At 41.1% G+C, this 144,179-nt stretch overlaps 1 protein-coding gene across 3 annotated transcripts; it reads right to left on the bottom strand.

Annotated features, from left to right (window-relative positions):
• Positions 1-39,077: 39,077 nt before the first annotated feature.
• PIK3CG (phosphatidylinositol-4,5-bisphosphate 3-kinase catalytic subunit gamma) lies at positions 39,078-82,492 on the bottom strand. Of its 3 annotated transcripts, none has more exons than XM_002818336.5 (11): positions 82,259-82,492; positions 78,052-80,058; positions 75,004-75,069; positions 74,668-74,893; positions 72,774-72,877; positions 68,258-68,404; positions 65,737-65,827; positions 64,788-64,918; positions 63,662-63,773; positions 61,636-61,793; positions 39,078-42,819 (listed from the first exon to the last, which is right to left on the bottom strand). In XM_002818336.5, the coding sequence occupies exons 2-11, from the start codon at positions 80,044-80,046 to the stop codon at positions 42,541-42,543; spliced, it is 3,309 nt and encodes a 1,102-aa protein (XP_002818382.2). In that variant the 5' UTR covers positions 80,047-80,058; positions 82,259-82,492; the 3' UTR covers positions 39,078-42,540. The 3 variants fall into 3 exon arrangements, with proteins under 3 accessions (XP_002818382.2, XP_002818381.2, XP_063582185.1); XM_002818335.5 differs by having other exon boundaries at positions 82,183-82,491; XM_063726115.1 differs by lacking the exon at positions 82,259-82,492 and adding an exon at positions 81,827-82,155.
• Between the last annotated feature and the right edge of the window lie 61,687 nt (positions 82,493-144,179).

Raw genomic sequence — 144,179 nt, 5'->3', positions numbered from 1 at the left:
ATTACAGGCGTGAGCCACTGCACCCAACCTTACAGTACCTCTTTCATTAAAGCATCAAATATGTGCCAGGTATAAGCAAATATATTGTTACATGGCCCATGTAACAGGAGAGAATAGGATGGTGCCATTTAGCTCTGGGGAAGCTTATATTGGTAATAGATGGAATTATTAAAGGTAGGAATCTTAGAATTTTATTTTAAAAAGGCACGATAAGTGTGAGAATGAAAAAAGATTCAGCATATGAGACTAGGGCTGCAAGGAATTCAGTATTTTTCTTATTTGTCCTAATACCTCATAGTGGAGGATAGGCCCTCAGGGAGCTAAATCTTTAGGTGTGTGAAAGACTGAGAGTTGAATTGCTGCTAATGCCAAGTCCCCAAAATAAAATGAAAAATTAGTTAGTTGAAATTCCTGAAGGTCTTTAATATCACCACAAAATACAGATCATGTGAAAGAGAAATTTTGCTCAAGAGCATCTTCTAAAAATCCTCAAAGAATACTTTCCCCATTATTTCAACTATTCAACCATTGATTGATAGAACTGGCTGTAGCAGAGAACTGTTTCTATGCAGTGAGATTTGATGAGTAGGGTCCCATTTGTGGAAATAGGGTAGAGGTAGGGAAACTTTCTAGTCCTGATACAATTGTGGCCAAGTGGAAGGCTTTGAGTATTTCTACTAGAAAATGTTGTTTTCTGGTTTGACCCCAGAAATTAAGCGGTGGGCAACCCAGTAGATCTTAATCAAAACTGTGAGGCAAAATTTGTCCTTGGTCCATTCATCAACACTTTTTCAAGCTTTTTTTTTTTTTTTTTTTTTTTTTTTTTTGAGCCTGTAGGCCAGGCACGATGGCTCATGCCTGTAATCCCAGCACTTTGGGAGGCTGAGGCAGGTGGATCAATTGAGCTTAGGAGTTCGAGATCAGCCTGGACAACAGGGCAAAACCCTGACTCTAGAAAAAATACAAAAATTAGTCAGGCATGGTAGTGCATGCCTGTAGCCCCAGATACCCAGGAGGCTGAGGTGGGAAGATTGCTTGAGCCCAGGAGATGGAGGGTGCAGTGAGCCTGGATCGCGCCACTGCACTCCAGCCTGGGTGACAGAGTAGGGCCCTGTCTCAATAAATAAATAAATAAATAAATAAATAAATAAATAAATAAATAAATAAAACACTTATTATGTGTCAGGTATAGGTACTAGGGATACCTGGTCCTAATCCTAGTGAAATGAATATTCTAATGAGAGAATAAAATAATGACTACAAATTTTGATGGACATTATTTGGGAAACAGACAAGGGAAAGAAAAAAATGGGAAATATTTAAACTGGGCTTTAAAGATGAAAAGGAGCTTGAGTTGGGCAAGATCTTAGTGGGTCCAAGAATCTGAGAAAGGCTAGTTGGAGTTTTGTAAGATAGAGGAGAGAAAGTAGGATGAGGCTGGAATTGGTATCTTCTTACCTATCATTTCAGTCTCGCTCTCCACCTTCCATGACCCAAAGCACAGTGTGTTGTCAATCATTCATTTATTCTGTCAATATGTAGGTAATATTCCAGCTGCTCAGAATAGGAGAGAGAACCAAACAGACCAAATTCCTGCTCATATGGCTCTTACATTGTAGTAAAACCCAGGACATTGATTTGATTACTGTCTTTTATAATGCTTGATGTGAAAGCTGGATATGTGGATGGAAGGAGATAGAGGTGAAGGGGGAGTTGGGGAGAGGAGGGAAACTTGATACAGGGTGGTCTGGGAAGGCTCTATGATAAGGTGACTATTGTCAGCTTTTCAAAATAGAAAAAAAAAGATAACCCTATGGCCAACGGGATGTTAGTTGATTGGCTCAAGATGTTGCTTGTCCTTGGAGTATTTTATTCAACACTTGACACAAAGTGCATTGGGGTAGTCCATTTGATCCCTAGAAGTGGTCGGAATGCAGACTAGGGGTGAATATGTATGGGAATTAGAGAAAGATTCCTGGAGAAGATAGAAACAAATAAGGTTTTGACAGAAAGACAAAGGAAAGAATAAGATTCCTGGCTGAGAGAACGACTTGAACAGAAGCCTCGAGGTATTGAAGTATGCTTTTATTGCGTAAGTTTTTTGTCACTGTGGGAAGAAGGAGTGGTGCATCTTTGTCAGTTTAGCCCGAAAACACACAGCACTTTAGGTATTTCAAGAAGAGGAAATGTAACGCAGAGAATAGGGTATGTAAGTGATGGAAGGGGTAAGAAGTCAAACAGAGGCGGTGAGGCAGCTCAGAGTTCAGCTGTACCAGGATGCTGCTGCTTCCTCTAGGACTGGAGGGAAAGAAGGTGGTGCTACCACAGCCCAGGATCTGGGGCCATTATGTGGAAGTGGGAATCACAGTAGACCTTCCTTAAGGGAATGGGGTCTATGAAGGAAGATAATGTTCCGTGGGAACTGGGAACAAGCCGGGGGAGGAGGTCAGTGTTAAAGATGCTGACTTGAAGCAGAGAGAGGGGCAGGATTCCGGCCTTTCCCGACTCCTGTCTTCCAGTCTCCTGCCGCAGCACCCACTGGCCAAGGCTACTCCAAAGCTAGAGAGAGGGAAAGGGAGCTTGGGAAGTGTAGTTTCTGGGGTACAGAGCAAAGGGAGAAGGGCAGGGAGTGGATGTGAGAGCAAACAAGCAAATTACCACCAAGTGGATGAGGGGAGCAAAAGAAGGAGGGCAGGGCAGTTGAGATTCAGGAAATGAGGCTACAAGGGAGGGGTAGATCAGAAACAAATCATGGCAGCCTTTGGTAGCTAAGGAGATTGGGCTTTATTTTTTGGCCACGGGGAGCCATAGTAGGATTTTTAAGAAGATATTAATTTTTATGAGTTTTTTAAATTATAAAAGTAATATACATTCATCATAAAAACATTCTAGCAGTACATAAATTTAAAGACAACAGTAAAATCAAGGTTCTCAACTTCCTTCTGGACTAACTACCTCTCCTCCCATCCCACTCTCCACAGGTTAGCAGTTTGGTACCCCCACCGACATTCCTCAAGTGTATACAAACAACACATATGCACATGCTCTGCTGTGTATAATAAGACTCATTTATTACCCATATATGCATACTATGACCCCATTTATGTATTTATATATATATATAAAGTACATATAGATACACAAATAGGGTCATATTATGCATATTTATATACATAAATACATAAATGGGTTCTTATTAAACATTCTCTTCTGTAACTTTCTTTTTTCCACTAAAAATACATCTTGGACATTTTCCATGTCAATACATGTAAATTTATGCATCTATCTTAATCTTATTAATGGCTATATAGTATTCTAGGGTATGGATTTTATTTAACTAGTGCCTTATTAAGGGGCATTTAGACTGTTTCCAGTATTTTGTTCTGATGAGTAATGTTTCAGTTAACAACTTTATACAGGCTGGTTGCGGTGGCTCACGCCTGTAATCCCAGCACTTTGGGAGGCTGAAGTGGGTGGATAACCTGAGGTCAGCAGTTTGAGGCCAGCCTGGTCAACATGATAAAACCCTGCCTCTACAAAAAAATACAAAAATTAGCTGGGCGTGGTGGCAGATGCCTGTAATCCCAGCTACTCAGAGGGTGAGGCAGGAGAATTGCTTGAACCTGGGAGATGGAGGCTGCAATGAGCCAAGATCGTGCCACTGCACTCCAGCCTGGGCAACAGAGCAAGACTCCATCTCCAAAAAGAAAAACAAAACAACAACAAAAAACAACTTTGTACATAATCATGCATTTTTGACTAAGTATCTAGAAATAAAATTGTTAGATAAAAGGGAATGTACCTTCCTAATTGAAAATACATGATCAGACAAATGATGGTGGCTCACACCTGTAATCCCAGCACTTTGGGAGGCCAAGGCAGGAGGATTGCTTGAGGCCAGGAAATTAGACCAGCCTGAGCCTGAACAACACTGCAAGATCCCATCTCTATAGGAAAATTTTTTAAAAATTAATTGGGAATAGTGGTGCATGCCTGTAGTCCTAGCTACTTGGTTGGCTGAGGTGGAATATCACTTGAGCCCATGAGTTTGAGGCAGCCATGAGCCATGATTGCATCATTGCATTGTAGCTTGGGTGACAGAATACCACCCTGTCTCTTAAAAAAAAATGTGGGCTGGGGCCGGGCGTGGTGGCTCACGCCTGTAATCCCAGCACTTTGGGAGTCCGAGGCAGGTGGATCACGAGGTCAGGAGATCAAGACCATCCTGGCTAACACGGTGAAACCCCGTCTCTACTAAAAATACAAAAAATTAGCCGGGCAAGGTGGCGGGCGCCTGCAGTCCCAGCTACTGGGGAGGCTGAGCCAGGAGAATGGCGTGAACCCGGGAGGCAGAGCTTGCAGTGAGCTGAGATTGTGCCACTGCACTCCAGCCTGGGCAATAGAGCAAGACTCTATCTCAAAAAAAAAAAAAAAAAATGTGGGCCAGACGTGGTGGCTCACGCCTGTAATCCCAGCACTTTGGGAGGCCGAGGCAGGCAGATTACAAGGTCAGGAGATGGAGACCATCCTGGTCGACATGGTGAAACCCCATTTCTAATAAAAATACAAAAATTAGCTAGGTGTGGTGGTGCACACCTGTAGTCCCAGCTACTCTGGAGGCTGAGGCATGAGGATCACTTGAACCCAGGAGGCGGAGGTTGCAGTGAGCTGAGATCATACCACTGCACTCCAGCCTGGCAACAGAGCAAGACTCTATCTTAAAAAAAAAAAGTATACACACAACACACACACACATAAATGTATACACACACACACATACACATATATATGGATTTGTATATATGTATATATAACCAAATTGCCTTTCAAATTGCCACTGCACCAATCTATGTTCCCACCTACAGTAAATCAAACTGTTTATCCCGTATCCTCAGCAACACTGATCATTGTGATTTAAGTCTTAGTTAATCTGGTAGTTGAAAAGTGATATTTAATTGTTCTTTAAAATTTGCATTCATTTAATAGTAAAGAAATAGAATATTTCTCATATTTGTTAGTCATTTATACGTCTTTTGTCCATTTTTCTCATTGAAGGGTCAAGTCTTTTCTTACTGATTTTTTTTTTTTTTTTTTTTGAGACGGAGTCTTGTTTTGTCACCCAGGCTGGAGTGCAGTGGTGCAATTTCGGCTCACTGTAACCTCTGCCTCTTGGGTTCACGTGATTCTCCTGCCTCAGCCTCCTGAGCAGCTGGGATTACAGGCACGCACGTACCACCATGCTCAGCTAATTTTTTGTATTTTTAGTAGAGACAGCATTTTACCGTGTTGGCCAGGCTGGTCTCAAACTCCTGACTTCAGGTGATCCACCCATCTCAGCCTCCCAAACTGCTGGGATTACCGGCGTGAGCCACCACACCTGGCCACTTACTTTTTTTTTTTTTTTTTTTTTTTTTTTTTTTTTTTTTTAGACAGAGGCTTACTCTGTTGCCCAGGCTGGAGTGCAGTGGTATGATCTCGGCTCACTGCAACCTCCGCCTCCTGGGTTCAAGCGATTCTCATGCCTCAGCCTCTGGAGTAGCTGGGATTACAGACACCTGCCACCATGCCTGGCTAATTTTTTGTATTTTTAGTAGAGAAGGGGTTTCACCATCTTGGCTAGGCTGGTCTCGAACTCCTGACCTTGTGATCCACCTGCCTCAGCCTCCCAAAGTGCTGGGATTACAGGCGTGAGCCACTGCGCCTGATCTTCCACTTACTATTTTTAATTGCTCTTTGTATTTTATGTAAATTACTCCCTAGACTTTAATTTGTGTTGCAAATATTTCTCATTTGCTAACTAAAAAATATTTAAAAGGGTCATTAGATTTTCTAGACAGTCAAACTAATCAGTGAGCTGTATCTAGTTGGCCTATCAAAGACTAAACTTTCAGGGTTAATAAAAAGTGGGGGCCAGATGCAGTAGCTCATGCCTGTAATGCCAGCACTTTGGGAGACTTAGCTGGGCGAATCACTTGAGTTCAGGAGTTTGAGACCAGCCTGGGCAACATGATGAAACCTATCTCTACAAAAAATAAAAAAAATTAGCTGGGTGTAGTGCCTCGTACCTGTAGTTCTAGGTACTTGGGAGGCCAAGGTGAGAGGATCTCCTGAAGCCAGGAGGTTGAGGCTGCAGTGAACCATGATCGTGCCACTGCGCTCCAGTCTGGGCAATACAGTGAGACCCTGTCTCAAAAAAAAAAAAAAGTAAAATGAGTATGATATTAGGGTAAGTAGCTGAAGCTTTAGAGGAAAGTGGGAAAATATAATGGATCTGACGTTGTTGAAAATAGATGGCATTCACAGCTAGAGGATTAAGGCATTTATTTAGAATAATATACAATTGTGTTCTACAAGAAAATGTTTTTCTGTAATTGTCACAGAGAAACCTCATTGTTTGCCTTAAGAGAACACTTCATTAATCCTGTGGTGCAGAAAGGAAGTTGGAATCTTGCATTTATCTGTGAGTGTCTCAACTGTTTATGTATTACATTGGTGTATTGGTGTATTTTAAGGTGTTGGTATTACATGTGTTTTTGGGAGAGGTATTTAAAGAAAAATCGAACTGTTGAGGGAATCTAAAAACACCCAGATTTCTTTTTTTTTTGAGACAGAGTCTCACTCTGTTGTCCAGGCTGGAGTGTAGTGGCGCGATCTAGGCTCACTGCAAGCTCCACCTCCCGGGTTCACACCATTCTCTTGCCTCAGCCTCCCAAGTAGCTGGGACTACAGGCGCCCCACCAGCACACCCGACTAATTTTTTGTAATTTTAGTAGAGACGGGGTTTCACCGTGTTAGCCAGGATGGTCTCGATCTCTTAACCTCGCGATCTACCCTCCTCAGCCTCCCAAAGTGGCTGGGATTACAGGCGTGAGCCACCGCGCCCGGCCAAAACACTCAGATGTTTTAAGATCATAAAGAATTAAATAATTTTCCAACAGACTCTCTGGTTTATTTTCCAGGCTTCCTCTGCTTTTCTGGCTTTTCGTTGTTCTTTCTTTTGGAGGACACAAATCTCCATTGAAAAGATATTTAGGGCTTCAATATTGTTTTAACTGGGTCAGTGAACAGGAGGAAATGATCTCTAACAGTGAGTAGAAGACCTCGTATAGGGATGATTGCTCGATAATTGCATTTTGTTCAAATTCTTAGGAGCTACTGGAAATATTAAAAATGAAAAAAAGCTTTGGGAAATCATCAACTAAATACCAATGCTAATGGATGATATTTGTCACAGACTGTGATATAGCAAAGTTATTTGTAGCTGGGCGTGGTAGCTCACACCTGTAATCCCGGCACTCTGGGAGACTGAGGTGGGCAGGTTGCTTGAGTCCAGTAGTTTAAGACCAACCTGGAAAACATGGTGAAACCCTATTTCTACAAAAGTGCCAAAAATTAGCTGGGCCTGGTGACGTGCGCCTGTAGTCCCAGCTACTTGTGAGGCTGAGGTGGAAGGATTGCTTGAGCCCAGGAAGTCAAGGCTGCAGTGAGCTACAATCGCAGCACTGCACCATGGCACTCCAGCCTGGGTGACAGAGTGACACTCTAAAACAAACAAACAACCCAATCAACCAACCAATCAACCAAACAAACAAAAAAACCAAAAAACAAAGTGATTTGTGCCCTTTATCCGCTCATTAGACTAAGATCCTTGGGAGTTGTATCTGAATCATTTCTTAACCCCCACAGTACTGCATATAATATTCAGTAATCATTGTGCCCAAATGAAATTTCATTTAAAAACACAAATTTCACCATCTTAAGGAAACTAGAATCCCGTCAGCATGGAAATATGAAAAAAGCACAAATTAAATATAAGTGGGGAAAAGCCTGTCTTAGTGTGCTGAGCTCTTATTGCATTAAAATAATTCAATTATTCCATTATCCGTTATTGAACTTTTCTAGATAGAGGGATATCTCAGCCAGAACTTCCTAGAAGAGCTTTTGAGACAATCTAATAAAAAGTTTGGCCTGAGAGCAGGCTACCATCTAAATATGCTGGGTAGAAGAGAGAAAAACTGATAGAACCCCAATCTAAATTTAAATTTTAAAATTTAAAATCACATATTAGTGTTTCTCCTCCAGTGTGCTCTTCTTTCTATCTTCCTGGAGAGCTTCTCTTACCCAGGGAAAGCTATCTTTGTAGCCCTTTTCTTCACACCCTCCAGTGACTGGTTTCAGGTTTTTTAGAAGGCTGTGGTATTTATTTATTTATTGTTATACTTTAAGTTCTAGGGTACACGTGTACAACATGCAGGTTTGTTACATATGTATACATGTGCCATGTTGGTGTGCTGCACCCATTAACTCGTCATTTACATTAGGTATATCTCCTAATGCTATCCCTCCGCCCTCCCCCCACCCCATGACAGGCCCGGGTGTGTGATGTTCCCCTTCCTGTGTCCAAGTGTTCTCATTGTTCAATTCTCACCTATGAGTGAGAACATGCGGTGTTTGGTTTTTTGTCCTTGTGATAGTTTGCTGAGTATGATGGTTTCCAGCTTCATCCATGTCCCTACAAAGGACATGAACTCAGCCTTTTTTATGGCTGCATAGTATTTCATGGTGTATATGTGCACATTTTCTTAATCCAGTCTATCATTGATGAACATTTGGGTTGGTTCCAAGTCTTTGCTATTGTGAATAGTGCCGCAATAAACATACGTGGGCATGTGTCTTTATAGCAGCATGATTTATAATCCTTTGGGTATGTAGCCAGTAATGAGATGGCTGGATCAAATAGTATTTCTAGTTCCAGATCCTTGAGGAATCACCACACTGTCTTCCACAATGGTTGAACTAGCTTACAGTCCCACCAACAGTGTAAAAGTGTTCCTGTTTCTCCACATCCTCTCCAGTACCTGTTGTTTCCTGACTTTTTAATGATTGCCATTCTAACTGGTGTGAGATGGTATCTCATTGTGGTTTTGATTTGCATTTCTCTGATGGCCAGTGATGATGAGCATTTCTTCATGTGTCTGTTGGCTGCATAAATGTCTTCTTTTGAGAAGTGTCTGTTCATATCCTTAGCCCAGTTTTTGATGGGGTTGTTTGATTTTTTTCTTGTAAATTTGTTTAAGTGCTTTGTAGATTCTGGATATTAGCCCTTTGTCAGATGGAAAGATTGCAAAAATTTTCTCCCATTCTGTAGGTTGCCTGTTCACTCTGATGGTAGTTTCTTTTGCTGTGCAGAAGCTCTTTAGTTTAATTAAATCCCATTTGTCAATTGTGGCTTTTGTTGCCATTGCTTTTGGTGTTTTAGACATGAAGTCCTTGCCCATGCCTATGTCCTGAATGGTAATAGCTAGGTTTTCTTCTAGGGTTTTTATGGCTTTAGGTCTAACATTTAAGTCTTTAATCCATCTTGAATTAATTTTTGTATAAGGTGTAAGGAAGGGATCCAGTTTCAGTTTCTACATATGGCTAGCCGGTTATCCCAGCATAATTTGTTAAATAGGGAATCCTTTCCCCATTGCTTGTTTTTGTCAGGTTTGTCAAAGATCAGATGGTTGTAGATGTGTGGTATTATTTCTGAGGCCTCTGTTCTGTTCCACTGGTCTATATCTCTGTTTTGATACCTGTACCATGCTGTTTTGGTTACTGTAGAAAAGCTGTGGTATTTAAAGGCTAGCTGCGGTGACTCATGCCTGTAAATCCCAGCACTCTGGGAGGCCAAGGTGGGCGGATCACGAGGTCAAGAGATTGAGACCATCCTGGCCAACATGGTGAAACCCCATCTCTACTAAAAATACAAAAATTAGTTGAGCATGGTGGTGGGCGCCTGTAGTCCCAGGTACTCGGGAGGCTGGGGCAGGAGAATCGGTTGAACTCAGGAGGAGGAGGTTGCAGTGAGCCGAGATCATGCCACTGCACTCCAGCCTGGTGACAGAGTGAGACTCTGTCTCAAAAAAAAAAAAAAAAAAAAATAAAAGGCTGTGGTATTTAAAAATCTGCTGGTACCAAAGTGCTAAAGGCATCAGTCAAAAAGAAGTTAATGCCTTAAATTTAGGGCACATAAAAGCACCCGTGGGCAGAAGAAAAGGACCTTTTGGGTCTGGCAGTATTGTAAAATAGCAATCAATATCATAGTTTTTTTTTTGAGATGGAGTCCTGCTCTGTCATCCAGGCTGGAGTGCAGTGGCATGATCTTGGCTCACTGCAACCTCCACCTCCTGGGTTCAAGCAGTTCTCCTGTCTCAGCCTCCTGAATAGCCAGGGCTACAGGTGTGCACCACCATACCTGGTTAGTGTTTGTATGTTTAGTAGAGACAGGGTTTCACCGTGTTGGCCAAGCTGGTCTCAAACTCCTGACGTCAGTTGATCCACCCACCTTGGCCTCTCAAAGTGCTGGGATTACAAGTGTGAGCCAATGCATGCCATCCGGCCTATCATACCATTTTTGAAAAAGATGCTGTTGATATTGAGCAATACCTTTCTCTTTGTATATGAACATAGTTACCACACAGTAGCCCGTGAAGTTGATAGGATCAGGTGATTTCATTTTAGAAATCACAGTAGGGAGAGCTGAAAGCAGGGAGAAATTAATTCATTTGTATAGCATCACTTTTGTCCTAAATTAAGATGTGAGACTGAATCAATACTTGCAGTAGGATAAGACCAGGGGAACAGAGGCATATTAATACCAGAGTCTTAGTTTTAGAATAGAAAGAAAAATACCCAGAAAAATAGGAACAGTAATTACTATATTAATGTTTTCTCCTCAGGGGCAATTAATCTTAGCTTAAAATCTAAAAAGAGGTTGGTCTTAGGGAAGACTGGGTTGATTAAGGGAGTTGTTAGAATTGGAATGAAGACCTGATGGATTCACTTTCTCTTAAGGGCCTGCAAGCAGAGCAGATTTTCATCTAGTGTTATTACACAGAGGTTGTATCTAAAAGCAACATAGATAAGTCAACTTAAATTCTTGGTGAGTCTTCTGATCTTAGGGTTCAATGATAGAAGAATTGGTATTTCCTGGTATTGTCTCTGATTTACTTTCAGTAGAAAAGTTTTATTAAGATATAATTCACATACCACTCTTCATTTAAAGTGAAGAGTTTTAGTATATTCACACAGTTGTGTAACCATCACAATCAATTTTAGAACATTTGTATCACCCCTAAAACAAATCCCATAACCGTTAACAATCACTCCCCATTTCCTTTCAATCATGCCCAGTGCCAGGCCTAGGCAAGCTCTAATATATTTTCTATCTCTATAGATTTACCAATTCTGGACATTTAATGTAAGTTGAGTCATACAATATGTGGTCTTCTGTGACTGGCTTCTTTTACTTAGCATATATTTTCAAGGTTCATCCATGTTGTAGCATGTATTAGTACCTAGTTCTTTTTATTAATTAATATTTCATTGTATGACTATATTATATTTTATTTACCCATTCATCAATTGAACATTGGGTTGCTTCCAGCTTATGTCTATTATGAATAATGCTGCTATTACTGTACCAGTTTTTGTGTGGACATAGGTTTTCATTTCTCTTGGTATATATTTAAGAGAGGAATAATTGGGTCACATAATAACTTGATGTTTAATCTTTTGAGGAACTGCCAGACTGTTTTCCAAAGCAGCTGTGCCATTTTACATTCCCACCAGCAGTGTATGAGGATCCCAGTTTCTCTATATCTTTGCGAACACTCATTGTTCTCTGTTTGATTATAGCCATCTCAGTAGGTATGAAGTGGTATGTCAGTGAGGGGTTGATTTATATTTCCCTTATGGCTAATGTTGTTGAGCAAACTTTCATGTGCTTATTTAATACTTTCTATGGAGAAATGTCTATTTAAATCTTTTGCCTTTGTCAAAATTGAATCATTTTTCTTTCTTTCTTTTTTTTCTTTTTTAATTTTAGAGACAGTGTCTTGCTCTGTCGCCCAGGCTGGAGTGCAGTGGCATGATCCTGGCTTACTGCAGCCTTGACTTCCTGGGCTGAAGTAATCCTCCACCTCAGCCTCCTGAGTAGCTGGGACTACAGGTGTGTGCCACCATGCCTGGCTAATTAAAAAAAAACCTATTTTTTGTAGCGGTGGGCAGGGTGGGGGGGGTCTCAATATGTTGCCCAGGCTGGTCTTGAACTCCTGGCCTCAAGCAATCCTCCTGCCTTGGTCTCCCAAAGTGCTGGGATTACAGGTGTGAGCTGCTGTGCCTGGCTTTATTTCTGTTTTTATTATTGAGTTATAAGAGTTTTTTATTTATCCTAGATACAAGTGTCTTATCAGATATATAATTTGAAAATTTTTTTCCATTCTGTGTGGGTTTTATTTTATTTTATTTTATTTATTTATTTCTTTTGAGACAGAGTCTCACTCTGTTGCCCAGGCTGGAGTGCAGAGGTGCAATCTTGGCTCACTGCAAGCTCCGTCTCCTGGGTTCACGCCATTCTCCTGCCTCAGCCCCCCAAATAGCTGGGACTACAGGCAACCGCCACCACACCCGGCTAATTTTTTGTATTTTTAGTAGAGGTGGGGTTTCACCGTGTTAGCCAGGATGGTCTCGATCTCCTGACCTCGTGATCTGCCCGCCTTGGCCTCCCAAAGTGGTGGGATTACAGGTGTGAGCCACTGCGCCCGGCCCTGTGTGTTGTTTTTTTAATGTTCTTGATGGTATCCTCAGAAGCACAAAAGTTCTTAATTTTGATGAAATTCAATTTATTTTTTTCTTCTGTTGCTTTTCTTTTGGTATCATATCCAAAAAACTCATTGCCTAATCCAATGTCATGAAGATTATATCTAAGATTCCTTCTAAGAGTTTTATGATTTTAGCACTTAGATTTAGATCTTGGATTCATTTTGAGTTAATTTTTGCATATGGTTTGAGTTAAATTTTGCATTTGAGTTAATTTTTGCATATAAAGGTAGAGTCCAACTTTACTTTTTTGCTTGTGGATCTCCAGTTGTCCCAGCACAATTAGTTGAAAAGACTGTTCTTTCCTCATGGAATTGTCTTTGCACCCTTGTTGAAAATCGCTCGAACATAAATGTGAGCATTGGCCAGGTGCGGTGGCTCACGCCTGTAATCCCAGCACTTTGGGAGGCTGAGGTGGGTGGATCACCTGAGGCCAGGAGTTCAAGACCAGCCTGGCAACATGGTGAAGCCCTGTCTCTACTAAAAGTACAAAACTTAGCTGGGCGTGGTGGTGCACACCTGTAGTTCCAGCCACTGCACTCCAGCCTGGGAGACAGAACAAGACTCAGTCTCAAAAAAATAAAATAAAATAAAAATAAAATAAATGTGATCATTTATTTCTGGACTCTCAATTCTAGTCCATTCATCTATGTGTCTGTCCTTATGCCAGGACCACGTGGTCTTGGTTACCATACCTTTTAAAATAAGTTTTGGAATTGGGAAGTTTGAATCCTCCAACTTTGTTTTTTGTTTTTGAATATGTTTTAGTTATTCTGGGTCCCTTGCATTTCCTTATTAGGATCAGCGTGTCAATTTCTGCAATGAAACCAGCTGGGATTTTTTTTTTTTTTGAGACAGAGTCTCGCTCTGTCACCCAGACTGGAGTGCAGTGGCGTGATCTCGGCTCACTGCAAGCTCCGCTTCAGCTGGGATTTTTAAAATGTGAATTATGTAGAATCTTATTGAGTCTCTGATCCATGTAAATGAATGTCTTTTCATTTATTTAGGTCTTTAATTTATTTCAATAATGTTTGGTATTTTCAGAGTAAAAGTTTTGCCTGTTTTTTGTTAAATTTATTATTAAGTATTTTATTCTTTTTGTTATTGTAAGTAAAATTTTTTTTAAATTTCATTTTTTAAAAATTTCATTTTCAGATTATGCATTGCAAAGTCTATAGAAATACAATTGATTTTTGTTATTTGATTTACTTTTGCTTTCAGGTAATAATTAAGCTGGTAACAGAAAATCTAGCTGCAAGAAATACTGTTTGTTCTAAATAGATTATGCTAATGAAATAGAATATTATAGCATAAACAGTAGCTTCGTTTTGTCCTAAGGATGAAAATATCTAATTAAAAAGCAGATACATAATGCAAAGGCATTTAAATATATCATAGCAATCCCATAGATAGCTTTTAATGCTCAGGTACTCCAGAATATGTGACTAGCATCATCTGTTTCTGTATTTACATAATTTTCACCAGCAGCAGTTCATAATTTAACTACTGGCACTCTAATGCTCTCCTTTCACATCTCAACTCAGATGTCAATTCCCCAGAAGGCCTTTCCTGACTCGCCTATGTATGGTTGCCTTCTTGTATTTACTTGGTAACACATCATCTATTTCTTTAATGACACTTATTACAATCCATAATTATCTGGTTTGTTTATTGTCTCTCTCTCTCTCCCACAGAGTGTAAATAAGTCTATCAATTTATCTAAGTTTACATATTACTTGACTCATTCATCATCACATTAAGTCATCTGAAAACATTTGAGAGTTATAACTAGAAGCCTCTAAAAGAAACCTTGCCTCTATAATACAACGGAGAGCTAGGTCCTTGGCACATTCAGGTTTAAATAGTGGAATATCGAATATAGCCATGGACTTGTTCATATCACATATCTGATCCAATGCTAAATTTAATTTTATATCTGTATCTGTAATTTTGGATGAGAACCATCACTACCTAAGTCCTCTTTACTTTTTACTCCCCACCTCAAGCACTAGTGTTTGATATTCTTTAGGTAGCAATTTTTAACTTTACAAAACCCAATTAAAAGACATTACTTCATAAGGACTGATGTACACTCTAAAGAATTGTAGAGATACGAGGGCCCGGTCCGGTGGCTCATGCCTCTAATCCCAGCACTTTGGGAGGCCGAAGCGGGTGGATCATGAGGTCAGGAGATCGAGAACATCCTGGCTAACACGGTGAAACCCTGTCTCTACTAAAAATACAAAAAATTAGCCAGGTGTGGTGGCCGGCGCCTATAGTCCCAGCTACTCGGGAGGCTGAGGTGGGAGAATAGCGTGAACCTGGGAGGTGGAGCTTGCAGTGAGCCCAGATCACACCACTGCACTCCAGCCTGGGTGACAGAGCGAGACTCCGTCTCAAAAAAAAAAAAAAAAAAAAAGGAATTGTAGAGATATGAATATGATGGGTCAATTCACCCCTTAGCTAAATGCTTCAACCCTCACATCAGCCTCAAAGCCTGGATTCAAAGTTAGTTTCCTACAAAAAATGATCAATTAGTACTATTAGTACTAACCATAAACCTTCAGATTTGCTCTTCACTAGTTGGATTCTTGGTTGTTAGATCTGCAAGTGTCTATGCTATACTTTGTGGTTGTCTCAGGGATGTTAATGAAAGGTTTTTAAAAATCTACATACATTTAGATTCTAGTAATTCTAATTGTCATAATAATATTAATCATTTGATTATTTAGTCCAATTCATTACACACCCAGAAATCTTTCATTCTATTTCATAGTTTCTGTATCTAGATCTGTGTAACTTCAAAATATTCTCAAGTCAATTCAAATACTTAGTAAGCCGGGTACGGTGGCTCACACCTGTAATCCTCAGGCTCAGGAGTTCGAGACCACCCTGGGCAACAGAGTGAGACCCCATCTCTGCAAAACAATACAAAAAAATTAGCCAGGTCTGGCGGCAAACACCTGTGTTCCAGCTACTCAGGAGGCTGAGATGGGAGGATAGTTTGAGCCCTAGAGGCAGAGGTTGCAGTGAGCCAAGATTGTGCCACTGCACTCCAGCCTGGGTGACAGAGCCAAAAGCTGTCTCAAAAATAAATAAATATATAAAAAAACCTGGCCAGGCACGGTGGCTCACGCCTGTAATCCCAGCAGTTTTGGAGGCCAAGGCGGGCGGATCATGGGGTCAGAAGATCGAGACCACCTTGGCTAACAAGGTGAAACGCCGTCTCCACTAAAAATACAAAAACAAAATTAGCTGGGTACCTGTAGTCCCAGCTACTGAGGCAGGAGAATGGCGTGAACCCGGCAGGCGGAGCTTGCAGTGAGCCGAGATAACACCACTGTACAGCAGCCTGGGCGACAGAGCAAGACTCCGTCTCAAAAACAAACAAAAAACAAAACAGAACAAAAACCTTTAAAAAAGTACTTAGTACAGACAAAATATTCCAAGTATTCACAATTGCCTTACGTATTTGCCTTACCATAAATATAACATTTTAGGAGCATTCTGGAAATGTCGAGAAAAAGGGAATGCAGCTTTTAGTTATGAACCGACACATTTTTAATTTGTGATTTGCAGACACAGAGCAATGAATTTAGAGGGCAGAGCCACTAACAGAATGATAAGCCCTCACTGATCTTTGCAGGAGGGTTGATGGAAGTTCTTGCTCACACAAATCTTATGTTCATTTGGATTGCTGGCTTCACTTTAGGGCTAAGAAGAGCAAAGGCCAGGAAGGATAAGAATCATTCATCGTGATAAACGTTGGAAGAACTTGAGCTCTTGTGTATTAGAAAAATTTAGAAAGCCAAGTTTATATGAGAAAGTTTTTCCTAAATAACAGTTCATCCAGACTAATTAGGGAACGTGATTAAATTTTTCCTAAAAGTGAGCCAGGAAAAGATACAGGTAGAAGACATAAAATTACCCTATCTCTGAAGAATTGTGTGTTATTCTGAATTCCAAATATTCCATGGTGTCTGGCATGGAAATGTTTGAAAATCATATTGAAAGAGAAGGGACATTATCCTGAAAGCAGATTGGGTACTTTCAGCTTTGACCTCCTGGCATCCTAAGTGTTGAGGATGATTTCAAGTAGAAAGAGGGATGCTGTTTTGGAGGCTTTGATTAGTAAGGGAGACTGGAGTAAGCACTGCTTGGGCTATTATTTCTTTCCGTTGCCTATTCAAGACTTGTCAGTGTTTTAGTTGTACTGCCTGTTCTGATCTATTAAATGGAGTCATGCAGTCTCTTCCATATCTTAGAATGATACTCCCTTGTCCTGTGTGATTTTCATCTGCTATATTGATGTTGGACATCAGAGAAGACCTTGATACCAAGATATAGGACTCATGCCTTAAAATATCAAGTTTCCTTGTTGGACATTTGGCTTGGTTCCAAGTTTTTGCTATTGTGAATAGTGCCCTGGATCAAGAAAATGTGGCACATATACACCATGGAATACTATGCAGCCATAAAAAATGATGAGTTCATGTCCTTTGTAGGGACATGGATGAAGCTGGAAACCATTATTCTCAGCAAACTATTGCAAGGACAAAAAACCAAACACCGCATGTTCTCACTCATAGGTGGGAATTGAACAATGAGAACACATGGACACAGGAAGGGGAACATCACCCCCCAGAGCCTGTTGTGGGGTGGGGGGAGAGGGGAGGGAGAGCATTAGGAGATATACCTAATGTTAAAAGACACGTTAATGGGTGCAGCACACCAACATGGCACATGCATACATATGTAACTAACCTGCATATTGTGCACATGTACCCTAAAACTTAAAGTATAATAATAAAAAAAAAAATCAAAAGTTTCCAAGGAAGAAATAACATGGAGCTTCCAAGATAAGCATCTTTATATTGGAGGCTGAGATCACAGAGGCAGGCTGATTTCTTCCTGATAAAAACCCTGGGTGTTAAGGAGATGGAAGTGAGGAGGAAACAGGAAGATGACTGAAATATTGCAGTGGAAGGAGGGGTCCTTAATGCTATGATCTAAATGTTTCTGTCTTTCCAAAATTCATATTTTGAAACCCTAATCCCCATGTGATGATTTTGGAGGAGCCCTTGGGACATAATTAGGCCATGAGAGTGTAGCCTGTGTGAATGGAATTAATGCCCTTATAAAAGAGGCCCAAGAGAGACCCCTTGTCCCTTCTGCCACGTGAGGACACAGCAAGAAGTTACCGTTTATGAAATAGGCCCTCACCTGACACTGAATCTGCTGGTGCCTTGTTCTTGGACTTCCCAGCCTTTCAACAGTAAGAAATAAATTTCTGTTGTTTATAAGCTACACAGTCTATAGTATTTTGTTATATCAGCCCAAATGGACTTAGATGCTTATATAAGCCTGGTTGTCTATAATATATCCCCTTACGCCAGATAAGAATCATTCTCAACCTAGCTCCCTTGGCAGTTTGGGAATTAAGGAATCAATAATCTCTGAAATTCTGCAAAGCTGATAGTTCTTTGCCCCTCCCTCCCTCTCTCTCTCTTTCCTCTTCTCTTCTTTTCTTTCTTTGTTTCAGACAGGGTCTCGCTCTGTCACCCAAGCTGGAGTGGAGTGGTGCAAGCTTGGCTCACTGCAACCTCTGCCTCCCAGGTTCAAGCAATTCTCCTACCTCAGTCTCCTGAGTAGCTGGGACTACTGGTATGTACCACCAAGCCCGGCTAATTTTTGTACTTTTTGGTAGAGACAGGGTTTCACTATGTTGGCCGGGCTGGTCTCGAACTCCTGACCTCAAGTGATCTGCCTGCCTCGACCTCCCAAAGTGCTGGGATTACAGGCGTGAGCTGCCACACTCAGCCCTCTTTCTTTTCTTCTCTTTTCTTTGTCTCTCTTCCTCCCTCCCTCACTCCCTCCTGTCACTCTCTCTCTCTCTTTCTTACCTTACCCAAGACTCTGTAAGGTCACAGCTATTGGGAAAGGCCCTGAGAGACCTGCCCTTTTCCAGGTTACTTTTATTCTAATCTGCAATGAGGTCTGAACATGACTGCATTGAGAATTCAGATTCAAATAATTTTTAATAATCAGTAAGCTATCTCCTCTTTTTCCCTGAGAAATCCTCATCACCCATTCTGATATACACTATAGGACTTCCTCTGCTTCTCTTTGATAAGCCAGAACTTGCAAATCCTTCAAAAGATGTCAAAAGCTACCTGAGCATGTTTTTCTCACTGAACAGCTGCTAAAGAGAGACTTGACATTAAATAACCTTAAGCAAAATAAGCCCAACCACTGTTCCTGGAGCTGCAACTGAGGAACCCTGGCCTTGACCCTTTAGTGGATAGCCTAGGGCAGGAAAGAGTCCTCAAGCTGCAGCACCTGCTTCTTGAGAAGGTGCATGTGCAAGCTCTTTAGAAAAGGTTTCCAGGGAAACCATATAACTTCTATTCTTCTTTTCTGAAATTTATTAAGCACTAAACATGCCTGCTAGTGCCTGGAGTTCTCATTTGAAGTCAGAAGCTGCTGAAGAAAAGCGTTTGCATGAAACACACCCACATACCCAGAAATCATTTTTATGCTTCCTTCACTAAATGTCAGCTGCATACTCCACTGGGGAGAACTAATGACCTGAGTTCACTTAAGGGGTGAAAGAAAGGAGGATTAACTTCTGTTAGTTGAATTGCTTTTCTTTCATGTCGTTGTGATGGCTATTAATGAATGATAGTGATGTTCAGTTTGAGCAGTGGTGTCTTCCCAGGGAGACCCTATGTACCTAGGCTATGCAGAAAACTTGAATACCAGAGAATGTGTTTTTTTTTCAATGTTTATTTTAGATTCAGAGGGTACATGTGCAGGTTTGTTACCTGAGTATATTGCATGTTGCAAAGGTTTGGAGTATAAATTATTCCATCACCCAGGTACTGAGCATGCTACCCAACAATTAGTTTTTCAACCCTCCCTCAACTCCCTTCTCTAGTAGTCTCTAGTTTCTACTGTTGCCATCTTTATGTCCATAAGCACCTGATTTTTAGCTCTCACTTATAAGTAAGAACATGCAGTATTCGGTTTTCTGTACCTGTGTGTAATTCACTTAGGAGAATAGCCTCCACCTGTATCCATGTTGCTGCAAAGGACACAATTTCATTCTTTTCCATGGCTGCATAGTATTCCATGGTGTATATGTACCATATTTTTTCATCCAATCCACTGTTACTGAGTACCTAGGTTGATTCCATATCTTTGCAATTGTGAACAGTGCTGTGATGACCATGTGAGTGCATGAGTCTTTTTGGTAGAACAATTTGTTTTCTTTTGGATATATACCCAGTCATGGGATTGCTGGGTTAAATGGTAGTTCTAGCTTAAGTTCTTTGAGAAATCTCCAAACAGCTTTCCATAGTGGCTGAACTAATTTATATTCTTACCAACACTGTATAATGTTTCCTTTTCTCTGCCTCACCAGCATCTGTTGTTTTTTGAGTCTTTAGTAACAGCCATTCTGACTGGTGTGAGATCGTATCTCATTGTGGTTTTGATTTGCATTTCTCTGATGATGAGTGATGATGAACAGTTTTTTTTCTGATGATGATGAACAGGTTTGTTGGTCGCTTATATGTCTTCTTTGGAGAGTGACTGTTCATGTCTTTTGCCCAACTTTTAATGACATTATTTGTTTTATGCTTGTTAAATTGTTTCAATTCCTTCTAGATTCTGGATATTAGATCTTTGTCTGATGCCTAGTTTGTGAATATCTTCTCCCATTCTGTAGGTTGTGTATTTACTCTGTTGATAGTTTCTTTTTTTTTTTTTTTTTTGAGATGGAGCCTCACTCTGTCACCCAAGCTGGAGTGCAATGGCATGATCTCAGCTCACTACAACCTCTGCCTCCCAGGCTCCAGTGATTCTCTTGCCTCAGCCTCCTGAGTAGCTGGGATTACAGGCACCCACCACCATGCCTGACTAATTTTTATATTTTTAGTAGAGACGGGGTTTCACCATGTTGGCCAGGCTGGTCGTTCAATACTGGTCAGGCTGGTCCTGACCTCAGATGATCCGCCCACCTCGATAGTTTCTTTTGCTGTGCAGAAGCTCTTTAGTTTAATAGGTCCTACTTGTCAATTTTTGTTTCTGTTGCAATTGCTTTTGAGGACTTCGTCATAAATTCTTTCCCAAGCCTGATGTCTAGAATGATGTTTCCTCTAGGATTCTTTTTTATTTTTATTTTTTGAGAGACAGTCTCCTTCTGTAGACCAGACTGGAGTGCAGTGGTGTGATCTCGGCTCATTGCAACCTCTGCCTCCCAGGATCAAGCGATTCTTATGCCTCAGCTTCCTGAGTAGGTGGGACTGCAGGTGTGCCAGTGCACCCAGGTAATTTTTTTTGTATTTTTTGTAGAGACAGGATTTCGCCATGTTGGCCAGGCTGGTCTCTAAATCCTGGCCTCAAGCAATCCTTCACATAGGCCCCCCAAAGTTCTGGGATTATAGGTGTGAGTCACTGTGCCTGGCCTAGGATTCTAATAGTTTGAGGTCTTACATTTAAATATTTAATCCTTCTTGAGTTAATTTTTGCATATGGTGAAAGGTGGAGTCCAGCTTCATTCTTTTGCATATGGCTAGCCAGCTATCCCAGCACCATTTATTGAACAGGGAGTCTTTTCCCTATTGCTTAGTTTTGTCAACTTTGTTGAACAGCAGATGAGTGTAGATGTGCAGCTTTATTCCTGGTTTCCCTATTCTGTTCCATTGGTCTATGTGTCTGTTTTTGTAACAGTACTATGCTGTTTGGGTTACCATAGCCTTATAGTGTAGTTTGAAATTGGATGATATGACGCTTCTGACTTTGTTCTTTTTGCTTAGGATTGCTTTGGCTACTCAGGCTCTTTTTTGGTTCCATATGAATTTTAGAGTAGCTTTTTCCAGTTCTGTGAAAAATGATGTTAGTAGTTTGATAGGAATAGCATTGAATCTGTATATTGCTTTGGGATTTCTGTTTATTTATTCAGAGACAAGATCTCACTCTGCCACGCAGGCTGGAGTGCAGTGGTGATATCATAGCTCACTGCAGCCTTGAACACCTTGGCTCAAGTGATCCTCCAAGCCCAGCCACCTGAGTGGCTAGGAATACAGGTGTGTGCTACCATGCTATTAAATTATTTTTTTTGTAAAGATGGGGTCGGGCTGGTCCCAACTCCTGGCCTCAAACAGTCCTCTTGCCTTGGCCTCCCGAAGTGCTAGGAATAGGCATGAGCCACTGCCCCTAGCCCCAGAGAATATCTTGATGTACATTTTTTTTTTTTTAGACAAGGCCTTGCTCTGTCACACAAACTAGAGTACAGTGGTGATCACAGCTCACTACACCCTCAGCCTCCTGGGCATAAGTGATCCTTCTACCTCGGCCTCCTGAGTAGCTGGGACCATGGTTGTGCGCCACCATAATCAGTTAATTATTAGAAATATTTTGTAGAGACAGGGTCTTACTATGTTGCCCAGTTTGATCTCAAACTCCTGGGCTCAAGCAATCCACCTTCCTCTGCCTACCAAAGTATTGGGATTGCTGGCATGAGCCATGTGATGTAGATTTTTTAATATGCAAATAAATATTTGAATAAGAAAATTACAGAAAATTAGGCTGAAATATTTCTATATCTACATATCTGCATTAATAACCAAAGAGTTTGAGATATAGCCATCCCTTGGTACCTGCAGGAGTTTGGTTCCAGGACCCCCTGCATAAAACAAAATTTGCACATATTCAAGTTCTACAGTCAGCCTTGCAGAATCTGGATACATGAGGAGTCAGCCTTCTGTATATGGGGTTTTGCATTTGTGAACACTGTTTCGTTGAAAAAAAGCTGCATATAAGTGGCCCCATGCAATTCAAACCATGTTATTCAAGGGTCAACTATACTTGGTCTGCCATGTTTCCAGTGTCATAGGGGTAGATCCCAGCAGCCATGTCTCCATCATGCGATCCCACATCCCTGATCATAACTGACGGGCCCTGATGTGGACTCTTGACCAAAGCTCAGCCAATGCAATTTGAAGTCGAACAAAAGATTCTGGAAGTTTAAACTAGGTAATCAAATCAGAGGAGAGCTGAGAGGCATCCATGCTTAACCACCTACTCACTCAAAGAAGGAAAGCTGATATGCAGGGAGAGAGAAAGAGATTAGAGTCCACACAGAGAAAGATACAGCAGAGGAAGTGAGAGAGAGAAAAGAGAGATTGGAAGAACTTGTGTTGGCTCTCTAGTTCCTGTTTCTTTGCCTGGGAAGCCTGGGTGTACTCTCTGTTGCAAGATTTTGTGAGACAGATTGATAACCTCAAAATAAATTCAACTTCGTTCTTTTTTTTTGGATGATTTTTCTAGATATTTTTTGTAACTGTTATTTTTTATTATACTTTAAGTTCTAGGGTACATGTGCACAACGTGCAGGTTTGTTACATAGGTATACATGTGCCATGTTGGTTTGCTGCACCCATCAACTTGTCATTTACATTAGGTATTTCTCCTAATGCTATCCCTCCCCGAGCCCCCCAACCCATGACAGTCGCTGGTGTGTGATGTTCCCCACCCTGTGTCCATGAGCTCTCATTGTTCAACTCCCACCTATGAGTGAGAACATGTGGTTGGTTTTCTGTCCTTGTGATAGTTTGCTGAGAATGATGGTTTCCAGCTTCATCCATGTCCCTACAAAGGACATGAACTCATCCTTTTTTATGGCTGCATAGTATTCCATGGTGTATATATGCCACATTTTCTTAATCCAGTCTATCATTGATGGACATTTGGGTTGGTTCTAAGTCTTTGCTATTGTGAACAGTGCCACAATAAACCTACGTGTGCATGTGTCTTTATAGTAGCATGATTTATAATCCTTTGGGTATATAGCCAGTAATGGGATGGCTGGATCAAATGGTATTTCTAGTTCTAGATCCTTGAGGAATTGCCATACTGTCTTCCACAATGGTTGAACTAGTTTACATTCCCACCAACAGTGTAAAAGCATTCCTATTTCTCCACATCCTTTCTACCATCTCATCTGTTGTTTCCTGACTTTTTAATGATTGCCATTCTAATTGGCGTGAGATGATATTTCATTGTGGTTTTGATTTGCATTTCTCTGATGACCAGTGATGATGAGCATTTTTTCATATGTCTGTTGGCTGCATAAATGTCTTCTTTTGAGAAATGTCTGTTCATATCCTTGGCCCACTTTTTGATGGGGTTGTTTGTTTTTTTCTTGTAAATTTGTTTAAGTTCTTTGTAGATTCTGGATATTAGCACTTTGTCAGATGGGTAGGTTGCGAAGATTCTCTCCCATTCTATAGGTTGCATGTTCACTCAGATGATAGTTTCTTTTGCTGTGCAGAAGCTCTTTAGTTTACTTGGATTGCATTTGTCTATTTTGGCTTTGGTTGCCATTGCTTTTGGTGTTTTAGACATGAAGTCTTTGCCCATGCCTAGGTCCTGAATGGTACTGCCTAGGTTTTCTTCTAGAGTTTTTATGGTGTTAGGTTTTACATTTAAGTCTTTAATCCATCTTGAGTTAATTTTTGTATACAGTGTAAAGAAGGGATCCAGTTTCAGCTTTTTGCATATGGCTAGCCAGTTATCCCAGCACCATTTATTAAATAGGGAATCCTTTCCCCATTGCTTGTTTTTGTCAGGTTTGTCAAAGATCAGATGGTTGTAGATGTGTGGTGTTATTTCTGAGGCCTCTGTTCTGTTCCATTGGTCTATATATCTGTTTTGGTACCAGTACCATGCTGTTTTCATTACTGTAGCCTTGTAGTATAGTTTGAAGTCAGGTAGCGTGATGCCTCCAGCTTTGTTCTCTTTGCTTAGGATTATCTTGGCTATGCGGGCTCTTTTTTGGTTCCATATGAACTTTAAAGTAGTTTTTTCCAGTTCTGTGAAGAAAGTCAGTGGTAGCTTGATGGGGATACCATTAATCTATAAATTATCTTGGGTGGTATGGCCATTTTCACGATATTGATTCTTCCTATCCATGAGCATGGAATGTTCTTCCATTTGTTTGTGTCCTGTTTTATTTCATTGAGCAGTGGTTTGTAGTTCTCCTTGAAGAGGTCCTTCACATCCCTTGTAAGTTGGATTCCTAGGTATTTTATTCTCTTTGAAGCAATTGTGAATGGGAGCTCACTCATGATTTGGCTCTCTGTTTGTCTGTTATTGATGTATAGGAATGCTTGTGATTTTTGCACATTGATTTTGTATCCTGAGACTTTGCTGAAGTTGCTTATCAGCTTTAGGAGTTTTTGGGCTGAGACAATGGGGTTTTCTAAATATACAATTATGCCATCTGCAAACAGAGACTATTTGACTTCCTCTTTCCCTAATTGAATTCACTTTATTTATTTCTCTTGCCTGATTGCTCTAGCCAGAACTTCCAACACTATGTTGAATTGGAGTGGTGAGAGATGGCATCATTGTCTTGTGCCAGTTTTCAAAGGGAATGCTTCCAATTTTTGCCCATTCAGTATGATATTGGCTGTGAGTTTGTCATAAATAGCTCTTCTTATTTTGAGATACATTCCATCAATGCCTAGTTTATTGAGAGTTTTTAGCATGAAGGGCTGTTGAATTTTGTCAAAGGCCTTTTGTGCATCTATTGAGATAATCATGTGGTTTTTGTCGTTGGTTATGTTTATGTGATGGGTTACACTTATTGATTTGCATCTGTTGAGCCAGCCTTGCATCCAGGGATGAAGCTGACTTGATCGTGGTGGATATGCTTTTGGATGTGCTGCTGGATTCGGTTTGCCAGTATTTTATTGAGGATTTTCGCATCGATGTTCATCAGAGATATTGGCCTAAAATTCTCTTTTTTTGTTGTGTCTCTACCAGGCTTTGGTATCAGGATGGTGCTAGCTTCATAAAATGAGTTAGGGAGGATTCCCTCTTTTTCTATTGATTGAAATAGTTTCAGATGGAATGGTACCCGCTCCTCTTTGCACCCCTGCTAAAATTCGGGCTGTGAATACGTCTAGTCCTGGACTTTTTTTTGGTTGGTAGGCTATTAATTATTGCCTCAATTTCAGAACCTGTTATTGGTCTATTCAGAGGTTAAACTTCTTCCTGGTGTAGTCTTGGTAGGGTGTATCTGTCCAGGAATTTATCCATTTCTTCTAGATTTTCTAATTTATTTGAGTAGACGTGTTTATAGTATTCTCTGATGGTAGTTTATATTTCTGTGGGATTGGTGGTGATAATCCCCTTTATCATTTTTTATTGTATCTATTTGATTGAGTCTTCTCTTTTTTTTCTTTATTAGTCTTGCTAGTGGTCTATTTTGTTGATCTTTTCAAAAAATCAGCTTCTGGATTCATTGATTTTTTGAAGGGTATTTTTTGTCTCTATCTCCTTCAGTTCTGCTCTGATCCTAGTTAATTCTTGCCTTCTGCTAGCTTTTGAATTTGTTTGCTCTTGCTTCTCTAGTTCTTTTAATTGTGATGTTAGGGTGTCAATTTTAGATCTTTCCTGCTTTCTCTTGTGGGCATTTAGTATATAAATTTCCCTCTACACAATGCTTTAAATGTGTCCCAGAGATTCTGGTATGTCGTTTCTTTGTTCTCATTGGTTTCAAAGAACATCTTTATTTCTGCCTTAATTTCGTTATTTACCCAGTAGTCATTCAGGAGCAGGTTGTTTAGTTTCCATGTAGTTGTGAAGTTTTGAGTGAGTTTCTTAATCCCGAGTTCTAATTTGATTGCACCGTGGTCTGAGAGACAGTTTGTTTTGATTTCTGTTCTTTTACATTTGCTGTGGAGTGTTTTACTACCAATTATGTGGTCAGTTTTAGAATAAGTGTGATGCGGTACTGAGAAGAATGTATATTCTGTTGATTTGGGGTGGAGAGTTCTGTAGATGTCTATTAGGTCCACTTGGTGCAGAGCTGAGTTCAATTCCTGGATATCCTTGTTAACTTTCTGTCTCGTTGATCTGTCTAATATTGACAGTGGGGTGTTAAAGTCTCCCATTATTATTGTGTAGGAGTCTAAATCTCTTTGTAGGTCTCCAAGGGCTTGCTTTATGAATCTGGGTGCTCCTGTATTGGGTGCATATATATTTAGGATAGTTAGCTCTTCTTGTTGAATTGATCCCTTTACCATTATGTAGTGGCCTTCTTTGTCTCTGTTGATCTTTGTTGGTTTAAAGTCTGTTTTATCAGAAACTAGGATTGCAACCCCTGCCTTTTTTTTTTTTTTTTTTTTGCTTTCCATTTGCTTGGTAGATCTTCCACCATCCCTTTATTTTGAGCCTATGTGTGTTTTTGCATGTGAGATGGGTCTCCTGAATACAGCACACCAATGGGTCTTGACTCTATCCAATTTGCCAGTCTGTATCTTTCAATTGGGGCATTTAGCCCATTTGCATTTAAGGGTTATATTGTTATTTGCAAATTTGATCCTGTCATTATGATGTTAGCTGGTTATTTTGCCCATTAATTGATGCAGTTTCTTCATAGCATCAATGGTCTTTACCATTTGGTATGTTTTTGTAGTGGCTGTTACCAGTTGTTCCTTTCCATGTTTAGTGCTTCCTTCAGGAGCTCTTGTATGGCAGGCCTGGTGGTGACGAAATCTCTCAGCATTTGCTTGTCTGTAAAGGATTTTATTTCTCCTTCACTTATGAAGCTTAGTTTGGCTGGATATGAGATTATGGGTTGAAAGTTCTTTTCTTTAAGAATGTTGAATGTTGGCCTCCACTCTCTTCTGGCTTGTAGGGTTTCTGCCGAGAGATCAGCTGTTAGTCTGATGGGCTTCCCTTTGTGGGTAACCCAACCTTTCTCTCTAGCTGCCCTTAATATTTTTTCCTTCATTTCAACCTTGGTGAATCTGACAATTATGTGTCTTGGGGTTGCTCTTCTCAAGGATTATCTTTGTGGTGGTCTCTGTATTTCCTGAAGTTGAATGTTGGCCTGCCTTACTAGGTTAGGGAAGTTCTCCTGGATAATATCCTGAGGAGTGTTTTCTAACTTGGTTCCACTCTGCCCGTCGTTTTCCAGTATACCAATCAAATGTATATTTGGTCTTTTCACATAGTTCCATATTTCTTGGAGGCTTTGTTTGTTTCTTTTCACTCTTTTTTCTCTAATCTTGTCTTCTCACTTTATTTCATTAATTTTATCTTCAGTCACTGATATCTTTTCTGCCACTTGATCCAATCGGCTATTGAAGCTTGTGTGTGCATTATGAAGTTCTCTAGCCATGGTTTTCAGCTCCATCAGGTAATTTAAGGTCTTTTTCTACACTGTTTATTCCAGTTAGCCATTCGTCTATCCTTTTTTCAAGGTTTTTATCTTCCTTGCAATGGGTTAGAACATGCTCCTTTAGCTCGGAGAAGTTTGTTATTACCGACCTTTTGAAGCCTACTTCTGTCGACTCATCAAACTCATTCTCTGTCCAGTTTTGTTCCCTTGCTGGCAAGGAGCTGTGATCCTTTGGAGAAGAGGTGCTCTGTTTTTTGGAATTTTCAGCTTTCCTGCTCTGGTGTCTCCCCATCTTTGTGGTTTTATCTACCTTTGGTCTTTGATATTGGTGACCTACAGATGGGGTTTTGTTGTGGATGTCCTTTTTGATGATGTTGATGTTATTCCTTTACTGTTTGTTAGTTTTCCTTCTAACAGTCAGACCCCTCAGCTGCAGGTCTGTTGGAGTTTGCTGGAGGTCTACTCCAGACCCTGTTTGCCTGGATATCACCAGTGGAGGCTGCAGAACAGCAAATATTGCTGCCTGATCCTTCCTCTGGAAGCTTTGTCCCAGAGGGGTACCCATCTGTTTGAGGTGTCTGTCGGCCCCTACTGGGAGGTGTTTCCCAGTCAGGCTACATGGGGTTCAGGGACCCACTTGAGGAGGCAGTCTGTCCATTCTCTGAGCTCGAACGCCGTGCTGAGAGAACACTGCTCTCTTCAGAGCTGTCAGACAGGGACATTTAAGTCTGCAGAAGCTGTCTGCTGCCTTTTGTTCTACTATGCCCTGCCCTTAGAGGTGGACTCTATAGAGGCAGTAGTCCTTACTGAGCTGTGGTGGGCTCTGCCCAGTTTGTGCTTCCTGGCCTCTTTGTTTACACTGTGAGCTACTCAAGCCTCAGCAATGGTGGATGCCCCTCCCTCCGCCAATCTGCAGCATTGCAGGTTGATCTCAGACTGTTGCACTATCAGTGAGCAAGGCTCAGTGGGTGTGGGACCCGCTGAGCCAGGCATGGGAGGGTATCTCCTGGTCTGCTGGTTGCTAAGTCTGTGGGAAAAGTGCAGTATTTGGTCAGGAGTGTACCTTTTCTCCAGGTACTGTCTGTCATGGCTTCCCTTGGGTAGGAAAGGGAAAAATCCCCTGACCCCTTGCACTTCCCGGGTGAGGCGACGCCCTGCCCTGCTTCAGCTCGCCGTCCATGGGCTGCACCCACTGTCCAACCAGTCCTAATGTGATGAACCAGGTACCTCAGTTGGAAATGCAGAAATCATCTGTCTTCTGCGTCGATCTCGCTGGGAGCTGCAGACTGGAGCTCTTCCTATTTGGCCATCTTGGAAGCCAGTGCCCCATCTTTGTTCTTCATGAGAGTGATTTTCCGTTATTTCCAACCAAAAGACCCCTCATAAAAACACTGAGCTTTGCTAGAACCGTCCTTTACCCCATTTCTTTCCAAATGGGCAGGGCTTGCTGGTTGTTGGGCCTGCCATTTCTGAACTAAGCTGTGCTGTGCTCCATGTTCTATATTATAGGACTGCAAGGGCGACGTCCTCCTGCACTGGCCATCTGAGGGGTGGGTGGCATGACTGTGGCCATGCTCTTCACACTGGAGGTGGCTGGTGACCTATCCAGGAATGCTGCTTCCCAAGCATGTGGTATTATATTTTTCTGATGACAGTGACCATGGGGCTTTTTGTAGAACTGACACAGAGCAGGTTGGCTAGGGAAACAGAGTCAGGGAGATTCAAAGTTTTCCCTGTGAAGGAAACTCCCAGGTTTGGGGAACTTTTGGGTTTAGGATCATAAAATGGTAGACAAGAAAGAGACCTTTGGCAAAGTCCAGCTCTACTTCTTCTCTGTCCAGATAAGAATCAGGAAGCCCAGGAGGCTGGCATGTCTTGCCCCAGGGTGGAGCCGGGACTCCCCATGTCCCAGATTCTCTCCCCATCCCATCTGCTTCTAGTACTTTCTTGATGAAAAGAGAATCCTGCATTCTTCCATTTTGGGCTATGGTAGTAATACATAGAATAGAGTTCTTATGTTACATATATGGCTATGGATTTTATAATCCTAGTGTTGAAATTTAAGTCATTTCTTTTTAAAGCAAATTGAAGAGAAATGTGAATCCACAGGTAATATGAAAGAATAATTGTTTTTTTTTTCTTTCAGTAGACCTGTGTATATAGTGTTTGTCTGACTTCACCCCAAGTTGTCTTAGGTTGTGCTTGTTCTGATATCCGGTAAACCATGATAACCCATTAAGGTCACCTGAACTTAGTTAACATGGGTAGAAACATGCTATATAGAAGAAATCAAGTTTTGACTTTGTACCATATGCCCCCCCAGATCGTATTTATTACAAAGACGATTCCCAAATCTACTTCTCTTTTGATCCCTAGACACTCTGTGTGAAGTCCTGAACAACTATTTGGTCCATGACATGCCCATGATCCTGTCCTGATTCACACCATTTTGTCTCTTGTCTACTCTATTGCAGAGTTTTCCTTGCCTCTGGGATACTCTTCTCTCTCTCTCTAATTTTTTTTTTTTTTTTTTTTGAGACAAAGTCTTGCTCTGTCACCCAGGCTGGAGTGCAGTGGCGCGATCCTGGCTCACTGCAACCTCCGCCTCCCAGGTTCAAGTGATCCTCCTGCCGCAGCCTCCCCAGTACCTGGGATTATAGGCACGTGCCACTATGCCCTGCTGATTTTCTCTATTTTTAGTAGAGACAGGGTTTCACCATGTTGGTCAGGCTGGTCTCGAACTACTGACCTCAGGTGATCCACCTACTTCGGCCTCCCAAAGTGCTGGGATTGCAGGCATGAGCCACCACGCCCGGCCTTTCTCAATTTTCTTCAACAGATTGCCGCTGGAATAATTTTTTTCTATTTTTTAATGAACAGTTTCTTTTGCCAGATTTGCAACCATTTCTTCTTTTGAAAACAGCACTTAGATTTTCCTTTAAGTACCACCCCCCTCCCGCTGTAAATGAGTTAATGAGGCTTGGATGGTGCTAACCCTTCTCTCTGTCTCCAAGGATGGGCAATGTATTCCCCTGGCCATGGTGTTCATATTTGTACTGGGTGACCAAAGTTATCACATGAGACTCAGCCCAGGATCTTGATGGAACTATTGGGGAAGAAGCAATCTCTTCTCCTAAGGGAGTCTAAGCTATTAGGATATAAGCCTCCAGCTGATTTGATTTGTCATCTTTGCCACATCTTTGGCAAGAACTCCCTTGAGAAAGAAATCAAGAAGAGGAAAGTAGAGCCAAGAGATGACATCATTTTATTCCTTGGCATCAGTTGAGCCTGAAGCCAGATGCATCTTTGAACTTCCCAGTTAAATGAACCAATATATTCTTTGTTGCTTAGGCCAATTTGAATTAGGTTTCAGTTACTAGCAACCTAAAGTGTTCTTACTAATGAATGGCCATATCACTATTGTTCTTAACAGTTATTAATGCCTTTCTATTACATGCAGAATAAATCCAGCCTCCTCTCCTCAGTTTCAAGGCCCTTGTAACCTTTGCTTCTACTTTTCAACATTAAACTGGCATTCCTGCCATAGTGCTCTATTGGTATTTCTTGACTCACCTTGCATGTTCGCCCCTTGCTGTCTTTGTCTTGCTGCTCTCACTCTCACCCCATTTGGAATGCTCTGACCCACATGTTGAGATCCTACTCACACCTCAAGACCTACCTCAAATGTCACTTTCTCTAGAAAGCCTTTCCTGGTCCCTTAGTTGGAAAAGCTCTTACCACCTTTGTAAGAGCTCTTTGTTTATACCTTGAATATAACACATCACAATCTGTCTTGTGTTCCTAGTCAAGAGGTCTTGTTTATATTCCTGCCCCCATGCTCAAGCCTAGAACAGAGTGGCCATCAGTAGATCATGATTTATCACAGATTTTCTTCTATTATAATCAAGTGTGCATGAGCCTGTTCCCTCCACCAGACAGTGCCTGACTTATTTTTGTTTCCACAGGATGATCTAGTATGGGTGAGGGCCACATGCATAATCAACGCTGAATAAATGTCTGCTGAATGTGGATTTGGTTTTAGAGGCTTTCACAGTGATTTTCATAGAGGTTTTGGTGGTACTGAGCCAGTTTCAACCACTGGTTTCAATGCTCTCATCTGTGACTTCACTCCAGCCCTCAGCACCATCTTATTAGCCACCCTAGCCAGTTTTAGCTACCTCTGAGTGATCTGTGGCAATGTTTGCTAAAATCTAAATGAGGGCAGAGGCGAAAGCATGGCTAACAATTATTCAGGCCTTTTGAGGGCTTCTGCAAGAGCTGTCTGAATGCTGATCCTTTTCTTTCTTTCTAGCTGAGGATGAATGGCTGTTACTGCTGTTAAGAGAGTAGCAGTTTTAAGCCTGGGACTGACTTCCCTTAAATGTTTCTTGATAGTTTCCATTTGGCTTGATGCTTGCGATTGAACTTGCTTCTTTGAATAAACTAGAAGTTAGGAGAGGGGAAATGAGAAGAAAAAGTGGGATCATCATTTTACAAAACACAGCTGAGTGGGAGCTCCCCTTCCACCACCATCATCATTGTCATCATCATTATCATCATCATCATCATTGCCTGAGTACCTGCTGGGGTGCTTGATCCCGCTCTAAGATCTAGGGGGGAAAAATCTTACATTTTATTTATTTTATTTTTATTTTATTTTTTTTGAGATAAAGTCTCACTCTTGTCCCCCAGGCTAGAGTGGAGTGGCCCGATCTTGGCTCACTGCAACCTCTGCCTCCAGGTTCAATCTATTCTCCTGCCTCAGCCTCCCGAGTAGCTGGGATTACAGGCATCTGCCACCAGCCCAGCTAATTTTTTGTGGGTTTTTTTTTTTTAGTAGAGATGGGGTTTCACTATGTTGGCTAGGCTGGTCTCGAACTCCTGACCTCAGGTGATCTGCCCACCTTGGCCTCCCAAAGTGCTGGGATTACAGGCGTGAGCCACCACGCCCGGCGCAATCTTACATTTTAAAAGTGGGTTTGTCTACATATATGTAACACACCTGTGGACATTTAGTTGTTTCTTTGTACTTATTTGTATTAGTTAGACTTTTGGGTCTGAAAGTTTCCTGACAAGGGGAAACTAGCAAACTTTATACACATAGATTATCCTTAGTTTACTGGCTGCAGGTGCTGTTTACAAGTACTGGTGATGTTTGTTACTTGGCTGTTTTTAGATTTGACTGACATCATCAAGTAACTACCCTGTGCTAGGCGCTATGCTAAGTTCTTTCCCATACATTAATGTGTTTGTCTTCTTTAATCTTCATGACAACTCTGAAATGTATTAGTTATCTATTGCCACATAACAAATTATCCCCAAACTTGGTGGCCTAAAACCACAGTATTTATTATCTCATAGTTTCCATAGATCAGGAATCCAGGGATGGCTTAGTAGGGTGATATAGCTCTGGGTCTCTCCCAAGGCTTGACTTGAAAGGATACCCACCCTGACTCACCAGTGTGGGTGCTGGCAGAATTCTATTCCTCACGAGCTGTTGGCTAGAGACCTCCCTGAGTTCCTTGCCACACAGACCTTTCCACAGAGCATCTCACTACATGACAAGGGCCTCCATCAAGCTGAGCAGGTTCAAAAGAGAGCTAGAGAATGCCTACAAGATGAAAGTCACAGGCTTTTTATAACCTAATCTTGGAAGTGAAATTGTACCGCCTTTGTCATGTTTTATTTGTTAGAAGCAAGTTGACAGGTCCAGTTCATACTCAAAGGAAGGGGATCACACAAAGCCATGAGAACCAGGAGGCTAAGATCATGAGGACCATATTAGGGGTTTACCTCCCACAGAGCTAGGTATTATCAGCTGAGAAAATTGAGGCACCATTTGAAAAAAGAGATTGATGATGCATGTATGTGTGTAGTTCATCATGTATGATGACAATTCATGTCTCTGAGTAGTATTGCACAAGCACAGATTGGTACATATTTTCAGCCCTCTTGTTGATTTCACTTTCCTCATTCACTGAATCTGCCTCTATGTCCTACAGAGCCTTGCTATGCAAAGTGTGGCCTGGGGACTGCCAGCATTAGCTTCACCTGGGAGCTTGTTGGAAATGTAGAACCTCAGGGCTCACCCTAGACCCGTGGAATCAGCGTCTGCAACCCCAGGTGATACATGTGCATGGTGAAGTTTGAGAAACTGCTCCACAAGTTCTCTTTAAGGTTCTCTGCTGACTTCAAGTGTTCCCGTGCTCTTCTGTCTGCTGGCCCCGTGAGGGGATTTTTTTTTTTTTTTTAGCAGTAGTGAAGAATATGTTCTATTCCTACACTATTTTAAAACCAGAGCAGAGCCAGGCATTGTGGCTCATGCCTGTAATCTCAGCACTTTGAGAGGCCAAGGTGAAAGGATCACTTGAGCCCAGGAGTTTGAGACCAGCCTGGACAACACAGTGAGACCTCATCTCTACAAAACATAAAAAAATTAGCCAGTGTGGTGGTGCATGCTTCTGTCCCAACTACTTGGGAGGCTGAGGTGAGAGGACTGCTTGAGCCCAGGTGGTCAAGGCTGCAGTGAGCCATGATCACACCACTGCACTCCAGCCTGGGTTGGGAGCAAGGCCCTATCTCAAACCAAACCAAACCAAACCAAATCCGAGAAAATAAAGCCTCTGAAATGAAAGCTTCTTATCACCTACTATTAATATCTTGTATAAATAGCAACAAGGTAGGTATAATAATAATGAGGTCTCTTAATACTCTAAAATGGAGCAGGAGCCACTGGTATGGATAATCATATACAGCAGACAATTAAAAATGAAACTTGGCATTTGGCTCTAGAATGAACTGCAGCAAATCTGTCCAGAAACTGAGCCTTCCTAAATTATGTTTTATTTAGGCAACATAGATGAATCTCAAAAGCATTATTCTATGTGAAAGAAGCTGGGCACAAAAGACCACATATTGTAGGATTCCATTTACATAAAATCCTAGAAAATGCAAAACTATAGTATAGAAAGCAATTCAGTGGTTCTTAGGGGTTAGAATTGGCTGCAAAGAGGTATGAGAGAACTTTCTGGTGTGATGGAATTGTTCTTTATCTTGAACATAGTGGTAGGTGCATGGGTTTATGTATTTTTTAAAACTCATCAAATTCTACATTTAAAATTGGTGAAATTTATACATGCAATGTTCCATAAAGCTGATTCAAAAAGCAAATGGGAGTTGGTAGCATTGTCAATTGATTCTAGCTTCTCTAATTTTCTTTAAGCCCAGACCCAGGGACTAATTTGCATTGATTAGAATAACTCATCAGAGAAGGTTGCTATTTAGAAGATTCCTTGGTATCTGATGTTGACAGAGAATGGAAATTATTTTTCCTTTGAAGTCCTACTGAGAAGATACTGTACTTAGAAAATTGTTAAGATTTTCATCATTTAAAGTACTCCTAAAAGTCACACTCCAAGGGTGATGCCATTGAACTTTTGGCTTTAATTTCTTGAGATTTTTTAGCTTTCTTCAGAAAGTATATAGAAATGATAGTGATCACTTATTGAGCATTAATTCTTGGCCAGAATTCTACTTAATGCTTCACTTTCATTATTTCAATTAATCAGCACAGTAATTCTATAAAGCAGGTACTATACTGTCCTCCCTAGTTTACAGAGGAGAGGGCTGAAACTTGGCAACTTGTTCAAGTGACAATTGGTACTTGAATTTGGAATGATCTAATGCCAAAGCCAATTAAACCACTCTTTACTTCTATCTTATCTATTAACTGCCCCTGCAGTGTCTTGCTCAGGCTCTAAAATAGATTATCCCCAAATTGCTGGCTTAAGGTCACCTTGTGTCCACAGCCACACATGCTCACTCTGCGTTTTCTCCAGGATCTCATGAGTCTCATACTCCTTTAAATCTACACAGATTAAAGTAATCAAATCCATCTACCTGCTGAAAACCTGTAGAATGTGCCCTGCCACTTTGAGCAGGTAGTGCCTGAGCAAGGAGTTGCTTCAAAAATGAGGAACTGTCTTCTCTGAACCATAGATTGGGGAGAGCAGATCCTGGGAGAGGTCAGGGATTTGGCAGTGATGTGTGGCCATGGGATTTGACCGCAGGAAGCCCTCAGTAGTAACAGGGCTGGTTTTTTTTTGTTTGTTTGTTTCTGTTATTGTTGTTGTTTTTGCAGAACAGGGTGCTTAGTGATGCAAAGGAGAGGTGCAGAGTGGAGGGTGCTGGGGACCAGCATAGCTTTGGCCACCATACACATCTGGTGATGGGAGGTGCTGTGTAGCTACAGACCTTGCACACAGTGGTGATAATGATGGGTGGATCTCTGCCAGGTAGTAAGGACCCATTTTAACTCTTACGTGTAATCAAAAGATTCTGAGTTTGATTCTCTGAGTATAAAACTTCTCAGATGGCTGTCCATCTGCTGTTAGAGGCAGAGAATTGCCACTGAGGTGCTGCAAATGGACTCTGTGTTCCTTGTGTCCCATTACAGTCCCCAAGACAGATGCCGAGTGCATTATGGATGCAGACTCAGAGTCCAGCCCCAGAGAGAAAATTCTTACCCAAGCAGCAGGCAATGAGCTTTACTCATACTAATGAGCAAATGCTTAGAAAAGAATCTGACATTCATGAGAAGTGAAAATGAGGCTGTCTGCACCTCCAAGGGGGGACCTCAGATGTGAGCTAGAGAGCTCAGCATGGCCAACTGGCTGCATGAGGTCTGCAGAGCTGAGAAGAGCTGCACCAGCCAAGGCATCCCTCACTGATTAACAGACAACATCCTTAGAGGCCCTTCTCCAAAAGCGTTGCTATTTTAGGGGAGAAATCAAGGCCAGCCTTAGCAGTTCAACAGATCAAAACCAGGTGTGGCTGGTAAAGCAGGAAACTTTTACATGGACATTTTTACACCAAGAAGTTCTGACAATAGCTTTGATGCCACTACTTAATAATTATTGACTTCACATAATTTTTTTTCCTTTGAGAAACCAAATTTTCTGAGCTTTAAATGAGTCATGACATAAGCTAAAGGATAAAATTATTATGCAGACTGTGTTGTTTTTCAAAATGAAAAGTTATAACTTTTTCCCCTTATAAAAAAATTCAAATAATAGAAAGTCATTTCCTAAAACTCAATGGAAAAAAATAAACGTGAGGTTAAAAAAAAAAAAAAATCACTATTTGCCGGGCACGGTGGCTCACGCCTGTAATCCCAGCACTTTGGGAGGCTGAGGCGGGTGGATCACCTGAGGTCAGGAGTTCAAGACTAGCCTGGCCAATGTGGTGAAACTCCATCTCTACTAAAAATATAGAAACTAACTAGGCGTGGTGGTGGGCACCTGCAATCCCAGCTACTTGGGAGGCTGAGGCAGGATAATTGCTTGAACCCAAATGGAGATTCCAGTGAGCCCACACAGTGCCACTGTACTCCAGCCTTGGCAACAGCATGAGACTCCATCTGAAAAAAAAAAATTACTATTAACAGTGTGGTGTAAATACATCCTCCCAGCCTTTTCATGCATATATAAGCCTATATTTTAACTCAGATGTAATCAGAACATAATACAGTCCTGTAACCACTTTTTCACTCCTTAGTATGTCATAGATCTATCTACGTAGATCTATCTTCAACACATTTTGATCTAATTTATCTTTTCAAAGGCTTCATTGTGAGTCCACTGTATGGATGTAATTTCAATGTAATTTCAGTCCCCTACTGAAGGACTTTTAGGCTATTTTGAAATTTGGTTATTATAAAGAATGTTGACAACTTATTTTTGACCATAAGTCTTCCCACACTTGTGCAATAATTTCTGAAGGATAAATTCTTAAATGTGGACTTGATGGGTCAGAGAATAGATACCTTGATTTTGATAAGTTTTGTCAAAATGCCATGCATGAATTTCCCAACTTGCACTGCTTTCAACAGTTTGATAGAGTGCCCTTTCTCTAAAATTAGTACTCACTCTGGACTTTACCAGTCTTTACTAAACTGATAGGGAAAATAAACTTATTTTAATTTGCATTTGTTTAATCAATCATGACTTGGGGTCTGCTGTCATATGTTTATTGGCCATACATATTTCTTTTCTTGTGAATTATTTTCTGATAAGGTATTTATCTTTTACTTATTGAATTATTAGACCTTTTTATATATTAAGAATATTAACCCTTCACATATTTTGCATGCAATTACATCTTTTTGTTAACAGCAGAAAAGAGATGTACTTACATAAACTCTGTGATCCCCCTACTAAAAAATAAAAAGCCTCCACAAAATTTTTGGGTATTGACACTATTTTAGTTCCCTAGAGATCCATAACAAAGTGCCACAACTAGTGGCTTAAAACAATAGAAACATATTCTTTCACTTCCAGAGGCTAGAAGTTCAAAATCAAAGCACTGACAGGGCATGAGCCCTTGGAGGCTTCTAGAGGTGGATCCTTCCTTGCCTTTTCCAGCTGCTAGTAGCCCCAGGTTGTTCCCTGGCTTGTAGACGCATCTCTGCCTCCATCACATGGCACTCACCTTGGATGTTACTTGGATTGGGGCCACTCTCATAACTTTGCCTTAACTTGATTATATCTGTTATAACCTTATTTGGAAACCATTTCCAAATAAGGTTACATTCACAGGCACCAGGGTTGAGACTTCAACATATCTTTTTGGGGGACAAAGTTCAACCCACAACAAACATACACCCATTATGAAGTATCAGCTATTGCTAACGTATTATAAACATGGTAAGGACTGGGACTAGGTCAATCTTGCTCTGTATTTGAATCCCCAGTACTTGGCGCAGTGTCTGGTAGGTGGTGGGTCCTCAATAGTGATTTTTTTTCTTTTGAGACAGGGTCTTGCTCTGTTGCCCAGGGTGGAGTGTAGTGGTGTAATCATGCCTCCCTCCAGCCTCGACCCTCTGGGCTCAAGCAATCCTCCCACTTCAGCCTCCTGAGTACCTGGGACTATAGGCATGTGCCACTACACCTGGCTAATTTTTGTATTTTTTGTAGAGATTTTTTGTACAGTATTTCACCATGTTGTTTCCTAGGCTGGTCTACAACTCTTGGGCTCAAGTGATCCACCCATCTTGGCCTCCCAAAGTGCTGGGATTACGGGCATGAGCCACCATGCCTGGCCAAGGTGTGTGTTTTATGTTCCCCAGGTACCTGTCCTGAAATGAATCTTTGAGAATATGCAGACAAGCACCAAACTAGAACCAAATTTATTTACCAGAATTATTGGGTTGGATGAAACAGAAAATAAGCCAACAGAACACTTAAAAATACAAGTTTATTTTCTTCATATTGTTAAGTCTAATTATGATTTATTTCAATATCTTGAAAAGCAGAGCCTAGCATACCAAATGCTAGGTCAGATTTGCTCTGGAAACTTACTTTCTAGATTATTTTTTGGACTTACTTAAAAAATAATTAATTTCCATTAATATAGCATGAATTGCCTCCAAATTATACTGCAGAATTCCTATATGTAACCTTTTTTAAAAAAATACCTGAAAAAGATATATTTACTACAGTTAAGTTTTTAAGTCAAGAGTTTTCTCTGGGAATTGATACATTTTATATATAATGCCTCCACTTCTCCATACTTTCATCAAAGTATCACTGACGCAGTCAAATGCAGTCCTGTGGGGCTAGGTCTACAACATCTGCTTAGGTTTATTTTAGTGGACATGGTTCCAGTCTAAGAGCAATGGGCCACTGTTCTAGGTCCTAATGTACAGCCATAGAGATGAGGTATTTCGATTTGAACAGAAGCAACATTTTGACCCAGGCACTATATTTACCACTCATGCAGACGTGGTAGACCGTGTGTGCTAAACTGAATACCAAAGCCATCATTCAGACCCACACAGTGCTGGTCTCATGGACCCATGCAGTCACACAGAGCCTCATGCTCAGAAGGGCACTGTGCTTGGTGTGACAACTGCTGTTGCCATCTTGAATTTCTCAATAATTTTTGAATGATGGGCCTGCATTTTCATTTTTCACTGGGCTCTGCAAATTATGTCGCCAGTCCTAGATATACATAAAAGTTGCTTTGGCCTGATTCATCTGACTTGTGATCTGTGTTTTCATCTGTCATTGAAGATAGAGCTGTGGGTAGTTCCCAGTAGCAGGATGATTCTAGTTCTAGAACATTTTCAAAGGTATAGAAGTTGTTGGTCATGTAATTCACTGGGAACAGTAAAGGAAGGAAGCCCACAAAGATGATTTTTATTTATCTATAAGTCTATAGAACTGAAATTATGCTCTTTGGAATACGGAAGAATCAAGCCCAACTGAGATATATATATATCTATAACTGTGATATATATATGTGATATATATATTAGCATATATGTGATATATATATTAGCATATATATGTTATATATATATATTAGCATAATGAAATGAAAGAACTGGTTCATTTGAAGAGGAAATATGTATGCACATGTGCCAATAAGCTAAATATAAATATATTCCTCTCTAATTTTTTTTTTCATCATCAAGAAATTATTTCAGCAATTCAAATAAAAAGAAGAATCTGTACAAGGTCTGAACTTGGCTATTGTTTATCAGAATAGTGAAAACATCCTCTTCTGAATTAGAAAGTACTCTTCCTGCCTTTCTTCAAAAGAATAGTAGGGAATAGTTGGTCCAGAAGTGCCACAAAATGTTTATCCTCCATTTATAGAGAGGAATAAACATTTCATTATAGGGCATGGTCCTCTGTACAGGCGGGTAGAGTGTGATTTTAAAAGGACAGGTTGCCAAAGAAGAGGAGTTTTTTTCTAGATACCTGTGAGATGGGGAAAAGCTCAAAGGGCAAGGAAGAAGAATCATCTAGACCTTTAAAGGCCACGCAGGGCTTCCAACTCTGGCTGTGAATTAGAATCACCTGAAGAATCTAGAAAAATATTGATGTCTGGGCCTCATCTCACAGTAATTAAATTATAACCTGGGAATGGAGCGCAGGCAAGGGTGTTTTTATTTTTTATTTTTTTGAGACAGGGTCTCGTTCTGTTATCCAGGCTGGAGTGTAAGGACATGATCACCACTGTCTGCAGTTTCCACCTCCTGGGCTCAGGCAATCCTCCTGCCTCAGCCTCCCGAGTACCTGGGACTACAGGCACACACCACTATACCCAGTTAATTTTTTTTTTTAAGAGATGGGGTCTCACTGTGTTGCCCAGGCTGATAAGAGTGTTTTTAAAAAGTGTCCCTGTTGATTCTTCTTTGCAGCCAGGCTTAGGAACCACTGGGCTTTTGCACACATTTAAAAAAAAAAAAAAAAAAGGTCTGGACTACCTCAAAGTCAAACAGGTATCTATTTTTAAAATTAAAAAATTAAGTATATATTTATATCTGATTATACTTAAACATAGACACTGTTAACATAGAGTTTTTTTCTATGTAATGTATTAACTACAGGTAATTACAAAATATTTTATAAATAATTTAATGGTCTCTCTAAGGTTAAACAATACCTCCAATAAATAATGAGATATTTAAGAGATGAAAATATTTTTACAGTAAGATATTTCAATTATTTTTAGGAAATCTGAAGGATGTGTCAAAGTTTAAAAGTCCTTTAAATGGGAAATGGATAAGGCAAGTAGTGTTCTTCCTAACTTGGAATATTTTTAAGATATTAAATATCTTCTTCCATTAAAAAAAAGAAAACACTGTTCAGGCCAAAGTTTAAAATTAAGGCATTTGGAAACTAATTCATATTTTCTAGAATGCCTCCTTTAATAAGATACTTGAAAAAAAAGTCACTAAACATCTTTACAAATAAGTACCTAAGATTCTAATAATCCTTGAGAAGTAATTATTTTTCAACTAATTTTTGAGTTCTAGAGTAAAGGTGTCCTTGAAGATTTCACAAGTCTGTAAAGAGTTGTGGAAGCATCACAACTGATGAAAAAGGGAGGCAGGGAAAAAGGAAGGGAAGAAATGTCAGGCATAAAAGAGGCCCTGTAGTTACTTCCTGCTACCATGCTGGAGAAAGCTATACTAATCATACTAGATAACTCACTCTTGTGGACAGAGTTGACACAAAAAGTCTCATCTCTATTTTTTCATATTCATAACCCTGGAACAAGACCAGCAGAGGAAGGTCAAGGCACAATGGTTTGGATTTCTCCTGCTGTGTTTGTGTGTCTCAGTTATACATGACAAAAGAATTGAATTGCAAAAGACACTGAAAAGACTAACTCGCTTTCCTTGCTTTTAGCACACCACTAACACCTGCAGACACTAAGGAGATGTTTGGAAGCATCATGTAAGGAATGAGACAAAGGTTACAATGATTACATCTTTTTCTTTAAAGAGCTTGAGGAACACAAAGATAACCAAAATTGAGAGTAAACCCAGATGAAAATAGATGTCATCAATTATTCCAAAGAATTTCCAGAAGCACTCAATAGTAAGATAGTCAAAATATCAGGGACAATAAAGAAGTCATTAGTCTGTTTAAACCGAGAATATTCTCCAATGCCACAGACAAATGAGAAAAAACCAAACCTGCAAATAATCCTAGCACTGGACATTGCTTAACCAAACAATCAGCAATGCCAACATCTTTTCTCCAGGGAAGAGTTCAGGTAGGAAAAGAGCTATACTTCTGAAATGCCAGCTTTCACAATGTCTATTGCATTTGAAATCCAAGTTCGATGATTGCTATGCTAATTTAAACCACAGAACACTAACTTGTTTTTGATTCTAGCCTAAAGTATTAGGCTGAATGTTTCTCTCCTTGTTTGATGCCAAGAACAAGATGTAGAAACCAATTAAACTGCACAGTCCATCCTTTGTCTCTGCAAACTTCAATCTGATCAAGAAAATACTTTTTAGCATCCTCCTCATTTTTCCCCACTGTGAGGGCATCCCGGATATATTCAATGTCTTCTTTGCTTGTTAACTGAGGCATTCCCGTCATCAGCATCATGGAGAACAGGATGATCAGTAGGTTTGTGTGATGACGAAGGGCTAGATAAGCCTTGACACAGATGTCCTGGATAAAGGAGAAGAAAATGCTGTTACTGTTGTTATGGTAACTAACAAGTAGGCTGAAGATTACAGGGATGTACTGAAATGTACATAGCGTTACCTGTCCATGAGGAGAAACCATCACAAACAAGGTAGGTCCCTGCCTCAGACGAAAAACTTGATGAGAAACTGTTTTTATAATCTCTTAAATACTTTCGTGTAGTTGCATATATCCAGGGAGTGCTCAAGGAAAACTAATTGATACAGACAAGTTTCATCTTATTTCTTACTCTACCTTTTAATTCAGTTTCTTTCCCAAGAGATTGAGGGTAGACATTTCTGTAATTTCTGAAGAGCAATGAGTCAGCTTTTGAACATCATACTGGAATCAATAAACTTTATGTAAGTGTAAATAATGTTTGCCAAGAACTAATGAAATCCAGAGAACTGATGGAAATGTGTTTGAGATTTAGTTTTCACCTTTATTTTATACTCTGTTCAAGTCTAAGAAAACAGATGAATTAGCTTTTCACTCTCTGATAATCAAAATTGTTAAATGAACTTTGAAATTTTAATACAAATTCTGAACACTGAGTGAGAGAGAGGGCTTTAAAAAATGCTATGGCTCATGATCCCCCAAAAAGCTTTGGAGCAGGTGATACAGGTGAGTTAAGTCTGCTTATTAAGCAACAGGTATGATTATGCCATTTAAATTGTTCCAAAGCATAGAAAAATGCAAAAGTCTCTATTTTACAACATGAGAATAATCCAACCTTAATACCATAACTTGACAAAGATAGTATATTAAAGAAAACTAAAGTTAGTGATTATACATATATTTCAAATAATATTGAGCATAATGTTAAAAGATTAATACACCATAGCCAAATAAGGTTTATTCTAAAGCTGAGGGATTAATTCGCCATAAGGTACTGTATTAACATCTATTTTTGATTTAAAAAATATATGACTTCATATGTCATTAAAATATAACAATGTGAAGAATTATTTGAAATTATAAAAATAATTCTAAATAATGAAATACCAGAAAAAGAAGTGAAGTATAAAATCAGAAAAGTGGGCCTGGTGCGGTGGCTCACACCTGTAATCCCAGCACTTTGGGAGGCCAAGGTGGGTGGATCACTTGAGGTCAAGAGTTCAAGACCAGCCTGGCCAACATGATGAAACCCCGTCTCTACTAAAAATACAAAAAAATCAGCTGGGGGTGGTGGCATGTGTCTGTAATCCCAGTTACTCAGGAGGCTGAGGCAAGAGAATTGCTTGAACCCGGGAGGTAGAGGTTGCAGTGAGCTGAGATCACACCACTGCACTCCAAACTAGGCAACAGAGTGAGACTCTGTCTCTAAATAAATAAATAAACAAAATAAAATAAAATAAAATCAGAAAAGTGAAGGTAAACTTATTTACAAATGACCTAATTGTCTTTAAAAAATCAAATATTACTGTAACTAGTTTTTAATAAACTAGCTTTTCATAAAAATTAATAAATAGAATGCTGTAAATAGGATCTACAAGTTGGAAAGTAAAATGCAAAAACAGATGCTAAAATCAATGGTAACAACAATAACATGATTCCTAGGATGAACACATAAAACATGTAGAACCTATGCTTTTATAATTTTTATAATTTATAATTTTTATACTCTTAAAAAATTATAAAACTTTAATCTCTGAAGAGCAATGAGTCAGTTTTTGGACATCCCTCAGTGACGAGACTGCTTATAATGATATAAATTATTCTTAGATTAATCTATAAACATAAAATTTCAATACAAATTCTTATTGGGTGTTTAAACTCAGATATGATTTAAAGTTCATCTGAAATAATTAGGGCCTGAGAGGACATTTTGAAAAAGTATAATAATGAAAAGTAGTGCTTGCCAAAGCAGATATTAAACCATTTTATAAAACTACATTATTAAAAACAGTGTGAACCAGTATGTATTCTTCTCCCAAAAAGACAAGGAATTTTGTGGAACAGAAGGGAAAGTTCAGAGACATACTTAAGTACATAAATATGATATATAATACAGGTGACTTTTCAAATTGGTGGGGAAAAGATCTATTATTTGATAAATGGGACCAGGACAACTGGCTCATCATTTGGGGGAGAAAATAAAATTCTACTCCATGTGATATACCAAAAATAAATTCCAGATGAATTAAATGTAAAAAGGGAAAATATTTAAATAATCATGGAGTGGGAAAGGACTTTATGAAGATGACTTCCATGGTGGACTCTATGAGGAAAAGATGGTGAGACTACAGGAACTTAAAACTTTTGAGAGAAAAAAAGCTATACATAATATTAAAGGAGGCTTAATGACAAAAGAAAATGTATTTGCGACATGACAGATTACTCTTTCAACCCCAGCCCCCTAATAGTTCTTAAAAATCAATAAGAAAGAGATAGTTGGCTAGAAATACAGGCCAAAAACATAACAAAAATTCACACTGTAAGATATAAAAACAGATAAACCTATGAAAAAATATGCAACTTCATTAATATTAAAAAATTGTAACTTAAAATGAGATGGAAAATTTACCTACAAACTGGACTTTTTTTTTTTAGTCTTTTAAGGACAATACCCAATGTTCACATTTTATAAACTGATGGTAGATAGGAATACATATAATGTTACCAGCAGATAATTTGATTAACATGCATCAAAAGCTTTAAAATGCTTATAAATGTTATATAACTTAATTGTGATGGTGGTTACATGACTGATGCATTTGTCAAAATTCACAGAACTGTACACCTAGAAAGGGTGATTTTACACCTCCAGCAAGCTGCAGCTGACCCAAAGAGAGGAGGCCAGTCTGTCTCCCGTGCATCCCACACACCCCCTACACTGCTTGACACAAGACAGGAAACCCCTGGCTTGGGCCCACAGCACAGACTCTCCATCCCGGGCTGCTTGCACTGAGCCACTGCTGACCTGCATCTCACTGGGGTGGAGTCCCCAGATGACAAGCAAATGACCCTGGGCCACAACCAATACCAAAGTCCCTTCCTCTGCTGCCTCCAAGTTGGGGAAGGAACATAAACACTGAGATTACCCGAGAGCTGCAGTGGGCATCCAAGGAGTGACAAGTCATGATCTACAGACAGCACTCAAGGGGGAGAGAAACCCACACTTTCAGAGCATTGAGAGAGAACATGGCTGCAACTATGAGGTAACATGGGGGAGCCACACAACCAAGCAAGAGTCTACCAACTGACCAATAAGCCTAAGTGCCACCTGCTGGATCATACCCCAAAGCTTCAACACCAAAAATACCTTACTAACATACCTCCCTCTGAAACCAGGGACAAGAAGTCAGCTTCAAATAAAGACCGTGCACAAAACCTTGGCCTGGTGAAAACATCCAGAAAAGAAAGGAGCACCCACATGCAGAGATGAGAAAGGACCAACACAAGAACTCTCGTGACTCAAATGGCCAAACTGTCGTATGTCCTCCAAACAACCACCCCAGTTCTCCAACAAGAGTTCTTAACCAGGCTGAACTGGCTGGAATGACAGACACAGAATTCAGAATATGGACAGGAACAAAGATCTTCGAGATTCAGGAGGATGGCAAAACCCAATCCAAGGAAAATAAGAATCACAATAAAGTGATGCAGGAACTGAAGAATGAAATAGCTGGTATAAAAATGAACCTAATGGGTCTGACAGAGCTGAATAACACAATATAAGAATTTCACAATGCAATCACAAGTATCAATAGCAGAATAAGCCAAGCTGAGAAAAGAATCTCAGAACTTGAAGACTGGTTCTCTGAAATAAGACAGTCAGACAAAAATAAGGAAAAAAGAATAAAAAGAAATGAAAAAAAAAACCTCTGAGAAGTATGGGATTATGTAAAAAGGCCAAATCTATGAATCACTGGCATCCCTGAAAGGGAGGAGGATAAAGCAAACAACTTGGAAACACATTTCAGGATATCGTCCATGAAAACTTCCCCAAGCTTGCTAAAGAGGCTGACAGTCAAATTCAGGAAATACAGAGAACTGCAAGATTCTACACAAGAAGATCATCCCCAAGATACATAATCATCAGATTTTCCAAGGTCGAAATGAAGGAAAGAATGTTAAGGGTAGCTAGAGAGAAAGGGCAGGTAACCTACAAGGGAAACCCATCAGGCTAACAGCGGACCTCTCCACTGAAACCCTACAAGCCAGAAGAGATTTGGGGCCTATATTCAACATTCTTAAAGAAAAAATCTTCAAGAATTTCATATCCAGCCAAACTAAGCTTCCTAAGTGAAGGAGACTTAAGATCCTTTTCAGATAAGCAAATGTTGAGAGAATTCATTCCCACCAGACCTGCCTTACAAGAGACCTTGAAAGGAGCGCTAAATATAGAAAGGAAAGACTGCCATCAGCTAATACAAAACCACACTTAAACACACAGACCAGTGTCACTGTAAAGCAACCACACAAACAAGCTAACACAGTAACCAGCTAATAGCACAATGACAGGATCAAATCCATACATATCAATACTGACCTTGAATGTAAACGGGCTAAATGTCCCACTTAAAAGACAGAGTGGCAAGCTGAATAAAAAAGCAAGACCCAATGGTAATGCTGTCTTTAAGAGACCCATCTCATGAGTAATGACACTCATAGGCTCAAAATAAAGGGATGGAGGAAAATACCAAGCAAATAGAAAACAGAAAAAAAGCAGGGGTTTGTCCTAATTTCAGACAAAACAGATTTCAAACTAACAAAGATCAAAAAAGACAAAGAATGGCATTACATAATGGTAATGAGTTCAATTCAACAAGAAGACTTAACTATCCTTAATATATATATAAAGTAGCCTAAATATATATAATCCAAGTAAATACAATTAGAAATGAAGAAGGGAATGTTATTACTGACCCCACAGAAATAAAAACAACCATCAGAAACTACTACAAATATGCACACAAACTAGAAAACCTAGAAGAGATGGATACATTCCTGGACACATACACCCTCCCAAGACTGAGCCAGGAAGAAACTGATTCCCTGAACAGACCAATAATGAGCTCCAAAATTGAATCAGTAATAAATAGCCTACCAACCAAAAAAAGCCCAGGACCTGATCGATTCACAGCTGAATTCTACCAGATGTACAAAGAAGAGCTGGTACCCTTCCTATATAAGCTATTCTAAAAAATTGAGGAGGGACTCCTCCCCAACTTGTTCTATCAGACCAGCATCATCTTGATACCAAAACCTGGCAGAGACACAAAAAAAAGAAAACTTCAGGCCAATATCCTTGGTGAACATCAATACAAAAATCTTCAAATACTTGCAAACCGAATCCAGCAGCACATCAAAAAGCTAATCCACCATGATCAAGTCGGCTTCATCCCCAGGATGTAAGGTTGGTTCAACATAAGCAAATCAATAAATGTGGTTGTCACATACAAAGAACTAAAGACAAAAACTACATGATTATCTCCATAGACACAGAAAAGGCTTTCAATAAAATTCAACACCCTTTCATGTTAAAAACTCTCAATAAACTAGGTATTGAAGGAACATATCTCAAAATAATAAGAGCCATTTATGACAAACCCACAGCCAACATTATACTGAATGGGCAAAAGCTGGAAGCATTCCCCTTGAAAACTGGCACAAGACAAGGAACCCTTCTCTCACCACTTCTATTCAACATAGTATTGGAAGTCCTGGCCAGAGCAATCAGGCAAGAGGAAGAAATAAAGAACACCTAAATAGGAAGAAAGGAAGTCAAACTATCTTTGTTTGCAGATGACATGATTTTATATCTGGAAAACCCCATAGTCTCTGCCTAAAAGTTCCTCCAGCTGATAAACAACTTCAGCAAAGTTGTAGGATCCAAAATCAGTGTAAAAAATCACGCATTCCTATACACGAACAACAGCCAAACCAAGAGCCAAATCAGAAAGGCAATCCCATTCACAATTGCCACAAAAAGAATAAAATACCTAGGAATACAGCCAACCAGGGAGGTGAAAGAGCTCTACAATGAGAATTATAAAACACTGCTCTAAGAAATCAGAGAAGACACCAACGAATGGAAAAACATACCATGCTCATGGATAGGAAGAGTCAATATCATTAAAATGGCTATACTGCCCAAAGGAATTCAATGCTATTCCTATCAAATTACAAATGACATTCTTCACAGAACTAGAAAATACTATTTTAAAATTCATATAGAACCAAAAAAGAGCCCAAATAGCCAAGGCAATCTAAGCAAAAAGAACAAATCTGGAGGCATCATGTTACCTGACTTTAAACTATATTACAAGGCTATAAAAACAGCATGGTAATGGTACAAAAACAGGCACAGAGACCAAAGGAGCAGAACAGAGAGCCCAGAAATAAGGCCACACATCTATGACTGTCTAATCTTTGACAAAGCTGACAAAAACAAGCAACAAGGAAAAGACTCCCTATTTAATAAATGGTGCTGGGATAACTGGCTAGCCATATGCAGAAGATTGAAGCTGGACCCCTTCCTTATACCATATACAAACATCAACTCAAGATGGATTAAAGACTTACATGTAAAACCCAAAACTATAAAAACCCTGGAAGACAACCTAGGCAATACCATCCTGGTTGTAGGAATGGGCAAAGATTTCATGACAAAGACACCAAAAGCAACTGCAACAAAAGGAAAAATTGACAAGTGGGATCTAATTAAACTTAAGAGCTTCTGCACAGCAAAATAAATTATCAAGAGAGTGAACAGACAACCTACAGAATGGGAGAAAATATTTACAAACTATGCATCTGACAAAGGTCTAATATCCAGCATCTATAAAGAACTTAAACAAATTTACAAGAGAAAAACAATCCCATTAAGAAGTGGGCAAAGGACTCAAACAGATACTTCTCAAAAGAAGACATACATGCAGCCAATAAGCATATTAAAAAAGCTTAACATCATTGATCATTAGAGAAATGCAAATCAAAAGCACAATGAGATACCATCTCCCACCACTCAGAATGGCTATTATTAAAAAGTCAAAAAATAACAGATGCTGGCGAGGTTGTGGAGAAAAAGGAACACTTATACATTGTTGGTGGGAGTGTAAATTAGTTCAACCATTGTGGAAAGCAATGTGGCGATTCTTCAAAGAGCTAAAAGCATGACTACCATTTTGATCCAGCAATCCCATTATTGGGTATATACACAGAGGAATAGAAATCATTCTACCATAAAAACACATGTACAGAAATATTCACTGCAGCACTATTCACAATAGCAAAGACACAGAATCAACCTAAATGCCCATCAATGATAGGCTGATTAAAGAAAATGTGGTACATGTACACCATGGAATACTATGCAGCCATAAAAAAGATTGAGATCATGTCTTTTGCGGGAACATGGATGGAGCTGGGGGCTATTATCTTTAGCAAACTAATGCAGAGACAGAAAACCAAATACCGCATGTTCTCTCTTATAAGTGGGAGCTAAATGATAAGAGCTTATGAACACAAGGAAGGAAACAACAGACACTGGGATCTACTTGAGGGGAGAGAATGAGAGGAGGGAGAGGAGCAAAAAGGATAACTATTGGGTACTGGGCTTAATGTCTGGGTGACAAAATGATGTGTACAACAAACCCCTGTGACATGTGTTTACCTATGTAACAAACCTTCACATGTACCCCAAGCCAAAAATAAAAGAAAGGGTGATTTTTACTCAATGTAAAACATACCTCAATAAACTTGGCTTTAAAAACATCTATATCCTTTTACCCAGCAACTTCCATGCTAGGAATCTACCTTTAAAAATACTGAATAATTTTGCAGTGATTTATCTATAAGGATGTTCATTAGAACATGGTTTAAAATTGTGGAAACTTGAAAGCAATCTATTAATAATGTCCTACAATAGGGGACTGATAAAAAAAGATTCACAAAAAGTACTTAAAATTGCATGTCCTGGAACTACTAGAAAGATACTGTAGAAGGATATTTAATAAACATGTAAAAGTGTTTAAGAAGTAGGTATAAAACAATGCATCCTAGTTTGGTAAATTAACACAAAATATTTATATAGAAAAAAGAATATAAATTTATAGGACAAAATATTAATAGTGAGTTTTCTTTTGCTTTTAGCTGATATTGTCTGTGACATTTGTGTGTGGCAGGGTAACTGCAATGATAATTGAGGTCAGGCTCGTGTCATTCTGTATGCCAAGGCTGGGCAGGGTACACATCATCCTATGCAATACAAAACCCATGGAATATTCTGGCATTTTCTAAGTGAGACAATATACATAAAGTGCCCAGCATGGAGGCCGGTACATAGTGAAGGCTCAATAAACGTCAGTCCTCTCCCTTGCCTACCATCCCCTCTGCATTTCCTCCCTGTTCACCAAGAAGTGGGAGACTTGTGTGGGCTGTTGCTGCTGCTGCCCAGCCATCACTTGTCCCCTGGAAGTGGCCCCAGTGCATTAGTGCTCTTGCATTCTTAATGACTCCACTTATGTCCGGAAATTATTTTCTTTTGCTCATCCATAGGACCCACTGAGGTCTCTCTCATTTCTTAGTAATTACACAGGCTAAGTGCAGACTTCACCCCAGGCAACAGCCTCATTAATTTGCCAACTTGCACAATTTTCACAAGGACATAGATGGGGGACGCCTTTTGGTTTTGAATTAGAGTACATTCTGATTTTTAATTATTTTCTATCCTTCCATACACTGGGGGATCCACACAAATCCCCTGCTGTGTGAGCCCACTGTGTGGTCAAACTCTTTTTAATAGAAAATTTTTGAGGACGGAAATTAACCTGAGGCCAAGTTATTATAACACCAATCCACTGGTGCTCAGCAAATACTTGTTAAGCAGTGACGCAGGAATTCACCTATCCCTGCTGCACCCAAGGAGAGGCGTTAAAGGAAATAACTGCCCTGCTTTTCTTGAAGGTTATTTCACTCCCATAAAGAATTTCTATTGATTCAAATTTATTCAGATAGTTCTAATTTTCACACACAAGGATCTCTTCTATGAGAAAGAAATTTCTTCCCCAGTTTAACTGCATGTCCCATGCTTGTCAAACACAGTGTCGAGATTCTGACGGGCTGTACATACTTAGAGACTTGGTGCAGCTTTAATCACCCTTTGCTGAAAGGCAGTGTGTTGTGGTGGTTAACAACACAGATTCACATCGAGCTGAATGAATTCTAATTTTGGCTTTATTACTGGTAAACTATATATCACTGGAGAAGTCACTTAACCTCTTTTAAATATAGATTAAGAATAATAAGAATGATACCCATTTCATGTTGTTGTGGTGAGATTTAAGTGCTACATAAGTAGTTGGCTATGATTACTAATCAATACCACGAGGAGCTGCATTATTGAATACACATACTGTTCAACGCTAAGGGGCTCACTGTCCCTCTAGACCATCTGCCCACAAGGTCTCTTAGTAAAGGCCTAGGAGGTGAGGTAGGTTGGAGTCGGGGATAAGCCTCACTCCAACTAGTGTCAAAGGGAGGCTGTCATGGTGCTGGCCCACTGAAGTGGGCAGGATGGAAGCATACAGCAACACTGGCTTCCTGCAGGTGGTTCTCTCACCTTGGGGGGCACAGCTGAGCACCTGCCCTCCCCACTCAGTCCCAGAAGTTTCATTTCTGCCTTTTGGACTCAGCTACAGGGTCTGTGGGAGTGTTCTGACACTACCTTGGCCTAGAGGGCTGTGGTTTCAGGGACTATGAGGATGTGGCCTGGGGAGCTCAGGGGAAAACACAGAACACAGAAGTTACTGGCTGTAATTTTCCCTTCTGCCAGGGCTGCCTCTCCTTGACCTCAAACATCCTCATTCTCTCCTTCTCAACTGACTGTTGAAGGATTTGTATTATTGAGAGAAGAAGAGTAAGGGAAAAATCTGACTTCGAGGACTTGGTTCAATGCACTTGTTAATGACTACAAATGTGGGGAACATTACATTATTATTAATGCCATTAGCTAGAGCATTCTCCATTAGTAGCTAATAAATAGATTGAGCCTATGTAGTACATCTGCTCTCAATTTCATTGTTGATTCAAATGCCTTAATTATAGCATCTAGTACTAACAGAAAGAATTGTTTTTACAAAGCTACCGCCCTCAGAAGTCTTGGGAACAAAGGAATTCATTATCATTTCAGGGCCCAAACTTTTACTTGATTTGCTAACTGCCCCAACTATCAGTTAACTAAAGTGAAAACAAACTACTTCTATATACAATCTACTAATTTATTAACCACTGATGAGCTGTGGCTGCTACAGACTGTCTGAGGTCACATGAAATACTTTTCTTAAGATCAAAATCCTCCACTTTCATCTAGAAATGAAGTGGAACCTCCACCTACTTTTCCTAAATAGTAATGTTGCCTCTGTCTGCTAGAGGAAGGAGACAATGGATAAAAATCATTCCAGTCAAAGGCAGAGAATTTTATTTTGTTTTTTGTTTTTTTTAATAAAAATCAATGCATTGGCTAGCCAGTCTTTAGGAATTATTTTGGCAAAACAGAGAAGGTCACTGATTATTAGACCTAATAGTGCATGAGAGCACACTTTCTGGTAAATCCGAAAGAGGACTGTGTCTGGTACTTGGCCATGCATTTGATGAGTTTGAATTAGGATTTTTATCTGTAAGTACTTGAAAAATGATTCTCAGACTAGCTCTGTTTACCAGGGGAAGGGCTGTACTGTCATCTTCTTGAATATTTAGCTAGAAGCACATTAGAAACCTAAATGCTACAATAAGCTATTCTACTTTAGTCAATATTCTGATAGCATGCACGTAGGGGTGTGTGTATGTGTGTCTGTGTGTGTGTGTGAGATTTATCTTCAGCCTTGTTCCAAAAAGGATTTAAGGTGGACTATCTGGAGATACAAAAGTCAAAATAACATTAGTTAGAACTGGCTGAAAAAAGGAAAGGAAACAATCCACAATGGGTTGGGGAAGGAGGCTAATTTAAAACTGTACATCACAAGTCCTATATACAGTCATGTACTGCATAACAATGTTTTGGTCAACCATGGACTGCATATATCATAGTTGTTCCATAAGATTATAATTCCATATTTTTACTGTACCTTTTCTGTTCAGATGTGTTTAGATACACAAGTGCATAACATTGTGTCACAACTGCCTACAGTATTCAGTAAGTAATATGCTGTACAGGTTTGAAGCCTGGGAGCAATAGGCTATATCATATAGCCTAGGTGTGTGGAAGACTACCATCTAGGTTTGTGTAAGTTCACTCTGATGTTTACACAATGACGAAATTGCCTAATGATGCATTTCTCTGTATGTATCCCCACTGTTAAGCAATGCATGACAGTACTTGCTACAGGAAGTCTTCAAATATATCTCTAGCTAAAAGGACATAATCTGTTACTCTAGTCAATGTTCAGAAAATTTAAAAGAAAACATCTCTATTTAGGAGAAGCACAGCTTTTCTAGAAACTAAGACCAGTAGAATTTTCACAAAAAGATCTTTATAGAGAGAGTATGTTTTGTAGTATGGTAAACAATGTCCTTGACAATATTCTATATTAGACAAAATGTTCTGAAAGAAACTAAATGTTGAGAGAATGATGTCAATTAAAAGGTTATTATCTTTCCAGTTTTGGATTTGTATCTTTTCCAGAATAGTAATTTAAATTTGACAAGCTTAATAAAGTTCTAACAGTTTGACAAGCCCCACAAGTCTGCATATGGGGGAGATATCACACCAACATATTCAAACTCCTACAAATGGCTGAAATCAGACCCTTCTTTGAGGATATCTTCCAATGCATAACGTGGAGAGATAGTGAGTACTGAAAGTCTTCACACTGAGACAGAGGAGGCTGAGCCTGGCCTATTCAGTGGGTCGGGGTGCAGATCCCAAGACGGAATCCTTTATCAGCTCAGTACATTATGGGTGACAGATGAACTGGTCATCTCCTGCTTGACCTATAATAGACCTTAATTATGGTTATTTGTGATTAATCGAATGAGCTCCAAATGACTTCTTTGCTTTGCTCTACCCTCTACCCCTCTAATCCAGCCTATGTACTGCTTCAAGTTGGACCCAAATTTCCTTTCTTGATTCAAATTCTACTACACACTTCCAGAAATACCTACTTTCTATCCATACCAGGTAAATATACTTCTTGTTCCTAAATACTGATTGTATGTACTTTTCTAACTTCACGCACTTGCTCATGCTGTTCTTTCTGTGTGGATGTTCCCTCCCTTCCCTGTATCTGCCTGGAAAAATGAAACTGAATTCATCCCTTAAGGCCTGAGAAAAACACATGCTTCTCTGAATAGCCCTTTTCTATCCTCTAGGGCAGGATTAATTGCTCCCTCTGCAAACCACTGTGGACACTCTTAGCACAAAGTATTCCTTGGCACAAAGTTGTGTAAGTAGCTTTCTTGCCATGTTCTGGGGCCATGCTCTGTTGTCTCATCTGTGCCCAATGCAGTGTCTGATACACTACAGATAATCTGCATATATAAGACGGATGAATGCTTAATGTTCAGAAGCCAAGTTCAATATTGGACAAAATTCACTACTTTAAAATCAGGACGAATTAGGGAACAACTGTATTTGAAAGGGACCAAACTGGGAAAATATCTTGCCTTGCCAAAGGCGGTACCTGACCCTTCTTTATGCCTGGCATGGTGCCTAAAATGTAGTATGTATTTAGTTAGTGTGCATTGAATTAGTGTCCTATTTTGGATATGGTGAATAAGGCCTGGTAACTACAACAGGCTAGAGCAGGAGGCTGAGAAAATCCAGCCTAGCAGTTTATAAGTATAGACAAGGATGAGGGCTACCACACAAAGGAAGGGGAGGTAGAGAATAGTGACTGGAAATGATGCTGAGATGGCCGCAGCCCTCGGAAGAATGTCAGATCACAAGGTCTCTGTGGTCCCTGTGGCTGGGCTTGGGAGAATACTCGAGTCTCCAGCAAGAAAAATGACAGGAGGCATTAGGGCCCTAGTTCTAGCAGCTGGGTAACAAACAGAGGGACCTCTGGTGGAGAAACTGAAACAGAAGCAGTTAAAACAATGTGGGACCCAAGAGTAGAGCTAGACCACAGAAGAGATGGACTCTGGTTGAATAAAGGTTCTTAAAAACCTCCTGAGTCAGGACCCTGCATAGAGACTGGGCATGTGGCTGAGCCTCCGGGTTGGAGGCTTGGGTATACGCTGGCATGGGGATGAGACTGCGGAACTGGAAACAGGGCGGGTCTGATAAAACTGGCAAGAAAATTTCCACAGTCATCCTAGATTAAAATAACACAACGAATGGGCTCCAGACTTTTCTCCTGTAAAATGCTTCTTAAGAGTGACATCTAGGGGCAAGTGCTTTTTAAAGACACTCCTCAAACGACCTGCTTTGCATAGATTTGTCTGTGGACGTGTTATTTGGCTCCCCTGATGACTTCAGATTTGCTTGGTGCCTACTGTTTGCACAGAACATCTCCAAAATGCTTGTTTATAATAGAACAGGTTGTTCCTGCCCTTTAACCACTGTCCTGTATTGAATGTACACTATGTGTATACACTCCATGCCCTGTTCTCTTGGCAAAAGGTACAGCTCTGACTGGAAAGAAATATGTAAGATTTATGTCAATAAGGAAATCTCTACAAAAATGTGAATATGTACCATATTACACTCACATATTTGTATTATTTAATGAAACATTAGATTTCATAGTTGGATTTAGTTCCTCATCCAATGTACGCATGTTTAACCTGCCTCCTGAAGGCTTATTGCCTTCCATGTGATGGTGGTCTGTCAATCTGGGCCTGGGTTATTGTGAAACTCACAGAATATGATGTATGATATGGAAGAAAGACACCCAGAGGTTATTCAGTTTGATCCAGCTCCTCCCCTACGAGGTGCTGTCCCTCTACTACTCCACTCAGCAAACACCTACCGAGTGTTTACTGTGGCTCAGCCCCTTGTGAGGGACACAGGACACATGTGGCCCTGCTGCACAGAGCTCACAGTTGGGATAGGGAAAGACAAACCGCAAACCAGTACAAATAAATGTATTTTGTGATACATGCAATGAAGGACCTGGCAGGGGACTGTGGCAAAGGGTAACAGGAGGGAACCTGATTTAGAAGACTGCTCTGCAGAATGACATTTATCCTGAGACCACAGGGCAGCACAGAGCATTCTGGGAAGAAAGCAGTGGGTAGCTGGGATGGGGGAAGATGTGGAGGAAGGCCACAGTGATGAGGGAGCAGATGAGAGGAACAGTGTGGCATGAGGCTGGAGGGGCAGCCTCACACAGGGCCTAGCAGGCCAAGCCTGGATATTTAGATTTTATTCAAAATGACAAACTACCATCTCATGGATGTTAATCAGCCTTACTCAATTTGAAGAGACAAACATATCTATTTCTTAAGTTCAGTTTTTAAGCAAATGCTGATTAATTTACAATCTTCTAAAAAGACTAAACAGTTAATTGAATGAAGGAGAAACTTTAACATGTTGACAGTATTATCTTTGGAAAGCAGGATAATGAGTTTTTATGTCTTTTGGTAGTTTCAATATTTTGCTGGCTCTTGATTTTAATAAACAACATTTACTAGTTTTAAAATTTTAAAAAACAACACATTCGGGGCTGGGCGCGCTGGCTCATGCCTGTAATCCCTGCACTTTGGGAGGCTGAGGCAGCCGGATCACAAGGTCAGGAGATTGAGACCATCCTGGTTAACACGGTGAAACCCCGTCTCTACTAAAAATATGAACAATTAGCTGGACGTGGTGGCGGGTGCCTATAGTCCCAGCTACTTGGAAGGCTGAGGCAGGAGGGCGGTGTGAACCCAGGAGGCGGCGGTTGCAGTGAGCTGAGATCACACCACTGCATTCCAGCCTGGGCAACAGAACGAAACTCCGTCTCAAACAAAACAAAACAACAAGAACAACAAAAAACACATTCTGACATTTAAAAAACTTAGAAGCCAAATTTCATTTGCCAATGATATAAATATATTTGTTTATTGTATATATTCTATAACTGTTCAGTGAAATTTAAAATAACGTGGTCTAAAATAAATTACCAATGAGTAAAAACACTGTTTTCTTTTTTATTCCTCCCATAAGGGAGATTTTTCTGTGGAGAATTTATCAAAATTGTCACCATTGAAATGCATTTGTTTAGCACCTGTGTGTAGGATGCTGCTCCAATGGCTAACAGATACTCCTGGGTTCAAATGCTGGGCCTTGGTTTTGTGTTTCTCTATCTAATTATAGCTTGTTCCTGAACTCTCCCCTATTCTAGAAGTAATTGTGACTATGATCCTAGGCTAAAGTAGCTCCCTTGGGAAGCAGAGAGGTGGGATGCAGTAGAGCTTATTTCAGTTCCTCTTACTTCCATGCTCAAGCCACTAGTTAGGTATGTTTTTCTTTGTGGACCAGGCTCACCTCACCCTTAACAAAAAAGTGGATCAATTTTTCTCCATTGTTCCTAACAGGTTATTCAAATACGCAGCATGTATTAGTCAACCTTATCAATTCAAAATAAGCGATTCACTGGAAATGAGGACACCTTTAATTCAAAATGCAAATGTATACAACATTTCCCAGCTTCCCTAAAAATGGCAGCCTTTATTATACAAGACTCTGAGACACTATTTGGAGAATTTAGAGATGCGGTCCCTGATCTTGAAGAACTTCAATTCTAAAAGAAAACATAAAACCAAGAAACAGAAAATCTTTTTGGAAGGCTTAGCAGTATGTAAAAGAAAAAAAAATTACCACAAGGTCAGAGTCAAATGATGTGAAAATCTGCTGTCCATCTTTGTCATGCTGTAAACTTTGGAAATTCTGCATATATGTAAGTTAAAGCTGTGGTGTTCAGGTTTTTTTCGTGTTGTGAAGGATGAGGGAACACAGGGAGACGGTGAGCAGAGAGGGGGTGGGGAAGGGGAAGCAGAACAGGTGGAGCTGGAACTCCACTTACTCTTTAAGCAGAGCATGCTACTTTGTTTTATATATTACCTGAGATCTCATTTGAAAAATGGTCTCTCAACTTAAAAGTTTTCAAAGTTTGAAGACACACTGTGATGACTACAACAATGGCGGCTACTGTTTATTGATTTTCTGCTATGATCTAGGCACTGGGCTAAGCATTCTGAATATTTCATTTAAATAATCCCTAGAAAAAGCACAGGAAGTATGTCTTATTATTCCCACTTTACAGATGAAGAAACTGATGTTATGAAAGGATGAATAATCATCATATATGTTGTTATTAAGTAGCAGGTCCAGCATTCAAACTCAAGTTTCTCCGCTACAAAGCCCATCCTTTCAACCACCATGTTATGCTGTATGTGTGCTTAAGGCTCAACATGCACAGATTCACAGGCATTTAACATGTATGCTTAACACGTATGTTTAACAGTACTCCAAAACACCGACACACACAAGTACAACAAATGTACAAAAGTGTGTTTTTAGTGGAGCACACTACCTAAACGTTGCTTTAGTAAAAAAGATTTTAATGGCTTGAGAAACAAACTTTGGTCACTAAGGATGGAGAAATACTCCAGACTGAGAGGACAGACTGCACAAAGCCTCACCGCAAAGGTTTGTTGCTTTGGGTGGAAGATGCTGAGAGTGGGAAGAAACCTCTCCATGGCCTCCCCATACTGCAAATCTTTTTGTGAAAGAATGTTCTGAAACTTAAAAATAGCAACAACAGCAAAGAAAGAGAAGTACTGCTGGGATCTGACGGGGTGACATGGGCACCAAGGGGTCTATGGGAATGTTGTCAGCAACAGGACAGATGTGCAGTCATTCTAGGAAAAATTACTGGCAAAAAGGAAGAGAACACATATACAAAAAGAAGGAGAGCCGGCTGGGCACAGTGGCTCATGCCTGTAATCCTAGCACTTTGGGAGGCCGAGGCAGGCGGATCACAAGGTCGAGAGATTGAGACCATCCTGGCCAACATGGTGAAACCCTGCCTCTACTAAAAATACAAAAATTAGCCAGGCATGGTGGCGCGCACCTATAGTCCCAGCTACTCTGGAGGCTGAGGCAGGAGAATTGCTTGAACCTGGGAGGTGGAGGCTGCAGTGAGCTGAGATCACGCCACTGCACTCTAGCTTGGGCGACAGGGAGGACTCCGTCTCAAAAAAAAAAAAAAAAAAAAAAAAAGGAGAGCCGTCAATGAGGCCAAATTCCTTGCGTATGTCTGATTCTTTAAGTTGCAGTTTATTGCTGCTCTGTTTGTCCAAAGCAAACAGACAAACAGATGAACCCCGCTGAGAGGAGAGAAGACTTGAGTGTTTTCCCCCCTTTAAATGGTGAAATTCTTCCAGGGTTTTTTTTTTTTTTTTGGAACCATTTCTCTGTTCCAGGAAGTTGTCAAAACATGTGATTTTTAACTTTAAAGAAAAACAGGACTGAAATGTGTCAAGTCCCTGGAAATAGCCTGAAACTCAATTGAGTTTATGCAGAAAAACACACACTAAAAATCACAAGACCATCTGGCCACAGAGATCTCAGTTTCTCTGACAACACCGCTGGAACTGTGGGAGGGTAAGTCTTGTAATCACCAAATTGAAAATCAGTCAGGAGAACAAACAAGAACAGACAGGTTTCAAAACAATGTATCCTACTTCCTGTTCTACTGAACTTCAAGGGTCATGTCGTCTCCCAAGGGTAACCTTGGACTCAAGAAGAGACTCAGGGAAAAGAGAGCAAGTCTGAGATGTGAAATGCAAAGCAAATCATGTTTAAGATGTACTAAGGGAGTTGGCTATTTAAAGGGCACCCAAGGTAAATGTACATATAAAGTAATTATTCTTTGTCTTTGTTTTGTGTTTATATTGCTATAACATAGGTATATTACAGTAGTAGTTACAACTCTTATGAATTATGTTCATTAACAGTTATTAATTTTGCCAGTGTTTAATTCTCTTTGGTATTTGAAGTATTTGATAGTCAAAACTGGATACAAACCAGAAAGGAATGGTAAGTCAGTAGAATCTACGCCAAGCTCGTCCAACCCGAATGTAGCCCAGGATGGCTTTTAATGTGGCCCAACACAAATTCGTAAACTTTCTTAAAACATTGTGAGGCTTTTTTGTGATTTTTTTTTTTAGATCATCAGCTATCTAGTATATTTTATGTGTTGCCCAAGACAATTCTTCCAATGTGGCCCAGGGAAGCCAAAAGACTGGACTCTCCTGATCTACACACTCTCAGGGAGAAGGACAGACTCATGTAGGAGCTTGTTTACAGGTAAGCAGGAAAAGCTAGAGGTCTTAGCAGAACCTGTGGTCAAACCAACAAGATTTCAAATGAAATATTGGGTATTCTGCTTTATAAAAATGAGATAAGCCCAGCTGGCACATCAAGAATTCACCTGTAGCAAAAACCAAGAGAAGCTCACAACCTTTTGTGAGTTCTAAAAAATATATGTAAAATTTGAGTCTTCTAGCTAAGGTCTTGAATAGACAAATATCTAATGGCTAACCTGCTCAGCAGACACCCTTCCTGAAAGCCCTCTTTAGTGCCAGCATCATCCTGGTGTTCCACATTTGCCCATCCCACTGCTTATGAAATATTTCTACTTCTGTTTGGTTTTAGGTAGGAGGATTACTGAGAAGTGTCATTTTGCACCTGGGAAAGGAATGAATGGAAGTGAAAGGGAGGAGGTAGGGTTGGCCATGCCAGAAGAGGGTAGGGGTAGAGGCTGGACTGGCCTCCAAGCTGAGTGAGAGGTGAAGGCTGCAGCATGCTGTAGCAACCATCTGCTTGGGTGCTATTCTCAGCAGGCGATGAAGAAGGAGGTGACTTACCTGAAATTTCTGGAAGTGTGGGCTTGTCTTCTTTCCAGAAGTTCCCATCACAAAGAGGAAGTCAGGGGTTAGCACAAATGGCACTCTCTCTTTATTAATGCCCAGGAAACTTTTGTAATTCCCAAGAATGTGCCCGAAGTCAATATGAAATAGGTTTCCTTAAGAGAAGAAAGTATCTGACATCATTACAGTGGCACAGCACTTCGTTCCTTAAAATATTTCTTTGAGTTGCCTAAAAATGAGCTATCTTATGTTGAAAGCATTTTTTACAATGTTTGTCAGTTTGTGATATTTTTCGTCTTAGCAGGTGTGTGAAAGTCGTAGCCACAAAACATTCTTTGAACCAAGTATGTTTTTGATATCCTTCTGGTGTTCTTTAGATGACAGCCAGATACCACTATAAAATTCTCATCTCAAAATTATTCTTAGAAACATAAATCAAACTCTCTGGCCAGTATGTCATCATTATCCCTAAGACTCTCTTATGCTCTTTATGTAACTCAGGATAGACTGATGTTTCACTCTGCTTGGGGGCAGGGATTATTCACCTTTTCCTTTTGAGTAGCCATCTATGGCCATACCATCCTGAATGTATCTAAGCTTCTCTGATCTCAGAAACTTGGGCAGCATGATAGAAGAAAATCATTTTAAGTCTCCTTTGGGTCAATTTCTACCACTACTACTATCACCACCACAATAATCATCATCTTATTTGTTTAGCCCTTTATCATTTCTATTGTCCATAAATACATTATCTCTTTTAATTCTCACAGGAAGTAAGCAATCTGTCCCCATCTGATGCCTTTTCCAGACTCTACTCTTAAAATGGCCCAAATTCATAGAGAAAAATCTCATGCTTTGGTGGCCACTACTGACTACTGTCAGAGTGGACAGTGAACCACTAAAGTGGAGTGGGTTAGGGAGATTTAAGGATATCTATGAGTTCTTTCTGTTCTTTCTCTGCAACATCTGTCACTGGTGATCACTCCCACCTTCGCCAGCTTCTGGGATATGACCCTCTCCTAGTTTCCCAGCGGTCCCTCTAACTTTGCCTTCTTAAGACTCATTTCCTGCCTCTTCTTCCTTCACTCACACCTTAGTCCTCAAGTGAGGTGGTCTCTCTAGAGCAGAGGTCCCCAAGCCCTGGGCCATGGATAGGTCCATGGCCTGTTAGGAACTGGGCCACACAGCAGGAGGTGAGCGATGGGCAAGTGAGCAACTTCATCTGTATTTACAGCTGCTTCCCACTGCCTGAATTACTGCCTGAGCTCCACCTCCTGTCAGATCAGTGGCGGCATTAGATTCTCATAGGAACGCAAACCCTATTGTGAACTGTGCACGAGAAAGATCTAGACTGTGCACCCCTTATGAGAATCTAATGCCTGATGATCTGAGGTGGAGCTGAGGTGGTGATGCTAGCGCTGGGGAGTGGCTGTAAATACAGATTAACATTAGCAGAGAGGTTTCACTGCACAGAGACCATAATAAATCAATTCCTTACATATCAAAACCCTCTCAGTGAGTGGCAAGTGAAAATTGAGCTGCATCTGGTGGCAGGCTTTATAGTGGCAAGTGAGTTGAAAAAAAAGTGCGCAATAAACGTAATGCTCTTGAATGATCCTGAAACCATCCTTGCTCCCCAACCCCTGTCCGTAGAAAAGGTGTCTTCCAAGAAACCGGTCCTGGTGCCAAAGAGGTTGGAGGCCACTGCTCTAGAGTAACTGAAGCACCAGTGTCCCTACACAATGACTTCTAAATATGTGCTCCAGTCTTAAACTCCATTTAAAGACTACTCCGTTCTGAAAGGAGTGGGGGCATGGAGAGTTAGTGTTTAATGGGTACAGAGTTTCAGCTGTGGAAGATGGAAAAATTCTGGGGATGAATGGTGATGATGGTTGTACAACAAGGTGAACATATGTAATGCCACTGAACTGAACACATACAGTTAATTACAGTTAAAACAGCAAATGTTATGTTATATATATTTTACCACAATGAAAGTTTATTCTGCACTAAATAAACTCACCTGTCTCGGTGATCATAATATTGTCATTGTGTCTGTCGCCTATTCCAAGAACAAAGGTTGCCACACAGTAGCCTGCACAGGAATAAACAAATCTCTCCACTGCTGCCTGAAACTAATTAAAATGCATTTGAATATTAGTTGTCTTCCAACTACAAAAAGCATCATGAATCTACAAATGACTTCTAAAAAGTCATGAATCTACAAATGACTTCCAGACTATTCTGGAAACCATTTTCAGAGAGCAAGTTAGTTGTGCCTGATTTCATTAGCATTATATCTATGAATTGCCAACTTTCTCATCGCTCTGCTTATATTTTAGGTGAAGATTCAGTGAATCACAATGGCATGAGGAAGAAACAAGAGTCAAAGGGCAACAGTAATTTAATCAAAGGGTTCACTTCCTCTCCATGCATCACTTGCCAACAACTATACAGAACCCACGGTAATTTCTCCTTCATTTGTGAACATGTTTTGCTTGTGACCACTAAGAGTATGCTTGGGTTCACAGATCCACATGTATAACATATTAATAAGTGCTACTCATTATATTTCCTCCCCAAAAGGCTGCTAACCATGCAAATGAGAAATGCTAATCCTGTGCAGCAGAACTTTAAACGACAGCCAAACAGCTAACACACAGCTTGTGGAGGATTGAGCATATGCACTTCCAAGGAATGGTGGAAGTGACATTTTCAGCATCCATGATTTACCATTTAGATTAGAGTTCAGCAGTAAATTATAAATTACTTTGTTGTGTATGTTGTATTTCCCAGGTACATAAGAATTTATACATGGTAACTAAATATTTTGGCTGAACAACAAAAATAGATAGCCATAAAAAGTGCTAACAGATTATTTTACAGAACCAAATTTTAAGCAAAGCATCCCTGATAATCAAAAGAGAAGCAAATGTTCATGGAGTCCTGAACTGAGTGCCTCTGTTTCACACAGATATGCTGTCACTATGGGAGGGTACTTAAAACCTCCATTATTTCACAAGTAAAAAACTTCACTAATATGTCAGGAGGCAAGACACTGGCAGATTCTCTGAAAACGTGAAGCCACTACTGCTATATAAATGACAACTTGTAAGGAGCCATTAGACTGGGAAAAAGCATGAGCTCACCTTTTCTTCAGTAGGGGATTTTTCTTTGAGCCAGTGATTCAGGACTTCATCTTTAAATGCTCCCGTGTTGCCCACTGTGCTTTGCTGGATTTTGGCGATTGTCGTGGCGTCTTTCACAATCTCGATCATTCCTATAGAAGGATGCACAGAGTCTGATGGAGATTGGGGGCCAGTGCCTGGCCTAGAGGAGGAAAGGCTATGTCTTTGTTGAGTGAAGGGCAGAGGGTTTTTTTTTTTTTGACTAGAGAGCTATTTTCCAGGTCTATGCTATTGGTTTTCTTATGAGGAATAGAAAGGAAAGAAGGAGGATATGGAAGTTGTGTGGGATATGTTTTCAATATCCCAGAATGACAAGAGGAAAGGGCTGGTTTTGAATAGTAATAAATAAAAGCATTTATATGCTGAGCATATCCTTCCTCAGATGGCAATCTGTGCCTTTTCCTTTTTTAAATTACAGGGTTAAATGTAAATGGTTTTGTAGAGTTCTCACATCAGAAACTTGAATAAACATATGTTTGATTGAAACTAATGCTGAATGTCTATAAAAATACCTGATAGTAGAGTGTGTAATAGCCTTGATAATGTGAATTCTGGAATACTAAAATAAGTGACAGATCTTTCCATCTATTTTTAAATGTTATTTGTGAGAGAAAAGTTTAATGTGTAATGAAATGAGTTAAAGTTTAGAGATGGAGAAGGAAAGAGGAGGGAACAAGTTCTTACTAAAATCATTTCCATGTATAGTCACAGGGATTTGAATCATGCATTCATGTATTTTCAATATATCCACATTAAATTGAGAGTCACATTCACCAGCATGGAAATGTTTTCTTCCTTTTTATACAGATTAAGATTATGATTTTTCAGTTATTAAATGTCTACACTGAAGGAATTGTAATCTTTTCAAATGAGCTGAGCGGTCTATTCATCTCCTGAGGTAACTACATACCTATTTTGTCACCAGTTGAAATGCAACCATATGGCAGGAGGCACAGATCCAAAGATTCAGTCTCCCAAATAGACTCCATGATTCGTAGAATCTGGGCATCGAAACACAGAAATGTTTATATTATATATATATTAACTTAATATATTTTTCTTCTCCCTTAAAAATAGCAATCATATCTAGTAACACAAAATATAAAAGTAAATGTAAAACATATAAGTAACAACTGTACGTTTATTGGTCAATCTGGCACTCTAAAGTTTCTCTTCTTTGTGAGCTTGTTAATTTTGTTTTCCGAAATGTACCTTGGGGAAGAGGATAAATAAATTTCTTGTTTTGTTTTGTAGATGGAATCTTGCTCTGTCACCCAGGCTGGAGTGCAGTGGTGTGATCTTAGCTCACTGCAACCTCCGCCTCCCAGGTTCAAGTGATTCTCCTGCCTCAGCCTCCTGAGTAGCTGGGATTACAGGCACGCGTCATGATGCCCAGCTAATTTTTTTTGTATTTTTAGTAGAGATGGGGTTTCACCATGTTGGCCAGGCTGGTCTCAAACTCTTGACCTCATGTGATCCGCCCACCTTGGCCTCCCAAAGTGCTGGGACTATAGGCATGAGCCACCATGCTTGGCCAATACATTTCTTTTGGAGTGGGTTTTAGCTGTGGTTCATCACCTCTCTGTTCAAATGTTCTGCTCTACTTGTGTCTATTTTACCACAAAACTCTAACATCCTTACACATATTTATCACTCTAAGGCAACAACCAAAGCAGCAGTAACTACAATGATGATAATGATAGTGAATATATACTGATTGCTGCTTTATGTGTGATCCTTGCATTGCCCTATAATGTGGATAGGATTATTCTTCCCATTCTACAGGTGAAGGAACAAAGCCTTAAAAAGCTTAAATAACTTGCCCTTAGCTGCCAAACTATGTGCCCCAACAAATAAACAAAGTAGGCTGGGCATGACGGCTCACATCTAGAATCCCAGCAATTTTGGCGATTATCTGGCTCATGCCTAGAATCCCAGCAATTTTGGCAATCGTCATGGTGTCTTTCACAATCTTGATCATTCCTACAGAAGGATGAAGAGTCTAATGGAGATTGTGGCTAGTGCCTGGCCCAGAGAAGGAAAGGCTATGTTTTTGTTGAGTGAAGGGCAGAGAGGTTTTTTTTTTTTGACCAGAGAGCTATTTTTCAGGTCCACATTGTTGGTTTTCTTTTGAGGAAGGGAAAGAAAAGGAGAAGAATGTGAAAGTTGTGTGGGAGGCTGAGGTGGGAGGATTCATTGAGCCGAGGAGTTTGAGGCCAGCATGGGTAACATGGCAAGACCCCATCTCTACAAAAAATATAATTTGCCAGGTATGGTGGTGCACACCTATAGTCCTAGCTACTTCAGAGGCTAAGGCAGGAGGATTGCTTGAGCCTAGGAGTTTGAGGCTGCAGTGGGCTGTGATCGTGCCACTGTACTCCAACCTGGGCAATAAAGCAAGACCTCACCTTAAAAAATAAAAAAAAACAAAACCACGAAGTACATAAAGGGCAAAGGCAAACTTTCACTCAAAATGAGAGGACCAACAGGGTAATTTTTGTGTTTTTAAAGTGTCCATCTTCAAACAATTCAAAATATTTTACAGATTTATTTGAAATTTAATAAACTTGCAAAAAGTTTGAAGGATTTCTCTTTTTCTTTTCTAAAATACCTCCTGGACAAAACACAGACCATTCTTGAAAGCAAAGCAAAGGCAAATCAAAGGTATTCCTGTTTCTATATTAGAAATAAGTAAAAACAGAAACTTAGAATTGGAAACATGACCAGTTTTAAATAGGCTACCTTGAAATCAATGTGATTTGTCTACTTCAAATAAACCATATTAAGTATTAGAAATTATTACCTCTATAACACTGACCAACTAGAATCTGGAGAATATTACTTTACAGACTTGTGAAGCTAAAGTTTATCTAGAAATGTTAGAAAATATGAAAATAATTAGCACTGATACATTGACCATTCACCTTCTGCCCTAACAGTACTTCACTCTTGTCACTTACCTGCAGGATTTCTGTGGTGACCTACTTGTTCATCTTTCTCCTTCCCATCAAATCATTTGCTTGATTTATTTATGTGCATCAGACGAGATGTATCTAAAAGATAGTGCCTAGAGATGTGCAGACATGTCTATGGGCAGGAATGAAGTGAGTGCTGGGGATAAACATGGCTATTTTCTATGTTATCAAGCTTAGAATGGGGTGTATAAAAAAGACATTAGGTGAGGGAGGTATATCTGGCTACTTGGGAGTGTTAGATATGCAACTTGGACAGAACCATAATGCTCATTAGATTGCATATCTAATAGTCTGCAGCCATATTCCCCAAGTGAAAACTCTCTATGATGTAATATTTGATCACAATTCATCATATGAAAGAAGAGAGTGGGAATAGAGCCAGTAGGAGAAAGCATGTTTTTGATGTAATATAGAATTGTTTTCAGATAATTGAAAACAACCTTAAAATTAGCATACCTGTAAAATAAGCATGTCTTGGCGCAGATCATCACCGTGTTTAAAGATAATTCCAATTGTTTCATTTGATAGGGCTGTAGGATCAGCACATTTAAACTCAAGCCACAGTGGTTTTTTCTTGGAGGCCATTACTTTACATTTTTCAATCTGTAAGGAAGCAGTCACATGTTCCCCACACACAATGAATAATGAATATACATGGTGGAGACATAAATTCTCTTGCAAAACATCACTATAAACAACAAGGACAAAGTCCTAGTTGGAAAATGATTTTCAATATTTGGGTAAAAATACAGAAGTTGTTTTCACCAAATCTGGAAATGCCATGTGAGAGCGAATTCACAACTCTTAAACCAGTGCCTCTCAAACTGTGCTCCAAAGAACCACAAGAGTCTTTGGAAGTGCCTAAGAGGTATGGCAGATCTCACCCTCCCCACTCATACAGAGCTCTGACACTCCCACATCCTCTTTAATAGACAGCAACCTGGCTATTACATTTGTCCGCCTTCTGAGATTTAATTTGAAAAAAGAATTCTAATGCTACCACAATGTCAAAAAAACTATTATTGCAGAATCAGATGCAATAGGCTACATCTAAGAAGGTGAAATTTAACAGAAATAAATGGAAAATCTGGCATTTAGGTACAACACGCCCTCCCCCTAAACCTCATACATCTAAATAAATTCAAGGCAGGGGAAATGCGGCTTCGCAGTTACTCACTTAAACATAAAAAAGGTAGGTGTTTCAGGCAAAGGTGAGTTCACCACAGATCAAAATTGTGATGTAGTCATTTAAAGAAGCAAATACAATTTGAAACTGTATTAATATGTCATAATTCCTACCAATCTTTAAATAATGGACAGTGGATAGTGTGTGCTTTTGCTATAGGGCCAGTTTGCTGGTAATTGTACATAAAATTAAACATTCAGGGGAAGAACTTCCTCATCTTTTCATGTGGCTTCGCTGCTACGGGAGTTGCTGTCCTGCCATAAACAACTAGAAAACTATGCAAAATATATAAAACTCTTTTCAGACATTGAACAGGCAGTGTAGGTCTGTGATCCCCGAGAAAAGGAAGACAAATGAAGTGAGCCCTGTAATTGCCCCAGATTACTGCCTGGGGGCTGTTTCTAGGCTACAGCACAGAGGAAGGAAATCCAGACTGAGCCCAGAGTCCAGCAGTCTAAATTACTGTAACTGAAGTCTCAGAGAGGAGAGAAAAGAGGCAACATAAAAAATTGTTTGAAAAATTTCCAAATTTGATAGACTATAAACTCACAAATTCAAGGAGCTCCATAGACTCCAGCAGGCTAAACACAAAGGAAACCCATACCAGGGTACATCATAATCAAATTGCTGAAAACCAGAAATAAAAAAGAATCTTAAAAACAGCCTGGGGAAAAAGACGTATCATGCAGACAGAATCAAAGATAAGACTCATCATCAGAAAATATGCAAGCCAGAAAAAAATGTTACTGCAAGAAAAAAACCAGTCAATCTAGAATTCCACACTCAGGGAAAATATTTTTCAAAAATGAAAGCAGAATAAAAAGTGTTTCAGATAAACAAAAGCTGAAAGAATTTGTTGTCAGCAAACTTGCAGTAGAAAAGATGTTAGAAGCTCAAGGAAATGTGGACCGCTATAAGGCAATAAAGAGTACCAAAAATGGTAAATATGTAGGTGAATAGTTAAAAATTATTTCATCTATTAAGTCTGTTAAGTCTATTTTTTAACTGTTTAGGGCAAAAATACTAACTTATTTTATTGTGACATTTATAACATATGTAGAAGTTAAAATCATAATAAAAATAATGCAAAGGATGTGGGGGTTAATGGAAGCATACTGTTGCCTGTATAAGCACACGTATATGAAGTGCTTTGTTATTTAAACATAATCAAGAAGGACAGACATTTAGATCACTGGAACAGAACAGGGAATCTAGCTGTAGACCCACACATATATGGTCAGTCGATACTAGACAAAGGTGCCAAGGTAGTTCTCCAGGAAAAACAAAACAAAACAAAACAGTCTTTTCAACACATGGTGCGAAAAATCTGGATAGTCATATTAAAAAATGAACTCTGACCTTCACCTCACACTGTACACAAAAATTAACTCAAATTGGATTGCAGACTTCAATGTAAGAATTAAAACCATAACCCTTCTAAGAAAAAATATCTGCCACATTGAGTTAAACCAGAATTTCTTAACCTTGGCACTGTTGCCATTTTGGGATGGATAGTGTTTGTTCTGGGGGACTATCCTGTACCCTGCAGGGTATTTAGCAGCATCCCTGGCCTCTACCCACTAGATGCCAATAGCATTCTCCCAGTTATAACCATCAAGAATGTCTTCAGACATTGCCAAATGTCCCTTGGCAGACAGAGGGATTACCCCAGGCTGAGGCACTGGATTAGACAGATTTCTTTTTCATTTTTTTTGAAACAGGGCCTCGCTCTGTAGCCCAGGTTGGAATGCAGCGGCACAAACACAGCTCAATGCAGTATCAAACTCCTGAGCTCAAGTGATCCTCCCACCACAGCCTTCCAAGTAGTGGGGACTATGGCACGTGCCACCATGCCCGGCTATTTTTTTTTATTTTTTGTAGAGATGGAGTCTCGCCATGTTGCCCAGTCTGGTCTCGTACTCCTTGCCTCAAGTGATCCTCCCGCCTTGGCTTCCCACAGTGCTGGAATTACAGGTGTGAGACACTGTGCTAGTCCTAGACATATTTCTTAGATAAGACACTAAAAGCACAAACCACTTAAGAAAAAGTTGCAAATTTGACTTAATCAAAATTTAAAGCTTCTGCTCTTTGAAAGACACCTCTAAGAAAATAAAAAGGCAAACCACAGACTAACAGAAAATATCTGTAAAATGTATATCTGATAAAGAATTTGTATCCAGTTTATATAAGTAACTCTCATAACTAAGACTAAGGTCCAGGTGTGGTGGCTCACGCCTGTAATCCCAGCACTTTGGGAGGCCGAGGCAGCTGGATCACGAGGTCAGGAGATTGAGACCATCCTGGCTAACACAGTGAAACCCCATCTCAACTAAAAATACAAAAAAAAAATAAAATTAGCTGGGTGTGGTGGCGGGCACCTGTAGTCCCAGCTACTTCGGAGGCTGAGACAGGAGAATGGCATGAACCTGGGAGGCGGAGCTTGCAGTGAGCCGAGATTGTGCCTCTGCACTCCACCCTGGGCGAGAGAGCGAGACTCCATCTCAAAAAAAAAAGAAGCCAACCCACCTAAAAAACTGGTGAAATATTTGAATAGAAAATTTTCAGAAGAATGTACTCTAATGGAAAATGAGCACATAGAAAGACACTCAACCTTATTATGGAAATGCAAATAAAAACAATAGTGAGATATCACTTCATACTCATTTGAATGGCTAAGATTAAAAAGACTGACGATAACAAGTGCTTGCTAGGCTGTGGAACAACTAGAACTCATCATATACATTGCTGGAATTTAAATGGTATAACCATTTTGGAAAAATGGTATCTTGTAAAATTACACACACACACACCATCTGACCCAACTACCCCACTGTTAAACATTTACTCAAAAAATGAATGGAAAACAAACTGTGGTATATCCATACAAGGGACTACTACTAAGTCATAAAGAGGAACAAATTACTGATACATACAATAACATGAATGAATCTTAAAAGCATTATGGAAAGTAAAATAATTCAGATATAAAACTATGTATTATATGATTCCTCTTAATAAAAGTCTAGAAAAGGTATTTTATGATAGAAAGTAGATCTGTTGCATTATCAGAGAGAATGGGAGGAGAGAAAGGACTAACTGCAATGGGACATGACAGAACTTTTTCTGTAACATGTCTATGGAAATGTTCTAGATCTTGATTGTGGCGGTGGTTATATAATTGTATACATTTCTCAAAACTCACTGAATTCTACTTTTTTTTTTTTTTTTCTGAGACGGAGTCTTGCTCTGTTGCCCAGGCTGGAGTGTAGTGGCGTGATCTCGGCTCACTGCAACCTCCGCCTCCTAGGTCCTAGTTCAAGCAATTCTCCTGCCTCAGCCTCCTGAGTTGCTGGGATTACAGGAATGCACCACCACGTCCGGCTAATTTTCTTTTGTATTTTTTAGTAGAGACGGGGTTTCACCATGTTGGCCAGGCTGGTCTTGAACTCCTGACCTCGTGATCTGCCCGCCTCCGCCTCCCAAAGTGCTGGGATTACAGGCGTGAGCTACCGTGCCTGTTCCCTGAATTCTACATTTTAAATGGACAATTTTTATTGTATACAAAGAATATCTCAAGCTGATTTTAAAAAATATGGAAGGGAAATTATCTGGTATTGAGGCTTTCATAACCAGTGATTAGACAAGGGCTTATGAGAAACCCATCCGGAGACTCTCCAGCTTCCCTGTCTCTGCATAAACATTAGCTTTTAAGTACTGGGCCCCAGCAAGCATGTTAGACATCTTCAAGACATAAAGACCACATGGAGACATCCAAGTGATACCTACTGCCAGCGCTCCTGCTTTCAGTCCAGGATCATATGGAACTCTAAAGCTTTTGGGGAGTTGAGAATTCTGCAGGTTTTCAAGCTTTTGTTTAAGTTGTGAAATAACTGTAATTGTCAAAAGTACACAAGAGTTACGTCAGTTCCAGAAATCATCAATATTATCTATTACATTTCCTGAGAACACACTTATTCATAGCATTCTATATATTTGTTCTGGTGTAGAGCAGGAGAAATGTGAGTGGGCCCTGCCTTTGAGGAACTAACCATATGAGGCGGCAAGATACACTGGGCTTAAGGTGAGCAACATAACCATGTACACATACTACAACAGGAGACAGAAATATGTGAATATATGTGGGATAACACATAGACACCAACACAATCCAAGTAGAGAAGGATGCTCTGAGGGTGATGCTAAGGAATTAATACTGTAGTTTTCTTTCCAGCACGTTAAACTTTAAACTACCATCTGATTTGAGGAACAGACATTTGAAGAAAATAATACATGGAATTTGGTTAGGTTTCTGTAATTTCTTCTCAGAAGAGGAAGTTAGGTTCTGTAGAGAAGTAGAGAAGATGGATGTGACAGCCTTAAAATTCTAAAGGCAAAATATGTGAATTAAAAATTACTGGATAACTGACAGAATGAGGGTCAGTACAAATGTTTTCCTTTCTTAAAATGCAAATAAAATATTATTATTACCATTATCATTTTTAGGAGGAAGCATTGTAAGAATCAAAGGGAGAAAGAAAATTTAAATATTCAGGATTTTAAAATACTGGTTGAGTACATGAAGTGTCTACGTAATGAGCCATAGTGCTAGGTCTAGGTATATAAAAATGAAAAAGAGATATTCTCTAGATTCAAGGTTCATACAGTTTACCAGACCAGGAAGATATGTTAAAGACTTTAATTTAATGTAGTATCAATCAAAATCTACAGAAATACAGAGAAGGAGTGATTAATTTTCCTAGGGCAGGGGCAGGTTTTCTTAGGGTAAGAATAAGATATTGGAAACGGCTTGAGAGAGAAGGTGGTGTGTGTGTGTGTGTTTATTACCTTTACACACACACACACACACAGATACAGAGTCGTCTCTTGGTCTCTGTAAGGATTGGTTCCAGGACCTCCGGCAGATATCATAATCCATGAATGCTCAAGCCCCTGATATAAAATGCTGTAGTATTTGCATATAACCTATGCACTTCCTCCCATATACTGTAAATCATCTCTAGATACCTATAATATCTGATACAATGTAAATGCTATATAAATAGTTGTTACACTGTACTGTTTAGGGAATGACAGGAAAAAAAGTCTGTACATGTTCAATGCAGATGCAATTTTTTTTCCAAATGTTTTCTGTCCATGCTTGGTTGAATTTACAGATGTAGGACCCCAGATAGGGAAGAATGAATGTATCTCTATATATTACTCTGAGATATATAGATGAAGAAATGCCAAAAAATTAAAATAGCCTCTCAAAAATTCATCATTTTATAAGACTGAAAACTTGAAAACTGTATGTGCATATTCAGAGATGTGAAGAAGATTTGGAAATATCTCATCTTTCCAAAGATTAGATTTGGTAAAGATTTGGAAATATCTAATCTTTGTGTATGCAACTGTTCTTAAAAACTACATCTTACATCTGAATAATGCTGCTTAATTTTTCAGAGTTAAGAACATGTAAATATATAGTTAAAAATTATGAACTTATAAAAGGAGAACTTTAAATTTGTTTACTCCATGCAGACAGAAGACTCAAAAATGTGTTCTTGGTGCCTTCAGGAGGATGCAACTTGGGTTCCAGGAAGAAAAAGAATTATAGGAACAATGGCATTTGGAGATGAAGGCATTTGGAAAGAGAACCAAGAAAATATAGCCACCGTACCTTGGGAACTGACGTCATACTTTTCAGCAGAGAGCGATTTAATATCAAGGGTGACTTTTTGTAACATCTCGATTACTTGGACTTGTTGGGTAAAGTCGTGCAGCATGGCTGTGCCACAGCCCCTCAAATAGGCTTCCAGAATCACAGCGAACCTCTGCTGATAGTGTCTGGACTGGGCTATCTCACTTCTCAAGAACCAAAACAAAAAGTGACCAATTCTTTTGTTCTGAGGGCAGGTACAAGAAAGTTGAAATTATTATGACTAATGCTTTAGGTCTACCAGTTAATTCTTGGCAACTTAAAATTTCACGCTATTATCAAAATGGAAGTACTTACTCTTAAACCACGCTTCAGCAGAAATCTGGCAAGGGCGCTATCATGGTATGGTTCAAATTTCACAGCCTAAAGGAAGAACACATTGGCATTTGTAGGACTGTACTCTATGTTGTTGAATCAGGGAAAAGGAAATGGAGAAGAATTGGTGCTCTGCTTTACTCGGTCTTCATGGCTAGAAAGATGAAAATCTTAACAGTCACTTAAGTTTAATCCTGTCTTTTAGAAGACACTTAGGACCAGACTGAACCACTTGCTTAAGATCATAGAGCAGCCGATGACATAACTGGGATTAGAGGCTGAAACTCTTGACTCACAGTCATGTGCTGCTGATAAATTCAAAGGTGAAGAGGTGAGGGAATTTGCTCTAATTAGGTCTTACTGGTTTTGTTGGAGGGGTAGAGGGGGAAGATGGAGACACTGTAATCAATCTATAAAGTGGAAGGTAAGAGAGAATGTGAGAAAGAAAATGGACAGTGGAGATATAGTATAATACACGTAAGGAGAAAAATATTTGTTAGATGAAAAGATCCTAAAAGCCCTATAGCTTCCCTTTCTGGCATCTCACTGGCAAGTCACTGAACTGTCTCACAGGTCCTTAACTACAAGTAAACAGTGGCTCTAGATTAATCTACACAGAGCAATCACTACCCCCTGCCACACTGTGGTGTGTACAGAGCTTTCTGTCCAAAAGTCCCTGATTTTATGTTTTCTTAAGTATAATTTGATCTTCGTTTTTAGTGTTTAGTAATTTTCATATCACTTGGCTGATGTTAGAGAATATTGACTTAGTACAGCTCCATTACTGACGACGGAGAACCGACAAAATGTAAAAAACACAATTAAATCTTGTGAGTGCATAGGTGTTTCATTGTTCTCTGTGCTTTTCTGTAAGTTTGAAATAGTTCATAATTTTAAAAGCAGCAACACTAACATTGTTCAGATTATTATAAAAGCATATATAAAGTTAGAGGATAGATGTCATATGTAAACATGAAGAGAGACTTAATATTAAATATCTCAGAGTATACACTTTATGAATAGAAATGGTGTATCCTTTTTTCCTAAGGAACGGAAGAAATTCACATTCTAGTTTATATTTTAGGAACTGGAGGCTTCTTGGAAGGATTTATAATTCTTCCTCTGGTTTTCCAGTTTGGACATGATCACTAGTGGCTTCATCATGTTTCAATTATACAAGTGTTTACAAAAATGCTTTTCAAAAGTATGGTCAAATAGGTGCCACGGTAGCTGCATCAAAGGCCCTAATTCTGAGAACGTGGTCTTTTAGCCACCAGTACTCATTTTCGCAATGTTTTAAGTTTCTAACCCAGATGTGAGTCTTTCTGACCTTCTTCAGGTTTCACTTCTGTAAAGACAGTGCAGATCTCAACTAGAAGACCATTTTGATCAGGAATGAGTCATTTAGCCATAGCTGAAAATGTCTCAAGTAGTTTTACAAATGACTATTCTTCAGATTTAAGACCACAAATTCAATGTTAATATTATGTATTGACCTCTTTCATTTAACACATTTCTAAAAAGAACATTATTCATTTTCCAGCTCTTTAAAGTTTACTTGTGAACATGACAATGAAAAATAATTCCTGTTAGCCTTGGGATTTGCAACAGAGCTCATCCAAGTTTTTTTCTGTTGTTTTTGTTATGGAGAGCTAGAAAACTGAAGATTCTTTAATTATTCTAAAATTCTTTAGTGTTATACAAATATCTCAACTAGTGAAAAAACTACTGAATATATTTAATGGATGAAAACAAAGCCAAATGTAATGTTTCAAGTATCTGACTAACAGGAAGGTGAAGATTGAGAGTTAAGTTGAGGCTATCCAAAATGCTTATCAGAAAACTCCAGAACTTCCTATAAATACGGATAGTGATTAGACAGTTTAGTGTGTAAAATTTAGTCTGGCTAATCCTAAAGATCTCAGTTCAAACGTCACTTACTCAGAACTGTCCCTGGGTCTCTTAATCAAAATTAAGTGTCCCTTGGACCCCTGGACTGTTTCCTCATAATACGGTATAGTTTTACCTAAAGTATTTGTCACAATTTGGTATTAAACATCTATTTGTGTGTGTACTCATTTAATGCCAGTCTTCTCAGTACATGTTGGTGAATTAATGAATGAATAGGTCTGTGCTCTAAAATAGCATTTCTATTCAAATTCCTTTACTTCCTTTCCCTTGTCAAGCAGTACAATGTAAGTTGAGAACTGCTAAAGTGAGCAGGGGAACTGTTCCCCCTTCTTTCTTTAACTTCTTAGCTGAACCTTAGAAAAATCACTTGTCCTCTCAGGACCCCAGGGAACATCATGAGAAAAGGAGTAGAAATACATACAGTCCTGTAGCTATCTGCAGAGAGGAGCTTTCAAGATTCTCCCCAGATATGAGATATTATTCTGTGAACTGTAACAGACATAGACAGAGAGTAAGACCTTTTATCTCTAGCCCCAGAATCCTGACACCAGACTGACAAAGGATATGGTGGTGGATTTGTGAAGGATTTGGGGTAGTGAAAAGAGCAGGATCTGGAGGCAGACCTCTTGGGTTTGAATTCTGGTCTACCTCTTTCAAAGTATGTGACCTTGGGCACATTACTTAGCCTCTTTGTACCTCAGTTTCCTCATGTACAAAGTGCAAATGTTAATTTGACCTCCATCATAGTTATTGGAAGAGTTAAATGAGATAATACACTGAAAGCATGTCAGTCACTTGGAGCCTTGGCACAAGGAAGCATTCAGTAAGTGCAATCTATCATTAAAATAATAAATGAGAACAAAGTATTCCCACAGGGCCAATTCTCCTAAAAACGTGAAGTACTAATGTCTGCAAAACGCTTGTCAGCAAACCCTCCAAGACAGTAAAAATGTACATGGAACAGTTTACTACTTTTTGAGGCGGCTTCATCAGATCTACTTTTGCCGATGATGAAGCTCTGAACAATGGGCATTTGATGACAATTCAATGGAGTGCCTGTGCATATGCAAATAAATTCCTTTTGAGAAGGCTTCCATTGATAACACCAACATCCCCTACCTGGACCAATTGTAGAAGGTAATGCAGAACATCATCGTCCTCCAAGCTCTCCAGTTTCTGAACTGCAATGGCTCTTACATTTTCATCTGAGAAGTTGCAGTCCAGGAGTTGCATTGTTAACCCAACATCCAAAGCACTTTGATCCCAGACTTCCCTTCTGGCCAACAATTGGTATGTTTTGGCCACAATTTCTTGCTGTCCCCATTTCACTGAACTAAATAGCTTAGGATATGCTTTTGGGTGCTTAAGGCTTTCATATCTAAAATGCCAGAGCAATTCTTTGTCCTCTGCTGTGAGAGGGTTAAGTGGATCAGTGGCTATGATCGCCTCCAATTGCTTGCGAAGCTGGTTGGGCATTTCTGCTCGAACCCGGTCCCCTTCCGGGTCAGGGGTGGGCTGATGCTTAGGCAGGGCTATCGGGTGGCAGTAATTGTCCAGAAGAATGGAGATGGACATTGAGTTCTCCTTGTCTGGGTTAGTTGCAGACGTGAGTTTGTCAGCACTGAAGCTTCCTTGGTCTTCTCCCTTCCCGGATATCTGCCACATGTGGAGGACGTATTCTCCACGGCGCAGGAGGAAACGGTGGTCTATCAGCAGCAGGTTCACATAATAGAGAAGTTGAACTTTGCCCTTGGACTCAGAACTGGGGGACTCTGCAGAGGCCTTGCTGGACAGTGCTGGAGCTTTACCGCAGTAGATCTGGAGGTTCAGTAGAGCCCCTTTGGGCAAGTCTTTGATTTTGATACTGAACTCAAGCCACACATTCCACAGCACCTCCTCTGTGAAGGGTTTGGGGCTGGTTCTCCTTTGGCAAAGGACTTGTTGCCCATGCTGGATGTTTGCCTCTACAAAAACTGTGAGGTCGGTGTTCCGGGGCAGGACGGGGATATCAATGCCTCTGATCTTGACTCTGAACTTGCGGTCGCAGTCCCACAGGGACACGGTGAACACACTCTCGTGGTCCTTGCCGTGGATGGTAAGCTGCTCATGGTAGCCGGTGACTCCCGTGCAGTCGTCCACCAGCGGCCACTCTTCCTTCCTCACCTCGTCTAGGGCCGGGTCTGGAGGCGTGTCCAGTACCACGTGAATCTCTTCTCCGTTCTTGAGGCAGTGCCTCACCCACTGGAAGTTTTTGATGGGCGCTTCGCCCACCAGGTACTCATCCCGGCCACAGACGCGCAGCACAAAATCCTGTTCGCTTTGGCTTTCGGGAATATCCATCAGAGATTTCTTCTTGGCCATCTTGGTGAAGAAGCTCTGCAGGATGGTGCCGGGGGTGTCGTCGGGCGAGACCTTAATGGTCTGGCTGGTGGTGCTGCGGTGAATGACGATGAAGATGCAGTTGTTGGCAATCTTCTTCCACAGGTACTCCGGGAGGGGCTTGGACGTCACCCACGGGTGCATGGCGTAGAGCTTGGGGTCGCGGCTGGCCACCTCCGCCATGCGCGGGGTCACCAAGCCACGGCGCGTGAACTCCAGCTCGTCGTCGTGCACGTTGCTGACGTCAGTGACGTCATAGCCAATCAGCGCGGTGAGCTGCCGCTGGAAGGCTTGCGACTCTTCGGAGGGCGGGCGCCGCTGCACCAGGTGGATCTGGCCCGGGCTCCGGTGTGTGGCCTTCCAGTAGCGCAGGCAGTCCAGAGTCTGCACCACCTGGTACTTGTCGTAGATCTCGTACCACTGCCCCTTCTTCTGATAGAGCAGGAGGAAGTGGTCAGGGCCCAGCCGGTGGTAGAAGTCCGCTGCCACGCTGGTCTCCAGAGCTCGCAGCCACACCTGGGCCTTCATCTGCTCCACGTTGCCGTGGCCCGCCACGTGCAGCAGCGCCGTTTCGGGGCTCTTGCATTTGCGCTGGCTGGTGGGCAGCACGAACTCGATGGGGATGAGCTCCATGGAGGACAGGCTGGCTGCAGCACTGCGCGGCTTCATCCTCCGGCGCCTGCGGCAGTTGTCCTCTCTCAGCACCACGGGCTGTTTATAGTTTTCCAGCTCCATGCCCTATGCGACCTGGGAGCGGAGGGACACAGGGATTTGTCACAAGAAAGGCACTTTCCCCTTATATTTTCTGGTGAGATGAGGGAAGAGGAGGTATAGGCGGCGTACATGTGCACAGGGACCCAGAGGGACCAAGTGTTTTAAACTGGAAGCACTACAGCCCTTTAGAGCGTGGGTTTTGGAGTCGGGCCAGTGAGTCCTGGCCCAGCCACTTACTTTCTGGGTGATTTGGGCTGTTTAATCTCTGAGCCTGTTTCTCATCTCTCAAACTGGTTAGTAATGAATGCCCCAGAGGGAGAGTTAAATAAAGTAATACTTGTTCAATATGGGTGACAGGTATATTGGTCATTCTACTTTTGTATACTTTGAAAATTTTAAAGAGGTAGGTAAAACACTCATCCAGCACAGCGCATGACACATTATAATGGCTCAGAATGGACATTGTTCTTAAACATACTGAAATATATAGATGACTAAAATAGTACAGTTAAGGATCAAGTCCCAGTTTACAAGGTGCAACACGAGATGCCAAAAAACCTCACTTTGAAAACAGGCCTTTAACTTACTTCCTCTTTGTTAAGTCTCACACTTCTTGGAACCCAGACACCTCACCCAGCCTTGCTTCACGTTGCCTGTTTTCAAACTGCCTGGACCTAGGATCTACTCCCTAATAAATTTCCTGCCTCTTGGTTTCATTTTTTCTTTCTAATTAGGGAAGCAAGTAATTTCATTTGTAAAGCTAAAACATGTCGGAATTAGTAAAGTTACAGTCAAAACCATTTGCAGATATGTAAAATTTTGAATCATGGAATTTGTCAGCATTCTGGCTGTCATTGCTGTATTAGGGCAGTATCTTAGAAGAGTCACCCAAGGCTGTACTCTCCCAATAGGAACATTTAGGTAATTTTAACGTTGTTTAGTTAATTAATTTAAATTAATTTGATCTGTCTCTACTTAATAGTGGAGGAGCCACAGGATGGAAGGCAGGATTTCTGGACTCCAGTTACCTTCTGTTAAGACCCCCAATCATTTAACTTCTTTTTTGCTCTAATAGTTTCATTTTTGTAACACAAATTCACAAATTTATTCTCATTAACCTACCCACTCTTTCCACAAAATTCAGTAAGTACCTACCCTTCACAAAGCGCTTAAGTATAAATGGGACATACTGCAATATGAAATCCTTCAAATAATAATTGAAATTTGAAAGGTATTAACACGGAAAGATTAATAGGTATTTTGCTTTCAATGTTTAGTATCACTACATTGTAATACATTATATTCTAAACAAGAATCAATTATTGAAACAAAAAATTAATGTTTCAGAAAATATCATTTACTCTCTTAAATAACTAATGTTAGACTTAAAACTACATTATTTCCTTAAGAAATAGTGGAGCATTTGATGTATACCAAAAAGGAGAGCTTGATAAAAAGATAAGAAAGACAAATTTCATTTGATCCAAACTTCTGTTCAAATCTTGGCTTAACTTTTAAAACCAATATTCCCTCTCTTAAAATATGAAGTTATACTTAGTAAGTGAAACCAACTGTCCCAAAGAACTGTCTCTTGTGGCTTAAAACATTCATTTTGGTCTTTTGCTACATTATAGAATCACTAACAAAGAAGAGAACTGTAAGATACATTGATACTAACACTAACTTGAAATAAAACATGTCCAAATTTAGGCAGCATATAAATACACAGCAATAACTTCTGCCTCAGTGATACCAAACGATCTTATAAGATGCAGAGGAAAACAGGCTGACTAATACTCACTGGTTTCCTTCATGGTTGAGGCTATGAAGCTTTCCCCTTTCATGAGAAGATGTTGGAAACACTGTAAGTACAGTAATCTTGAAGCATGCACTTGTAGGAATATGAAGCCTGGCTGCCGTGCCCTCGCTTTTCCTCCCAAAACAAAAACAAAAATGTGATGCACCTGCAAAACTATTGCCGGAACCTTGTGGATATCCACAATACAGGTTGGACTAGACAATGAAACACAGACATTCTGTGGTAGTATCATCTCGAGAACCGACAACAGTTTCAGATAAAAATAATCTAGCTGAGAAGGAAGTGCCACTATTCCGAGTCAGACCCCACATAGAGCAAAAAATAGAAGGAAGCAATACCTGATAAAGCAGCAGAGACGATGATGCTGAAGGATCATTTGTTTAATTTCTGAAAACAAAACAAATTCAAACCTACCTAGTGTGCGTCTAAATTCTTCCGCTTTTTTGGGGCTCCCTTCATATCCAGATGCAGAGGAAGTGTTGCAGTTACCAGGAAGGAAGTTTTAACCAAGTCGATTATACGTGTGATTGCTCATTTTAAAAGTGTCAGAAATGCATTTCCTGTGTTAGCATAGAGAGGGTGGGAGTATGAGACTCAGCAATGTTTACCATGGTTTTTCTTTTCTTTTTTTTTTTCTCTTTGAACTAATTTTTCAAATATTGTGATACTGAGACAAAATGGCATAAGTCCAAACCAAAATTACCCATTATGAGACATAAACATATGAAATATATTTGTAGCTAGTTCTAAGAGCCACAGTATTAGGTGTCCTATTAGGAAGACTTTTACCAGTCAAATTAAACTCATTCCCCTCCTGGGAATTCAAAAGAATCCTTGTTTGCACACGCTAACTGAGGGGTGGGGGAAGAGAAACCTAGTCATCTTGAGGACTAAGTTATCAAGCTGAAAATTTTTAAAGGCGGGGTCTGGGAGCTCACTTCCTTAGCTTGGTGAGAGCTTTCTCTATTTTTTCAGAGCGTTTGGGGCCTAAAATATCACTGGCTCAAACTGAAAGCACTGCAGCATGTGCATGTGTGTATATAAATGTGACATACTGCAGTAAGTAACCCTTCAAATAATGGTTGAAAAGCTAAAAGTATTAAAATTGAAAGATGAATAAAAAGGTATTTTGATTTTAATACTAAGTACTACTACATTGTAACACATTATATTCCAAACAAAGATCAACTATTGAAACAAAAATTAATGCTTCAGAAAATATCCTGTGTTGAGGATGGAGCCTTACTGTCAGCAATATTGATTAATTGACTGTAGACAAAATAGAAGGAGGTCGCCTGGTATCATGGGGAAGTCGGGGAGCTGAACACTGTTACAGCAACAGGAAGATTCCATCCTGGGAGTTGGCACCTGATTCCTATGGGAGTAGAGAATGCATCGAAAAGCCATCCTGAATCATTTTTAGAGCAGCGTTGTATCTTCCAGGTGACCTCAGTTCTTTCCAGAACCTCCAGGCATCCCGAACCAGGGCCCCCTCCCTCCATCTCAGAATTCTGTATGCTAGAGTTTATCCTCCAATCGGGGTGTTGAGGGACTCCAGCTGAGCTTCAAGGGCAGCAGATAGAAAGGAGTTGACCTCACAAGTCTCTTGGAGGTATATAGTTAAGAGTTCCTCTGAATTACTCTGATGTCGAGATAAATGATTGATTTGACTTATCTGCTTTTACATATGCCTCTTGGGTTTTAACTTTTAAATAGCACTCTAATAGTTGACATCAGCAGGCAAATAATTTAATTCAAAGGCTGCCTCCCAAATATTTAGAGGGGGCTGATCAGCTTCTCAAAGTATATTCCAATATAGGAATACTCCCTCAGGAGGCTGGCAGCTTTAGAAGCGCCAAGGCTGGCTTTCTTGGTTGGTCCTGAGGGAAGATCAACACACTGTAGCTACCAAGCCATGATGTGAGAGCTTGCCAAGCTGTGTTTTACCCAGAGTGTGTGGGAGGGTTCCTGGGGGTGGGTGGAGTGGGAGGAGGTTTGAGGGTGGGAGGGCTGACCTCAGAGGGACCATGAGCTTGGCCAGCTCTGTTCCCCAGACCATTCAATAGATCCCTTCCCTGTCCTGGCTCAGTCACTTCCAGGGGGCCAAGTCCCAGTCTGGCACTGCCCATACACACACACACCACATTATTCCAGAAACACAAGACTCAGCCTCTTGGCCCTGCCTGCTTCTGAAGGAACTATTCAGCTAAGTTTGATTAGGCAAAAGATTTTCTGTTTTATGACTAAACTTGCAAATACGTCAGGTTTATTGGTGGCTTGAGATTAAAAGTACCCTGCTCTTCCCCAAATCTTAATATAGCCACTAAAATTTGACTATCTGTAGTAAATGTTCCCAGGCAGAAGTAATGGCAAAGATTTCCTTCCTCTGTGGATACTTCCTCCATGCAGAGGCATCCTTTACGAGTAAGAATATTTTATATTCCCAGAATATTTAGAAGACCTTCAGTCCTCATTAATATCTTGTTTTAATAATATATTATTTTTCCCTTCTGTGAATCTGTGGACATAGAAATCATTTTGGTTGGGGAAAAAAAAACCACAAAGGCTCTGACCTTCTATATCATATCGGTGGTCACAGCAATGACAACATAGAACAGTTTAGAAAATAAGAACACAGTAGGAAGTATCGGTGATTAATAGACATTAAAAATTAATTATTTGTTATGAGGAAGGCTCTTTGCAATGGCCTTCAGAGAGATTATTTATGGTCTACTTGGAGAGACAGAACATGCAGAGGAAAGAATAACATGTGCAATGCGTTAGCATATGCAGTCCAAGCGGTTTAACTGTGTGATGTAACTTTCATTATGCAAGCCAACAGTTTACTGGAGGAGTTCACTTTGGGTGAGATTTGAAAATTTTTGTTTTAAATATGCAGGGGAATGTCCAGGGTTCAAGGCAAGAGGAATCACAGGGGCAAGTCCTCAAGCCAGAAGGCATCTGTGGGACAGTGAACAGATCAGTTCACTGAAATGGAGAGTCTGAGAAAGACAGCAGTGCAAGAGACGGGGAGAGATATGGCCAGACAAGTGTGTGCTTCCCATACATATTTCATGTGTTGCCACATGTAAATAGTGGTGACATGTGTATGGCACACTGGGGTGAACTGAGGAAGCTCCTCAAAGCGTGAGACAATGGATGCATCCCCAAGGACCTCACCGCTTTGGGCATACTGGCTGGGAACTCTCTTATTGGTTATTTACTGTTGGAGTAGCTATGTCACTCAGACTCGAGGGAATCTTTCATCATGAAAAAGCACGATCATCTTTTCATATATTTTTTTAGCTCAGCTTCAGATGGTTTATACATTGTGATAAAAATGCAAAAAGGCATTTTAATCTAATCTGACAGTTTAGTTCACCTTCATACCTTGCTTTGTTGTCCAAGCACAAAGGCAAACCTTTATGAAGCAGTGCCTGATATTTTTTGGTCTGTATTTGGTAAGATTTAAGAGAAGCATCCTGGTATTGTAGAAACACATACATTCATGAGACCTAGGTTTATTCTTGCACATTCTTTAGGCCTCATATATGCCCCTTCATTTCTTTTGGCTTCCTAATCTACCAAAGGATAATAACCACCCTACATATTTCATAGGAAGTTGTTATAAATCTTCAGTTTTCAATGGAACAAAAACTTATCTCACCGTACTATGTAAGGTATTATGTTAGATGACTCTAGAAGGTACAGAATTCCAGGTATCAAGCACCAACACGACACACAGAGGAAGAAGAGTCTATGCCATCTTGTGTGTTTCTTTTTCAAAGAGAGGAAGACTTTCCCAAAGGTCTTCTGGGTCCCCTTATGTCTCTGGCCAGAATTGTGGCAAGGGCCCATCGATACCTCAGCCAATCAATAGGAAAGGGGATAGAATTATGTAAATGGTTTAAGCTAATCAGGATTTGTCCCCTGAGTTCTGGCTGGCTAGAGAGTGGTGGACACCAGAACCAAATGTTAGGCCTCTGACTGTAAGGACAAGTGGGATTAGGGAGGATTGTAGGAGACTGTACCACAGTCTTGATGCCATTAGGAATGTAGGCTATTATTATGCCGTGTGGGTGGGGGGAAGCCATTTCAGGTTTTGAGAAAAGAAGCTATGGGAAATCAGTCACAGTCAACACAACTCCATGGACCTACAGCCAGATCTAGGTCCCTATGGGAACTTCCACTTCGTTCTCCATTCTTAGTATCAGAAACTGACCATCGAGCACATTTTTCTGTTTCCTTGTTTGGTTAAACTTTGCCAATACATAGTAGTAAGCACTTCACAAATTTCTGGAAAAGATTTTTCTATAAATTGGTTTTTAAAAATCCAAAATCCTTTGCGTGATACTTTATTTTTATTTCATTTTTTATTTTTGAGACAGAGTCTAGCTCTATCTCCCAGGCTGGAGTGCAGTGGTGTGATTTCAACTCACTGCAACCTCCACTTGCCAGGTTCAAGTGATTCTCCTGTCTCAGCCTTCTGAGTAGCTGGGATTATAGGCATGCACCACCATGCCCAACTGATTTTTGTATTTTTAGTATAGACTGGGTTTCACCATGTTGGCCAGCCTGGTCTTGAACTTCTGACCTCAAGTTATCCACCTGCCACAGCCTCCAAAAGTGCTGAGATTACAGGTGTGAGCCACCACACCCGGCCTGCATAATACTTTAGACCTTTTATGATTTATCCCTTATGAACTATCCTTAACTCTCTCTTCCAGATTCTCCTCTTCCAGTTCCCTCCATGACTGAATTCCACCAATTTCTGCTCTCATACCTTCTGTGTTCCAACACATCTGTGCCTCTGTGCGCCATTCCCTATGTCCTATCCCCTCCCCTCATTCTCTCTCCTCTCCCTCCCCCTTCTCTCATCCCCTCAGCCATTTGACCAGCTCCTCCTTCATTGGTATTCACAGTGAGTAACCTCCACTGAGAGGGCTTTCTGGTCAGGAAAGCGTAGGGTTAGGGAAGCTTTCTCCCAATAGTAACCACCACAATAACAATATCACCACCAATAAGCGGAAACTCTTTTTTGGGGAAGGGTCTCACTCTGTTGCTCTGGCTGGAGTACAGTAGTGCAGTCTCAGCTCACTGCAGGCTTGACCTCCCGGGCTCAAGTGATCCTCCCATCTCAGCCTCCCGAGTAGCTGGAACTACAGGTGTGAGCCTCCATACCTGGCTTATTTTTTGTATATTTACTAGAGATGAGATATTGCCATGTTGCCCTGGCTGGTCTGGAACGCCTGGGTTCAAGTGATCTGCCTGCCTCGGCCCCCCAAATTGTTGAGATTACAGGCGTGAACCACTGTGCCTGGCTCACAAACTCTTTTATGGCACTTTCTTTGAGTCTTACATTGATCTAAGAACTTTAGTACATTCATTCATTTAATCCTCACATCCTTCCAAGGAGAGAGGCACTACTATTATCTCCACTTACAGGTGCTAAAAGCAAGGCACAGAGAAGTTGAGTGGCTTGCCCTTGGTGCCACAGGTGGTAAGTGGCAGACATCATAGCACTTCTCCCGGGTGAGGATAGCTGGTGACTGGGCTGCCTCCTCTACCAGACTGGGTTCTTTGAGTGACTGCTCTGTATTGACTCGCTGTATTCCCCAGAGGTTAATACAGTGCTTGCCACATACAAAGCTAGGGCCTTGATAAATGTTGGTGGAATGGTTAGTTTGTATAGAGTCTCTCTTTTTGGAAGCCATTGGATTCCTTTGTATTTACAAGAAGCAATGGGAGTACTGAGTGATATTCCCAAAGCCTCCCAGACTAACCAAAACCCAGACAGCCCCTCCCTTCCATGTAACCACGTAACGTAAAACTCTCCAATCTTCCTCCTCTTCAAACCTTGCAATGTGAAACTTGGGAGGAAAATGGTCTGTAGGGTGTGGAACTTAGGAGGGAACCTAGTTTGACATTATAAGGAACTACAATGCTTTAGAAACATCTCCTTTATAGCTCTTATTTGGTCCAATTTAGTAGTTTTCTTTGTTGTTCCATTCCTAATATTGATTGAAATATAAGACCAAAGACCGTTGGTACCATGTCCTGTGAGCAAGAAATCCTCCCGTAGAATGGATATCCAGACCCATCCCTGAGTCCCTGCCTTCAGAATTACCTGCTTGCTGCTAAGGAATTTTATCTACCTACCTATGCACCTATCTAATCACCTACCTAACTGTCTCATCCACCTCTCACACACACACCATGATCCTGACAGAGACAAAGCTGATTGCAATAAGGGAGTAGTTTCTGAACCAAATCTGTTTCCTTCCTTCATAGGATTTTCCCTGTTCAAGAGCATAGCAGAGGGTCTTAGGAGACAGGAAGACTGAGTAGACCAGCTTGCTTGGAGTCTGCCCTCAAATCCCTGGTCCTGAGGCTGGAAGGGAGATTATAGTAGGAGCTGCTTCTCAGGCCTTCTTAGGGAACATTGTTCCTTCCAAAGCCCTGGGTTCTCAGCTTTGAGTCTGGCAGGAGTCACATCCAGCTGGAAGGAAGCCAAGAGGGTGCCCCGCCTCTCCAGGTTCAGAAAAAGGGCACAGGAGCAAAGCAGGCTGGGGCTGGGAAGTGGGTGGTGGGGCTGGCCAGGAGCCAAGTGCTTTCCTGGCCCTCAGGAGGGTGAGCCGGGTCGCTGTGAGGCCACGACCCTGCACCTCCTTCTTCTTCTTTTTAAGCAAAAATCAACTTTATTCCAGTGGCCTCTGCACTGCTTTCTTCTCTGATGGGTAGACAAGGATCTTGCGGGCCACGGGCACTTGCTCCTGCAGGGACCTGGGGCGGGACAGGGAGGGATCTCTACCTGCCTTGCTCTATACCTAGGAGGAATCTTTTTGCCTCCAAAGCTTGGCCTGCATTTTCTGGAATTACCCATCATGTGTGTCTGTTGAATCAAGTGAGAATTTTCTGCAGATTGGGAAATGCCTTGCAGGGTGTGTCTCAGTGAGGGCTCGAGTTCCCCCGGGTGTGCCCCTCTGCTGCCACAGCGTTTCTCATTTTCTTTTCAAATAGATGCCTGGGCAGTCTCCATTCCTCCAGCCTTTTTCATTCTCTCCTCCTCCCCTCTTGCCTCCTTTTCTTTTAAAATAGTATGTACAACCTGAAGGGGAGGAGCTTCTGGGTTGCTGGTAGTTTCTTGATGGGGTGCCGGCCTAGCTTATGATCAGTTTGTGGAAGTTCATGAAGCTTGGCACATACAAAGCTTGTGCACTCAATGATCACTTTTCTGTATGTGAATGTCAAAAGTTAATTTTACCTAAAGATTTAAGCTACTTTCCATACTTTTTTTTTTTTTTTTGGAGACAGGTTCTCACTGTGTCTCCCAGGCTAGAGTGCAGTGATGCAAACAGGGCTTATTGAAGCCTCCATCTCCCTGGCTCAAGCAGTTCTCCCACCTCAGCCTCCCAAGTAGCTGGGACTAGAGGTGGTACACCACCATGCATGGCTAATTTTTAAATTTGTCATAGAGATGGGTCTCGCTATGTTGCCCAGGCTGGTATCGAACTGCTGGCCTCAAGCAATCCTCCAGCCTTGGCCTCCCAAAGTGCTGGGATTACAGGCATAAGCCACTGTACCTGGCCATACTTTCTTAAACAATTAAGAGTGTTCCTTGCCCACCCCACCCTCCTTTTCCTGCTACATTCTTGCAGACTCTTTTCCATGTGAACCTTGATGTTTCAAGTGGAGCCTAGTTCGGAATTGTTGGGTTTGCCTCTCACAAGCTCTGCCCTTGGCATAGTGGCTCCATCTTTATATTAGCTGGGAGCCACGGTCAATTCAGACTCATTTGGAGGGAAAGGGTTCTCCCATTCAAGCTGATGGCATTCCATTCAATTATTCATTGACTTATGCAATAAATGAATGCCATGAGTGCATTGTGTTCATGCATTCATTAAGCATTTGTTATTGAACATCTTATGTAATGGCACATGGAGTTTCTGTGTGCACGGAACTTGAAACCTAGCAGGGCAGAGAAGATGTGCACCTGTCATCATCACAAAGCATGGCATGTAAGAAGTGTCCTCCGGGCTGTACAGGGAAAGGGCTGTAGGAGTCACAGCAGGATGCTGCCCTTTCCAACTGAGCCTTCCAGCAGAAAGTCCACAGTAGAAGTGGCGGGGAGAACAGCGCAATTCAGCTAGGCAGGGGTGAGGGGAAAGAGCATTCCAGAGAGGGAATAGTGTAAGGCAGCCAAAGTTCAGAAGAGTGAAATTCATTCACTTAAGTAGGCTTGAATGGGAGAGGCGGCCCAAGGAGGGTGGGCTGTGGTCAAGCCAGGGTGTTCCTGTGAAGGCCATGGCAAGAAACATGGCCTTCATTTGTAGACATTGGTGAATAATTACGAAGAACCAAATTGAACAGGGTGGAAGTGGGAGTAGGTGAGGGGATGCAGTACATCTCTAAAGACCCCCTGCTTTCTTTTTAAAATCATGGCTTTATTCAAGTATACTTAACGTTCCACCCCCACCCCTGCCAGTTTTAATCTTTGACATAGTTCTCTGAGACAAATGAAATAGTCTTAACATATTCATTATGTTATGCTAACTGTGCTGATCGCTGTAACAAAATCTCAGTGGCATATTTCTTTTTCACCCTATAGTCCCATGCAGGTTGGATGGAGAGGAGCTGTTCTAATCATTCATTCTGGACCTGCCTCCTTCTAGTTGGTGGTTCTGATTTTCCCCTGGGCCTTGAGTCCTCCATTCGGTCTGAGAATGGCTCACATTTTTGTGCCCATTTTCCATTGGCCAGAACTCTGTCACCATGACCCATCTAACCATGGGATTGGCTGGGAAATACAGCCTATCTATGTGACTAGAGGGAAAAGAAAATAGGTTTGGCAAACCCATAGCATTATGTTTGCCAAGAAAATACTATGCATAATAGAACTTTATGAATATGATAAAATTTAAGTACTATCCTACATCTAATTTCATGTGTTATGAATTACTTCTGTCATGAGACACTTAGAATTATGGCCTTCCAGCATTAGACAATCATTGATGTCATGATTATATCTTGTCTCTATGTTGAGTGGAAGTGATAAGTAAAGGGTTTTACAAAACTAGAAACTGGCAGTCCTACCCTGTTGCCTTTTCCAAACTGTTCTATAACGATGCAGTTCTTCCTTCAGTCACCAGGAAATTCTGTTCTAATCAGACAGTGCACATAACATGAAGAGAGATTAATAGGTAGCTACGGGATTACACTGTTAGAACTTGTCATTGTCAAGGCTAACCCCAGAAATTTTTTTTCTTTTTTTTTGTTGAGACAGAGTCTTGTTCTGTCGCCCAGGTTGGAGTGCAGTGGTGCCATCTTGGCTCACTGCAACCTCCTCCTCCCAGGTTCAAGCGATTCTCAGATCTTAGACTCCCAAGTAGCTGGGACTACAGGTGCCTGCCACCACGCCTGGCTAATTTTTGTATTTTTAGTAGAGACAAGGTTTCACCATGTTAGCCAAGCTGGTCTCGAACTCCTTACCTCAAGTGATCCGCCCGCTTCAGCCTCCCAAAGTGCTGGGATTATAGCCACGAGCCACCGCGCCCAGCCCCCAGAAATTTTTAAATTCACACTTTTGAAGTGTTTTGTCAATTTATTCTTCTACCCCATCACTATGAAAGTTTACCATAATAAAAGTTTATTTTTGTGAACTTTAAAAATGAAACTATTTTTTGTAATAGGTTTATATGTACTGTCAGCAGGGAGGGAGACTGGTGGAAGGTCTGTGTGATGTAGTCATTTGGAGACTGGGATGACAGGGGCTCTGCTTTCTTCAACACATGGCTTTCAAGAAAGCCTCAGGCATCAATACCAGGCCAGAAGATGAGAGTGGAGGATGGTGCAGGAGGTTTAGGGCTGGGTCTAACAGTGGGAAATGCCGCTTCCATCAAAATTTCATTGACTATTGTGAGAATGGGGGTAAGAGAAATACAGCTTCGGTTTCAGTTCAGCAGTGACTCTACCTATGGTGGGGGTGGGGATGGGGTGGAGACAGAGGGCCGGTCTTTGGTGAATAACTAGTCATCTCTGCCACAGCCAGGCTACCAACTTCTCCTTTTTTTTTTTTTTTTGAGATGGAGTTTAGTTCTTGTCACCCAGGCTGGAGTGCAATGGCATGATCTCGGCTCACTGCAACCTCCTTCTCCCAGGTTCAAGAGATTCTCCTGCCTCAATCTCCTGAGTAGCTGGGATTATAGGCACCCCTCCCCATGCCCGGCTAATTTTTGTATTTTTAGTAGAGACGGGGTTTCACCATGTTGGCCAGGCTGGTCTTGAACTCCTGACCTCAGGTGATCCACCCTCCTTGGCCTCCCAAAATGCTGGGATTACAGGCGTGAGCCACTGCGCTTGGACACAACTTCTCTTCTTAAAAAAACTTACATGTAGTACCCTGACTCTGCCTAAATTAGATGTACTAGACATACTGCTTTTACGAAAAAGAAAGGAAACTTTGCTTTAATATGATAGTTCTAAAATAATTCAATGTTTGTTGTTGGTGATATGATAATATAAATTTGTTGGATTGATAATATGAGTCCCAGACAGGGGAACAGTGTGGATTATTACATGGAGCCAAGGTCCAAAGGAAATGAAAACCAAAGGCAAGTGTGGTAGTCAATAGGGCCGGTCATGCATACTCCAATTATCTTCCTGCAAGAAGGCAGGAGGTACAACTATATTCTCCCACCCTTTGAAATTAGGGGTGATGATGTGATTTACTTTGACCAATGAAATGTGAGAAGAAATTTGTCACAATTTGCCATGTTTCCTTCCCTCTCCTGTGGAGACCTTGGAAGCACTTGTGATGGAACCGTGTCTACCTGGCTCCTGAGACACTGGGGTCAGTAGAACCCCCAGCTGACCCATGTTGGATATTTATGTGGGCAAGAAATATACCTTTGATGGGTCAAGCTGTTAAAATCTTGGGATCGTTTGTAACCATAGTCCAATTTAATATGTTCTGATTGATACAAAAGATTATTCTTGAAAAAATAGGCTGACATAATATTTTGGATCAGATTTTTATAAGGTTAAATTTCACTTGATAGGATTTGAAATGTAAGGATTTCTTGGGGGTGGAAATTTAGTTGAAATCAACTTTAAGTGATATAAAAAATTCTATTTATTCATTAAATGTGATACTTAATTTAAAAATGCTTCAGAAGTGTGATATTATAAACTCCTTTATTATACAAATGCCAGAGAGACAACTAATAATTTATGTAATGTTTAAGGTATAAAATTATAGAAAAATATTAGCAAATTTCTTTTATCAGCAGCTTTTAAATGAGATATAATTTTCAGGGTTTTAGATGTGTTTTTTAGTAAAAGTAAATTATATTTAAATCTTTTTATCTTTCTTTATGAAACTGCTTCTCCTTTCCCACAGGGATTTTGTGTGGCTTTTCTTAGAATCTCCTCCTTCTTAATGGTATTGAAATAACCAGAATTAATACCAGATGATCCTATTTCTCCTTTTGTCTCCTCAGTTCTGTTTTGAAAATTCTGTGATTACCGTATTTAAATTGCAGTATCAGTGCCAAATTGCTAACAGTGCCAAGATTCACTGTGGATACCTTATATTCTTTGCCCCCTGTATGCCTCAAAATGAATAAAGATGATGACAATACTAAACCGTGTATATACACCTTAATGTGAGATAATGGGTTATGAGTCTATTTCACAGTACAGAATGAAGTTCAAAGCTTGTAGGAAACAGGGTGGGGTATACTAATGGTTCACAAATGCCAGTTTATGTCCTGGCTACATCAAAACCCTCTGGGAAACTTGTTAAAAACACAGATTCCTAGGTTTCCCTCCAATTTTCCTGAATCAAAACATCCAGAGAAAGGAGTTGGGGATCTGTATTCTTAACAGTCTCTCTAGGTAATTCTGCTGGGCAGAGGGTCTGCCTCAGCAAAGGGCATAGAGGGCCATTCAGAGGACAGCATATGGAGCAGAGTGCCCTCCTTGTCTTCCATCTGCCATGAGGATATGTGTGTACTTCACTCTGTGCCCAGAAGCCACGTTGAGATGGTGGTGGTGACACTGTTTGAGAGGGGAGAAAAATCTCTGATAGGGAGTTTCAACTTTTTGTTTTTGTTTTGAGACAGAGTCTCGCTCTGTCACCCGGGTTGGAGTGCAGTAGTGTGATCTCGACTCACTGCAACCTCTGCCTCCCAGGTTCAAGCGATTCTTGAGCCTTAGCTTCCCAAGTAGCTGGGATTACAGGTGTGTGCCACCATGCCTGTCTGTTTGTTTTTTTTTTTTTGTATTTTTAGTAGACACAGGATTTCGCCATGTTGGCCAGGCTGGTCTTGAACTTCTGGCCTTAAGTGATCTGCCCACCTTGGGCTCCCAAAGTGTTGGGATTACAGGCGTGAGCTGCCACACCTGGCCAGGAGTTTGAACTTTGACTTAGCTAAGTATTTACCTCCAAAGAGACCATTTCAAAATTGGTAACACTGAGGTACTTTTAAATGGAAAGTTTAATTTTTTCCTGTTGGTGGGAATGAAGGCCCTGAAAGAAGATGAGATCAGGTATAGAAAATAGATGTGATTTTTTCTTTGCACAACAGAATCATGGTATATATAATATCCCTCTATTCTGTAACCTATCATTTCTAAAATTTATTTGACATTAGGATGGTTTTTCAAGTAAAATTTATTGAAAATTCTGTGGAAACTACTGTTCCTTGGAATGTATTTTGGGAAATGTTGCTCCAAATTATTTTGCTTCGTGTGTGTGTGTGTGTGTGCACGCGCGCGTGTGTGTGTGTGTTCAATGTATATTTATACAATCTTGCAAAGCATTGTCATGCATAATTGGTGGCTCCCCCAAGTGGCAAACTCAAAGCACTATTAGATGGCTGATATGGGGGGGTATGATGCCACATTGATTTGAAGATCTCGGCTCCTAAAACTGAGATATAAGAATGAACAAACATGGAATGGAAGGTTCAGTGTCTTAGTTTAAATTTCTTAAAAATGATGGATTCCAAAATTGAGATAATGATTTGAATGCAAGTCATTTATTTGGGAAATAATCCCAGGAAACCTGGTGAAAGAATGAGATGGTGAGACAGAGAAGGGGGAAGTCAACAACAGATATAATGATGACCACTCTGGGCATGAGGATTCAATTCCTCTGGTATCCTCTAAGAAAATAGGTGAAACATGCCTCAGAACTGGCCTGTTGATGGAGAAGGAAGTTGATTATTTATTCTTCATTGGTTGGGGGTTGCTTCTGTGCACATTAATTCTTTGGCACTTCTGGTCTCTCCTAAGCTTGGGCTGAACATGCTGTTGGGTAGAGAGATACAGGTGCTTAAGGTTAGAATCTTTTGGTATTTGTGGGTACTGTTTTCTGAAGACTTCTACATAGGGAGAGGGGGATATGAGAGGTTTATTGACAGCATCTGCCATACCCAGGTTAACTCTTATCTTTTAAGGTCACTGCTTCTGCTCCTATTGGCAAAACTACCTCTTATATTCTGGGGTTGTGTCATCAGCTGGAACTGCCTATTTTGGCACCAACTATATGATCAGTAGTAGCATGTAATACATTTTCAAAGGACTTGCCATAGAAACAAATTCTGGGGACATCTTTTCATCTTACGTTACAAGAAACAAATGATGTTTGATAAAAGCTGACCCATAAGTAACTTAAATTATGAATATAGGATGAAATGTAGACAGGCATTTCATGGCCAAGTTAGTGCTTGAAAGTCCATCAGATTAGAACCCATCACTGGTGATATCGTTTGGCTGTGTCCCCACCCAAATCTCATCTAGAATTTTAGCTCCCATAATTCCCACATGTTGTAGGAGGGACCTCATAGGAGATAATTGAATCATGGGGGCAGTTTCCCTCATACTGTTCATGTGGTAGTGAATAAGTCTTATGAGATCTGATGGTTTTGTAAGGGGAAACCCCTTTCACTTCATCCTCTCTTGTCTGCCACCGTGTGAGACATGCCTTTTGCCTTCCACCAAGTAAGACGCGCCTTTGCCTGCCACCATGATTGCGAGGTCTTCCCAGCCACATGGAACTGTGAGTCCATGAAACCTCTTTTTCTTTATAAATTGCCCAGTCTTGAGTATGTCTTTATCAGCAGCATGAAAGTGGACTAATACAACTGATGACCTGTGAAAATGGTCTCGGTCAAATCTAGTCCACTATGCTTAGGCAACCTGATAGGTCATCATGGTAACAAACCTGAAATTAAGTAGTTGACTTATTTTAGCAAACATTTATTGGGTCCTTATGTTTATAATAAAGAGCATACTGAAGGTGATTTTAAAAGTAGTATTACTGAACTTTGGAGCTGCTTGGAATTATGCAGCATGCATTATGAGCCTGTTTAATGTAATGGTTAGGAACATGGACTCAGGAACCAGACTGCCTGGGTCCAAATCCTGGTTCCATTGCTTGCAAGCCTGCCTTGGACAAGTAACTTCACATTTCTACCCCTTTGTTTATTCTATACAATAGTACCTCCTTATCAAATTCTAAGGATTAAGTGAATGAATATACATAAAGCTTGTAGAACAGAATCTCACACAGGGTAACCAATAAGTACATTTTAGCCATTAAGTAGCTCCATCTTGGTTTACAGATGAGGGAACTCCAGCCAAGAGATGCTTAGTGACCTCCTCAAGGTCACTCTGCCTTAAACTCACAGCAGAGTTTAGATTGGAACTCATGTCTTCTAATTTCTAGAGCAATTTGTTTTCATTACAAGTTGCTGAATGATGGCAGACAATCTCTACAGGTTAGATGTTTGTTATTATTTGAGAAACAAAGTCAATAATAATTTGAGAGCAATTTAAAAAGATTATAAATGTAGGGTAAGGCTGGGTGTGGTGACTCATACCTGAAATCGCAGCACTTTGGGAGGCTGAGGCAGGTGGATTGCTTGAGCTAAGGAGTTTGAGACCAGCCTGGACAACATGGCAAAATCCTGTCTCTACAAAGAACACAAAAATTAGCCTGGCATGGTGGCATGTGACTGTGGTCCCAGCTATTCAGGAGGGTGAGGTGGGAGAATTGCTTGAGCCCAGCTGGTTGAGGCTGCAGTGAGCCAAGGTTATGCCACTGTACTCCAGCCTGGGCAACAGAGTGATATCCTGTCTCAAAAAATAAATAAATAAAAAATAAACATAGTATAAAGTATCACATAGAATCTATGAATGCTAAATGTAGAAGAAACTAAAAGTAATGTGTGGAAATCATCATGGCGTCAAATTATTATAAAATCTTCCTGAAAGAGAAGAGCTTTGAAGTTTATTTGGCTCTTGGCTCATGCTTTTAGGAAGCAATGGATTTGACTGGGAAGGTAACATGGGAAAGGAATGTGTGGATGAAACATTAATGCCTGAGGAGATGGGCTGGATTGTGGGGGGACTGAGGTTATAAATTGGTGGCTTGAGGTAGGATCTAGGCCCATGTATGTGATTTGTTTGGCCTACACAGAGTTTCACAAAAATTTGAGTTGGCTACTTTATCAGTGAAGGTTCTTCAGAGGAAAAAAACCAGTAGAATATGTATATGCCTATATATGTATGTGTATACGTGTGTGTGTATGTTTATATGTGTACAGAAAGCATGCATATATACACATAGAGAATACATATATACATACATATACGTGTGTGTGTATTTAGAGAGACAGAGAGAAAGAATGATTTTTAAGGAATTGGTTCATGTGATTGTGAAAGCTGGCAAGTTTGAAATCTGTGGGGCAAATCAACCAGCTAGAAATTCAGAGAGGATTTTTGTGTTACAGCCTTGAGTCAGAATTCTTTATTGCATCTTCTCTGGAAACCTCAGTGTTCTGCTCTCAAGGCATTTAACTGATTGGATGAGGCCTCTCCACATTATTGAGGGTAATCTCCTTTGCCTAAAGTCAGCCAATTTTAGATGTTAACCACATCTACAGGATACCTTCACAGCAACATCTAGATCAGTGTTTGACTAAACAACTTGCCACCATTGTCTAGGTGACACATACAATTCACCATCACAGTTACCAACATTTAAAAAAATCTCTAGATTTTAAAAGGAACAGTCAGAATTCTATCTTCCTTTGAAAAATGGAAGATCTGGCAACCCTGAAACTGCAATTCCTTTAGATGAGGAAGGGGCAATGGTGGGAGTGGGTAGGTTGGTTCCTTTGTGTACTTTAATATGAGTGGCTCTATTTTTCATCTGTTTTATGTTTTGTGCTGCTTAAGTGTTTGAAAACCACCCCTTAAGACTAGCATGGCCATATTACAATGGAAGAAACCAAAGCCCAGCTTCTCAGCTTGGTTTTGTATGACCAGCTGTCTTAGTCCATTTTCTGCTGCTGTAATAGAATGCTACAGACTGGGTAACTTATACAGGATAGTTTATTTGGCTCATGGTTCTGGAGGCTGGAAAGTCCAAGGGTGTGAGCACCTTTGTGCTGTGTCATTCCATGGCAGAAGTGCAAGTGAGTGTGCAAGACAGAGAGAGGATGAGGGATAAACATCCTTTCATAAGGAACTCACTCCTGAGATAACTAATCCCACAATAATTCATTAATTCATTCATGAAGGCAGAGCCCTCATAACCTAATCACTTGTTAAAGATCCTACCTCTTATTGTCAAAATTAAATTTTAACATGAGTTTTTGAGGGAGCTTTCAAACCACAGCACTGTCAACAGAAAGCCTTTGAGCACTCTCCAACTGAGTAGTCATGCATTCACAGAAAATTCTCATCTGGTGAAATCACTGAAGTAGTGAGAGACAGGGAGCCAGAGGATCAGTGCAGAAGCCATGCCATTATCCATGCGCAGCATCCATGTCCTAGACCAGACAGTGGCTCTGAAAATAGAGAAGGAAAATGAATAATAACTGTAGTCAAGCTGAATATCAGTAAGTAAAGAGTGGGCAAGGCAAAGAAATCTCTAAGGTGTCAAGCCTGTGGACTAGGAAAACAATGACACTTTTGGCAGAAATTGGAAAACTGGAAAGGGAGTCCATTTGAAGGGCCAACATCTTTAAAATCACTTATTGCATTGGGGGCTTACTTTTTTTTAATAGTAAAATTGCCTGAAACTGGATAAAATTATTTTTTTAATAATTCACTTTTTTAAAAGCTATACTTCACTTTTCTCCATCCTCCATTCCTTAAAACAATTCAATGTTTTACTTTGGCTATGAGAATTTGCTGACAGCAAGTGCCAGGATAAACCTAGTGTCTGATAGGAATGACTGAAAATTTGGTAATCTTATAAATGTATAATTTTTACCTGTACTTTAGATTCTAAAAGATTTATATAAAGAATTTAGAATCTTAAAGCTTGTAGATAAAAATATACGTTTTAAAAATGTAGCAAAATAAACATAGGTAATATTAAATGAATTAAAATCTTATTAAAGAAAATGTGTGAAATAAATAATACACTTTTAACCTCTGTGATGAATTCTCTAGAAATAGCTTTAATTGGCTCCAATACAACTGCCTTTTTAATATATGTAAATTAGCACCTTGCATAGTGTGCCCGAAGTTTAGCTATTCAATTTTAATATAATTTTCCCTTTAAGTTATTGCTCTCTTAATTGAACTAGTTTAGAAATGTCCTCAATCAGAGTTAAACTCTGCACAATCTCATCCTTAGATAATCCTCACTTATCCTCTCTCAGAATGCTTTGTTTATATGTATACCCTAAGTAAGAATACCCTCTTTAACTCCAATATGAAAGCATCCTCTGAACTGATCACTGACTTGAATGGGCTGCATCCTCACCAATACATTGTATATAATATCTTGTCTATAGCTGTACATGTTAGTGTTCTATACAACAACAACATTTAAAGAAGGTATAACTATGCGACCAATTAAAAGACTTTAGGAGAGCAGAGAAGTAGACAAGACAAGGATGAGTGTAGTAGAAAGACTGAAAAATGGAGACTGAATTTTAGGAGATAGCTACAATGGGGAGTTGAAGAAGGGAAATCTAGCCATACAGAGATAAAGAAGAACTACAGAGAGTCAGTCAGAGGAACCAAGAGAACCTTGCTGTCTTAGTCCATTAGGACTACAACAAAATACCATAAACTGGGTAGCTTTCTTTCTTTCTTTATTTTGAGATGGAGTCTTGCACTGTTGCCCAGGCTGGAGTGCAGTGGTGCGATCTTGGCTCACTGCAACCTCCACCTCCCTGGATTAAAGTGATTATCCTGCCTCAGCCTCCCAAGTAGCTGGGATTACAGGCACCTGCCACTATGTCTGGCTAATTTTTTTTGTATTTTTAGTAGAGATGGGGTTTTACTATGTTGGCCAGGCTGGTCTCTAACTCCTGACCTCATGATCTGCCTGCCTCGGCCTCCCAAAGTGCTGGGATTACAAGCATAAACCACCGCGCCCAGCCTTATGTAATTTTTTTTAGAGACAAGGTCTTGCTTTGTCACCCAGGCTATAGTGCAGTGGAGTGATCATAGTTCACTGTAAACTTGACCTCCTGGACTCAGGTGATCCTCCTACCTCAGCCTCCCGAATAGCTGGGACTACCGGCATGGGCCACCAGCCCAGCTAATTTTTTATATTTTTTAGTAGAGATGGGATTTTGCCATGTTTCCCAAGCTGATCTTGAACTCCTAGGCTCAAGGGATCCGCATGCCTTGGCCTCTCAAATTATTGGGATTACAGGCCTGAGCCACTGAATCCAGCTAACTGGGTAACTTTAAACAACAGAAATTTATTTCCCATGGTTATAGAGGCTAGGAAGACAAAGATCAAGGCACCAGCAGATTTGGTGTCTGGTGAGGTTGGTGATGGCAGTCTTCTCGCTATTTCCTCACCTGGCAGAAGGAACAAGAAAGTTCTCTGGAGTCTCTGTTTTTTTTTTTTTGAGATGGAATCTCACTCTGTTGCCTAGGCTGGAGTGCAGTTGCTCGATCTCAGCTTACGGCAACCCCACCTCCTGGGTTCAAGCGATTCTCCTGCCTTGGCCTCCCAAGTAGCTAGGATTATAGGCATGTGCCACCATGTCCGGCTAATTTTTGTATTTTAAGTAGAGACGGGGTTTCACCATGTTGGCCAGGCTGGTCTCAAACTCCTGACCTCAAGTGATCCATCAGCCTCGGCTTCCCAAAGTGCTGGGATTGCAGGCATGAGCCACTGCGCCTGGCCTGGAGTCTCTTTTATAAGGACCCTAATTCCATTCATGAGGACTCTGCCCACATGACTTAATAACTTCTCAAAGGCCTCATCTCCTAATACCATCACCTTCGGGGTTCAGATTTCAACATAAGAATTTGGTGGTGGTGTGGGGGAATGGGAGGCAGTCACAAACGTTCAGACCGTAGCACTGGTGTCAGAGAATCCAAAAGAGAAGAGCTTTCCAAGAGAAGGTGAAAATGGATGGTGATCAACCAGGTCAGAAACAGCAGATGAAAATGTTGAACAGATCATTGAACTCAGTCGGCAAATGTTTGGTACTGATGTGGAGAGAGCAATTTCGGGTGGAATAACTATCCTCTTGAGATGCAAGTGGATTTGAGAGAACAAAGAAGAGGGAATAAAGACACAGGCTGCAATTCAAAGAAAATTTTACCACCTTTAGCCAAGAACTCACTGTTGACTCCCTTGAAATGCCTCATTTACTTCAATTAGTGACTGAAGCAAACTATTGGTATCTGTAAATTATACTCAAAACAGTGACTTCATATTGTTTCCATTAATTACCCAAGACAGGAGTTCATTAGCTAGTGAGAGCACACTAATGATTTGCCCAAGTAGCTGTAATTGTGGTGTTATTAAAATGCTTGTATTAATATCTCCTTTACCATGGATTTATCTGTTCATAGAGATGGGACAGTGGCTGTCAATTACAGAAATAGCATTTTTTTGTCTCTATATCTAGGAATCTTTTTATTCTAAGCCTGGCAGAAAAATTTTAAAAAGGAAACAATTTATAGAAGTTACAGCAATTCTCTAAATTGTACCCAATGCTAAATAGTAAGAGTCACCACGGGACTATTCCAGAAATTATCTTTGGAGTCTTCTTACTAGTCCTTCCATTACAGCCTTCTGCTGCATCTGAAATTGCTGGCCATTTTCTCAATTGAAAACATACTCCCTTGGTTCATTAGTTACCAGCTCTTCTCTTGTTTCTTCTTCTCTGACTGTCCCCCCACATCTCTGACTCTCCCCCATGTCTCCTTGATTCCTTTTCCTCTGCCAGCCCCTTAAAGGGTGCTTTCTCCCCCCAGGTACAGTCACAGCTCCTTCTTACTTTGTGCCTTTTCCTGGAAAATCCCAGGGCTTTTCCTGTCACTCAGACTCAGGTGGTCTCCACATGCCCACTTCCTTTCTCCTTAGCTTCGTTTCCACATTCCCAGCTGCCTACTGAACAGCAACTCTGGGAGGTTTTACAGGCAACCTGAACCCAGTATGTCCAAAACCAAGCTCACACTCTCCCCTACCCAGTGCTTCATTCATTCCCCACCAGACCTGTTCCACTTCTGTTGGCTGATGGCATCAACATCTACATGGCCAACTGAGCTAGAGACCTCAGAACCATCCTCAGTGCATCCCCCTTCCCACCTCGCACATCCAGTTGGTCTCTGAATTGTGGTCACTCTGCTCTTTGACATTTTAATCTACCTGCTTATTTAACTATATTCATTCAACAAATGAGTCTATTGTGTGCCAGGCACCTGAGTGATGGCAATTAACAAAACAGATGAAGTCCATGCTCTTGGAATTTATATCTAGTAGGGGAAGGTAGGCAGTAAGCAAAAAAAAAAAAATACACTCTGTAATCGTAGCTGGTATTAAGTGCTAGGGAAAAGAAGCAGAGTAAGGGGACAAAAAATGGTGGAGGGGGATTGCCATTTTAGGTAAATTGAAACCACCTTAGCAAAAATTATAACCGAGGAAATTATGACAGTGAAAGAAATCAGACATAACCAACTCCATCTTGGTTCTAACCTCTATGCTGTCCTTGTTCATTCCTGGGCATAGGGTGAACTAACCTTGGGAAGGAATATAGTTTGTAGTTTAACTTTGAAACAAAAATGATAATAGCCCTTTCCCCGAAAACACCAAACCAAATCAAACCAAAACCCTTCTTGCCTGAGGACTGGTCTGCCTTTGCAGGTCTAACAAATTAGCTACAAGAGTAGAAATTATGGTTTAGGGGCCATGCAAGCTCTGGCTGCAAGAGTCTCAACCTCCCCAAATTGCTCCTGGGAATAACATCACTGTTGTAAAACCTAAGATCAGGGCTTGAGATATTTTGCAGATCCTCATTCTGATGCACCAGCTGACATTGCCCAGACTGGTAATCTGGCTCAACCAGGTCTGCATGCCACCCAGGAACAGAAGACAGCAATAAAAACTCACTTCGACCCCCTGTGATTTCATCTCCAACCCGACCAATCAGCACTTCCCACTTCCTGAGCTCCTACCTGCCAGATTATCCTTAAAAACTCGGATCCCTGAGTTTTCAGGGATACTGATTTGAATAATAAAAAAACTCTAATCTCCTGCACAGCCAGCTGTGCATGAATTACTCTTTCTCTATTGCAATTTCCTTGTCTTGATAAATCAGTTCTATCTAGGCAGTGGGCAAGGCTAACCCTTTGGGCAATTACAAATTGATTTAAGAAGACCTCTCTGATGAGGTAACAAATGAAAACACATCTGAAGCGAGCAGGGAATGATGCTGTGACTTTCTAGACATAATCGTGCTCCTGTATTCTCCCTGTCTCTAGCCTTCACCACCGCTCCCCCGACAGTTTCCTTTTTTTTTTTTTTTTTTTTGAGAGAGAGTCTCACTCTGTCGCCCAGGCTGGAGTGCAGTGGCACGATCTCAGCTCACTGCAACCTCCGCCTCCCAGGTTCAAGCGGTTCACATGCCTCAGCCTCCTGAGCAGCTGGGATTACAGGCATGCGCCACCACACCCAGCTAATTTTTGTATTTTTGGTAGAGACAGGGTTTCACCATGTTGGCCAGGCTGGTCTCAAACTCCTGGCCTCAGGTGATCCGCCTGCCTTGGCCTCCCAAAGTGTTGGGATTACAGGAGTGAGCCACCATGCCCGGCCTCCTGAGAGTTCCCTAACTGGCTTTCAGGTTCCATGCTTGAAACTTCATATTTCTTGGCCGCATATGACCTCTCTTTCCTTCTCTGGAACATCCACTGTATGGTCCAGTACACTGAAGTCATTATAGTTCTCTGAACATCCTACCATTGTTTATTTCCTTAGATGTTTTGTGTGTGTGTGTGTGTGTGTGTGTGTGTGTGTGTGTGTGTGTGTGAGTGTTGTACCTTTTGCCTGAAATGCCCCTTCGTTAACACCTGTGCTGGAAGAACCCTTAGCCTTTCCATATTCTTGTAAACTGCCTTATATTTTTTTCCCCAAATCTAAGGACAGAGAGTAGACACTTCTCCTAGAGTGGCCAGGTTTTGTTCCTGATTACTAATCAATTTGTATATATATGGCAACAATTTTTTTTTTTTTTTTTTTTCAGACAGAATCTCACTCTGTCACCCAGGCTGGAGTGCAGTGGTATAATCTCGGCTCACTGCAACCTCCGTCTCCTGGGCCGAAGTGATCCTACTGTCTCAGCCTCCCAAGTAGCTGGGACTACAGGCATATGCCACCATGTTTGGCTAATTTTTTTGTATTTTTAGTAGAGATGGGGTTTCACCGTTTTGGCTAGGCTGGTCTCAAACTTCTGACTTCAAGGGATCCACCCATCTGTGCCTCCCAAAGTGCTGGGATTACAGGTGTGAGCCACTGCGCCCAGCCATGGCAACAATTTGATCTGAAACTTCTATTGTAACATCCACCTGGTAGTGAGTTTGTAGAGGTGACCACCTTTCTTCTAATCTGATTGTTGTTGATTGACCAAATTAGCTTAGGTTGGTATGCAACACTGAAATATTGATACCCCTGTCCTATAAAAGCATGATCAAATATTGTTCAGGTTACTTTGGGTTTCAATTTCAGGAAAAAGGGGATTATTTTTCTCAGACAATGTGTCTACACAGGGGCAGTTGCTGTTGATGATGTGATAGAAAATATATCCCAAAGAGTTTATTAATCAACATTAATCTGCATCGCTTCTCTGATTTCCCCTATAAGATAATGTAAGCATAACTTAGCCTGGGGTTTAGAATTACAGACTGAGTGAGCCTAGTTGGTTAATGAACAATGACAAAGAGACACCTTGTGAGATTTGTGAATATCAAACTAAATCCATGACTTCTGGCTTCACTTAGTGTGGAATCATCACTTATATACCCTTGAATGCCATTTTGTTTTGCTCTCCATGTTATTAAAGACTAATTTTGATTTTAAGACTATAATGGATGTGGAATTGGCATTTCACTTTCCAGATGTGCTATTTGTCTGCGGACAATGCAAGTGAAAAGTGAAGCAGAGTGTGTTAATGGCCTACAGCTACTCTACAAGAGATGTTTGCCTTCCCTCTAATGGACTTAATCACCAATCACTCAGCCTATCCTTAGGAGACCTCCCTGGCTGTTGAGAACAAAGGGCTACACAGCTTGTCACTCTTCCCACAGCTGGCTGCTTCCTCTTCTGATTTGCAGCAGTGTCCTCCAGTCTGCTGAGAGGCCCCCCAGGCATCTCAAACCAATAGTCCAAAGCTGAACGCAGCATTCTTCTCATTCAAACCCTCTCCTCTTCATGCACATGCTGTTTCAGTCAATGACATCATCATCTGCCCAGATGCCCACGCCAGAAACCTGGGGATTCCCTTCGGCCTATCCTGCCTCTCAAAAACTGCATCTAATCAGCCTCAGGTTCTGTTGACGCTAACTCCAAAATAACTCTCGGAATAGATCCACTTCACTGTGCCCCATAGCCAAAGCCCCAGTCCAGGTTGTCACTGTCATACTTAGATGACCCAGTACTACCCGATTTCCTTCCTTTCTTTTCCTTCCAGTAGGATATCATTTGAGATAAAAACACATATTTATTTTATTTCTGTATTTTCCTTTTTACATCCCCTCCATTCAGCCATGCACAGTAATATCTACAGTAAATATCTACCATAAAAAATGGGAGAAGTAAGGTTAGAAAAATCTAATACTTAAACTGTGGGGTGGGTTATTTCATGGTTCATGAAATGTGTGGGGTGAGTCTGTGTAGTAGCTGGCCAGCTGTTCTGTGGGTCTGACTATCCCAGTGGTAGTGATTCACAACAGCTCAAATGTCAAAAGGGCCCATTCTGAGCTCTGTGTCTGACTGAGACTTCCAGGACTATAATGGTGATGGCAGACATTTTCCAGGTTTGTTGGTAGAACTCTCCCCTCTGCCTCCCTGCTCTCTGATCTGGAGTTGCCTGCCATCTATCCATTCATCTGCTCTTCCTTCCATGTCATTCGCCAATCCCTCCCAGAATGTGTCAAAATTATCCTGTCTCTGCTAGAGAATGGGGGCTAGTTGGAGACCTAGAGTTCATGGTAGTCATGCTATAACAAAATTTTGATATCACAGGTATGTTTTCATGGATTTTTGTTTTGTACTCACTGCTTTAGGGTAGGTATATAGAAGGTAAGAAATTCTTGATTTTGTTCCCAAAACTTTATCAATAGATTGTGATGTTGACTATGGAAAAAACAACCTGTCCAGGTCAAGGTAATGGGAGAAAAGACTTTACCCCAGATAAAAATACAATCTCCTGCCCCTCCCTAATTCCAACTCCTGGTGGAAAGAGAGAAATGTGAGGGAGGTATGTGAATAAAGTAGAAAGGCTTAGGCTCAGGCTTCTAGAAGTACCCAGGGAGGCAACAGGACTCCAGAATGAAATGCTGCACATACATCCAGGCAGAGGGGGCAAGAGTACCCACTTATACACACCTAGGCCCCATGCAATCTTGGAAAAGAAGCTGATAAATGCAATTCCACTGGTTATAAGTAATAGAAAACCTCAAATATTTTACCTTTCTCAGAGAAATCTTTATTTTATTAAATTTGTATAAAATTATGGTGCAACTTTGTCACATGCATAGATTGCATAGCAGTCAAGTCAAGCCTTTTAGGATATCTATCACTTGAATAACATACATTGAACCCATTAGAGATCTTTATTTTAATGTGAAGCAAATCAGTCTGTTGTCTTGTAGCTGTAGGCCTGGAGATGAGGTGGGAGAGAAAAGGTGGCTAAAAAGGTTTTCCTGGCTATTCCAGTCCCTAAGATCAGCCTTCTGTGCTGTCAGCACAGGCAGGGGAGGTTTGGGTTAAACGCACAGCGTGGGGCCTTTCCTTCTGATTTGCATTCCCTAGGGAGGTAGAGACTTGGTTAAAAATTACTGAAAAATGAGTCACTATTGCTGATGGGATGGAGTATATTTCTCCTGTGTGTCAGAAAAAAAGTTAGCAACTGTAACTATTATGTTTGTAAAGAATTGAGAATAATCTGAGTAAAACATTTTTTTCAATGGCACCAGGGCTGAAAGTTTTCACTACTATTTCAGAATCAACATAATTATTTACGTTCTTTAATGCAGCTGAGGTGTATCTGGCTGTGAGATGAACTGAGTATTTTCAGTTAGTATATGTCAAATCATGGGAATCGTGAATAACAAGAAATCTCAGAGTCATTCTGAGTGATTTGTGACCTGAGTAGCTAATTTTCTGACCATACGCCTGGCAATTCTTAAATATATGCATCTTGTTTATACACTACTAAATTGTGAAAATATTAAGGGTTACTTAGTAGGTAAGATTGCCCACAGGTGTGAAAAAATTAATTACTAACTTCTTCTTGCTTACCAATCATTTAGATAGATAGATAGATAGATAGACATGTGTACATAATATATGTGTGTGTGTACATATGTAATATTCACCAATTATTTCTAGATATATTTAACTTCTGCATTAATGATAAAACTAAGTATGTACATAAAATTGTAAACTTCATGTGTGTTATTGTAAACATTTCATTATAAAACTACTTCCTTTTTTTAGTTGACACAAATCACTATGAAGCTGCAAATCCATCTTATTTAAATTCTCATTTGAATAAGTTCCTGTGACTGCATCACAAGTAAGTACCAGGGTGTCCCCTCAGGGTTGTCCTAATGACAAGAAAGACTCAGAGCCTCAGTGAAGTCAACTGTGCAACACGTCGCTGGTTAAATGTTTTGGTGGAACATCAAATAGAGTGTAGTTCTTTCCAGAAGTGTGGTCTCACTAAGATGGAAAAAAAAAGCCGTTAAAAAAAAAAAAGCAGCCAAGTAAAGATCTTCGGATAATTTTAAACTAAACAATTTGAATTAAATATGGAAGTGTGAAGCCATGCATTACTGGGAAAAATCATGACCAAAATGAAAGCCAGCATTCTACCTCTAACATTATGAATATGATTGCTCCCTAAATGTGCTTTCTTGCCAAAGTGAGGGTGAACAGAATTTTCATAATGCAGATCACACTTTAAATGTGTCGGAAAAGCTAATGATACAAAGAATCATGCAGTGTAGCCTTTTCTAAATTGAATACTTAATTGCACATGCAGGACTATGTGTCATCTTTGGTGCAATTATTCGTAGGTTTTCTTGACATAGGTTTCATTTTTGAATTAATCTAAGAATCTATAGATTGTAAGATGCACCATTAGTTTATGTTCCACCAAGAAATAAAATACTGTGACAAATGAACTCTGATATAATGCTTTGTTGCTCATTTTTATATGTGTTGAAAGACCTCCTAGACAAATTTGGACATAGATTTTTACTTTATATCAATCTAATGCTGCAGTTCTCATTTAAAAAAATCTCAGAATCACTTTATACTCTTAAAAGGATTCTGAGATATTGTTTAGGAGCCCCAAAAGCTTTGGTTTATATGGATTTTATCCATTGATCTTTGCAGTATTGGAAATTAAAATTGAGAAATTTTAAAAACTTTTATGAATTGCTTTTAAAATAATAAATTCATTATACATTAAAATATTTTGTACAAATATGTTGTTAAAATATGAATGTGAAGAGTAGTGTTGCTTTACATTTTTTCATATTCCTTTAATATTTGGCTGAATAAAATTTAGCTGGATTTTCATATATATTTCTGCATTCAATAATTCAATAGTAGCCTTTTCAAGAATTGTGAATATTCAAAACTTGACAAATGGTAGTTCTTTAAACATTAGTTGCAATATTGTTAGCAGTGGCAAATCCATATGGGTCTGCAGCAACCTCGATTCTTGCCTCTTCAGAAGCAAGAATTTGACCAAGGGTCATAAGGTGGAGTGAGAGAGAGACCTAGGCAAGTTCTTGTTACACGCGTCCTTGTGAAGAGACCACCAAACTGGCTTTGTGTGAGCAACGAGGCTGTTTATTCACTTGGGTGCAGGCGGGCTGAGTCTGAAAAAGGAGTCAGCAAAGGGAAATAGGGGTGGGGCAGTTCTATAGGACTTGGGTAGGTAGTGGAAAATTACAGTTAAAGGTGGTTATCTCCTACAGGCAGGGATGGGGGACACAAGGTGCAGGGTGGGGAGATCATGAGACTCATTGTCCAGGAGAGGAATGTCACAAGGTCAATTGATTAGTTAGGGTGGGGCAGGAACAAATCGCAATGGTGGAATGTCATCAGTTAAGGCAGGAACTGCCTGTTTCACTTCTTTTGTGGTTCTCCAGTTGCTCCAGACCATCTGGATGTATACATGCAGGTCACAGGGGTCATGATGGCTTACTCTGGGCTCACAGGCCTGACATTCCTGTCTTCTTATATTAATAAGAAAAACAAAACAAAATAGTGGTGAAGTGTTGGGGTGGCGAAAATTTTTGGGGTGGTATGGAGAGATAATGGGCAATGTTTCTCCGGGCTGCTTCAAGTGGGATTAGGGGTAGCACGGGAACCTAGAGTGGGAGAGATTAAACTAAAGAGAGATTTTGGGGTAAGGGGTGATATTGTGGGATTGTTAGAAGGAGCATTTGTTGTATAGAATGATTGGTGATGGCTTGGATGTGGTTTTGTATGAATTAAGAAACTAAAGGGAAGACACAAGGTTCGAATAAGAGAAGGAGAAAAACAATTATCAAAGGACTAAGAATTGGGAGGACCCAGGACATCCAATTAGAGAGTGTCCAAGGGGGTTCAATGTAATTATTTGCTTGGTTGGTGAGTTTTTGGGCTCTATCCTTGAGTTTTTTTATGTTGTCATATACCAGGCCAGATTGATTTAGGTCAAAAACAACACTCTTCATTTAAAAATATACGGAGTCCTCCTCTTTCAGCAGTGAGTAAGTTGAGGCCTCGGTGGTTTTGGAGGACAACTGCAGCTAAAGAGTCAACCTGGGCCTGAAGGACTGATAGAGTTTGTGATATGTCCGCAGTGCTAGCAGAGAAGTCATTAGAGAGGCTATGGAAGGTTGTGACAGAGGTTGAAATGCCTGCTATTCCAGTTCTGAGAGCAATAGTGGAGGCAGAAAGTCCTAAACTAACAAGCAAGGGAATTAGTGGAATAATCCCTTTTTGTTGTGTCGGTGTCATGAGAGAAACAGGAAGCTGTTCGGTTCCATTTGCAAATTGAATTTTGGGGGAAAAGAAAACTAGTGTGCATGTGCCTGTCCAATTAGCAGGAGGCACATGTTGGTGGATGAGCCACAGAGGAAAAAGAGACCTTGTGTAAGGCAAAACTGGAAGTGCAAAGTGAAAAGGTGAGAGGGTGTACTAAAAGAGATGTCTCGCACCCAGACTCCTAGGGATCCAGCTAAGGCAGCAGCTGTCAGAGGTTGTAATGGGGACTGATGGGGTAACTGCGTAGAGGGGGAGGTTTGATTTTCATGGTGTATGAGGAAGCGTTGAGTGTCTATGAGCAACTTCTCACTGGTATTTGTGGGGCTGGGTATGAGCAAACAAGAAGAAGGGCTGGGAGGAGAATCTGAAGAATAAGGGGAAGGTAGCCAAGGATGGAATGAAATGCAGGGCAAATGTCTTCCTAAGCAATGGTAACTGTTAATGTTTTTAAGTTTGTCAGTATTGATAGAGGGCTTATCTGTAATGCGGAGCTGAAAAGCCCCAATGGTTTTGGTAATGTGTGTAGTTGGGCTTTGGAGATGAAGAGTGAAGCAGCATAGAGAAGGTAAAAGGTTACCTAAGGGAATTCTGGTGGGCCTTCGCTGGGAGATGCACAAAGGAGCAGCAACAGGGATAGCAGTTTGTGTTGTGAGGGGTCCAAATATGGGAGGAGTAGAACTGACATAAGGAGAAAGGTTTTTAAGTAGATGCAGAGAAGAGCATCAGCTTGCTGATATGAAATGTCTGAGGAGGTTTTGCTAGACCTGTCTAGAAAGTAAAGAAGTTCTTCAGAAGAGTAAAGATGAGGGCTGTTAAAGGAGGTTCGGAGATGTAGGGAGACAGGAGATGTTGCCTAGTTGGTTGTAAGGTGGGGAGAGCCGTGTAAGCGCAGAAAGAAAGGGAAATGCAAAGCCAGCAATTGTTCGCTAATGAGGGATTAGAAACAGCTAGGAGAGAGTGAGTGAGATTGACAGTGTGGTGGAAATAGCTGGGGAGAGGTAGAGAGTGACATAAGAATGAGAATGAGAATAAGAGTGAGTAGAAAAGTCAAGACTAGGACTTCATCAGGGTGGAAGTATTGGAGGGTGCCCTGCCAGCAAAGATCATCCACCCACTCCAAGATGGAGTTAATAGTGGCATTTTGGGGATAGTACTAGGAGATATCTGCTACGATGGTTTGGAGGAAAAGTGTAAACCAGCAGTGTAAACAGGGTCAGGGCATTTATGAGTAGTTGAGAATGGTGAATAGGAGTATGACTAGACAGAAGATAGCAGGGATGACAAGTTTTTGGGGCACAGTCCAAGTAGTGGTGGTGACTGCGTAAAGCCCTGTTGCAAAAAGTAGGGTAAGGATGAATAGACCTATAGAATGAAGGGATGTATTAGGGTCATAAGGGTTATTACTGTTCTTCAGAAATGCAAGTGAGTTTAAGGGAAGTAGGGGAGAGTACTTGCGACTTCCAGGAGGAAGAGGAGAGACCAGGCTGGCTGTCCAATGGACACAGCTTTATTCTGGAATGGTGAACCCAATAGGGAGGGTCCTGTAGACAGACAGCTGTTGGGGTGCTATAGATGACTAGGTAGGGTCCGGTCTATCGAGGCTTTAGAGTTTAAGGGAACAGACTCTTAAAAGAACCGATTGTCCAGCTAGGGTGTCTTCATATAGCTGGGAATCTGGAGTAGGCAAGAGAAGATTAGCAGCCTGGCGAATTTCCTGTCTAGCCTCCTAGAGGACTGGAAGATAGTCACCTAGAGGGCTGGTGTCTGTAACAAGATTGGGGCCGAGCAAAAAAGTGTGTCCATATAAAAGTTCAAATGGGCTAACACGGTGAAACCCGGTCTCTACTAAAAACACAAAAAATTAGCTGCACGTGGTGGCGGGCACCTATAGTCCCAGCTACTCCAGAGGCTGAGGCAGGAGAATGGCATGCACCCGGGAGGCGGAGCTTGCAGTGAGCTGAGATCGTGCCACTGCGCTCCAGCCTGGGCGACAGAGCAAGACTCCATCTCTAAAAAAATTAAAAATAAATAAATAAATAAATAAAGTTCAAAAGGGCTGTACCCTGTAGCATCTCGAGGGCAAGCTCTAATTCTAAGGGCAACTGGTAGAAGTACTGTGCAGTCCTTTTTAAGTTGGAGGCTGAGCTTGGTGATGTGTGTTTTTAAAAGACAATTAGTCCGTTCTACCTTTCCTGAAGATTGAGGACGGTAAGGGGTATGAAGTTTCCACTGAATACCAAGAGCTTGAGAAACGGCTTGGGTGATTTGACTAATAAAAGCCAGACCATTGTCAAATTGAATAGAAGTAGGGAGGCCAAATTGGGGAATTATATCTGTTGGAAGGGAAGAGATGACTGCAGTTGCCTTTTTGGAGCTAGTGAGAAAGGTCTTGACCCATCCGGTGAAGGTGTCCATCCAAACCAGGAGATATTTAAATTTATGGACATGGGGCATGTGAGTAGAGTCAATCTGCCAATCTTGTGTTGGAGTAAATCCACGAGCCTGATGCATAGGAAAAGGAGGAGGCCTGAGAAAGCCTTGGGGGCTGGTGGCATGACAGACATAGCATTGAGAGGTGATGGTCTTAAGGATGGATTTCCGTGAAGGGAAGGAGATGAGGGGCTGCAGGAGGCGAGCCAGAGGCTGGTATCCCACATGGAAGTGGTCGTGAAGGGAAGAAAGAATGGACTGAGCTTGTGAGGCAGGAAGAACGAATTTTCCATGATCTAAGAACCACTAGCCCTGAGTTGGAAAAGGCTGGTAGAGCAGATTTTCAGAGTAGGTGGGAGTGATAGAGGAGAAAGAAAAATACTGGCCCTCTGGAGTGGGGGCTGGAATATTAGCAGGTGTGGAGGCATTGGCTATTCTTTTGCTGTCCTGTCAGCATAGGCATTTCCTTTTGCAATAAAATCTGTAGGTTTCTGGTGTCCTTTATAATGAATGTCTCCAGCCTTGGCCAGCAGGAGAGCAGCTTTAAGGAGGGCCTTTATTAGAGAGGCATTGATAATGGAAGAGCCTTGTGTGGTAAGGAAGCCTCTTTTGGCCCAGATGGCAGCACGGTTATGGAGGATGTGGAAAGCATATCTGGAGTATTTGGAGTCAGTATAAATGTTAATGTGCATTCCTTTAGCGAGAGAGAGCGTACGAGTTAAAGCAATCAGTTCGGCTTGTTGGAAAGTGGTGGAGGGAGGAAGTGCAGCAGCTTCGATAATAGAGGTGTGGGACATGACAGCATATCCAGCTTTAGCTGGTGAAAATTGATTGGGTTTAGAAGAACTGCCATCGATAAACCAAGTGTGGTCTAGGTTTGGAATTGGAAGAATAGAAATATGAGGAAGGGGGGAAGATGCCATGTATATTAGGGAAATACAGTCGTGTGGTTCAGGACTTGTGTTGGGTGCTAAGTGAGAAGCTGGGTTGAAATTGGACCCATGGGTAATAGTTACTGTTGGAGTTTCAACAAAGAGTGAATACAGCTAATAGAGCTGGAGGAGTTGAGGGGCAGACAATAAATGTGAAAGGTGTGAAGAAGATATTAATGCTTGAAGGTTGTAAGAACTGTAAAGGTAATTGGAGCATAGCCTGTGATTTTGAAGGGCTCTAGAAGTATTAAAGCGGCGGCTGCTGCCACACACAGACATGAGGGCCAGCCCAGAACTGTGAGGTCAAGTTATTTTGATAGAAAGGCAACAGGTCGTGGGCCTGGCTCCTGTGTGAGGACTCCAGCAGCACAGCCTTGTATTTCAGCTGTGTGTAAGGAAAAAGGATGGGACGAGTCAGGGAGTTCTTGTGTGGGAGCTGTCTCCAGGGCCTTTTTGAGAGAGCAAAAGGTAGAATGGGGAAAAGACTTAGGGTCTATGGGATCAGTTAAGTTACCTTTTGTGAGCTTGTAAAGTGGTTTGGTTAGGATAGCAAAGCCTGGTATCTGGAGTCAGAAATATCCAACAATGCCTAAGAAGGAAAGGAGTTGTTTGGTGGCGGGGATTGGGGTCTGGGTGATTAACTAAACACGGTCTGCAAGAAGGGCACATGTATGTTGATGGAGGATTATACTGAGATAGGTAACGCTAGGAGAAGAAATTTGTGCCTTGGAGGGGGATACTCGGTACCCCTTTGAGTAGAGATGTTGAAGAAGCAGGATAGTGTCCTGCTGGGAAGATTGGTAAGAGGGGCTGCAAAGAAGATCATCAAAATATTGAATAAGATGGGAGGCAGATGGGTGAAAACAAAGCAGATCATGAGAAAGTGCCTGGCCAAAGTAGTGTGGGCTGTCCCTGAAGCCTTGGGGCAGAACAGTCCAGGTGAGTCGTGGGATTGGTGGGTGTCAGGGTCAGTCCAAGTGAAGACGAAAAGAGGCTGAGAGGAAGGATGCAAGGGGAGAGTAAAAAAGGCATCTTTGAGGTCGATAACAGAATAGTGAGTTGTGGAAGGGGGTATTGAAGATAGGAGGGTGTACAGGTTTGGCACTATAGGATGGATAGGAAGCACGATTTGATTAATAAGGTGAAGATCCTGAACCGACCTGTAAGACTTGTCCAGTTTCTGGATGGGTAGGATAGGGGAGTTGAAAGGAGAATTTGTAAGCTTTAAGAGGCCATGTTGTAACAGGTGGACGATAACAGGCTTTAACCCTTTTAAAGCCTATTGTGGAATGAGATACTGGTGTTGAGTGGGGTAAGGGTGATTAGGTTTTAATGAGATGATAAGGGGTGCATGATTGATCACCAAGGTAGGAGTAGAGGTATCCCATACTTGTGGATTAAGGTGGGGAGATACCAGGGGAGGATGTGAAAGAGGCCTTGAGTTGGGTAAAAGTGCAGCAATGAGATGTGCTTGTAGCCCGGGAATAGTCAGGGAAGCAGATAATTTGGTGAAAATGTCTCTGCCTAATAAGGGAATTGGGCAGGTGGGGATAACTAATAAAGAGTGCATAAAAGAATGTTGTCCAAGTTGGCACCAGAGTGGGGGAGTTTTAAGGGGTTTTGAAGCTTGGCCGTCAATACCCACAACAGTTATGAGGGCAAGGGAAACAGGCCCTTGAAAAGAAGGTAATGTGGAGTGGGTAGACCCCGTCATCTATTAAACAGGGAATGGACTTACCCTCCACTGTAAGAGTTACCCGAAGCTCAGCATCTGTGATGGTCCAGGGGGCTTCCAAGATGATTGGGCAGCGTCAGTCTTTAGCCACTAAGCCGAGGAGATCTGGGAAGGAGTCAGCCAGGAGCCTTGGCTTTTTGCTCCAGTAGGTCTAGGAGCAGCTGTAATCCAAGTTGGACAGTCTGACTTCCAGTGGGGTACTGCACAGACAGGACAAGGCTTAGGAGGAATCCCGGGCTGTGGCATTCCGAGGCCCAGTAGCCAGGCTTTTGGCATTTGAAGCAAGGTCCATGAGGAGGTTTTGAAGGAGTGCCTGGAGGTTGCAGTTTTGTTGTTCTGAGGTTTTTGTGTGCCATAGGCGTGGCTGGGATTTTTCTTATGGTGGAGGCAAGCAGTTTCAGCTTTGAAATATATTGTCGCTTGGCTGCCTCTTCTCTATTGTTAAACACCTTGAAGGTGAGGTTAATTAACTCTTGTTGTGGGGTTTGAGGGCCGGAATCTAGTTTTTGGAGTTTTTTCCTAATATCTGGGTCCAGGACTGTAAAGCGTCTAAGGGTAGCCGCCAAGCGGGCCATGAACTGAGTTGGGTTCTTGTCCTTACCTTGGGTGGTTTCTTTAAGTTTTTCATAATTAACAGCTTTGTATGCTGCCTTTTTGAGCCCCTCAACTAGGCAAGAGACCATGTAATCTCGCCTAGCTATATCTTGGGAGCCTGTTTGGTATCCCCACTGGGGACCCTCCTGGGGAACTGCCCTGGTGCCTTCTTGGAGGCCTGGCTCATGATGCCGGCGGTCGTCAGCGTGAGATTGGTCTAGGTTATAAACTCTTCCTCACTCATCTGGGGAGAGGGTAGAAGTCAGGATGACATTTAAGTCACTCCAGGTTAAATTGTAGGACTGAGTTAAATATTGGAATTCCTGTATATATTTAGTGGGGTCTGATGAGAAAGAGCCTAAATGCTGACTGATCTGGAAGAGGTCTGGAAAAGGCACATGTACCCTGACTATGCCTTCAGCTCCAGCCGCCTCTCTAAGAGGAAATTGTTGGGCAGGTGGGAGAGGGCTAGTCACGGAACGAAACTGTAAGCCAGACCAGGTGTGAGGAGGGGAGGTAATAGAAGGGTTATAGTGTGGCGGAGTGGAGGCTGTGGAAGAATTGGGACATGATTCAGCCTGGTGAGGAGAGGCTGGGGGAGGAGGAGAGAGGTCAGAGGGGTCAGTGGAAAAGGAAGATTCAGAGGACTCTGAGCTTGGGGTGGAGACTGAAGGAGTGGACGGGAGAGAAAGAAGGAAAATCTGGGACAAGTCACATACATTGGGAGCAGAGACTAGGGAGAGAGCGAAGTGTAAAAAAGGCCTGGAGGTAAGGCACCTCAGACCATTTGCCTAATTTTCGACAAAAATTATCTAGGTCTTGTAGGATAGACAAATAAAAATTGCCATTCTCTGACCACTTGGAAATATTGTCAAGTTTGCATTGGGGCCCAGCAGTATTACAGAAGAATATAAGATGTTTAGGTTTTAGGTCAGGTGTTAGTTGAAGGGGTTTTAGGTTTTTAAGAACACAGGCTAAGGGGGAAGAGGGAGGAATGGATGGCAGAAGCTTGCCCGTAGTGGAGAAGGTAAGTTTAAAGAGGAAGGTAGAGACACGGAGAAATGGAGGTGGGCAGCTGCCAGGCTTCTAGTAGGCGTCCCTGACTGAGTCCTGGGCTGTAATGTGGGTGAGCAGCCAAAGCAGGTGTCCCTGCAATTGACCTACCACCAATGGAGTGTGGGTGAATGATCAAGGCAGACGTCCCCGCTATGATCAGACACCAAGGGAAGACTGTCTTCCCAAATCCATGACCGACATCAGAGTTTTTGAGTTCATGGATAAAATGTGTCTCCTTTGTCTCTACTAGAGAGGAAAAAGAACTGGAATTGGAAGGATAGGGAGATTGAAGGGTAGTGAGAGAGGCTGGAGAAGAGAGTGAAGAGACCGCTTACCCAATTTGAAATGGGTGAGATGTTCCCTGGGCTGGTCTGAGGACCTGAGGTCATAGGTGGATCTCCTTCTGGAGTGAGGGTGAGGACAGGGGGCTGGTCTCCCGAAGGAGTCCCCCTGTCTTGGGTTTCAGCACCAAATGTTATGTGCATCTGTGTGAAGAGACCGCCAAACAGGCTTTGTGTGAGCAACGAGGCTCTTTATTCACTTGGGTGCAGGTGGGCTGAGTCCGAAAAAGGAGTCAGCAAAGGGAAATAGGGGTGGGGCAGTTCTATAGGATTTGGGTAGGTAGTGGAAAATTACAGTTAAAGGTGGTTATCTCTTATGGGCAGGGGCGGGGGTCACAAGGGGCAGGGTGGGGAGATCATGAGACTCATTGTCCAGGGGAGGAATGTCACAAGGTCGATTGATTAGTTAGGGTGGGGCAGGAACAAATCACAATGGTGGAATGTCATCAGTTAAGGCAGGAATTGGCTGTTTCACTTCTTTTGTGGTTCTCCAGTTGCTCCAGACCATCTGGATGTATACATGCAGGTCACAGGGGTTATGATGGCTTACTCTGGGCTCAGAGGCCTGACAGTTTTAGAGTAGGAGAAAAAGTTTAGTAAAAAGTTTTAGAGCAGGAACAAAAGTAAAGTACAATTGGAAGAGGGCCAAGCGGGCGACTTGAGAGATTCAAGTGCACGGTTTGACCTTTGACTTGGGGTTTTATACCTTGGCATGCTTTGGTTGGGGGTGAGTGGGTGTTGCATCCCTGCTTCCCTGATTCTTCCCTTGGGGTGGGCTGTCCGCATGTGCAGTGTTCTGCTAGCACTTGGGAGGGGCTGCAGGCCCAGTGTGTTTACTGAAATTGTGTACATGCTCACTTGTGGCGTTTTTCCCTTACCATTCAAATGCTCCTAGAGGGAGGTTATATACCAGTTGAACTCTGTCCTTTTGCCCATTAATGTGCATGCTTGAGCCCATATACCCAACTCCTGAGATCTTATTAGGAAGCTGCGGATCACCAGTTTCAGGTGTTTTTATCTACTGGGAGATTGCCTTTCCCTGGCACTGCTTATGTCTGACTACCTACTGTAACAATATCAAATCTGAAACTACATCAATGAACTTTCATAATCTGTTATATTAAAGTTGATTGGTCTGTTTTGCACTTTGAATGGATTTTTTTATTCATGCATGATTTTGTAACATCATGCAATGTTCATTTAGAAAATATGGGTCCATTGAGTTATGCCAATTTTCCAAATGTTGACACATTTTATTATACAATATTCCAAAAAAATCAGATTTCTTACTATCACCATTGACCTCATCAGAAGAATCTTGAAGTATTGGGAAGGTATGAAGTTCACAGTGACACAAGGTTTTTTAAGATTCGATTTTTGCTTGGAAGTATAATATTAATTACAAAAATGCTTCTTTTCAAGATAACGATAATACTTTGTTATGCAGCAGAAGTACTTTTTGCTTCATTAAGAATATTCTTATGAGAATTCAGCTTTTAAAAAATTGTGGTGTGCAGTAGTAAGAATACAGTGATTACTAGTAAATTTGGTGCCACTGGCTTGATGTGTGCTAAGGCACCATCAATTATATCCATCAGTACTTTTTACCATCTATACAAATGTTAACACAGTGAAAAATACAAATAACACCTTGGTATTATTATGAAAACAGAATTTGTTGTTGTGGGCCCCCTGAAAGGGTTTTGGCACTCCCAGGAACTTTTAGACCACACTCTGAGAGCTGCTGTTCTATTACTCATGTAGAATAAAAACAAAAGTGAAATAAATTATTTAAGATATTATTAAAATTTCTTTACAGTCAGTGTCTGACTCCTTTGAAACATTTTTGGATTTAGGGTCAAAAATCCACACACTATTATATACCAATATTATACAAATTACTATTGCATATGTTGTGATTCTTCCATCTCTTAAAGCAATGTCCAGAATCATGTAGCAATATGAAAATTGGTATCAGTTTCATGAATGTTATATCCAAACCTACAAATATATAATTTTGTAGTAATGTGAATTGGTTAATATTGCTAAATATATATTCCTAAGGGGTCATATGGAACTATTGTGAATATCATATTAATTTGTGAGTACCCTAGAACCAAACTAATCCCTCTGGAATTGGAGTGCTAAGAGAAGCTTTGATATTATTGGGAAATGCTACTTAGTTAGCATAAGAATCTGGGTGCATTCAAGCTGAGAAGAAAGATTTGAAAAATTAATTCATTTATATTTTACTTAGATGTTTCCATCTCTCACATCTCCTCAGTGTCAAAGCAACAGCTCAGAAGTCAGCAGATACATCCCAGAAACCTTCAAGTCATTCAGCTGGAATCAATTTTCATTTTGAGATCATAGGGCATACATAGTGCAAGACATGCAAAGAAGTGTTTTGCTGGGTCCCGAATGGTGTTAGTCATGAGAACAGATGTTTAGGATCACGGGTTATATTGTGATATTGTGTCAGTTCTGAACACCTGGTTCCCAGGAACAAAGGTGACCATGTGTTCTCTGATACATTTCTTTTCTAGTTTTGGTAACATTAGGGGCCTTTAAAGCATGGGGCCCAGCTTTTTGAAAGGAGAACAATAAAAAGTTAATTGATGTACAATGTTCTTTTATATAAGGATGAGGAAGCATTGGTATGTATAGCATGGGGGATAATCAACCCAGAGGATAGAGGCACACTGAAGAAAACACACAATCTGATTCCAGTGCCAGCAGGTGAATACTACTGCCCAGGGGGTCCCAGAAATTGGTGGATCAGTCTTTGGACTGGTGCCTTTGTTTGGATTTATACGATGTTAGGGGACTCTGTTGACGTCGACTTTATTTACAGACATTACTAAATCTCCCCCCGGCCACACATACTAAAAACACTATAAAACTTGGCATGGTAAAAGTAATCACAACAACTTATGAAAACTGCTTCCCATTTATGCATAATTACTATGCAGCAGAATGTTAAATAGACACATCGCTGAAGGTGCCGAATTAGCTTTTCTGCAGTTTTGATAACGCTAAACTCTGTTCACATACACACAACTAACATCATTTATTGCACATGTCACATGGTTGTCTGCATAAAATAGAGTATGTACTCTCTGTGACTACATTAAGTTCCCGATGTTTGTTTATCACCATAGATATTTTGCCACAAAATTTAGGACTAGGTGGTTGAGAATGTATGTTTAGCTGTGGACCAAATCCATGATACCCTGGAAGCCCAACTGAGGCCCCTCAAGTGTAAAGGAACAGCCAGGGTGGAGTTATAGATGAGCTGAGGGATTTAGTAGAATAGTAAGATTTTATTGTCTTGGGCGTTGGCAGCAAAAGTGACTATGGTGGCCATGGGTGTCCACCTAAGTCCACATAAGCAAAACCTGCTCTGTGTACAAAGTCTCTTGAGACTTAGACTCTAAAACCAGTTCATCAGAACTAATACCAGAGACAGCAATCCCATGATGACGAAGTTTTATTGTTATAGATAAGACCATACAGGACTTAACGAGAAATGCATGCAGATAAAAAGACACGACAGATTTTTAATGAGAATGTTTTAATTAATATATTTTTTGGTGTTGAGGGCGACACAGAGAAGGATTTTACTAAAATAATAAGAGAGGGATGAAGTTGTGGAAACAACACACTTGAGACTAGAAAGTGTAAAAATGGAGGACTTCAATTTTTCTCACTACAGCTAATTCCAGCTACTGCTTATAAAAGCTGTCATTCTTCATTTCTTTAAATGTTAATTATAATCATAAAGGCATTACTGGAAAATACCCTCTCCCTATATAGGTCCATATGGCAGGAAATGTTTCATAAGTGGTTGTCCTTTTTATTAGAGTTGATTTCAGAAAATTATTTTAACCTGTATTCAAAAATGCTGTCATTATCTGTTTCTATATCTACCAGTGTATTTATTAGTCAGGGTCATCCAGAGCAACAGAACCAATATGGTATAGCTATAGCTATAGATATAAGACAGGGAGTTACTGGGGGAACTGGCTCATGCTATTATAGAGGCTGAGAAGACCCACTACAGGCCATCTGCAAGCTGGTGGAGACCATGGGATGCTGATAGCCTGGCTCAGTCCAAGTCCAAAAGTCCAGAAACCAGTGGTGTAATTCCCAGTCCAAGCCCAAAGGCCTAAGAACCCAAGAGGCCACTGGTGTAAGTCCTGGAATCCACAGGCTGAAGAACATGGAGTTCTAAAGTCCATGGCAGAAGAAGAATTTCCTAGCTCCAGGAGAGAAAGAGATTGAAAATCATCTTTCCTCTGCCTTTTTTTGTTGTTGTTGTTCTATCCAGGTCCCCAGCTGATTGGATGGTGCCTGGCCACATCAAAGGTGGATCTTTCCCACTCACTCCACTGACTTACATACCAGTCTCCTCTGGAAACACCTCATAGACACACCCAGAAATAAAGTTTTACTTGTTCTCCAAGTATTCCTGAATCCAGTCAAGTTGACACCTAAAATTAACCATCACAAGTCCACTGCTTGTCAACTTGGCACCCACACACATCTCTGTAAACTGTACTTAGTCTCCAAATAAAGACAATAACAAGGTAATAGTCCTACCTAACCTGATACAATTATCCTGTGGCTCATGCTTGTAATCCCAGCACCTTGGGAAGGTGAGGCAGGCGTATCACCTGAGGTGGGGAGTTGGAGACCAGCCTGACCAGCATGGAGAAACCCTGTTTCTACCAAAAATACAAAATTAGCCGGATGTGGTGGTGCATGCCCGTAATCCCAGCTACTCAGGAGGCTGAGACAGTAGAATCGCTTGAACCCAGGAGGTGGAGGTTGCAGTGAGCAGAGATCATGCCATTGCACGCCAGCCTGGGCAGTAAGAGTGAAACTCCATCTCAAAAAACAAAACAAAACAAAATAAAACAAAACAAAACAAAACAAAACACCACTAATCCCTTACCCAGAAGAGGACGTAAAGTCCTTGAATGATGTTTACTTGTCTCCTGATATCCCATAACTTAAATATTATGATGTATTATTAACAATACTTAAATACTGATATAAAGTCAATATATCTTATGTTAAATGATTCAGAGGAATGAAAACAAAGATACTTGTTTAATATATGTATATATACATACAAATGTATTCTTAACAAAATAGGGAGAAATATGACAATTACAGTCCTCATTTCCGTAACTGGTCACATGATCATAACTGGTATTTATAACTACTTTCTTCCAATATCCATTCTGTAGTCCCTTTGCCTTCAACAAGCACCTCATCTGGTCATGGTTCTTTACCTGCTGGGGTGAAACTTCATTCCTGAAGGTCCTGGGTCAATTGTAGTCCTGCTTGGATTGGGTTGTTGTAATTTTCCATTGACTTTAATCACAGGGTTTGGTAGTACTAAGAGATGCCCTAAGGGATCTTCTGTATTCCAAACATACTCTCCCTTAACCCCAATGTGGAGTACTCATCCAGTTTCCCCTTAGTAGTCTGGATCAATTTCCCCAGCCAACACAGTAACTCCCTTGTTTGCCCATTGACTCATAGGCATGAGAAGCCCAAAGTGACTGGGTGGCAGTCTTAACTTCCAGTTGAATGGAATCATTGTTGTGTCTCCTGATGGCAGCACTCTTCTCTGGTGCTAAGACTTGTAGGCCAGCAGAGCATAAAGTCACAGGAACAGGAAACAACATTTTGCTACTGGGTCACTATGGATAAGGGTGAGTGGTGTCACTCCCATTTATACCTCTTGATTCCTGGAACTGTGAATCTTGGCTATGGGAGAAACAGTACCATATATTGGACACTGGTTCAAAGGATATATAGCTTTCTGGAGAACTTCATCCCAGCCCTTTAAAGTATTATCACCTAGTTGATGCTGTAACTGTGACTCAAAATGCCATTCATCAAGCCAGTTGCTTCAGGACAATGGGGAGCTTGGTAAGGTCAGTGAACTCCGTGAGCATGAGCCCATTGCTGCACATTTTTGGTTGTGAAGTGAGTTCCTTGGTCAGAAGCAATGCTGTGTGGAATGCCAAGATAATGGATAAACATTCTGTAAGTCCACAGATGGTCGTTTTGGCAGAAGCATTGTATACCAGGAAGGCAAATCTATATCCAGAGTAAGTGCCAGTAAGAAGGAAATGTTGCCCATTCCATGATGGAAGTGGGAGTGGCACCATTTGCCATTATCCCTATTGACCCACTAGCAAAATGTTGCTTCCTGTTCCTGTGACTTTATGCTCTGCTGGCCTACAAGTCTTAACACCAGAGAAGAGTGCTGCCACCAGGAGACACAACAATGATTCCATTCAACTGGAAGTTAAGACTGCCACCCAGTCACTTTGGGCTCCTCATGCCTGTGAGTCAACAGGCAAACAAGGGAGTTACTGTGTTGTCTGGGGAAATTGATCCAGACTACCTAGGGGAAACTGGATGAGTACTCCACATTGGGATTAAGGGAGAGTATGTTTGGAATACAGAACATCCCTTAGGGCATCTCTTAGTATTACCAAACTCTGTGATTAAAGTCAATGGAAAATTACAACAACCCAATCCAAGCAGGATTACAATTGACCCAGGACCTTCAGGAATGAAGGTTCACCCCAGTAGGTAAAGAACCATGACTAGCTGAGGTGCTTGCTGAGGGCAAAGAGAATACAGAATGGATATTGGAAGAAAGTAGTTATAAATACCAGTTATGACCGTGTGACCAGTTACAGAAATGAGGACTGTAATTGTCATCAGTATTTCCTCCCTATTTTGTTCAGAATACATTTGTGTGTGTGTGTATATATATACATATATGTGTGTGTATATATATGTGTGTGTATATATATATATAAAATACACACATATATTAAACAAATATCTTTGTTTTCATTCCTCTCGTAATCATTTAACATAAGATATATTGACTTTAGGGACCTGGCACAGTGGCTCACGCCTGTTATTCCAGCACTTTGGGAGGCTGAGGTGGGCACCATCACTTGAGGCCAGGAGTTGGAGACCAGCCTGGCCAAAGTGATGGTCTCTTAGTAGACCCCATCTCTACTAAAAATACAAAAAATTAGCGTGGTGGCATGTACCTGTAATCTCAGCTTCTCGGGAGGCTGAGGCACGAGAATCACTTGAACTCAGGAAGTGGAGGTTGCAGTTAGCTGAGATCGTGCCATTGCACTCCTGCCTGGGCAACATAACAAGATGCTGTCTCAAAAAAAAAAAAAAAAAAAGATATATTGACTTTATATCAGTATTTAAGTATTGTTAATTTTACATCATAGTATTTAAGTTATGAAATATCAGGAGACAAGTAAGCATCATTCAAGGAATTTACCCCCTCTTCTGGGTAAGGGATTAGTTTTTTATTGTATGCAGGATAATTGTATCAGGTTAGGTGGGACTATTACCTTGTTATTGTCTTTATTTGGAGATTAAATTCAGTTTACAGAGAGGTGTGTAGGTGTGTAGATTAAGTACAGACAAGAGGTGGACTTGTCATCATTAACTTTAGGTGTCAGCTTGACTGGATTGAGGAATACCTGGAGAAGTGGTAAAGCATTATTTCTGGGTATCTGAGGGTGTTTCCAGAGATTGGAGTAATCAACCTGCCACAAGGCAGCTGGCTGATCCACCCAAACAATGATGCTGTATCAAGGGCTCAGTGTGGGTCTCGGCTGCTGGCAGATTGAGCCCTCAGAGGTGACTGTAGCCAGGTCAGCTTTGCTAGGTGAAAGTCTGTGTTGCTGAACTCATACATGACTTCCATCTCTGCCACCCTGGGAAATTTGTTCTTGAGCCCATTGGACGATGGTAGGGGTAGCTGGGGAAAGAGGGTGACTAGTATCCACAGAATGGGTCATCCCATCTCCTTGATTATTAGTCCTCCTCTGCTGAGATCACCCTTTGGTGAGCATTGACAAAGGACATTATCATCTTCACATCTTTTGCCCACTCAGGTCCATCCACATATCTCTTCCCCAAATTTCTTTGTCACCAATTTTCCAATTATGTTTCTTTCAATTCTCTGACCATCTGGCCAAACCAATGGTTACAGTTCATGAATTGGTATATAATTCCACATCTGGCCATTTCTCCTTCCAAGCAAAGTGTACAAACTGGTACACTGTCCAAAGTTCTACACACTGAGATTTCTCTTCACCGCTATCCTCTAAAGATGTCCCACAAAGGGATGGTATTGCTGAAACTGTCCACTTTTGGATGGTGCCTGCATATTATGCAGAACCACCTGTAAACTGGGACCTCTATCAGTTGATCATAGGATACTCCCCATGAGGCCATCGGTGCAGGCTGAGGCAGTGTAGTTGGAACCAGGGGCATTTGGGTCACTTTGTGTAACTTACTTGTGCTTCAGAACCTGCTTGGGCCCAGTTATGTGTATATCACTTCCATTTGATGATAGAGGGCTGCTGTGTATGCCCAACGTTATGGCTTGGTGGGTCAGTTAACACCTAGTTAATGATGGTCAGCTCAGGTTGCATGGTTACTTGGTGGCCCATGGTCAAGTGTTCAGTTTCTACTAAGGCCTAGTAGCAGGCCAAGACTGCCTCTTAAAAGAAGGGTCATTATTTGTGGATGATGGCAGGGCCTTGCTCCCAAAATCCTAAGGGCCTCTGCTGTAATTCACCTATGGGGACCAATGAAAGGCTTCAAACAGCATCCCTATCTGCTACTGACCCCTCCAGCACCATTGGATCTGCTGGGTCATATGGCCCAAATGGCAGAGTAGCTTGCACAGCAGCCTGGAACTGTTGCCTCTGCCTTATCCTGTTCTGGGCCCCATTCAAAACTAGCAGCTTTCCAGGTCACCTGGTAGATGGGCTAGAGTAACACACCAAAAGGAGGAACACGTTGCCTTCAAAATCCAAAGAGGCCTACTAGGTATGGTGCCTCTTTCTTGGTTGTAGGAGGGGCCAGATGGAACACCTTATTCATCACCTTGGAAGGGATATCTCAACATGCCCCACACTGCTGGACCCATAGAAATTTCGCGGAGGTAGAAGGCCCTGAAGTTTAGTTGGATTTATTTTCCACCCTCTGACACACAAAATGCCTCACCAGTAAGTCCAGAGTGCTTGCTACTTCATGCTCACTAGGTCCAATCAGCATAATATAATGGGCCAGAATGATATCTTGTGGATGGGAAAGGTGATCAAGATCCCAGTGAACTAAATTGTGACATAGAGATGGATAGCTGATATAATTCTGAGGTAGGACAGTAAAAGTGTATTGCTGACCTTGCCAGATGAAAGCAAACTGCTTCTGGTGGGCCTTATGGACAGGGTTGGAGAAAAAGCCATTCTCCACATCAACAGCTATATACCAGCTACCAGGAGTTGGGTTAATTTGCTTAAACAATGAAACCACATCTGGTATAGCAGCTGCAATTGGAGTCACCACTGGGCTAAACTACAATAATTCACTGTGATTCTCCAGGATCCATTTGTCTTCTGTCTTCTGCACAGACCAGATAGAAACATTGAATGGGGATGTGGTAGGAATCTCCACCCCTGCATCTTTCATGTCCTTGATGGTGGCACTAATCTCTGCAATTCCTTCAGGGATGCAATCAGTGGATTTTGATTTACTATTTTCCTAGGTAGGGGCAGCTCTAATGGCTTCCATTTGGCCTTTCTCACCATAATAGTCCTCATTCCACAGGTTAGGGAATATGGGGATTCTGCCAGCTGGCAAGCACGTCTGTTCCAATCATGCATTCTGGAACTGAGGAAATAACCACAGGATGGGTTCACAGACCCCCCAGATCTACTGTGAGTCAGACCTGAGCCCAAACTCCATTGCTAACCTAACCTCTATAAGCCCTTACTGTGACTTGTGGGCCACAATGACTTTTTGGGTCTCCTGGAATCAGTGTCAATTCAGAGGCACTGTTTAGTAGTCCTGAAAGATCTGTACTTCCTTTTCCCCAATGCACAGTTATGCTGGTAAAAGGCTGTAGGTCCCTTTGGGGAAATATGGGAGAAAGTTTAATAGTGTAAATTTTCAGTAGTGTGCCAGGGTACTTCCTGGACAGAACCTGGCCTCCCCTTCACTCAAGTATTTCTGGGTCTGTGAACCGGCTCAAGTCTAGGAATTGATTGACAGGGAATGATTCTCTGTTTTTATGTTTCAAATTAAACCTTTGTTCACTTGACCTGATAGTTTTCTGTTTATACAGATCAAGTAAGAATTTAGTAGGCTTCCTATCTATTTTACTTTTAGGAACACCATGGTTAGCTAGCCAACACCCTAGATTTACACAAGTCACACTATTCTGATTGTTGCTGTGCCTCAGCTGTCTAAGATGGTAACTACACCCACCTTGCCTTTGATAGATGAGTGCCACCACTTAGCCCCTGCCACACCAGGTTCCAATGATACCCATTGCATTTAAGTTTTCCAATTGAGTGACTGCAATTCTGTCATGATTGGTGCAAGGTTAGAAATAACCAGGTCCATGTGTGGTTGTGTCTTTCCACACTGTCAGGCTTTTATTGATACTGTTCCAATCACAAAAGCCAGAAGCTACATGGAGTTCCCAAGGAAACAATCCCCTTTAGTACTTTCTGCTCACTCAGTGGTCAGAACTTCAGGCACACAGGCTCAAGACATTCCACAAGTCAGTCAATATTGCAAACCATACATAATAGTATACTTAATCAATATATAAATGTTACAGGTTAAACATTCCATAACAAAGCCACATTTAAAATCAAGAGGAAAAAGGATAGGAGAAAGTGTTAATAAGCCAGTCCAGGGAGGGCTAAGAAGACAAAAGGAATCCTGGTTTGAGCCAGATAGTCTGTCAGCCTTGCAAGTCCTTGAGGTGGCAGAGCTTTTGGCTGCAGACATCAAGTTCTTATTGTAAGTGACTGCAAGACAGTGTCATTAAGACAGCCATTTGGAGCTGCTGAAGGCCTGATCTTTTACAGTCATAGAGTCCTCTGATGATGAGAACTGACAGTGGAAGGGTGTGCTTGTTTGTGTCTTTATCTCACTGGATGTGATCTTTATTTTTTTATTTGTTTATTAAACAAAACATCTTATCCTTGTTCGCAAAGTGCCCTGTGAAATATAAAATGAAGGCTTTTTCTAAGATGGAATTAGCTATGTCAAGGGTGCTCTATGCAGGTTCCCACTGTAAGGTCCAACCTACAGAAAAGCACAATCATAGCACTGTTCAGGGGTGCTGGGGCTCCCCCCACACATCTATTTCTCAAAGTATTTGGTGAAAGGTTATGACTTCTGGGCCCTCCCAGTGTGGGTTAGTAGGTTTTAAGTGACAAATCCATTCTAGCATTCCAATCTCCTTTTAACCCTTTCCTCTACATTAACCCAAGGGAGATGGGGGATCTCCAGCTTGTCCTCATGAGCCATCTTTTGATCCAAGTTTCAGGTGAAGAGGAGAAAATATAATTTCTTTTCTCAACCCTCATAAGTTTGTAGATGGGACACTTTTGTCACAAAAGACGGATAAGAGAAAAACAGGCATTTTTATTTCTTTATTTATTTTTTGAGATAGAGTCTCACTCGGTTGCCCAGGCTGGAGTGCAGTGGTGCAATCTCAGCTCACTGCAACCTCCGCCTCCCAGGTTCAAGTAGTTCTCCTGCCTCAGCCTCTCAAGTAGCTGGGACTACAGGTGCCCTCCCACCACACCTGGCTAATTTTTGTATTTTTAGTAGAGACAGGGTTTAACCATATTGGTCAGGCTGGTCTTGAACTCCTGACCTCAGGTGATCCACCTGCCTCGGCCTTCCAAAGTGCTGGGATTACAGGCGTGAGTCACCACGCTCAGGCTTTTTTTTTTTTTTTTTTTTTTGAGATGGAGTCTTCCTCTGTCACCCAGGCTAGAGTGCAGTGGCGGTATCTCAGTTCACTGCAGCTTCCGTCTCCTGGGTTCAAGTGATTCTCTTGCCTCAGCCTCTCAAGTAGCTGGGATTACAGATACGCGCCACTATGCCTGGCTAATTTTTGTATATATATATATATATATATATATTTTTTTTTTTTTGGTAGAGACGGGGTCTCACCGTGTTGGCTAGGCTGGTCTTGAACTCCTGACCTCAAATGATACACCCACCTCGGCCTCCCAAAGTGGTGGGATTACAGGTGTGAGCCACCGCACCTGGCCAAACCAAGCATTTTAATTTAAGCATGCAGTGTGCATTATGCAGGGGAAATATCAGTTCAAAAGTGTCTCTCAGATGGTGGCTTAGGGTCTCAGCTTAGATAGCATATCTAATAAAGAACAATAAATTTAGAAGCAACAAGACAAAGGAATAAGCAACTTTTCCCAAAAGGTGAGAAAACTACGAGACAATAGTCAAGTTTGTTCCCAGAATCCTCTGGCCCTGCTGGTGCCAGTGTCTGAGCTGATAAGCAAGAGAGAATTGATATATCTGTCTTTAGGTAGAAAGGGGAGGCAGAAGCCCCCCTGCATCCTTTTCCCTGGAATTTTATGGCCTGCCAAAGTTAAGAAAGAGCAGCTCAGATAGCTCTTTCTGTAACTGTTGCTTTCCAATTGCCTCTGGCTTAAAGATATTTTTGTCAAGAAGGTATATTTTGGGGTGAAATATTCTGGTTTCCTTCACAGCCAACCAATCAACCAAACTGCTAGCACCTTTCCTAACTCCTCTAACTGCAGCATGCAATGCACAATCTCTGCTTAGTGGGCCTATATTAATAACTTTGGCCTGATGCAACTTTATGTTCCTTCCACCATTTTCCCATACCCTTAATATCCATTTCTATACATATCCCCTGGATATCTGCTCTCATAAATTAGAAGACTCAAGTAGTTCTTTTGGAGTGTGGTGCACCTCCTCATGGGTCACACTTTGTCCCTCTTAGGGGCCTGCTGGGACTTGAGTCCAGATATAGGTCTAGAAGAAAAGAGGCGGGGGAAGGGGGGGTGAATCAACATTGTCTTGCTTAGCAATTGCCTCAGCAGAGGCCATTACCATTTTCTCAGGCTATGCAGAGTCAATCCCTGAAGACACAGGTGGAAAGGCCATGTCACTATGAACGGGGATGCTGGTGCCACTGGGGGTGGGGGTAGGGAGGCCACTTTTGCTGGCAGACAAGATTCATCAGAATTTAGGAGCTCAATGTCCCAGCTTTATCAGAGTCTACCCACAAATTTCTACTTACAGGATCCCATTCTTGTGCAACCAATGCCCTCACTATGAGACTGAGAGTTCAACTTTTGTTGTAATTCAGCCAATCACCTGCAATGGCTTGTGTTTGATTTTCAGCAATTTCAGGCCTGTGGCTACAGGAAAGAAGATGTTACCTTAGGGCACACTTAGAAGTTCTTAGGCTATTTATGTGGAGCTGGAACTAGAAATTTGAATCCCTGAGCTCATGTTTTTCTTACATTACTGTGTCCAGTGACACTAGACGCAGCCAACCATCCTCATTATATTCCTTGGTTTTTCACAAATGTTTGAAAGTGTGATATAGAGAGTTACCAAGTTCCATGTGTCTTATAAGTGGTTGATTAAAATTATCAAATGTAGATATTTTGTGTATCTCTATAAACAGTTCGTGCCATGGACTATCCAATGCTGTCTGCACTACTAGAAGTGGAGAAGTGGAGTTTGTAGGGTTTTTAGGTCGAATCAAATCAGAAAGCCAATTCCAGAAAACCCCAAACCAATAAAGGAAACTCATCCTTAAAATTCTGTTCCTCCAGAACCGCCCATGGTACCAATATCTGTATTAGTCAGGATTGTCCAGAGAGAGAGAACAAGTAGGATGTATGTACATAGATAGGTACGTAGATAGATAGATAGACAGATAGATAGATAGAGGTAAATATAGAGATAGAGATATATAAGAAGGGACTTATTTGGGGAATTAACTCATGCTATTATGGAGGCTAAGAAGTCCTACCAAGGGCTACCCACAAGCTAGAGACCCTGGGATAACCAAATCATTGCTCAGTCCAAGTCCAAAAGCCTCAGAACCAAGGAAGCTGACGATGTAATTCTCAGCCTGAGGCAGAAGGTGTAAGTCCCAGAGTTCAAATGCCAGAGAACATAGAGTAGTCCAAGCGCAGGAGAACAAGAGTATCCCATTTGCAGGGAGCGAGAGTGAGAGAAAGAGAGAGAGAGACTTTTTTCTGCCTTTGTGTTCTATCCAGGCACCCAGCTGATTGGATGGTGCCCAGCCACATTAAGGGTGGATCTTTCCCACTCACTCTACCAACTCACATGCCAATCTCCTTTGGACACACCCTCACAGACACACCCAGAGATAATGCTTTACCAGTTCTTTAGGTATTCTTCAATTCAGTCAAGTTTACACCTAAAATTAACCATCACAGACAGTTATGATTGGGATTTGACTTTTGACCTTGTGTCCTATCTTGCCACTTGAGTAGAGGAAAATGGAGTGTGGGAGAAAGTGCAAGCTAAATAAAGGGCATTTGAAGAAGCAGACCTGGCAGTTAGATGAAGCACAATTTAATCAAAATTAGATGTGCAAGTATGCATGCATTTTTGCTAATGATATTCTGAGGAATGCAAAGTAAATTTATTTTACCTACATTTTGACTGAGAAATGAAGATATTAGCAGGGAGTTATGAGAAGCAGGTGGCATTAAAAGCAAATGCATTTTTAATTTTTCTTTGTTATAGTTCCATGGTTGTTAAAAGAGCAAGGCTTTTCAAATCATAGCCTTAATTCAAAGAAGTTTAATTCTGGATGGCTAATGGGAACTGACTCAGTTATTACTTTTTTCCAATGGTTTATAATTATTGTGTTTGAAATTACTTTTGAAGCTAAGCTCTTCCCACAGTGCTCTCTGGGTAATTAGTTTTACCATAGATTCATGTGGCAAATCTCTATCCATTACTGTTTTTGAATATAGCCAAGAGAAATGTAGTTAAAATTGTTTGTTATTGTGACATTTTCAAGGAATAATTTGAATTTGTCTGAAATTGTATAGTGCACTCATTCAATCACTCAATGTCTTTTTTGGGTCAGGCTCCTCAGAGCAGAACCTGGGCTGAGGACTCATAGGAAACTGAGCAGGAAATCGTACTCCCACGATGCAGTCATTGGCTGCAGGCTGCCCAAGGGAGATATAAACACCGTTACTTCCATGTCCTGCACGAGGTGGCAAAACATCTCCAGGAGCCCCAGAGCAGTGCTCCAAAGATGAATTGGATGTGTGGGGCCATTGGAACCAAAAGCACAGAAAGGGATACACAGAAGCAATACAAAGGTAACAAAGAGGTGATGGGCTCGGGAAGGAGCATCGATGGTGTCCGCTGTATTCAAACAATATATTGAGCACCCACCGTAGGTTGAACAGTGTTCAAAGCCCTGGGGATTCGCTGGAGTATAAGCCAGTAGGGCTTTCATGCTAGTGGGAGAGATGGTTAATATAATAAGTAAGCTAATATATGAATAACATAATAATAGCATGATGATCCATGCTATGAAGAATAGGAAGCAGTACAAGGGAATAGAGAATGATTAGGGGTGCTACATTAAATAGGGTAGTCAGGATAAGTTAAATAAAAAAATTCTATGAAAAATATATTTGGGTTTCCATGGGGCTCTTATCCTTTGGGAAGTACTGGCATTGTGTATTGTTTCTTCCTAACCCTGGGAACTTCTTTCACATGGAACTCATAGAAGGGAAGTGTGCCTCCTATTTGAATAAAACTATCACAATAGGTATTCTTGACATATGAATAACAAACATGAAGTAAAAGGCATTTTTCTACCCTCTGCATTTATTTCTAAATGCTCTGAAGTCAAATATTTGGGGAAGCAAAGAAAGAAGAAAATTGGCTTTGTATGTTAAGAATTCTGGTAATGTGTATTGGTAAGCATCTCAACTCTGATTAAGAATATTGAGAAAATCTAAGTTATTTAGGGGAAAATGGATAGAAAAGAAGGAGGAAAACACAGTCATCTGGCTTATAACATAAAACTATCTTTGATGTTTTTAACTGAAAATCCAAGAGAATCTAAAAAGAGGCAGTAAACTTTCTAAAGAAAGGTATGTGATGAGATCATAGTGTTGCAGAGATGACAGTCAAGGTCAGTTACTGGATATTCTGTTGCAGAGGTGACTAGACTCTTGTCACTGTTTCATACTGAAACTCACAAATGACTGCCAATCTATGGACATCTGGGTTTACGTTTGTGGGGAATCTTACTGGGATATGTAATTTTACAAATTCTTTCACCTGATTATTTCATCTGATGCAACTTCTGGTAACCTCCTTCAACTATCTTTTTACTGTCCCCCAATTTCTCTGGTCTTTTGCACCAGAAGGATGGACAGGAGGTGGTGGTGGAAGAAGCCAAATAGAATTTGCTAGCAGGAATAGAAGGTGACTCATTTTCTCCCTTCCTTTCTTACTTATTCGCCATGATAAATGTTCCAGGACTTTTCCAGTTGAAAAGAGAGAAGATGAGACATAAGTTATAACGGTCCCACTGTGTAATTTTTAGTAGGTAATGAATGCTTCACAGCTTTGTTTTATTAGAAAATATGCATGCTATGTTAATAAAATAGGTTGTGGAGTTTGAAATTTCATTAATGAACATTAAATATCATTATCAAAAGGCTAATAATTCATTATAATTTTAAAATTAAACATGAGCTCATCAAATAATTTAAATAATCTAGTAATGTTGAGATGAATTGTGGGGCAATGCTCTTGAGTGCATACTATTTTATTTTATTTTATTTTATTTTATTTTATTTTATTTTTTATGAGACAGTCCCACTCTGTCACTCAGGCTGGAGTGCAATGGCGTGATCTTGGTTCACTGCAAACTCTGCCTCCCGAGTTCAAGCGATTCTCATGCCTCTGCTTCCTGAATAGCTGGAATTACAGGTGTGCACCACCACGCCTGGCTAATTTTTGTATTTTTAGTAGAGACAGGGTTTCGGCATGTTGGCCAGGCCGGTCTGAAACTCCTGGCCTCAAGTGATCCACCTGCCTCGGCCTCCCAAAGTGCTGGGACTATAGGCATGAGCCACGGCACCAGGCCCATACTATGAAAACACACACACACACACACACACAAACCCACAACTGTTAATGAATAATGAAATATGTAACAGTGTCTTACTTTATTTTGTGCTGCTAAAACAGAATACTTGAGACTGGGTGATTTGTAAAAACTAGAAATGTATTTTCTTACAGTTCTAGAGGCTGGAAAGTCCATGACCAAGGCATCTGCAGGTTCAGTTATCTGGTGAGGGCTGCACACCAGAGAGGCACTTGGAGTGGGGGATGACGAATTTAGATGGGGGTGGTTAAAGAAGACTCCTCTGAGGAGGCAATATTTGAGATAAAAGGAGAATCATGGGAACCCAGCCTTGTGAAGCTTGAGGGAAGAGCTTTCCAAGCAGAAGAAATAGCTTGATCAAAGGTCCCTATAGCAGGAACAGGCTTAGTGTGTTCAGTATTCCATGATGGGAAAAATGTACATTTGTATCACTATTAGCTTTTAAAATCATCTTTAAATTATTGTGTCATGTCTGTAGTTAGTATATAGATAGCACAGTGAGGTGCCACCCAGTGAGAGCCATATTAAGGGGACAGGCCAACCAGACATAGAAGGATGGGCACCATTTTATAAGAGGTGTTAAAGCATCACTGGAAAACATTTGGAATGCGGCACCCCTAAACTCAGGTCTCCATGTACAAGTCCTTAAGTAGTGAAGCTTAGGGACCAATGTGATGGTGAGGTATCTGAAGGCAGTGAAGTCTCTGAAGTCTTTTTGGTGCTCCTTGTCAACTGCTTTCCCAACAGCCTCTGCCGGTAGGATCCAAGGATGCAAGGATCCAACCCCAGTTGGAGCTGTCATACCCTGGGAAGGAAGGAGTGAGTTACAGAGCATGGAGGCTGAGCTTGTGTGTGATTTTCACTCTGTTGCTCAGTCTTTCTTCCCTCCCTGCTGGGTGTGGCAGCCAGAATTTAGTCAGAAGTGCAACGCACGTGAGGAGCTCGTGGCAAACCCTCAACTGCTTTATTTAGCAGCAGACCTCACTGAGGCTGGGGAGGAGGAAGGATGGGGCTGGCTGCTCGGCTTAACTGTACATCATCCTTTTTTTTTTTCTTTTTTTCATTGGTATTTACCTCATGGCCCACCTTGTTTCCAGATCTTGCAAATTTTGAGCAAGAGGTTTTTCTGGAGCTCTGTTGGGGAAGGCAACTTACTTAATAGAATGAAGGCTCTGGTTGGCTTTCCTTTAATCTGATCCTAGATTTTTCATATTTTCCAAAAAGCCTCAAAGTTTCTGGAGTAAAATGGTGTCTGTGGCAGAGACTGCTGGTTGTCTACTCCCAAATATCTCCCCTTTAATAAGAGAACCCCAAATTCCAGCTGGGCACATGACTGCCAAGCTAAACAAACAAACAAACAAACAAACAAAAAACCCACAAAAGAACAACAACCCTACATCCCCCAAATTATTTGTAGTCAGATATGACCCTGTAACTAAGTTCTCACCAATGAAATATAAGCAGAAATCGTGTGTGGGAGTACACACTAATATCTTTAAAGAGAGAGAACATGGCCTCCTTTCTTTTTTCTTCATCTTTCTGCCTGAGACGTGAATGCAATAGCTGGAGCTCTAGCAATCACATTGAACCACAAAGAAGAATGGTGGAGGTAAAAACTGGAAGGAGCCAGGGTCTGTGATAATCACCATAACTGCTCTGAAATGCTTATTTCTAGATTTCTCTTATATGAGAGAAAAAGAAACTGTTTTGTTTAAGCTACTGTCATTTTGTGCTGGTTTTATAGCCAAATCTAATTCTAACTGATATAGTTCCCTTTTTGTTTTTTAAGAACCTATTCAGAATTACACACATACACACACACATACAATGTGTGTATATATATATGCATACATACATATATATATGTATGTATATATAGAGTATATCTATATATATGTAATGTCATTTCACTGGGAAGTGAGGAAAACTTCTTGAAATGGAAACTTGCATGCAAAGATTGTCTCAAAAAGAATGAAAAAATTACTTGAATCATGATTTTGTATTTTTTTCTTCATAATTTTTTCATCCTCCTATATCCTTACAGAGTAAGTGCTTAATAAATCTTTTGACTTTGAAAACATTGCAGGCTCATCTTTATTATAAAATGTAATTTTTAAAATATTAAAAGTTAACCAAACACCGCATACTCTCACTCATAGGTGGGAATTGAACAATGAGAACACATGGACACAGGAAGGGGAACATCACACTCTGGGTACTGTTGTGGGGTGGGGGGAGGGGGGAGGGATAGCATTGGGAGATATACCTAATATTAGATGACGGGTTAGTGGGCACAGCGCACCCAGCGCACCAGCATGGCACATGTATACATATGTAACTAACCTGCACATTGCGCACATGTACCCTAAAACCTAAAGTATAATAATAATGAATAAATAAATAAATAAATCAATAAATATTAAAAGTTACATAATGAAAACAATTTTAGACTTGGATTCAGAAGATGTGGTACATAGTGGTGGTGCTTGGCCCAGAAGGCCATTACCTGGCCATGGTACCCATCTTCCAGCTGCTGTAGACTCAACGAGTGTAAGCTCCTTGCCCAGAGATGCAGCTTCCATCCACCAGGGGTGGGGTGGGGTTGGAGGGCAAGAGGTAATGAATGATTGATAAAGGGATATAAAAGCCTCGCTCTCTTGTCTCAAGGCAGGAAAAATTTGTGGAGCACTCATGCTCCAGAGCTCCCCACGGCATCAGGCTAGTGATAAACTCTAGCTGACCCATATCTTAGCCCAGCCCCTTCCCCTGTCCTATTCTACTTCCCTTACGCACATGCAGGTGTTTGCTCCCTCAATAAATTACTAGCATGAGAATCCTCATCTCAGGCTCTGCTTCTAGGAAACTTGACCTAAGAGGGAAGATGTAGGTGGCTGTCTCAGTTTTGCTGTATAGCCTTAGGAAACCAACTGGATTTTTTGAGCCCTTTTCTCATAAATAAAAATGAAGAGAATAACACTCTGCTTATGGGCTTTTTGTGAAGCTTAAATGTAGTAATTATATGTAAAAGCATTTTTTTGTGGGCAAATATATTATTAATAACTAGTATTTAGAAAAATAGAATGTAGTTGTGAACAAACTGTCATAGAAATAGATTTTAGGCATCAAGTACTTGTGCTTTATGGTAACTATATTTTTACTACTGGGTATGCTATTTCATCTGTAACTTACTATACTGTATATAATACTAATACTTAGTCACCAATTTGTTCCTTGCTGATTGCTTCTCAGTTGTATTCATCAGTCTTATCAATATTTATGGAAATTTGTCACTTTTTTCTACATATGTTTGACAAATAGTTATTAAATTTTTATTTTTTTGAGATGGAGTTTCACTCTTGTTGTCCAGGCTGGAGTGCAATGGCACGATCTTAGCTGACTGCAACCTCCACCTCCCGGGTTCAAGTGATTCTCCTGCTTCAGCCTCCCCAGTAGCTGGGATTATAGGCACCTGCCACCATGCCTGGCTAATTTTTATATTTTTAGTAGAGACGGGGTTTTGCCATGTTGACCAGGCTCGTCTTGAACTCCTGACCTCAGGTGATCCACCTGCCTTGGCCTCCCAAAGTGCTGGGATTATAGGCATGAGCCACCGCACCTGGCCCTAAATTTTTTATGTTACTCAGAAGCAGAACATTATTGCAAGACTCACAGATTTCAACGTTTTATTTCTGTGAAAGCCTTCTGGCAGCTCATGGCCAGGAATCTGACAAAGCCGGTGCCATGGTCAGAATGTGTCCCTCTGCTCTCCTGGAATTCATGTGTTGAAATCCTAAGTTCCAAGGTGATGGCATCAGGAGGTGGGGCCTTTGGGAGGCATAAGTGCCCTCATCAAAGAGATCTCAGAGAGCTGAGACTTCTACCACATGAGGACATAGGGAGAAGTTGCCATCTATGAACCAGGAAGCAGGCCCTCACCAGACATTGAATCTGCTGGTGTCTTGATCTTGAACTTCCAGACTCCAGAACTGTGAGAAATAAATGTCTGTTGTTTGTAAGCCACTTAGTACATGGTATTTTATTGTAGTGGCCAAAGTGGACTAAGACAGCTAGGCCTCAGAACAATGAAGGCAATTATATTGCCAAAGGCCTAGGAGTAGCACGGTTGTTGCTTCATTCATGACTTGGCTCTATTTGCCACTGGTTTCCTCATCTACTTGTGCCCCTACTGCGTGCTTCGTGCCATCACAGTTATCAGCCTGAGTTCATGCCTCCTCCATGTTGCTAGGCCATGAACCCTCCCCTGGCCACTTGTCTCTCTCCTCATCCTCTAAGTGTGAGGGGAGATTCACATAAGGAGGGAGGGAAAGAATACCTGGGAAATAACATCACCCTGCACTTAAACATCATCATTGTGGAAAATACCCAGCTAGACCACTGCCTTGCTTTACCTGAGTTGAGAGCTGAGCAGACTGTAAACCAAAAATAAAATTTAAAGGCCCCCTGCAACCATCTGAATGGGCTGCCTCCCGGCCACGGAACTCTAACATTTAACCTGAAAGACTGGTTCAGGCCATGACAGGAAGTGGGGGTTGAACATGCTTCATTATACCCCTCCAGCATTATCATCAACACAGACCTGAAGTCTGGTAAGACCCATGTACAGTCTATTCTCTCTAAAGCCTGCTACTTGGCTTTAGGAGGCTTCATTTGCATGATAAAACCTAGGTCTCCACAATCCCTTATTATAACCCAGACCTTCCTTTCTACTAATGATAACTCCTTCAACCAACTGTCACTCAGAATACCTCTGACCTAGAAGCCCCCCACCCTTTCCAGTTGGAACCAATGTAAACCATACATGTATTGACTGATGTATTATTATGTCTCCCTAAAATGTATAGAAGCAAGCTGTATCCCAACCACCTTGGGCATATGTTGTCAGGACCTCCTGAGGCTGTGTCATAGGCATGTCCTTAACCTTGGCAAAATAAACTTTCTAAATTGATTGAGACTTGTCTAAGATGCTCTTGGGTTTACAAGGCTAACAACAAACCATCGACACTCACTTGTCTCAAAGCTTTTCTTCTTCACAAAGGAGATACCATCAAGAATGTGAAAGAAAAGGCCGAGCATGGTGGCTTGCGCCTGTCATCCCAGCACCTTGGGAGGCCAAGGCGGGCAGATCACTTGAGGTCAGGAATTCAAGACCAGCTGGCCAACATGGTGAAACCTCATCTCTACTAAAAAAAAAAAAAATACAGAAACTAGCCGGGTGTGATGGCACGTGCCTGTAATCCCAGATACTCGGGGGGCTGAGGCAGGAGAATGGCTTGAACCCAGGGGATGGAGGTTGTGGTAAGCCAAGATCGACCCACTGCACTCGAGCCTGAGCGATAGAGTAAGACTCAGTCTCAAAAAAAAAAAAAAAAAAGAAAAAAAGGAAAAAAAAAGAATGTGGAAGAAAGGACAAGAAAGAAACATTAGCATCTGTGCGTGAATGTGACTTCCTGACTCTATGGAAGGAAAAATTACAATGACTTGAGTAAATATTTTCTTCCTCATTATGGGTTTCAACTGTCTGTGAAAATTAACGTTAGCCCCTGAAGAACGTGTGGAAGGACTTGGTGTAATGGGTCCCTCTTTAGATCAACAGGTGTTAACTAAACTGGAGAGTACTCTCAGCTTTCAGGTGAGTCCTCAGCAGGAGGTTGGCTGGAGGGCTAGATGCTTGCCCTGGACAGCCCCTCCTCTCCCAATCTCTGATTGTTCAGAAGTGCATGGCAGCATCAACAGATGTGGTTGATGGTCTTACTGAAGCCCCTGATGAAAGGCCCAGGTAAGGGGACATGATCTAATGGGAGAAGGTAGATGCATCCTAGGTTGAGGATGGATCCTTCTGGGTGAGAGGCACAAATTTCCAGAAGATGGTGGAGGTTTTCCTCCTGAAAACTAGAAGCAAGGGTCTCTTTGAGGGTGAGCTGTAGGTGTGAGGAGATTGGAGTCAGGTTACAAACAGGTTGCTTCTGAGTCCAAGCAGGAACCCCGTTGTGAAGAGTTAACATCTCCAGTGCTTGTTGTCTTGGGATTCTGAAGAAAGCCAAATCTAGCACTTAGCTTAACTTTTCCTTGTTTTCTTTTAAAATTACCTTGACCCTTCGGTAAAGAAGTTGTCCCAAACAGGCTGATGTAGGTGGATTGGGGAAGCCGGATTGCAGAGTCAAGGTAGCAAAAGGGAAGGTCAATGATTGTGTCTGCAGAGAAGCATCAGTAACTTGTGGGCGTCTCACTTCCTGGGATTTGAGTTGAGGAGCAGCGGGGCCGTGAGTGGGACTCCTGGAAGACACAAGAGCACCATGAGGTCCTGAGACAGAGCTCTTTGTCTGGGGAACTTCTCAAATCCTCACACTTCTGTCAAAACATTGTGTGGGGTGAGGGTGGGAGTGCAGAAAGTAGGATGGGATAAATTCAAGTAGAAAGTATAATTGATTGATAACAAGATCACTTGAACTTTAATTTATGATTAAAACCTTAAGCCTTAAGACTGTCATTCTGGTGTCTTTGGACATTAGCCAAGACTTTAGGTAAGAAAGGATGTATTCAGGAGGGAGGAACTTGATTGTGCTTCAGGAATCGTGTCTCCTGGGATGTTAACCACTTCACCCATGAGGCAGTCCTTTGATGGCGATAGCAGGTTTTACTACCAGAAACCAAGGAAGGCTAAGTGTGTAATTGGCCTCCATGGTTAGTAGCAGAAAAACGTGGCTGTATTTCATGTATAAATCATGTATTTCTGCCTGTCCTCCCGAAGGAATTCCTTTTCCTTAGAATAAGAATGCTCCAAAGAGCATGTGAATACATTTAACAGAATGAGATGCAATCAGAGGTGATTAAAAGCATCTGTGATGCTGATTGCACGTCAGATCAACAAGGAAGTATGTTTCCTTTAAATACATAGGTGTTGCTACTGTGATAGCCTTGACATCTATTTCTACCTGTTAGTGGATTTGACACACAGTCACGCACAATAAAGCCTTATTTTAAAAACTACAGTCACTGTAGTCAGTCATTACAAACACTCCTTTACCTACTGCTTTTGATTCACAGTAACTGTGTAGCAAAACCCTGGATAAATTCAACTCTGCCTGACACTTGTGCAGCTGACTGTGGCAGGTGAGTTAACACACCACCACCCTGATGTCAATTGAATTAATGGCCATAAACCTCAAGTGGGTCTTTAATGCCACACTTCTCTATTTACTCTTCCACTTTCCTGGGTGACTTTACTCCTCCTCCTCTTTACCCTTCCCTCCTCTTTCTCCTTCCATTTGAATTGAGGTGTAATTTATTCTCAGTGAAATGCACAGATTGTAAGTGTGTAGTTTGGTGACTTGACAAATGCATTCATCATGTAACCCATACCCCAGCAAGATATAGGACACTACCATCACCCCAGAAAGTTCCTTTAAATCACTTCCCAGCCAATTCCTGCACCACCACCCCCAGAGGCCACCACTGATTTTTATCCTTGGTGACCATTTCACTCACACCTTTTCCTTGCCTCAAATCTCCAACTCCTCTTCCCCATCCTCACTGTCAGCTGATGATCTTGTTTCCCAGTTTACTAAACAAAGGAAAGCAATAAGAAGACAGCCTCCACATGGTCCCCACCTGCTCCCAACTTCTACAAATGACTTGGCATTTGCATCCTTCCTGTCTGTACCTGGGTGGTCTATCTAACTGTGCTCCTGTCTAAAACTAGGTCCTCCCGTCAACTTCTGTTCATCAAGGGTAGCACACCAGCAAGTCTTTCCTCTTTTTCTTGTATAAATTTTCACACATTACTGGGCCTATTCTAATTAACATTTATTTCTATGCTATTTGCTTCCAATCTTAAAAAAGAATAAAACATTCTTTTGACCCCACTTCCTCTGCTAGCCCCATTTCTATGCCTTTTTTTGTAGCAAAACTCAAAATATGGCTTATACTTTCTGACTTTAATTCTTCCCTATTCTCTGTTAAACTCATATTATCTAGGCTTTCACTCCTGCCACCCCATGGAAACTACTCTTCTCAAGGTCACCAAATGACTTCTACATTGCTAAATCCAATGGTAAAGTTCTCAGTCTCCAGTAGATATGACATAATTGGTTCTCTTGCTGCACCTTTGATGAGACTTCTTCACTTGGTCTTCATAACACTGTCTTGGGTTTCTTCACTGCTCAATCCTTCTCAGTCTCAGTTTCCCCTGGTGAATTCCTTGTCTTTTTCCTTAACTCCTCTTGTTGGCTTGGCTCAGCTCAGCCTTTGGTCTTCTACTTTCTCTGTCTACACTTACTCTCAGTGATCGCACCTGGCTTAGGGCTTTAAATGCCAACCATGTGATGATGTTTTCCACATTTATGCGTCCAGTCCAGGTATCTGACCTGGAATCCGCACTATATTATCCAGCCTTCCCACTTGACATCTTCACTTGGATGTCTGATAGGCAGCTTGACCTGAACATGTCCAAAAGTGAACTCCTGATCTACCACTATAAACAGCTTTACCATTTGGGTTGATGGTTGCTCCATTTTTGTGGTTGCTCAGGCCAAAATTTTCAAGTCTTTCTGATGCTTTTTTTCACTCACACCTCACATTCAATCTGTTAGGAAATTCTGTTGGCTCTGAATGGCTGATAATAGATAGTATTACTTTTCCCCAAATAATCTAAATTTTCCTCCTGCTGTGCCTCTCCCTGCAGGAGGATTAAATATCCCCACTCTGTTGAAAATAGTAGTGGCCATACAACTTGCTGTAGCTGAAGAAATGTGAGCAGAATTGATAGACATCATTTCTGGTGGGTGCTTTAAGAGCCAGCATGTAGTTTGCACGTCTTCTTTCTCCCTCTGTCACAATAGCTTAAGATATTCCAGATGGAGGCTGCTGTACCAGCCTGGACCCAGAGCCATATCAACAAGGAGCAGAGTCATAGCCAACCCTCCCTGGACATGAAGTGTTGTAAGCTGCTGAGATTTGGAAGCCTCTTGCTACTGCAGCTTAACTACCTGTGGTAACTGAAACACACTCTTTCAAAATGTAGCCAGAATCTGATCACTTCTACTACTGCCGTGGTTCAAGACATCGTCATCTTACTGGGCTCCTTGGTTCTTTCTTCATCCCCTGCTATCCATTCTCAATGCAGCAGCCTGAGTGATCCTGTTAACACTGGGTCTCATTTCTCTGTCCAAAAGTCTGTAATGGTTCCCATTTCATTTAGAGCCAGAGCCAGTCCTTAGAAGACCCAGGAGTCCCAGCATGATCTCATTATGTCTCTCTCCTTATGTCTCACCACTCTCCTTCTTGCAATCCCACTGGCCTCGGCCTCCTTCCTTCACTCAGCAGGTGTGTTCTGACCTTTGGACTTTCCTCTGAGCTTTTCTCTTTGCCTAGAATGCTCTGCCCCAGATACCTCACATGTAAGTTCCTTGCCTCCTTCAAGTTTTTGCTCAAATACCACCCTTTCAGTGAGCCCTACCCTGACACTCTATTTATAATTGCACCCTTCCTCTTCTCCACCTTAGCACTCTTAATCTCCATTACCTGCTCTACCTTTATCCTCAATAGCCCTTAATCACCTTTCAGCATACTGTATCATTTACTTTTTATATCATGTTCAGTGTTATTTATTGCCTACCTCCC

Source organism: Pongo abelii, chromosome 6, assembly GCF_028885655.2.
Source record: "Pongo abelii isolate AG06213 chromosome 6, NHGRI_mPonAbe1-v2.0_pri, whole genome shotgun sequence".
Classification (NCBI taxonomy): Eukaryota; Metazoa; Chordata; class Mammalia; order Primates; family Hominidae; genus Pongo; species Pongo abelii.
The sequence above is the reverse complement of the archived record's forward strand: the minus strand, read 5'-3'. Positions and strand labels throughout refer to the sequence as shown.

Coding starts and splice junctions, on each gene's coding strand:
- PIK3CG (XM_002818336.5), bottom strand. CDS start 80,046: ATGGAGCTGGAAAACTATAAACAGCCCGTGGTGCTGAGAGAGGACAAC. Junction 75,070..78,051: donor ACCTTCTACAATTGGTCCAG/GTAGGGGATGTT, acceptor TTCTTCCTTTAG/GCTGTGAAATTTGAACCATA. Junction 74,894..75,003: donor TGCTGAAGCGTGGTTTAAGA/GTAAGTACTTCC, acceptor ACCTGCCCTCAG/AACAAAAGAATTGGTCACTT.